The sequence below is a fragment of the Podarcis vaucheri genome (genome assembly GCF_965113315.1).
Source record: "Podarcis vaucheri genome assembly, chromosome: 3".
Classification (NCBI taxonomy): Eukaryota; Metazoa; Chordata; class Lepidosauria; order Squamata; family Lacertidae; genus Podarcis; species Podarcis vaucheri.
This window is the reverse complement of record NC_138761.1, coordinates 24,295,239-24,438,632: the sequence shown is the minus strand read 5'-3', so window position 1 is coordinate 24,438,632 and position 143,394 is coordinate 24,295,239. Positions and strand designations below refer to the sequence as shown.

The 143,394-nt window shown below is 44.9% G+C and overlaps 1 protein-coding gene and 7 long non-coding RNA genes across 14 annotated transcripts; 5 read left to right on the top strand and 3 right to left on the bottom strand.

The window, feature by feature from the left end:
• Positions 1-32,958: 32,958 nt before the first annotated feature.
• On the bottom strand, positions 32,959-35,415 carry LOC309530031. Its single transcript, XR_014218595.1, has 3 exons — positions 35,263-35,415; positions 34,163-34,273; positions 32,959-33,164 (listed from the first exon to the last, which is right to left on the bottom strand). It is a non-coding gene; the product is annotated as an uncharacterized lncRNA (long non-coding RNA).
• A 6,324-nt stretch (positions 35,416-41,739) lies between these two features.
• On the top strand, positions 41,740-75,237 carry LOC309529687. 2 transcript variants are annotated; one of them, XR_014218307.1, is made up of 4 exons: positions 41,740-41,928; positions 72,626-72,822; positions 73,974-74,084; positions 75,062-75,237. It is a non-coding gene; the product is annotated as an uncharacterized lncRNA (long non-coding RNA). The 2 variants fall into 2 exon arrangements; XR_014218308.1 differs by lacking the exons at positions 72,626-72,822; positions 73,974-74,084; positions 75,062-75,237 and adding exons at positions 42,897-43,007; positions 43,979-44,186.
• Positions 44,577-134,939, bottom strand: HAAO (3-hydroxyanthranilate 3,4-dioxygenase). 6 transcript variants are annotated; one of them, XM_082217921.1, is made up of 10 exons: positions 134,666-134,937; positions 132,293-132,371; positions 130,945-131,028; positions 130,347-130,453; positions 129,008-129,097; positions 128,540-128,583; positions 119,823-119,968; positions 118,242-118,310; positions 115,414-115,496; positions 79,774-79,908 (listed from the first exon to the last, which is right to left on the bottom strand). In XM_082217921.1, the coding sequence occupies exons 1-10, from the start codon at positions 134,746-134,748 to the stop codon at positions 79,830-79,832; spliced, it is 864 nt and encodes a 287-aa protein (XP_082074047.1). In that variant the 5' UTR covers positions 134,749-134,937; the 3' UTR covers positions 79,774-79,829. The 6 variants fall into 6 exon arrangements, with proteins under 6 accessions (XP_082074049.1, XP_082074047.1, XP_082074045.1 ...); XM_082217919.1 differs by having other exon boundaries at positions 79,838-79,957; positions 134,666-134,934; XM_082217920.1 differs by lacking the exon at positions 79,774-79,908 and adding an exon at positions 112,681-112,787 and having other exon boundaries at positions 134,666-134,938.
• Positions 75,794-78,233, top strand: LOC309529685. The gene is made up of 3 exons (XR_014218304.1): positions 75,794-76,377; positions 76,622-76,666; positions 77,836-78,233. It is a non-coding gene; the product is annotated as an uncharacterized lncRNA (long non-coding RNA).
• On the top strand, positions 84,728-86,903 carry LOC309529697. Its single transcript, XR_014218331.1, has 3 exons — positions 84,728-84,861; positions 85,117-85,227; positions 86,212-86,903. It is a non-coding gene; the product is annotated as an uncharacterized lncRNA (long non-coding RNA).
• LOC309529669 lies at positions 87,016-93,226 on the top strand. Its single transcript, XR_014218276.1, has 3 exons — positions 87,016-87,527; positions 87,772-87,816; positions 92,874-93,226. It is a non-coding gene; the product is annotated as an uncharacterized lncRNA (long non-coding RNA).
• Positions 94,800-96,509, top strand: LOC309529679. The gene is made up of 3 exons (XR_014218297.1): positions 94,800-94,951; positions 95,207-95,317; positions 96,301-96,509. It is a non-coding gene; the product is annotated as an uncharacterized lncRNA (long non-coding RNA).
• LOC309529725 lies at positions 96,586-112,043 on the bottom strand. The gene is made up of 3 exons (XR_014218380.1): positions 111,927-112,043; positions 98,482-99,327; positions 96,586-96,621 (listed from the first exon to the last, which is right to left on the bottom strand). It is a non-coding gene; the product is annotated as an uncharacterized lncRNA (long non-coding RNA).
• Positions 134,940-143,394: the final 8,455 nt, after the last annotated feature.

The window sequence follows — 143,394 nt, the reverse complement described above, 5'->3', positions numbered from 1 at the left end:
GTCTCTCACTTCGATGGGAATTTGCAACAGTACCCCAACTTTAGAGCAGATGTAATGTGTGCACTGCAACTGCTGAACAAAGACTTTAGAGATGAGCAAGAGAAGGTGGGATTCATCATGTCCCATTTGCATGGAGATGCTAAAGCATGGCTGCGCAATTTGTGGAGAGATAAGGATCCGGCGCTCCAAAATGCGGATGCCTTTATTAAAGCGATGGATGGGTGCTTTTTATCAAGCATAGACGTGGATCTTGCTCGGAAGCAGATACATGGACTGAAGCAAGGGAGGGCCAGCGTAAGGCAGTACCATGCCCGCTTTTTCGCTTTGGTCAGTGCCCTGGAATGGGACAGAGATTCAGCTCCAGTAAGAGACCTGTTTTGGGAGGGATTGCACAGCACGGTTAAAGATGAGATTGTGAGGGGGGAGAGACCCCGGACCACACAGGAGATCGTTCAGAGGGCGCTGGCGGTAGGGGTGCGGCTGGAAGAACGTCCGTGGAGCAGGGACGAAGGGCGTGGAGGGGGCGAACCAGCCAGGGGCTACTCCTTCCTTCCCAGAGAATCAGCGCGTGCGCAATCCACGCCTCCGCCAGCAGGAGGGGCAGAACCTATGGAGGTTGGAGGTGCAAGGGCTCAGTCAGCAGCCAGAGCCCTAGCACCGGCAGCGGTGAAAGCGAAGCCTCCTAGAGGGAACAGGAAGTGTTACATCTGCGATGATCCACAGCATATGGCGAAAGAGTGTCCCCAGAGGCTCCACAAGCACACTGCAGCCTCAGCAATGGTAACTGCAGCAACGCAGCAAGGAGAACCACAGCAGGGAAACGACGGAGTCTGGCTGGAGAAAGAGGCACTGGGGCCCAGCCAGACGTGTCAGTGAAGCAGTCCCCAGAGATTTTACAGCCCATGGACCCCCTCCCGCCCAAGCCAGTAGTGAGGCTCACCGCATCGCTCCAGCTGCCCAATGGAATCACCATGGACGTGCCAATCACCATTGACTCAGGAAGCAATGCGGACTTTATAGGGCAAGACTTTGTCGACCGGCACGCTATACAGTTGCTGCCTGCCACGCTGCCCCTGCAGGTTGTCACGGTGGATGGCAGGGAGCTGCTAGGGGGGCAAGTGGTGAAGCAGACGCCACCAATGGTGATGCGACTTGGGAATCACAGGGAAGTCATCAGCTTCAACGTCACTCAACTATCGGACACGCCCATTGTATTGGGTATGAGTTGGCTGGACAAGCACAGCCCGACGCTGGCTTGGTACCAGAGGCAGCTGACCTTCGGCTCTTCCTTTTGTGCTGAACACTGCATAGTGCCCCGGCAGGAAGGAGAGGAAGAGGAGTCACAGTTGCAGCTAGGCACGCTGCAAGCGGTTCCCCACAAGTACGCAGAATTTTTGGAGGTTTTCTGCGAGAAGGAGGCAGACAGGCTACCCCCCCACAGACCATATGACTGCAAGATTGACCTGCTGCCGGGGGCGGCGCTGCCCAAAGGGAAGCTGTATTCCATGTCTGAGGACGAACTGCAGGAACTCAAAGAGTTCATAGATCATAATTTGGAGCGCGGTTTCATACGAGAGTCCAAGGCAGCGGGGGGCAGTCCTGTATTCTTTGTTAAGAAGCGGGACACGCCCCAAAAAAGACTTGTAGTGGATTATCGCACCTTGAACAGTGTGACCAAGCCATCAGACTTCCCCATGCCCCGAATCGACGACCTCCTCGCAAAGGTACGGAAGGGCAGCGTGTTCACCAAGTTGGACCTGCGAGGGGCGTACAACCTCATTCGCATGCGGGAGGGAGATGAGTGGAAGACAGCCATGTTCACGCCACTGGGCACCTACGAATATAGAGTTATGCCTTTTGGATTGCAAAATGGCTCCTACGTTTTTCATGCTTTTATGCATCACGTGCTGGCGGGGCTCCTCTACAAGACGTGCGTCTGTTTCTTGGATGACATCCTGATCTTTTCGGAATCGCAGCAGGAGCATGACAGACACGTCAAGGAAGTGCTGAGCAGGCTACAGCAGCATAGGCTTTACGCCAAGCTGGAGAAGTGCCAATTCGACGTGACGGAGGTGGATTTCCTGGGCTACAAGTTGTCTGACAAGGGGCTCGCCATGGACAGCGCCAAGGTTCGAGCAGTGTTGGATTGGAAAAGCCCACGCAACCGGAAGGAGGTCCAACGGTTTGTCGGCTTCGCGAACTTCTATCGCAAGTTTATCAAAGGCTTTGCCATGCAGACAGCGGCCATCACGGACACGCTCAGCTCCAAGAAAAAGAAGTTCATCTGGACAGAGCAGGCGGAGCAGTCCTTTCAGGCACTCAAGCGTCTCTTCGCGTCAGAAGAGCAGCTGCTTCATGTCAACCCCAGCAGGCCGATGAGGGTGGAGACAGACGCTTCGGACAGAGGCGTGGGAGCAGTCCTGCTGCAGAAAGACCCGCAGGGGGTTTGGAGGCCGGGAGCGTTTTACTCCAGGAAGCTCAGCAAGTCCGAACAGGACTACACCATCTGGGACAGGGAGTTGCTGGCCATTCATGCAGCATTCAAAGCGTGGAGGCACTTCCTGATCGGCGCCAAGCACACGGTGCAGGTCTGCACGGACCACAAGAATCTGGAGCACTGGCGCACGGCACAGTTCCTGAACCAGAGGCAGATACATTGGGCTGAGTTCTTTGCGAACTTCGACTTCCGAATAGAGTATGTCCCGGGGGACACCAACATCATGGCGGATGCTCTCTCCCGTAAGCCACAGTATCTGGAGGAGGCAACGCCAGCGGCCGCCATGCACATCTTCGCACCGACAGTGTGGGCGTGCGCTGCGGCAACGGTTGACCTGGAGGCGGTGCGACGAGCGTTGCAGGATGACTCCTTCGCGCAAGCAAAGATGGCAGAGGTGCACAGGGGCACGGCAGCGACCGACGAGTTCCAGCTGCGAGATGGATTGCTCATCCGTAAAGGGGCCATCTACGTGCCGGGAGACGAACTTCGCGCCAAGGTACTGCAGCAGCTGCACGACGCGCCCACTGCCGGGCACTTTGGCAAGGAGAAGACGGTGGAATTAGTCGCCAGAGACTTCTGGTGGCCCGGAATGAGAGGGGAAGTAGCGGACTACGTGGCGAGGTGTGACACCTGCCAGAGGGCCAAACCAGTGCACAGACCGCCGGCCGGACTGTTGGAACCGCTGCAAACTCCGTTCGAACCATGGGAGAGAGTGGCCCTGGACTTTGTCACGGATCTGCCCAGCTCGAGGGGCAAGACGGCTGTGCTGGTGGTGGTGGACTTGTTCTCCAAGATGGCACATTTCATTCCGTGTGCGAAGGTGGCCACGGCGGAACAAACCGCCAAACTGTTCATAGATCACGTGTTCAGGGTTCACGGTCTGCCGCGGTCTATTCTGTCCGACCGAGGGCGACAGTTCATCTCGAACTTCTGGCAGAAGCTGATGGGCTTCCTGAACGTCAAGATCAACCTGGCGTCGGCTAGACACCCGCAGACCAACGGGCAAGCGGAGCGGGTCAATGCCATCATGCAGCAGTACCTGAGATGTTATGCGAATCAACAGCCTGCGACGTGGGTGGATTACCTGCCTCTCGCCGAGTTCGCCTACAACAACACGAAGCACGTGTCCACAGGTGTCACACCGTTCTTCGCCAACAACGGGAGGCACCCCAGAACCTTCCCGGGACTGGAAAGAATGGGGGAGGGGGAGCCGCAGACAGCAGATGCGTTCGCGTCGGAGTTGCAGGAGGTCCACGATCAGCTGCGGCGGCACCTGGAGCTGGCTAAACACGCATACAAGGTACAAGCGGACAAACACAGAAGGATTGGCGAAGAGATCCAGGTGGGAGACTGGGTCTGGTTAGCAGCCCACGCAGTGCCGGCCAGGTCGTTGGCGAAGAAGAAACTCGGGCATAAACAACTGGGGCCCTACCAAGTCGAAGAGCAGGTCAACCCGGTGGCTTTCAGGCTGGCGCTTCCGGAGGGTTCCAGGATGCATCCGGTGTTCCACAGATTGGTGCTCACTCCCTACAAGGCACCTCACAGGTTTCAGGAACCAGGAACGGCACCGAGTCCGCTCCGAGAGAGAACCGGGCAAGCGGGAGTAACACAGGAGGAGCGCATCAACGAAGTCACGGAGATTTTGGACTCCAGATGGGGGGAAGAGGGGGTAGAATACCTTCTCGCCAAGGAGGGCACCCCGGCCAATGCCAACAGCTGGGTGCCGGGCTACGCTTTAGACGAACCTCTGCTCAAAGAAGAGTTTCATGCCCTCTTCCCACATAGGCCAATGCCAGCAGACTTTTTCTTTTTATTATTATTATTTTTATTGAATTCCTTTTATGCACACAAAAAGAAAAAACAAAACATTCAACAAAAAATCACGACACTTAAGTACTAAAAAAGAAAAAAGAAAGAAAGAAAATCAGACAAGGGAAAAAAGAAGAGAAACAAAAGACTACAACATAAAACGTAAGACTATCGACTTCCTTCCCTACTGATTTCGGGTTTTTACTTTCAATAGTTATCTTTTTACCGCTGGTATTTGTTTATGATTTGCACATCGGAAGTTTTACAACAAACCTGCTGTATTTGGTAAGTTTTTAAAATTACCTTCAAAATAAACCATAAATTTGCTCCAGTCTTCTTTTAACTTTGTATTTTTGTGATTTCTAATTTTTTGTGTCAATCTTGCTAATTCAATAAAGTCATGTAGTTTTAATTGCCAGTCCCTCACCGTTGGAAGATTTGTGCTTTTCCAATTTTGAGCAATTAGCATTCTGGCCCCTGCTGTTGAATATTGAAATAAAATTTTATCTTTTTCTTGAATTTCTTTCCCGACCATCCCTAGTAGAAAGGCCTCTGGGTTTTTGGGAAATGTGTATCTAAATATCTTTTTTAACTCATTATATATCTGGTCCCAAAATTTTTTAATTTCCTCACATGTCCACCACATATGTATGAAATTGCCTTCTTTTGTCCTACATTTCCAGCAAGCCTTATCTGCGGTTTTGTACATTCTATTCAATTTTTCTGGTGTAAGGTACCATCTGTATATCATTTTTTCTAAGTTTTCCCTAATTGCAGCACTTGCCGTGAATTTTAATCCCTCACTCCACAATTTTGACCATTTTTCGTATTCTATATTATGTCCCAGATCTTTTGCCCATTTGACCATAACTTCTTTGATTTTATCATCTTTAGTTTCCCATTCCAGTAGTATATTGTACATCTTGGATAATATCTTCGATTTACTTTCGATTACTTCAATCTGAAATTTGGACTTCTTTTCATTCATTCCTGTTTTTTTATCTTCTGTCCATATTGCATTGATTTGATGATACTGTATCCAGCCCGTCAACTTCTCCTTTAGTTCTTCATATGGTCTTAGTTTCCAGCTGTCTTGGGATCTTACTAGTAGATCTTCATATGTCAATTTTTGTACTTCCATGTTTATTTTTTTGATTGATAACAAATCTGTTGGGGACAGCCACCAGGGTGTTCTCCATTCCAACAATTTCTTATTTTTTTCCCAGACTTCATACAAGGGGCCTCTTATAATATGGCTCGAAAACCTTTTGTGTACTTTTTCTTTATTTGACCAGAGGTAGGCATGCCAACTGAATCTATTATCGGCTCCTTCCAGATCTAATAAGTCCGTGTCCTCTAAAGTTATCCAATCTTTGACCCAGCAAAGACAAGCCGCTTCGTAATATAATTTTAAGTCAGGTACTGCCAGTCCTCCTCTCTCCTTACGATCTGTTAGTAATTTGAATCTGATCCTTGGCCTTCTTCCCTGCCATATGAATCTTGAAAGAGTCTTCTGCCAATCCTTAAATATTTTAGACCCTCTAATGACAGGTATATTTTGAAATAAGAACAGCATCCTAGGGAGTATGTTCATTTTTATTGCTTCCATCCTGCCCAGCCACGAAAGATTCACCCTGTTCCAAACATCCAAGTCCTTTTTCACTTTATTCCATGTTGGTGTATAATTATCTTCGATTAAATTTATGTTTTTGGGTGTAAGCCAAATTCCTAAATATTTTATTTTCTTAGCCACTTTGATTCCATATTGACTCTCTAATCTTTCCGTCGCATCGTTTCTCAGGTTCTTTGTTAACATTTTTGTTTTAGTTTTGTTCAACTTGAAGCCCGATAGTTTGCCGTACTCCTCCATAATCTCCAATACTTTGCCCATGCTTTCCTGTGGCTCTTCTAGGGATAACATCAGGTCGTCCGCGTAAGCTTTTAATTTATACTCTTTAAATCCTATTTTAATCCCTTTTATCTCTGTTTTGGACCTAATTTTGTTCGCCAGGACTTCCAAAGCCAAAATGAATAGGAGCGGGGAGAGGGGGCATCCCTGCCTTGTTCCTTTCTCTATTTTGAATTTATTCGTAAGGTTGTTGTTTATTATCAATTTAGCATGCTGGTTTGAATATATTGCCTGTATTCCTTTCAAGAATTCCCCTTCAATCCCTGCCTTTTCCATCGATTTTAGTAAAAACCACCAGGAGACGTTATCGAACGCTTTTTCTGCGTCTATAAAAATCAGGGACGCCGGAATATTATTGTTAATCTCCAAATATTCAATTAGATTAATGACGTGCCTCACATTATCTTTCAGGAATCTGTTTGGGAGGAAACCCGCTTGATCTTTGTGAATTATCCTTGTTAAACATTTCTTCAATCTGTTCGCCATGATGTCCGCATATATTTTGTAGTCGTTATTTAATAACGATATTGGCCTGTAATTTTTCATGTTCGATTTGTCCGTATCTGGTTTAGGGATTAGTGTTATAAAAGCTTCTCTCCACGTCTCAGGAATTTTCCCTCCTCTTAAAATGTTGTTCATGGTGTCACAGAGTGCTTGTGCTAGTTGACTTCCCAAAACTTTGTAATATTTGGCCGATAACCCGTCCAGGCCTGGTGCCTTCCCCAATTTCAATTTTTTTATCACATTTTCAATCTCCTCCATATTTATAGGCCTATTTAATTGGGTTCTTTCTTCTTCTGTGACAGTTTTTCCTATGCAATTCTCTAAATATTTTTCTATTTGGGCTGGGTCTTCTTCTCCTTTCATATATAACTCCTCATAAAATTTAAGGAAATTTTTTTGTATTTTTTTTGGGTCGACTATTAATTCTTCTTCTACCATTATTTTATTTATAACATTCTGCTTCTGTCTTTTTCTCAGTTGCCAGGCTAGGAATTTTCCTGTTTTGTTCGCTGATTCGAAGTATCTCTGCTTCATTAGCTTAATTTTCCATTCTACTTCTTGGTTCGTTAGTATTGAGTATTGTCTTTGTAGTATTTTTATTGATTGTAAACTTTGCTCGTCTTTCGGATGTTCTATTAATTTCTTTTCATACTCCCTCAGCTGTTTAAGTATTTCATCTGTTTTTTGCTGCTTTATTTTTTTCTTGTGGTTGTTTTGCTGGATAAAGAAACCTCTTAAGACCGCCTTGCTGGCGTCCCAGACTGTTTCTATGTTTGTTCCTGTGTTGAGATTCAAGTCCCAATACTCTTTTAATGTAGTTTTGGCTTTTTCGATCACCTCATCGTTGTCCAACAGAAAGTCATTCAATCTCCATCTAAAACCTCCGTTTGATTCTCCTTTTAATTCCAAAGTTATTGAGTTATGGTCGGAGAGGGTTTTCGGTTGAATTTCACATTTTATCGGTTGAATTCGGTTGAATTTTATCGGTTGAATTCGGTTGAATTTCACAGCTTATCAGAGTTTGCAGGGAAGCAGTTGAAGAAGGAGCAAAAAGGGTTTTCTTGTGTGTGTGTGTTTCTTGGTGGCTGATTAGCTGTTTTCCCTGTGTAAAGGTCAGAGGGGGCAGGGTTACTGTTGAGGCAGGGGATTAGCTGTGGGAGGAGCTTATCAGAGTTTGCAGGGAAGCAGTTGAAGAAGGAGCAAAAAGGGTTTTCTTGTGTGTGTGTGTTTCTTGGTGGCTGATTAGCTGTTTTCCCTGTGTAAAGGTCAGAGGGGGCAGGGTTTCTGTTGAGGCAGGGGATTAGCTGTGGGAGGAGCTTATCAGAGTTTGCAGGGAAGCAGTTGAAGAAGGAGCAAAAAGGGTTTTCTTGTGTGTGTGTGTTTCTTGGTGGCTGATTAGCTGTTTTCCCTGTGTAAAGGTCAGAGGGGGCAGGGTTTCTGTTGAGGCAGGGGATTAGCTGTGGGAGGAGCTTATCAGAGTTTGCAGGGAAGCAGTTGAAGAAGGAGCAAAAAGGGTTTTCTTGTTTGTGTGTGTTTCTTGGTGGCTGATTAGCTGTTTTCCCTGTGTAAAGGTCAGAGGGGGCAGGGTTTCTGTTGAGGCAGGGGATTAGCTGTGGGAGGAGCTTATCAGAGTTTGCAGGGAAGCAGTTGAAGAAGGAGCAAAAAGGGTTTTCTTGTGTGTGTGTGTTTCTTAGTGGCTGATTAGCTGTTTTCCCTGTATAAAGGTCAGAGGGGGCAGGGTTTCTGTTGAGGCAGGGGATTAGCTGTGGGAGGAGCTTATCAGAGTTTGCAGGGAAGCAGTTGAAGAAGGAGCAAAAAGGGTTTTCTTGTGTGTGTGTGTTTCTTGGTGGCTGATTAGCTATTTTCCCTGTGTAAAGGTCAGAGGGGGCAGGGTTTCTGTTGAGGCAGGGGATTAGCTGTGGGAGGAGCTTATCAGAGTTTGCAGGGAAGCAGTTGAAGAAGGAGCAAAAAGGGTTTTCTTGTGTGTGTGTGTTTCTTGGTGGCTGATTAGCTGTTTTCCCTGTGTAAAGGTCAGAGGGGGCAGGGTTACTGTTGAGGCAGGGGATTAGCTGTGGGAGGAGCTTATCAGAGTTTGCAGGGAAGCAGTTGAAGAAGGAGCAAAAAGGGTTTTCTTGTGTGTGTGTGTTTCTTGGTGGCTGATTAGCTGTTTTCCCTGTGTAAAGGTCAGAGGGGGCAGGGTTTCTGTTGAGGCAGGGGATTAGCTGTGGGAGGAGCTTATCAGAGTTTGCAGGGCAGCGGCGCGCGCCTAGTGGCGCGCGCAGTTAAATCCATCTTTTAGATTTAGGAGAGCTAGTCTCAAACGTTGTTAGGGGAGATCTAGGTGTTTTTTTTGTGTATTTGTCCTGTCTTCAAGCTTTTTATGATGGAGGACCTCTGTAGCCAACCCCAACGACACGATCTCAAGATGGAAGGGGAGGGAACAGCTGCAGTCGCCTGCGATTCCTGCGCAATGTTTGCCATCTTGCCAAAGGTTGCAGGCAGCTTTACCTGCAGCAATTGCATGTTGATTGCCCTCTTAAAAGACAAAGTCCAGCAACTGGAGGAACGTGTAGCTACGCTCCAAAGAATTAGAGAGCGGGAGCTCTTCTTGGAAGCAACAGAGCACACCGTCTCCACCAAGGAGGAGACAGGGGACTCCCCTGAGGAGTCTAGTTCACCAACACAGGAGCCAGATATATGGAGAAACGTGACTCAAAGAAGTAGGAGGCCCAGGGTTCACTCTGATTGCTTAGAAATACACAATCGCTTTGAGGTCCTCTCCCCTAGCATGGAAGACGAAGAGCAGACTCCATTTGAGGATCTCTCCCTCATTACAGTCGATCAGGTATATGAAGACGAGCAGCAAAGTCAGTCCTCAGGGAATGTGCAGGCGACCTTGGAACGGACAGCTCACGGAAGAATCCCGACCAAACCCAAGAGGAGGCGTGTAGTGGTGATAGGGGATTCCCTACTGAGGGGAACAGAAGCAGTGATCTGTGGGCCTGACAAGATGTCTCGGGAAGTGTGCTGTCTCCCCGGGGCTAAGATCCAAGATGTAACTGAACGACTGCAAGGAATCATAAAACCCAATGACAAATACCCCTTCCTCTTGGTTCATGTGGGAACCAATGACACTGCAAGCAATAGCCTCCAGAAGATCAAAAGAGACTACGAGGCTCTCGGCAGGAAATTGAAGCAACTAAATGCACAAATTGTCATCTCATCTGTCCTCCCAGTTGAACGACGTGGCCCAGGGAGAGAGGGGAAAATAGTGGAAGTGAACAGCTGGCTTCGCAAATGGTGTAAACAGGAACGGTTTGGATTCTTAGATCACGGACTGCAGTTTCTTGAAGATGGACTTCTGGCAAGTGATGGGCTGCACCTCACAACGGTTGGGAGAAATGTTTTTGCCAAAAATCTCAGAAACCTCATCAGGAGGGCTTTAAACTGACTAATGTGGGGGAGGGAGACAGTGCTCCTGAAGGTAGGAGTCTATCAATTAATGAAGATGATCATCCAAATGTCATAGACCAAATGGAGCAAACAGCACGCGGACCTAGTGGTGGGAGGAAAAGATCCTTGAATAAGAGACACGGGGGAATGATTAATGGACTTCAATGTCTGTACACTAATGCGCAAAGCATGGGAAATAAACAAGATGAGCTTGAGCTCTTGGTACAGCAAACTAAATATGACATAATAGGCATCACTGAAACCTGGTGGGATAAGTCCCACGATTGGAATGTAATAATGGGGGGATACAATCTATTTCAGAGAAACAGACCAGACAAGAAAGGAGGAGGAGTGGCGTTATATGTCAGGGATGTGTATACCTGTGAAGAGATCCAAGATTTAGATCCTCAAAGCCAAAGTGAGAGTATTTGGGTCAAAATTAAGGGAGAGAAGAATAACAGAGACCTCATTGTGGGAGTTTACTATAGATCCCCAAGCCAAACGGAGGACATAGATGATGCCTTCCTGGAACAGATGGCCAAGCATGCAAAAGGAAGGGAGATAGTAGTAATGGGGGACTTCAATTACCCGGATATTTGTTGGACGTCAAACTCAGCCAAGAGCATAAGGTCAAACAGATTCCTCACTGGCCTTGCAGACAACTTCATTGTCCAGAAAGTGGGAGAAGCAACAAGAGGAACAGCCATTTTAGATCTGGTCCTAACCAATGTTGATGACCTGGTTAGTGGGGTAGAAGTGGAAGGATCATTAGGCGCGAGTGATCATGCTCTTCTGAAGTTTACTATACAGCGGAAAGGAGCAGCCAAGCATACTAGGACTCAATTTCTTGACTTTAAGAAAGCCGACTTCATAAAACTTAGGGAAGTGCTGGGTGAGATCCCATGGACAACAATACTAAAAGGAAAGGGAGTTCATGATGGCTGGGAGTTTGTTAAGAGGGAGATACTAAAAGCACAACGTCAGGCAATACCAATGAGACGGAAACATGGAAGGTGCCTAAAGAAGCCAGGGTGGCTATCTAAAGAACTTTTAACTGAATTAAGATTAAAAAAGGATGTGTACAAAAAATGGAAAAGGGGGGAAACCACCAAAGAGGAATTCAAACAAATAGCCAGCACGTGTAGACACAAAGTCAGAAAAGCTAAAGCACAGAATGAACTCAGGCTTGCTAGAGAGGTTAAAAGCAACAAAAATGGCTTTTATGGGTATGTTCGTAGCAAAAGGAAGAACAAAGAAACAATGGGGTCACTCAGAGGAGAAGATGGTGAAATGCAAACAGGGGACACAGAAAGGGCTGAACTACTCAATGCCTTCTTTGCCTCAGTCTTCTCCGATAAAGAAAACAATGCCCGACCTGAAGAATTTGGAGCAAATGATTCAGCAAAGGAAACACAGCCCAGAATAACTAAGGAGATAGTACAAGAATATTTGGCTAGTTTAGATGTATTCAAGTCTCCAGGGCCAGATGAACTGCATCCAAGAGTATTAAAAGAACTGGCAGATGTGATCTCAGAACCACTGGCAGTCATCTTTGAGAATTCCTGGAGAACAGGCGAAGTCCCGGCAGACTGGAGGAGGGCAAATGTTGTCCCTATTTTCAAAAAGGGGAAAAGAGAGGACCCAAATAATTACCGCCCAGTCAGTCTGACATCAATAGCAGGGAAGATTCTGGAGCAGATCATTAAGCAAACAGTCTGTGAGCACCTACAAAGGAATGCTGTGATCACCAATAGTCAGCATGGATTTCTGAAAAATAAGTCATGTCAGACTAACCTGATCTCGTTTTTTGACAGAATTACAAGCCTGGTAGATGAAGGGAACGCAGTGGATGTAGCCTACCTTGATTTCAGCAAGGCATTTGACAAGGTGCCCCATGATATTCTTGTAAAGAAGCTGGTAAAATGCGGTCTTGACTATGCTACCACTCAGTGGATTTGTAACTGGCTGACTGACCGAACCCAAAGGGTGCTCATCAATGGTTCCTCTTCATCCTGGAGAAGAGTGACTAGTGGGGTGCCACAGGGTTCTGTCTTGGGCCCGGTCTTATTCAACATCTTTATCAACGACTTGGATGATGGACTCAAGGGCATCCTGATCAAATTTGCAGATGACACCAAACTGGGAGGGGTGGCTAACACCCCAGAGGACAGGATCACACTTCAAAATGACCTTGACAGATTAGAGAACTGGGCAAAAATAAACAAGATGAATTTTAACAGGGAGAAATGTAAAGTATTGCACTTGGGCAAAAAAAATGAGAGGCACAAATACAAGATGGGTGACACCTGGCTTGAGAGCAGTACAAGTGAAAAGGATCTAGGAGTCTTGGTTGACCACAAACTTGACATGAGCCAACAGTGTGACGCGGCAGCTAAAAAAGCCAATGCAATTCTGGGCTGCATCAATAGGAGTATAGCATCTAGATCAAGGGAAGTAATAGTGCCACTGTATTCTGCTCTGGTCAGACCACACCTGGAGTACTGTGTCCAGTTCTGGGCACCACAATTCAAGAAGGACACTGACAAACTGGAACGTGTCCAGAGGAGGGCAACCAAAATGGTCAAAGGCCTGGAAACGATGCCTTATGAGGAACGGCTAAGGGAGCTGGGCATGTTTAGCCTGGAGAAGAGGAGGTTAAGGGGTGATATGATAGCCATGTTCAAATATATAAAAGGATGTCACATAGAGGAGGGAGAAAGGTTGTTTTCTGCTGCTCCAGAGAAGCGGACACGGAGCAATGGAGCCAAACTACAAGAAAGAAGATTCCACCTAAACATTAGGAAGAACTTCCTGACAGTAAGAGCTGTTCGACGGTGGAATTTGCTGCCAAGGAGTGTGGTGGAGTCTCCTTCTTTGGAGGTCTTTAAGCAGAGGCTTGACAACCATATGTCAGGAGTGCTCTGATGGTGTTTCCTGCTTGGCAGGGGGTTGGACTCGATGGCCCTTGTGGTCTCTTCCAACTCTATGATTCTATGATTCTATGATTCTTTATCGCTCTTAGAGTAATTTCTCTTGAGGTCCAAATTTGGTCTATTCTTCCCTAGCTTTTATGTACTTCTGAGAAGAAGGTAAATTGTTTTTCTGTTGGGTACTTGTGTCTCCACACATCCGTTAGGTCCATGTTCTCCTTCAGATCTTGGAATGATTCCGGTAACTTTCCTTGTTTTCGTTTTCTCTTTTCTGTTTGCCTGTCCAATTCTAATGTCGGCACTGCATTAAAATCTCCCAATAATATCAACTTATTGTTTCCTAGTTCTAATAACACTTGTTCCAATTTTTTATAGAACTCAGACCTATTTGAATTTGGAGCGTAGATGTTTACCACATCAATCTTTTCTCCTTGAAAGCTTATTTGTACTCCCAATATTCTCCCTTCTTCATCCTTGTAGGACAGCAGACTTTTTCGACGACTGGCTTTTCACGCCCACGCTTTCAGCCAGCACGTTCCGGGGGTTCGACTCGGACGAGGAACCAACACGAGACGCCCGTTCCCCGGAGGGGTCACCCTCGGGATCTGCTTCAGAACCCTCGTATTGGTGGGATGATCGACCAGAGGAGCAGTTCCGCAGAAAGTGGCTGGAGGGTCCAGGACGAGCAACGTCTCCAGACGGAAGCAAGGGAGAGACGGACATGGACGTTTTCGGGGACGACCCGGGTTTCGAGCACGGCGGCACAGAGATGGAAGCGGAGGTGACCGTCGTCGACGAGAGCAGGGAGGAAGAACCGGAAGACTTCAGATGGAGGCCCGCCACGGGAAGCGAACTGTATCCGACATTCGTCCCCCTGACACGGCAGCACCCAGCTCCCGCACCGGAAGGAGGGGAGGGGGAAGGGGGGGCTTTGAGGGGGGGATGGATGTCAGGGGTTCAGGAGCAGAGGCAAGGGCAAGGGAGGAAACAGAGAGCGAGGGGGAGGAGGCAGAAGAAAAGATGAGTGATGACGACGACCCGAGATCTCCGAGTCTTTCCAGTGAATCAGAAGATTCACAGAAAGGAGAACCAGTGGCCAGGGCAAGGGGGGAGCCTAGGGGGACACCCCAGGAAGATAGAGCCAGAGGGGACTCAGAGGGGAGCAGTTGGAAATCGGGACCAGCATCACCGCCAGAGAGCAGGGAAGAGGAAGGGCGCCAGGGATCAAGCGCTGGCAGCTCACAACAGGGGGGAGGGCACGAGTCAGGAGTGGCCACACCTCCATCAGGGAGCGAAGAAACGGTCAGACGGAAAGTGGAAGGTTGGGCGCACGCGCCAAGTTCAAATGCACAGGAAAGTGACGCAGTAGGCAGCCCGGAAAGGGAGCCAGGTCCTAAAGCCCGGCGCAAGCAGACAGGAGGGTCCGGGGGGTCGGCATCAGAAGAATCCCGGAAGGAAGAGACCCCGGGGGGCAGGGGGACCCAGAGGAGAACAGTCAGGCGGAAAAGGTGGAGCAGGGCTAGGATATTAAGTTGGTGTACAAGGGGCGGAGACTCAGACGGAGCTTCGCCGATCTAACGTATAAGACGTAGAGTTGCACGCAGCAGCTTGAGAATGGAAACTGTAACTCAATAAAGACTTTTACTTAATGATCGCTGGCTAGCGTGATCCTCTGTGAGCTAGGATCGGGAAGCAGCTCTGACACCACCTATAAATCATCTTCATTAAATTTTCTTTTAGAGCCGTACATGCCGTGAATTTCATACTTTCATTCCATAACTTTAGCCATGCATCCAATTCAATATTATGCCCAAAATCTATAGCCCATTTTATCATTGCTTCTTTCACCTCTTCATCTTTTGTAAACCATTCTAATAACAAATCATACATCTTAGATCATATTTTACCTCTGCCTTCTATTAATTCTAATTGAAATCTTGATTCAGCTTGAACCCAGCTTTCCTTTTATCCTCACTCAGTATATCGTTCACCTGATGGTATTGCAGCCAACCTGTAAACATGCCTTCTATTTGATCATATGGTTTAAGCTTTAACCCTTGTTCCATTTTTCTAATGATTTCCTCATAGGTGGCTTGCCTTCCTTCCATATTCACTTTTTTTGACAGTCAATACCTCTATTGGCGATATCCACCATGGGATTTTCCTTTCCAATAAATTTAAATCGATCTTCTGATCACATGATTTAAAAAACCTTTATGAACTTTTACCTTATCATACCACAGGTACGAGTGCTACCCATACCTGTTGTCAGGACCTTCTAAATCCAAAAGGTCCGTATTTTCCAATGTTATCCATTCCTTTAACCATACGGGACAGGGTGCTTCATAATAGAGATTCATATCTGGTAAGGCAAACCCACCTCTTTCTTTTTTATCTATCAATATTTTCATTTTAATCGTCAGCTTTTTTTCCCTGCCAGACGAATCTCGACAATATTTTTTGCCATTCTCTACATTGTCCTGTCCCCTGAATCACTGGAATTGTTTGGAATAAGAATAACATTCTAGGCAAAACGTTCATCTTAATCACCGATAATTTCCGCCTGTTCCAAATTTCTAAATCCTTTTTAATCTCTCTCCATGTGATTTTGTACCGTATTTTTCGCTCCATAGGACGCACTTTTTCCCCTCCAAAAATGAAGGGAAAATGTGTGTGAGTCCTATGGAGCGAATGCAGGATCCTCGGCTTCGCCGTGAGGCGCCTGACCTGGAAGCCGGAGGAGGAACAGAAGGGACTCCTTCTGTTCCTTCTCCAGCTTCGCTGAAGGGCGCCACGCCTTCTCCCTCTCTGCGCAGCACCTTTCCTGTGAAGGAGGGGCGCTGCACAGAGAGAGAGAAGGTGCAGCGCCCCTTGAGCGGCGCGCCTGCCATGCGAAGCTGGAGGAGGAACAGAAGGGTCTCCTTCTATTCCTTCTCCAGCTTCGCAGAAGGGTGCTGTGCCTTCTCCCTCTCTGCGCAGCACCTTTCCTGTGAAGGAGGGGCGCTGCACAGAGAGAGAGAAGGTGCAGCGCCCCTTGAGCGGCACGCCTGCCATGTGAAGCCGGAGGAGGAACAGAAGGGTCTCCTTCTATTCCTTCTCCAGCTTCGCTGAAGGGTGCTGTGTCTTCTCCCTCTCTGCGCTGCACCTTTCCTGTGAAGGAGGGGCACTGCACAGAGAGAGAGAAGGTGCAGCGCCCCTTGAGCGGCGCGCCTGCCATGCGAAGCCGGAGGAGGAACAGAAGGGTCTCCTTCTATTCCTTCTCCAGCTTCGCTGATGGGCGCTGCGCCTTCTCCCTCTCTGCGCAGCGCTTCTCCTTCACAGGAGAGGCGCTGCGCAGAGAGAGAGAGAGAGAGAGAGAGAGAGAGAGAGAGAGAAGGCACAGCGCCCCTTCGGCGACGCGCCTGTCATGCGAAGCCGGAGGAGGAACAGAAGGGTCTCCTTCTATTCCTTCTCCAGCTTCGCTGATGGGCGCTGCGCCTTCTCCCTCTCTGCACAGCGCCTCTCCTGTGAAGGAGAGGCGCTGAGCAGAGAGAGAGAGAGAAGGTGCAGCGCCCTGGAGCAGCGCGCCTGTCATGCAAAGCCGGAGGAGGAACAGAAGGGTCTCCTGTTCCTTCTCCCTCTTCGCAGCGACGTGCCTTTCCAGCGAAGCCGGAGGAGGAACAGAAGGGTCTCCTTCTATTCCTTCTCCAGCTTCGCTGAAGGGTGCTACGCCTTCTCCCTCTCTGCGCAGCGCCTCTCCTGTGAAGGAGGGGCGCTGCACAGAGAGGGAGAAGGCGCAGCACCCCTTGAGCGGCGCGCCTGCCATGCGAAGCCGGAGGAGGAACAGAAGGGTCTCCTTCTGTTCCTTCTCCAGCTTCGCTGAAGGGCGCTGTGCCTTCTCCCTCTCTGCGCAGCGCCTCTCCTGTGAAGGAGAGGCGCTGAGCAGAGAGAGAGAGAGAGAGAGAGGGAGAGAGAGAAGGCACAGCGCCCCTTCAGCGATGCGCCTGTCATGCGAAGCCGGAGGAGGAACAGAAGGGTCTCCTTCTGTTCCTTCTCCAGCTTCGCTGATGGGCGCTGCGCCTTCTCCCTCTCTGCGCAGCGCCTCTCCTGTGAAGGAGAGGCGCTGAGCAGAGAGAGAGAGAGAGAAGGCGCAGCGCCCTTCAGCCGCGCGCCTGTCATGCGAAGCCGGAGGGGACACAGAAGGGTCTCCTGTTCCTTCTCCCGCTTCGCAGCGACACGCCTTTCCAGCGAAGCCGGAGGAGGAATAGAAGGGTCTCCTTCTGTTCCTTCTCCAGCTTCGCTGAAGGGCGCTGTGCCTTCTCCCTCTCTGCGCAGCGCCTCTCCTGTGAACGAGGGGCGCTGCACAGAGAGGGAGAAGGCGCAGCGCCCCTTGAGCGGCGCGCCTGTCCAGTGAAGCCCAAGGAGGAACAGAAGGGTCTCCTTCTGTTCCTTCTCCAGCTTAGCTGAAGGGCGCTGTGCCTTCTCCCTCTCTGCGCAGCGCTTCTCCTTCACAGGAGAGGCGCTGCGCACAGAGAGAGAGAGAGAGAGAGAGAGAGAGAAGGCACAGCGCCCCTTCGGCGACGCGCCTGTCATGCGAAGCCGGAGGAGGAACAGAAGGGTCTCCTTCTATTCCTTCTCCAGCTTCGCTGATGGGCGCTGCGCCTTCTCCCTCTCTGCACAGCGCCTCTCCTGCTAAGGAGAGGCACTGAGCAGAGAGAGAGAGAGAAGGTGCAGCGCCCTGGAGCAGCGCGCCTGTCATGCAAAGCCGGAGGAGGAACAGAAGGGTCTCCTGTTCCTTCTCCCTCTTCGCAGCGACGCGCCTTTCCAGCGAAGCCGGAGGAGGAACAGAAGGGTCTCCTTCTATTCCTTCTCCAGCTTCGCTGAAGGGTGCTACACCTTCTCCCTCTCTGCGCAGCGCCTCTTCTGTGAAGGAGGGGCGCTGCACAGAGAGGGAGAAGGCGCAGCACCCCTTGAGCGGCGCGCCTGCCATGCGAAGCCGGAGGAGGAACAGAAGGGTCTCCTTCTGTTCCTTCTCCAGCTTCGTTGAAGGGCGCTGTGCCTTCTCCCTCTCTGCGCAGCGCCTCTCCTGTGAAGGAGAGGCGCTGAGCAGAGAGAGAGAGAGAGAGAGAGAGAGAGAGAGGGAGGGAGAGAGAGAAGGCACAGCGCCCCTTCAGCGATGCGCCTGTCATGCGAAGCCGGAGGAGGAACAGAAGGGTCTCCTTCTGTTCCTTCTCCAGCTTCGCTGATGGGCGCTGCGCCTTCTCCCTCTCTGCGCAGCGCCTCTCCTGTGAAGGAGAGGCGCTGAGCAGAGAGAGAGAGAGAGAAGGCGCAGCGCCCTTCAGCCGCGCGCCTGTCATGCGAAGCCGGAGGGGACACAGAAGGGTCTCCTGTTCCTTCTCCCGCTTCGCAGCGACACGCCTTTCCAGCGAAGCCGGAGGAGGAATAGAAGGGTCTCCTTCTGTTCCTTCTCCAGCTTCGCTGAAGGGCGCTGTGCCTTCTCCCTCTCTGCGCAGCGCCTCTCCTGTGAACGAGGGGCGCTGCACAGAGAGGGAGAAGGCGCAGCGCCCCTTGAGCGGCGCGCCTGTCCAGCGAAGCCCGAGGAGGAACAGAAGGGTCTCCTTCTGTTCCTTCTCCAGCTTAGCTGAAGGGCGCTGTGCCTTCTCCCTCTCTGCGCAGCGCCTCTCCTTCACAGGAGAGGCGCTGCGGAGAGAGAGAGAGAGAGAGAGAGAGAGAGAGAGAGAGAGAGAGAGAGAAGGCACAGCGCCCTTGAGCAGCGCGCCTGTCATGCAAAGCCGGAGGAGGAACAGAAGGGTCTCCTGTTCCTTCTCCCTCTTCGCAGCGACGCGCCTTTCCAGCGAAGCCGGAGGAGGAACAGAAGGGTCTCCTTCTATTCCTTCTCCAGCTTCGCTGAAGGGTGCTACGCCTTCTCCCTCTCTGCGCAGCGCCTCTCCTGTGAAGGAGGGGCGCTGCACAGAGAGGGAGAAGGCGCAGCACCCCTTGAGCGGCGCGCCTGCCATGCGAAGCCGGAGGAGGAACAGAAGGGTCTCCTTCTGTTCCTTCTCCAGCTTCGCTGATGGGCGCTGCGCCTTCTCCCTCTCTGCGCAGCGCCTCTCCTGTGAAGGAGAGGCGCTGAGCAGAGAGAGAGAGAGAGAAGGCGCAGCGCCCTTCAGCCGCGCGCCTGTCATGCGAAGCCGGAGGGGACACAGAAGGGTCTCCTGTTCCTTCTCCCGCTTCGCAGCGACACGCCTTTCCAGCGAAGCCGGAGGAGGAATAGAAGGGTCTCCTTCTGTTCCTTCTCCAGCTTCGCTGAAGGGCGCTGTGCCTTCTCCCTCTCTGCGCAGCGCCTCTCCTGTGAACGAGGGGCGCTGCACAGAGAGGGAGAAGGCGCAGCGCCCCTTGAGCGGCGCGCCTGTCCAGTGAAGCCCAAGGAGGAACAGAAGGGTCTCCTTCTGTTCCTTCTCCAGCTTAGCTGAAGGGCGCTGTGCCTTCTCCCTCTCTGCGCAGCGCTTCTCCTTCACAGGAGAGGCGCTGCGCACAGAGAGAGAGAGAGAGAGAGAGAGAGAGAGAAGGCACAGCGCCCCTTCGGCGACGCGCCTGTCATGCGAAGCCGGAGGAGGAACAGAAGGGTCTCCTTCTATTCCTTCTCCAGCTTCGCTGATGGGCGCTGCGCCTTCTCCCTCTCTGCACAGCGCCTCTCCTGCTAAGGAGAGGCACTGAGCAGAGAGAGAGAGAGAAGGTGCAGCGCCCTGGAGCAGCGCGCCTGTCATGCAAAGCCGGAGGAGGAACAGAAGGGTCTCCTGTTCCTTCTCCCTCTTCGCAGCGACGCGCCTTTCCAGCGAAGCCGGAGGAGGAACAGAAGGGTCTCCTTCTATTCCTTCTCCAGCTTCGCTGAAGGGTGCTACACCTTCTCCCTCTCTGCGCAGCGCCTCTTCTGTGAAGGAGGGGCGCTGCACAGAGAGGGAGAAGGCGCAGCACCCCTTGAGCGGCGCGCCTGCCATGCGAAGCCGGAGGAGGAACAGAAGGGTCTCCTTCTGTTCCTTCTCCAGCTTCGTTGAAGGGCGCTGTGCCTTCTCCCTCTCTGCGCAGCGCCTCTCCTGTGAAGGAGAGGCGCTGAGCAGAGAGAGAAAGAGAGAGAGAGAGAGAGAGAGAGAGAGGGAGGGAGAGAGAGAAGGCACAGCGCCCCTTCAGCGATGCGCCTGTCATGCGAAGCCGGAGGAGGAACAGAAGGGTCTCCTTCTGTTCCTTCTCCAGCTTCGCTGATGGGCGCTGCGCCTTCTCCCTCTCTGCGCAGCGCCTCTCCTGTGAAGGAGAGGCGCTGAGCAGAGAGAGAGAGAGAGAAGGCGCAGCGCCCTTCAGCCGCGCGCCTGTCATGCGAAGCCGGAGGGGACACAGAAGGGTCTCCTGTTCCTTCTCCCGCTTCGCAGCGACACGCCTTTCCAGCGAAGCCGGAGGAGGAATAGAAGGGTCTCCTTCTGTTCCTTCTCCAGCTTCGCTGAAGGGCGCTGTGCCTTCTCCCTCTCTGCGCAGCGCCTCTCCTGTGAACGAGGGGCGCTGCACAGAGAGGGAGAAGGCGCAGCGCCCCTTGAGCGGCGCGCCTGTCCAGCGAAGCCCGAGGAGGAACAGAAGGGTCTCCTTCTGTTCCTTCTCCAGCTTAGCTGAAGGGCGCTGTGCCTTCTCCCTCTCTGCGCAGCGCCTCTCCTTCACAGGAGAGGCGCTGCGCAGAGAGAGAGAGAGAGAGAGAGAGAGAGAGAGAGAGAGAGAGAGAAGGCACAGCGCCCTTGAGCAGCGCGCCTGTCATGCAAAGCCGGAGGAGGAACAGAAGGGTCTCCTGTTCCTTCTCCCTCTTCGCAGCGACGCGCCTTTCCAGCGAAGCCGGAGGAGGAACAGAAGGGTCTCCTTCTATTCCTTCTCCAGCTTCGCTGAAGGGTGCTACGCCTTCTCCCTCTCTGCGCAGCGCCTCTCCTGTGAAGGAGGGGCGCTGCACAGAGAGGGAGAAGGCGCAGCACCCCTTGAGCGGCGCGCCTGCCATGCGAAGCCGGAGGAGGAACAGAAGGGTCTCCTTCTGTTCCTTCTCCAGCTTCGCTGATGGGCGCTGCGCCTTCTCCCTCTCTGCGCAGCGCCTCTCCTGTGAAGGAGAGGCGCTGAGCAGAGAGAGAGAGAGAGAAGGCGCAGCGCCCTTCAGCCGCGCGCCTGTCATGCGAAGCCGGAGGGGACACAGAAGGGTCTCCTGTTCCTTCTCCCGCTTCGCAGCGACACGCCTTTCCAGCGAAGCCGGAGGAGGAATAGAAGGGTCTCCTTCTGTTCCTTCTCCAGCTTCGCTGAAGGGCGCTGTGCCTGCTCCCTCTCTGCGCAGCGCCTCTCCTGTGAAGGAGAGGCGCTGCGCAGAGAGAGAGAGAAGGCGCAGCGCCCCTTGAGCAACGCGCCTATCAAGCGAAGCCGGAGGAGGAACAGAAGGATCTCCTTCTGTTCCTTCTCCAGCTTCGCTGAAGGGCGCTGCGCCTTCTCCCTCTCTGCGCAGAGAGAGAAGGCGCAGGGCCCCTTCAGCGACGCGCCTGTCCTGGCTTCTGCTTTAGCCCTGCGCAGCCTCTTCGGGCAGGGGGAACCTTCATCCCACTGCCCTGAAGAGGCTTGGCGCGGTTATCCCAGAAGCCAGAACAGCCACAAGGTATCCCAGAAGCCAGATCCCTCTTGCTGTTCTGGCTTCTGGGGTTCAGAATAAGTTTTTCTTGTTTTCCGCCTCCCAAAACTAGGTGCGCCCTATGGTCCGGTGCGCCCTATGGAGCGAAAAATACGGTAACTATCTTTATACAAATTTATATTTTTCATTGTCAGCCAAATTCCAAGGTATTTCACTTTATTAACCACCACAATTCCTGTCCTATGTTGCAATTCCTCTGTCTCTTCTTTATTCATATATATATATATATATATATATGCTTTCGTAGATTTTCACGGGTACAGGAATGCAGGTTTTGGTGTCTTCGGGTGTCTTCCCGTGTAAGAGTCGGGGTGTCTGTGCGACGTTTCGACGAGGTCTCACTCGTCATCTTCAGGCTGGTGCTTTCGGCTTCTTGTTACTGGAACAGAGCAGAATCTGGTGTTTGAGTTCCTATAAATACTGTTGAGGGGTGTGGTGTATAGCCTCCAACGTTCTGGGCAGAGAGGAAGTTCCTAGATTAGTGTGCCTCTTCTTCTTTTGTTCCTTAATTACTTGAGGGATATCTTGAGTGATTTCATGAGTGATATTCTGAATACCACTGGGTGGGTCATTAAGTGTAGATTAGTTGCTAAAGCTTTTGTGTCTTGACCTCTTGAGCTTGTGAAGAGTTTTTCTGAGAAGATGGCTGTGCTGCATTTAGTTGTGCTCTGGCTTGGCTTCGTGTATAGGGGCGAGCTGTGGTTTTGTGCCTTGTGCCAGCCAGATCTGTGTAGGGATGCTGCACCCCCCTGCAATCCCTACACAGATCTGGCTGGCACAAGGCACAAAACCACAGCTCGCCCCTATACACGAAGCCAAGCCAGAGCACAACTAAATGCAGCACAGCCATCTTCTCAGAAAAACTCTTCACAAGCTCAAGAGGTCAAGACACAAAAGCTTTAGCAACTAATCTACACTTAATGACCCACCCAGTGGTATTCAGAATATCACTCATGAAATCACTCAAGATATCCCTCAAGTAATTAAGGAACAAAAGAAGAAGAGGCACACTAATCTAGGAACTTCCTCTCTGCCCAGAACGTTGGAGGCTATACACCACACCCCTCAACAGTATTTATAGGAACTCAAACACCAGATTCTGCTCTGTTCCAGTAACAAGAAGCCGAAAGCACCAGCCTGAAGATGACGAGTGAGACCTCGTCGAAACGTCGCACAGACACCCCGACTCTTACACGGGAAGACACCCGAAGACACCAAAACCTGCATATATATATATATATATATATATATATATATATATATATATGAGAGAAAATAAGCACAGACACATCTTTCCTGGCTGCTGCATGGTTGAAGAGAGTGTGAGCATGCAAAGGAAGTGAAGGCTTCACTTCCTCCTGCACTGGAGAAGAGGGGGTGCATCTTAACTGAGTCTAGGGAAAATGGTTCTCTTGTCTTACTTTATACACCAATTAGCGCTCATGCACACTTATCCTTGACAGCAATTTCCCAGTTTGCATGTGGGTAGCTAGGTCTGCTCACATAACAATCTTCCCCCCACCTCTCCTATCCACAAGCATGCCTGAGGTTTTCCCCTACCCTCTAGAGCAGATTTAGGAGTGCACGAGGATGGGGACGGTGGAACATGTGCGCCTATACTGAGAATAGCATCAGCATTACCCGACTACAGGCAACTCCTCACTTGTGCAGGGATTCCATTCCCAGCTGCCACATGCACCAGCAAAACATATATAATTGTGTCCTTCCCTTCTCCACCCCTGCGCTGCCCTCACCTCACCCCCTTCTGGTGCCAAAAATGCCACATTGACAGCAGCCCCTCGTGGGCTGATTGTGCACAGGTAGGGCGGTGCCTGTTATTGTTTCTGTGCTCTGAAGTGGTTTAGTCATGCTGGTCACATGAGCCAGAAAGCTGTCTGTGGGCAAACGTTGGCTCCCACGGCCTGAAAGTGAAATGGGCGCCGGAACTCCATAGTCGCCTTTGACTGGACTTAACCGTCCAGGGGGCCTTTACCTTTTATTTTACTATATACAGTGGTACCTCGGGTTAAGAACTTAATTTGGTCTGGAGGTCCGTTCTTAACCTGAGGTACCACTTTAGCTAATGGGGCCTCCCTCTGCCACCGCGTTGCTGCTGTGCGATTTTTTGTTCTCATCCTGAAGCAAAGTTCTTAACCTGAGGTACTATTTCTGGGTTAGCAGAGTCTGTAACCTGAAGCGTCTGTAACCCGAGGTATCACTGTATACACCAAACTCCCAGTCAATAGGGAATACAGACACAACTCATTGGAGAGCACCTTGGATATTTTATGTGAAATCCAGTTACTCATTGTTGTGGTGGTGGTGATGACCCAAACATTCACTCTTTTTTCTCTTCCTCTTTCCTCCCTTCCACCCCTTGTCTCAGATGGGAAAGTTTCTGGGAAAGTTCTTGGTTGCAGGAAGCCTAATTCTCCGAAGTGTGGTTCTATAGCTTATAAGCCAGAGATCGTAACCCATTATGAACTCCACTGCTGCAGGGGTAAGGATTTATGCAATGGAAAATTGTAAGACAGGCTGAAAGCAACATCAAGATTCTACACTCCTGCAAACAATAAAAGTTTGTGCTGTTTCCCCTTGGCTTGTCAATTTTTTTATTGTTTTTGTTTTAATTGTTCTATGTGAATTGGTCTAGTGGTCTGGGTTAGCAGGCAGGGGCTGGGGGTTTAAAATGGAAAATATTCTACATCGCTAAGCATTTAGGAACACTGAAAACCCAAGGGGCTTTGGTTTCAAGAGAATGGTGGGTAAATTTATTACGGACAATGTGTTGATTATTTAGTTAATTGGAAAGAATTTACTGGATCCCTAAATTCAAACATGGAACTGAAGACTCTCTGGTAATAAAGAGCCGCCCCCCCCCCACAGTGTTTTAAAAATACAGCAGTAAAACATGGGAATATGGGCTGTTAGATCTTCTAGAGATCCCATTCTAAGTCAATTACAGTGTTTCCCCTTTCTACTTTCTGTAATATTTAATAAACCACACCGTTTAGTAAGTTAAAATGGTTTTACTTACAGTCTCCAAAGGTCAGATTCATGTGTTTTTGCATACAGCAGCAAGAAAAACTCAGGCTGAAACCTTGGGTTACAAAATATGGTAGAAAGTTTATAAACATAAGAAGAGTCTCCTGGATCAGGCCAATATTTTATCTAGTCCAGCATCCTGTTCTAATAGGGACCAACAAGATGCCTGCAGGTAAACGGCAAGGAGGACCCAAAACAAGAGCACTCTGCCCTCCTGCAGTTTCCAGCAACTGACCATGGAGGCAAAGCATATACCTCAATCATAGCTAATGGTCATTGTTGGCCTCCCACTCCATGAATTTGACCAGCTCTCTTTCAAAGGCACCTAAGCTGGTGGCCATAACTGCCTCCTGTAGGAGCCAATAGCTCTGTGGTCATATGTGAACGATTCCATTCACTCACAAAAAGGAAAGCTGGTGTTGAGGACAGCATCCTCACAGAGCATATGAAAAGTATTGCTAATTAGAAGGGTAAGTATATTATGTTTATGACACTATGGGCTCATCCCAAGATGTGCCTCCAGTGTGGCCCACCATCTGCTAGGGCTGATGGGAACAGAGAACAGCTAAGACAGGCACAACATATATTAAACAAGTGCCCAATGGGGTTGCTGCCATCACCATTGGCTATAGCACTGCGCCATCTCTAGTTTGTGTTTGCCAATAGATCACAACAAAAGAAAAGACAAGAGAAGAAATCCAATATATGAACACGGTGCCCCATATATACTAAGCCTGTACTTGGCTATGACTCTTCTCAGAACAGAGATGGAGACATAGCTGTCAACTTTTCCCTTTTCTTGAAAGGAATCCTATTTGGAATAAGGGAATTTCCCTTAAAAAAAAGGGAAACGTTGACATCTATGGATGGAGAATCTCTTCCAGATGTTGTTGGACTTCAGCTGCCAGCTGCCCTAGCCAGGATGGCCAAAGTATTTTAATTGTGTCAGTTTGACATGATTTCTCTACCACCTATTTGATAAAAAACCCTGTAGTTTTCATAAGGACATATAAAATATTCATTAAAAATACTGATAAGACATTAGATAGAGTTACAGAGAGGGTGTCTCTGAGAAATATTAATGGGTAGGCACTTCCAGGGAGTAGGGGCTATGCTAAAGGAACAGTTTATTGGGGCGGATGTGTTGAATAATACATATAATAATACATATTCTCTCTATATAGCAGACAGATGAGGAATCAGAAGTTCTTGGGAATCAGGTGGGGGATTCCCCCCGTTTCTTGGATTGAAGTCACAAGGGAACAAAGGGAACGTGAACAGAGGGCACCTTCTCATTTTGAAATAACATGGCATGGCTGATAAATTGCAAAGCAATTTAATATGTACTGTATTTTTCGCTCTATAAGATGCCCCAGACCATAAGACGCACCTAGTTTTTGGAGGAGGAAAACAAGAAAAAAAAATGTTCTGAATCCTAGAAGCCAGAACACCGAGAAGGATCGTTGTTCTGGCTTCTGGGATAGCTGCGCAGCCTCTTCAGGGCAGCGGGATGAAGGCTCCCCATGCCCTGAAGAGGCTTCGCGTGGCTAAGCCAGAAGCTAGAACAGTGAGAGGGAGCGCTCACAGCGATCCCTCTCGCTATTCTGGCTTCTGGGATAGCTGCGCAGCCTGCATTCACTCCATAACACAAACACACATTTCCCCTTACTTTTTAGGAGGGAAAAAGTGTGTCTTATAGAGTGAAAAATATGGTAACTGCTTCTTAATTAGTCACTCCGTCCAATTCAGTGTGGATATCCTCACTCACAATGTGAGGGCTAGGTAATCTCTCCAGACTCCAAGCGTCATATCTGTTGTTCCAACCACTTCCTCTTTATCCCTTTGAAAATGTGCCTGGAAAGTACACTACATCCCTGACTCCCCCAAGAGCTTTGAAGATCAATGACTCTAGTAGTGTTTAAGGGAGCTCCCTGTCCCAGATCCACTAGCAGTTTAAGAAGGTGAGCTTTATTTTTTTTAAAAAAAAATCCTCCCCCACATGTGTTGTGGCCAATGGCATGGCCAATCCAGTCCAGCATCCTGTTGTCTATTCAGAGTCCCTAAATGCTTAGCTTTGTAGAATAAGGTAAAGGGACCCCTGACCATTAGGTCCAGTCATGACCAACTCTGGGGTTGCTGCACTCATCTCGCTTTATTGGCCGAGGGATCCGGCGTACAGCTTCTGGGTCATGTGGCCATCATGACTAAGCCGCTTCTGGCGAGCCAGAGCAGCACATGGAAACACCGTTTATCTTCCTACCGGAGCGGTACCTATTTATCTACTTGCACTTTGACGTGCTTTCGAACTGCTAGGTTGGCAGTAGCTGGGACTGAGCAACGGGAGCTCACTCCGTTGTAGGGATTCAAACCACCAACCTTCTGATCAGCAAGTCTCTGTGTTTTAACCCACAGTGCCACCCATGTCCCAGCTTTGTACTCATGAGGGGGGGGGATAGTCCTTTCTCTTTCGAACCCCCAGCCCCTGCCTGCTTTCCCAGACCACTAGACCACTTCTCATAGCGCAATTAAAGGACGAAGTAAGACGCGCTTGCCGGAGCTCCTCTCCCTTTCCAAGTTCATGCTGTAAGTTACTCCACTCCTATTTTTCTCTGGAAGTTGGCATGATAATGTTTTGATGATAACGCCAGGAACTCACCCTGTGGAAGCTTGCAAAGCCAGCGCCATAAATCTCCTTAATGAGCTTCACTAACAACCTGATTAGCTGTAACTTGGGCAGCCACCGGCCGCACTTCCCTGGCCTTCCACCAGCTCTTGCTTAGCCTTTGAAGGACTCTTAGATAACCGAGCCGCTCAAGGGATTTAGCATGACGAATCTAAAATGTGGCCGTACCTCTTCTGTGGAAGACCGTTCCTTTAATGCCTCAGAACCTATGTCTAAGGTTTCGAAGCCTACTGGGCTGGATTCACCACCTAAGATCTTAGAGCCTTCTATCTCATCATTGGAGGAGTTTTTCTGCAATCTTGTGCCTCCTTCACCTGTTACTTCCAAGCAGTTAGATTGCCTACATGATCCTGCAATGACTCCAAACAACCTTTTAAACACCTCCAAGCAGGTAGACTGTCCATATGATCCCGCAACAACTTCAAATACTCCCTTGCCAGGAGACAAATCGCTGTTGGATATGACCTCCAGCCCAGATGGCCTCTCTCCCTACCCCGATCCTCATCGTAAATCTTTATGTGATATAGTACGATCAGTGGAGCTGAGGACTTTGCAGAAATATTGCCTGCACTATTTCACACAGCGTGCACCCCCATTTGGATTCTCCAGGATTAACCACGCAAGAGAAATCATGACTTGAGGGAAACACAAAGCGGCCTCTTACACTACTATCATGGAATGTGGCTGGTCTTAAATCTAAACTGACAGATCCATCATTTGTTGCTTATATAAATGGCAGCCACATCCTTCTATTCCAAGAGTCATGGGCCTGTGAGGACTTCTATCTAACAGGATACAAGGGCTTCTACCTGAATGCTACGCAGAACTCGTTATCACATGGTAGACCGCAAGGAGGCTTGGCTACTTTTGTTTCCTTAGCCATAAATCTTCAGGCGGAAAAAATCGACATCCAGTCGTCACTCATGCTGATTATAAAGTTGCAAACAGCAGAGGAAACGATAGTAGTGATCAATATCTACTTATGTCCAATTTATAAGAGAAATTTGGTTGATCTGAGATGGCAGGAAATCCAAGTGACATTGGAAACACTTTTTGATAAATACCCCGAAGCCACTTTTCTGTTGGCGGGAGATTTTAATGGATGCCTGTCACACACTGACCAAATTTTATTCTCTAAATTTAGCAAGTACCCTTCTTCACCTCTTATGACTACAGATCTTTTACCAAGGAAATTCAAAGATAACATAGCCACTTACACAGGTTTCAAAAGCAGGCAAACCTTGCTGGCCCTCAATTTCCTTCTGCTAAATGGGGCAGTCAGCTCGGACTACCCTGCCGAATTCACCTATTGGTCAGGTTCACATGCATCCACTATTGATTTTGTATTGATATCTCCTGACCTTACCCCCAAAATATCCAGCTTTAAGGTGGCTTCAAGATTGGAGAGTGATCACTTCCCTCTAGAAATTTCCTTGACTCTGGCTGACGAACTTGATAGGCACTCCTTTGTGCACCTATCAAATGATCATCTGGAGATAAGACCTACAGCCCTTAAATGGACCTCCAATTCGGCCCAGCAGTTGAACGAACTTCTCTGGTCTGATCAGCTCCAAATAAAAAGGGCTTCCCTTATGCAGGCGGATGAGCCTCTACCAATGTATGACGATTTAGTAGAACTTCTAAAACCAACACTAGCTCGGTCCCCCACCAAGCATGGTAAACAGTTTTTCCACAAAAAATGTTCGATGAGGAATGCAAAAACTTCAAGAATCATCTGTATAATGAATGGTTGGCATACAGAGCATCAAATGACCCCATGCCAAATAACCGTCTTATCACCCTCAGGAGAAGTTATAAAGCCCTACTAAAGGAAAAGAAGCTTGAGGCAGAAAGAAACAATTGGAACAACCTTTTGATAGCTGCAGAGAATAGAAATCCAGCCTCTTTTTGGCAGTTAATTTCCAGGTACCTGGGTAGGCCACTTGCAAGAATAGAACCCCACATCTCAGCGGACACTTGGGAAAGATACTTCGCCGATCTGTATGCAGCTCATGATGCCTGCAGAGATACGGTGGAGCCGGAAGCACTGTCCGATTGGGACCCAGTTACATGCCCTGAAGTTGAAACTCTCATAGATTGATTTAAAGCAGGGAAGGCCCCCGGTGATGACCTTATAGCCATTGATGCCATCAAAGCAAATAAAGATTGGTGGATCCCACTTTTAGCAGCACTTTACATGCATATAAACAAAACAGAAAATTTCCTTCAAGCTGGAGCTCTGTGTTGATTGTATTAATACATAAGAAAGGCCCACGTACAGAGCCGAGCAACTTTAGGCCAATCAGCTTGCTAAATGTCATTGGGAAGATTTACTCGGGGTACCTGCTAAACAAACTATCGAAATGGATGGAGGACGACCATATCATTGCCGTTGAACAGGCGGGTTTTCGCCCTGGAAGATCTACCACAGACCAAATATTAACCTTGAATCACCTGGCGGAAAAGTATGCCGGCAAAGCCCCAAAGGTTCTTCATGTGGCTTTCATTGACCTTAAGCAGGCATTTGATCGAATCTCTAGAAAGCAGCTATGGACAAAACTGGCTGCTACAAAGATTGGTCGTCGTCTCCTTCATCTGATTATCAGCCTCCATACAAACACCTTTCTGAGAATCAGGCTAGACAATAAAGGCCTAGTCTCCAATCCTGTTACCACCACTAGAGGGGTAAGACAGGGTTGTCTATTGGCCCCAGCATTGTTTAATTTTTACATTAACTCACTGGTGACCCACATGGCCAATGATGCTTTCCACCCCCCAAATTAGCAGGCCGATCTCTGAATGTTCTTCTGTATGCGGACGACGACGCACTTCTTGCCAGATCCCCTATTGGACTGAGGAGAATGTTGCAAGCTCTACATGAATACTGTGATCAGCATGAGCTCCAACCCAATTATGCTAAGACCAAGATCATGGTCTTCTCTGCCCGACCGAGACTCCATCGATGGTCGATGAACGGGATCCCCTTAGAGCAGGTTAACTGCTTTAAATATCTGGGACAAGTAATACGGTCAAATAGGTCTTTTCTGGCCCATAGAGACTATATAACAACTAACGCATCTAAAGCAGCCATCCAGATTAGATCCCTATATGCTAAGAATCAGGCTCAGTCAGTGAAGATAGCTTTGAGACTCTTTCAAATGAAAGTCCTCCCCCTTCTTTTGGTGGGCATCTCTTTAGGCTCCTGTAGGGATTTTTTGAAACTGGATTCTATCCAAATGCGATTCCTTAGAGCCATCCTTAGTATTCCCCCCTCGGTAGCGGGTGCGGTTATGAGATTAGAGGTCAGCTGGCAAGCTCAATGGTATGTGGCCTTGAAGATGAAGCTCTGGCTATGGCTCAAGCTTTGTTTTAAATCAGTGGGTATTGCCCCCTTGATATTGAGGGACGATTTCCAATCATTGTGGGAAAGGGAGGTCACTAACGAGGTCCAATCTTGCGGATTGTCTCACCTTTATTTTGAGTCTATGACATACAATCAAGCTAGAGCTGTGATCTCCCGGAGACTGAGTGACATTGCCAGACAAGAGGACATAGCCCAGGTAAAACCAGGGATGTTCCTAGGGGACCAGATTTATCGGACCAAACCAGCTCCCTACCTTGCAGAAATTCACTATGTGGAATACCGTAGACTTCTTACAGCGGCTAGATTAAATGTCCTTGACTCTGCAATATTGTGGGGGAAGGTACAGGGGAGTCCCATATGCCCGGAGAACCTGTCATTGTGCCATGGGTGTGGTTGAGTCCACCGAACACATTCTCTTGACTTGCCCTTCTTATGCAGAGCTTAGACAAAATTTTATAGACCCACTCCTATGTCAATCTAGCTTCCTACCCGGAGAAAAACAGGTTTTACACTTACTGAATAACGTCACTAGAGCTATACCTTCCTTGGTGGCCAAATTTCTTTTTTTTAGCTTTTAAGCGTCGCAAGACTAAAATTGACTGTATTGATATGGGGCTATCTGTTTAGCCCATTTTAGTGTTGGCTAAGTTCTAAAATCTTCCTGGAGTTTTTAACTGTGTATTGACAAATGTACTTTTTCCTGACTGACGGTCGAATAAAAGGTTGATGATGATGATAGCTCAATTAAAACAAAAACAAGAAAAATTGACAAGTCAGGGGGAAACAGCATAAATGTTTATTGTTTGCAGGAGTGTAGAATCTTGACGTTGCTTTCAGCCTGTCTTACAGTTTTGCATTGCAAAAACCCTTACCCCTGCAGCACTGGAGTTCATAATGGGTGATGAGCTCTGGCTTATAAGTTATAGAACCACACTTCAAAGACTTATCCGTCTTGCAACCAAGTATTTTGCCAGAAACCGAGACAAGGGGTGGAAAGGAGGAAAGAGGAAGAGAGAAAAGCGTGAATGTTTGGGTCATGACCACCACCACGACAATGATTAACTGGATTTCACATAAAATATCCAAGGTGCTCTCCAATGAGCTGTGTCTGTATTCCCTATTGACTGGGAGTTTGGTGTATATATTGCATCAGAGTACAGAAATAAATGCAGGCACCATCTTCTTGCGCACAATCAGCACACGTGGGGCTGCTGATATGAGCAGCATTTTTGGCACCAGAAGGGAGTGAGGTGAGGGCAGGGCAGGGTGGGGGCAGAAAAGGGAGGGACAGAATTACGTGTGTTTCGCTGATGCATGGGGCAGCTGGGAATGGAACCCCTGCACAAGTGGGGGTTCCATTCCCACAACACCAGAATTAATTTTAAAAGTTGGCAGGTGTCAGTATATAGGTAGAAAAATTCAATTTCAGAATTCATAGGGCTGAAAGGGATGGAGTGGGGTGAAGGGAAGGATCTGTAAAGTCTGAGCCAGAAGTTCATAGATCCCACTTGAAAAAGCCCAAAGGCGCTATGTAGTAAGAAGCTGAATTGATGGCTTGAAACATAAGTTGTGATAAAAAAATACAGAGTTGATGAAAGTTTTGAAAGTAGAGGAAATAAGAGTGAGTGATTATATATATATGTCAGTTAATTCTTTTTGATTAACCAAGAAATCAACACATTGTGCATAACACTTGCCCACCATTCTCTTGAAACACAAGCTCCTCATGTTTCATGTGTTCCTAAATGTTTAGCTTTGCAGAATACAGTGACCAAAAATCTCACCTTTCATGCTGTTTGGGCTGCTTTTTTCCTTTTTAAATCATTTTGCTTAAGTTTCACCTTTTAACAATCCAATCAAATTACATAGAATGTTCAAAATTAAACAAATACATATCAAATAGTCCAAATATTCAGCCTAAATTATAAATATTTTGTTGGGACTTCCCATGCTTCAAGTTTGGCGGGCTCTGATCTGTTTGGGGTTCTATCAGATACTGCAGCCAAAATAATACCCACCCCCCATCTTGGACATCAGTGCATATAGTATATTTGAAAGAAAGGAAAAAACAAGAAAGGTTGACAAGCTGAGGGGGAACAGAATAAACATTTATTCTTTGCAGGAAGGCAGAATCTTGAGGTGGCTCTCAGCCTGTTTTAAAAGCTTGCATTGCAGAAATCAGTATCGTCACAGCACCTGAGTTCCTGAAGCATGTTGCTTCGCTGTAAAGAATTTTCACACCGCACTTTATCCTTCTTTGCACAATCGAGTATTTTATCTATAAACTTCTCGTCTGAGACAAGGTGTGAAGAGGAAGAAAGAGGAAAAGAGAAAAGAGTGAAGATATGTATCATCCTCACTCTCAGTCCTCACAATGATTAACTGGAATTCACTTAAAATATCCAAGGTGCTCTCCATTAAAAAGCCTGGTAATACTGATGGCTGAAAAATTAAGAAACAAAAGGGCTGAATCAACACACACACACACACACACACACACACACACACATATTTAGGAAAATGTGTTGTAAACTTTATAATGGGAAATCACGTTGGAGAAAGATGGGACTCCACAGTGCCATCCAGTGTCACAGTGTTATAACGCATATAAAACGCTTTTTCTTTACTAATGCAGCTGAGTCCAAGGTGTATTACTCTGGGGAAACAAAGCTATTCTGAATACAGGTACACATGTCTCTCTCCACCTTCTTCTACAGCCCCTAAATCTGCTCTAGAATGTAGAGAGAAACCCACAAACAAGTTTAGGAGGCACATATGGGAAGGAGGGGGGGATGCTTATTTTGTGAGCTGACCTTGGTACCCACATGCATACAGTGGGATATTGCAGTGAAACATAAGTATGCATGGAGGGTTTGAGACCAGAGAGCTGTGTTTTATAGAATTAGGTTGCACACCCTCTTCTCTGGTGATGTAAGTATCTTATTTGTCCTTCTTTTCATTATTTCAATGTGCTGGGGGGGGGTGACAATAAATTTTCTGCACCGGGTACCACCTGATTTTGCTATGCCACTGGGTGATGGGGGAAATAAGACCTTCTCTTCCTTTCTACACTCACACTCTCTTCAACTATGCAACAATCAGGAAAGAAATGTCTCAGCTTGCTGCATACAAGCTCAGGCTGCATGCTTGAAGCTATGCTTCTGACAAAGGCATTTCCATGAATTATTCCACTTTGTTGTATCACTAAGCTGAAAGAAATTGAAAATAAGCAGAAGGGGAATGTGGACCATGGAGACCAAACAAGGCACAACCTTTGCAGCTGTTTCTTACTTTTATAGGTGATGATGCCAACACAGATTCCTTCATCATCAACTTCACATGTTTTGTGTTTGCATGGCACTCCTGGTATCATAACGATGCATTTTATACAGAGGCGAGCAACTGCTCCAAAAGAGAAAACAAAAATGTTGTGAATAATGAAGGGTTGCTTTGATTGATGGATTATATTTCTATGCCGCTTTTCATTCAAAGGAACCCCAAAGTGTCTTAGAAACAATGAATAACAATAGCATCATAGAGCATCAGAAATACAGCAGAAATCATATAGAATAATTAACAAGATTTTTAAAAAGTAATAGCCAAATGGCCACGGAATTTCCCTAAGCAGCTGTAAAATGTGAAATGGAGAAACAGAGAAAGAGGCAGCCCCCAGACCACTTCTGAAGGACTTTCTGCTTGTAAAAGTAAAGCTGGTTGGATTTTTCATGGCTTGTTCTTTAAAGAACTGACCCCAAATGGGATTAAAAGGAGTTGGCACAGGATGGGAAAACACTGAGCCATCCACCCCTAGACTTGAGATGAACCCATAGTTTGCCCTGATCTTTTTTTAAATAAATAGTTTTTATTAAAGATTTCTTGTGCTACAGAAGGCTTGCCCACATCTTGAGTTTTATTTTCTGTTTGCAAAGTATCTCTACCCGGTAAAGGAGTCAGTTTCCCTGCTTGAATATTAGGGAGAGTTGCTTAAATACATAAAATGTTGAACAGATTCTAACAGGCTGCAGTAAAGAAAGAGATGTGAAGCAGGGCCACTCCATCATTGATTGTAGGGGGTTGGAGTAGATGACCCTTGGGTCCCTTCCAACTCTAAGATTCTCTGATTCTCTGATCAACTTCACAGCAACAACAGCTGCCCTTGGCCCACCCTCTCCCTCAATTGCCACCTAGCAACAGTCTTTCCATTAAGGTGCAACAGAGGGAGAGAACAGAAGAAGGGCCATTTCATTGGCTAAGTTCAGATTCTGTGGACAGAGCATAAATTTGGTTTGGTTCATACTTCAGTATGAAACTACCTAAGTTGCATTTTCCTTTTCTTAACCTGCCTCCCTTGGCTGACAGTGCTTTTCCCAACTCTTGCAAAAAGAACATACCTCCAGGTGTGAGGAACAGGAAAACACAGATTGCAAGAAGTACTTGACTTGGGATGGACATCTTGGTATCAAAAGGACACTGTATGTTCTCCTGCAGAGCCCCAAATCACAGAGGAATAGATGTGGACCTTTACTGGATTCCTCCAGGTTGGAGAAGCTTCTTCCTTTGATCCTTTTAATGACACCTTAGAGATCATGATGTTCTTGGAAAGGAAGTATAAACATAAATGGGTGGGTTGTAACATCATGAACTGGCCACTCATCACAGAACAAAAATCCCAATTTAAGTGAGAATTTGAAGTGTGGGTGGAACAGATTCTTTGATGTCAGGCCTTCAGTGGCCTCTGCAAGTCTCCACTGGTACACTTATAGCAGATTTTGATAGCCAAGATGTGTAAATAAGAAGCAGAGTCTTGACGTTCCTGAAAGACTAAATGCATTCCCCCACACCCAAAGAACAAGAAAGTGTTATAGGACTTCCTTTCAACATCCTTTGTTTTATTTCGTACAGTCACACCTCATGTTGCGTCCGCTTCAGGTTACGTGTTTTCGTGTTGCGTCCCGCAGCAACACAGAAGTACCGGAAAGGGTTACTTCTGGATTTTGCGACTGGTGCATGCGCAGAAGTACTAAATCATGCAGTGCACATGCGCAGACGCAGCGCTTTGGCTTGCATCAATTCCATGTTATGGACGGGCCTCCGGAATGGATTCCATCCGTAAAATGATGTTCCAGTGTATTGAAGAGACTTTATCCACTCCGTCAGTAAACCTACACCCACTTACCAAGGAGTAAGCGCCATTTAACTAAGTAGATGTCACTTCTGAGTAGACCCATGCAGGATCACCTTTTTTCGGGTTTCATTCAATGAACATGAAATGTGACATGTAGTGTTAATGGCAATGTCCAGATTATCTAGTAATACTTTATTTAGAATTTCAGCATTTGGTTTTGAGTGCAAAATTAAGAAGATGAGAAGAGCCTGCTAGATCAGGCCAATGACCAGTTCAGTCCAGCATTCTGTTCTCATAAGAGTCAGCCAGATGCCTCTGGGAAACTGGCTTGAAGGACCCAAGCGCAAGCGTCTTCTCCCCTCCGGTTATTTTCAGCAACTGGTAATCGGAAGCAGCTCTCAAAGCGTGATTGCCAGAGAAAGTGTTCCTGACAAATTGGTACACAAAGCTCCTGCCCATTAGAAATCCATTCTTGACACACAAGAAACCCATAAAGAGAGAATGCAATTGCACATTGTACTTAAGGTACACAGTATAGTTCCATCTGGCTGAACTCAGATAGCAATGTCCCAACTCCTGCCTGCCTCCATATAATTTCAGTACACTGTAGGAAGTGTACCAGAGCAAATGCATCCGCTGGCCAAGAAAGCACATACATAAAAGGCAAATGATGAAATGAAAAACTCACAAGGTCATAGGCTGATGACTGTTTTATTTCTGTTTCTGGCCAAAAACCTCCCCTTTCATGCTATAAGGCATCCCTTCAGTGACTTCAAAGACAAGAATTAACGAGCACTTTCTATTTTATAGCCCTTTTTATTCAGTCATCTGGTTGCAAGCAAAAATCCATATCCCTCCACAAGGAGCGAAGTTAGCTACTATGAATCCTCCCCTTTCCATCTCCCACAACATCGCGGGCATCAACAAGAAGTTCCTCCTCTCTGCATTCTTTGTTCTCTAATACGGACAGACCTCCTAGTTTTGGGGGAGGGAGGGTCTCCCATACTCTCTAATGATGTCTCTGCTGGCTGTTCCTTCCCTTCTGTTTTTCCTTCCATTATCTCGTAGCTTGGCAACTCCTGTCTAAGAAGCTCTGTGTCTGTGTCTCTCCCTGCTTCTGAAACTGCTGGAGACAAGGGGCACGAATCTTCCCACTCCTCCAGCTCCTCTTCAAAGAGGATCTCATCTGCCTGAGAATGCATTCCCCAATCCTGTGATTCAGACCATTCCCTGACACATGCTGATTGGGCTGTTCTAGGATACTATGGGTGGCATTGTGGTCTAAACCACTGAGCCTTGGGTTTGCCAATCAAAAGGTCGGCGGTTTGAATCCCTGCAATTGGGTGAGCTCCCGTTGCTCTGTCCCAGCTCTTGCCAACCTAGTAGTTCAAAAACACGCCAAAAAGTGCAAGTAGATTAATAAGTACCGCTCTGGCAGGAAGGTAAACAACGTTCCCGTCTGCTGTTCTGGTGTCGGTGTTCATTTGTGCCAGAAGCGGCTTAGTGATGCTGGCCACATGACCTGGAAAAACTGTCTGCGGAGAGGACAAACACCGGCTCCCTCGGCCTGTAAAGCGAGATGAGCGCCACAACCCCAGAGTCGTTCGCAACTGGACTTAACTGTCAGGGGTCTCTTTACCTTTACTGTACCTTAGGATACTGCAGCTGAAATAGCACGGATTAATTTGAACCCACTCAACCCCCCCCCCCACTATCTTGGACTATTACACCACTGCATATATCATGCTTGAAAGAAAAGAAAAAACCAAGAAAGGATGACAAGCTAAAGAGAAACAGTATATAATTTTTATTCTTTGCAGGAGGGTGAAGGCTGATGACTGTGTCAATTCTGTTTCCAAGAATTGCCATGTCCAAGCTTGCCATGTCAACATTTAAAGGGGAAATATATTAGTGCAGAGATGGATCGTCTTTTTCAACTCCAGAGAAATTCTGAAAGTGCAAGGGGTTCATGCCAGTGGCCACACACATTGACTAAGAAGAGGCAGGCAGCTTATACACACATGCCATAGGAGAGAAGCACTATGACAACTGACACATTTGTTAATTTTGGATTCTGTCTCATTTCTTGATTCCTAAATTCAGTTTTCCAGAATTCCACAACAATTCATTCTTTTAATGATATTTGGAAGTAATTGTGCTGGGCCCGGGGGTAACACGAGAACCTTGGGTTCAGGTCCAGTCCAGAATCTAAAGGTTCTGCTAGGAGTCAGTCCGACAGGGTCAAGGCAGGACACGAGGCAGGAAACCAGGCAAGGACAGATACAGAATCTGGCATACAGCAATGTTGCTCCCGCAACCTGGGGCGGGGTCTGACAGCCTTTTATCTTTGTTGGGGTAATGGCCGGTCCTGATCCCCCAGCGACTCACCTCCCTGTTTCGCTCGAAGGTGAGCACTCCTCCTGCAAGTACTCAGGTCTCTCCTTCTCTCAGACCCTAGTCTCGGGAGCTCGGGAGACGTCGTTGTGTTACTAGACCCAGGGGCTGCCTCAGCCTCCCCTGACCAAACCGGTAGTGGAGCAGCTGTAAGTGATGGCCCAGCTGAAGGCAACAAGGTAATCCCCGCATCTGGAGCCAGGGCAGGCTCAGGCCCCTGACTCGGCCCAGTTGGTGTTTGTTGCAAGGGAACCTGTGCAGACTGGGACTTTTCAGGATCAGTCCGCAGACTTGTTTCAGATGATGCCTGAGGCAAAGGATCCAGTGCAGACTGAGACTCCTCTGGTTCCGAGTTTGAGCCTGAGTCCCAAGCCATCACAGTAATACTGTCTCCAACCCTCGGGGCAAAGCATAACTATCATGGCTACTAGGCACGGATAGCCTTAACTTCCATTAATATGTCCAAACGTCACTGAAAGCCATCCAAATTATTTGCCAGTTCCAACAAGCTCTTCTTACATTCTTAATTTTGCACTCAAAACCAAAATTTGAAATTCTAAATAAAGTATTACTAGATATTCTGGACATTACCATGAACATTATACGACTCATCTCTTGTTCCTTGAATGAAACCTGAAAAAGGTATCCTGTACGGGTCTACTCAGAAGTGAACTCTACTGAGTCCAGTGGAGCTTACTCCTTTGTAAGTGGGTGTAGGTTTACTGACTGAGTGGACGAAGTCTCTTCAATACAAAATAAAACAAAAGACGTTGAAAGGAAATCCTATAACACTTTCTTCTTCTTTGGGAGTGGGGAAATGCATTTAGTCTTTCAGGAACGTCAGGACTCTGCTGCTTATTTACACATCTTGGCTATCAAAATCTGCTGTAAGATTGTCACTCCCATCTTTTCTATATTAGTGAGGCTAAAGAAGTTATTTTTGAATGGGCATGCATAAGGTTGTGAGGTAAGTATGGCTTTGCGGTGTTTATATTGTCATTTCTACAGATTTATTATATCAAATTAGAAACATTAAAACCATTGTCCATTTATTGTTGGGCAAGCATTGATGACATTTCTGATTTTGCCCTGCATTTATTTGGTCCTAATGTTGGCTATTTGCAGACTAGTTGCGCTGCAGAGAGCATGCTGGGGAGACCACACATTACAAGGAACACAAAATAACTTTAGCTAGGTTTTAATAACAAAAACAAAAACTCCTTTTACACTTAATATATCAGTAAACATGACCCATCCACCAACCCAACCACCAGAGTACTGAGACTATATTATGAAGCCTCATGTCTTTGTTGGATCAAAGAGTGGATTGTTTTAAAGAACACAGATTTGCTGGGTTTAGAAGGCTTTAACATCAGATTTGGATGGCAAGCATATCTGTGGCACAACAAGGAAAAGGTGCATAAAGGATTCTCTAACCACATCATTAGAGGACCACTGCTCAAGGTATGGGAAAAAAATAAAAAATTGCTTGAAAGAAACACCCCCTGGTGGTTATCACTAATTGATATTTTAACAATTAAAAAAAAATAAATATAGAAGGTGAAAGATGGACCTATGAAGATCTTCTGAAAAAGGATGGAAAATTAGAACATATGAAGAGTTAAGAAATAAATTAACAGGCTGGCTGCAATTTCATCAAATTAATGCTCTGTGGATTGAAGATAAAAAGATAGGGATGAATGAAAAAAAATTCAGATATCAGGTAGAAATATTAGAAGGTAAATCCAAACTTTTATCCAAAATGTATATCCAGCTGCTAGAATGGGATACCAAAGATGAAGAGATAAAAGAAGTTATGGTAAAATGGGTGATAGACTTTGGATATAATTTAGAATATGACAGTTGGGCGCGGCTTTGGAATAAAGGAATGAAATTCACAGCTTGTGTTGCACTTAGAGAAAATATGGAAAAAATGATGTACCGATGGTACATCACACCTGTAAAATTGGAAAAAAATGTGTAAGACTGGAGATAAAGCATGTTGGAAATGCAAAACCAAGGAAGGCAATTTCTACCATATGTGGTGGACTTGTGAAGAAATCAAAAAGTTTTGGGGACTTATTTATAATGAATTAAAAAAAATATTTAAATACACCTTTGTCAAAAAACCCGAAGCCTTCCTTTTGGGGATAATTGGAGACGAAATTAAGAAAGAAGATCAGATATTATTTCAATATGCAACAGTAGCCACCAGAATATTGATAGCACAAAATTGGAAGACACCAAATATCCCAACTGTTAAAGATTGGCAAACTAAATTATTTGAATACGTAGAATTGGCAAAAATGACACAAAAAATCAGAAACCAAAAAGGTACAAAGTTTATTAATGATTGGAATAAATTTATAACATATATTGAAGCAGATGTAAGAAACTTAAAAATCACAGTAGGTTCAATATAAATCCTGCGACGTGCAGATGCTATAAAACGAAACTGCAGAAAGAAAACCTTATGTTACATAATCCAAAACCGAGTTGGAGGGAAGTCTATTATTCTTAGGTTGTTAATTATTGTTTGTCTTGTTTCTTGTCGTGTTTTTGTTTTGTCTTTGTTTTTGTTTGGTTAATAGAAACTAATAAAAAGAATTCAAAAAAAGAAAAGAAAAGACATACACATCTTGTGGAACAATAATGAACCTTCAAATTTAAAGAGACCATTCAACACCTAAAAGTTGAATTAAACATTAAAACCATTGTCCATTTATTGTTGGGCAAGCATTGTGTTGGGATATTTCCGTTCCACCTTAAAAGGGAGCAGGCTTTGTGAGTAACAGAGTCTGCACATGTCCTGTTCACAGGATGTTTATGTTCTGCTGTTTCCTTTCGATTTCAGTCGGTCAGAGACTCAGAACAGAACGGTCATGTTTTCCTTTGTTCTGTTCAACGCTAAATAAAGTCTGCAAATATGCTCTTCTGCGGTGCAAGCTTTCTGGCTGTGTTTACTGCTGATAAACAGTGTGCACAAGCCCCGGAATGCAGCCAATCCATTTCTGAGGCTTCGTGTCGCTAACTGCTGGATCTGCCTGTCTACGGGAGATCGATGGATGTCTGGCAGCCGGCTTGGGGCCATGATGGACAATATCTCCCTGGCAGTTTCCCAACACATTGATGATATTTTTGATTCTGCCCTGCATTTATTTGGTCCTAAAAGTGGCAGGTGTGCCAGTGGAGACTTGCAGAGGCCATTGAAGCCCTGACATCAAAGAATCTGTTCCACCCACACTTCAAGGTCTCACTTAAATTGGGATTTTTGTTCCATGATGAGTGGCCAGTTCATGATGTTATGGCCCACTCATTTATCTTTATAGTTCCTTTCCGAGGACACCATGATTTCTCGGCTGTTGTTAAAAGGATCAAAGGAAGAAGCTTCTCCACCCTGGTGGAATCTAGTGAAGGTCCACATCTATTCCTCTGTGATTTGGGGCTCTGCTGGAGAACACACCTTTTGATACCAAGATGTCCATCCCAAGTCAAGTACTTCTTGCAATCTGTGTTTTCCTGTTCCTCACACCTGGAGGTATGTTCTTTTTGAGAGCTGGGAAAAGCACTGTCAGCCAAGGGAGGCAGGTTAAATGCAGGTTGGCAGTCAGAAGTATGGACCAAACCAAATTTATGCTCTGTCCACAGAATCTGAACTCAGTCAGTTAAATGGCCTTTCTTCTGTTCTCTCCCTCTGTTGCACCTTAATGGAAAGACTGTTGCTAGGGGGCAATTGAGGGAGAGGGTGAGCCAAGGGCAGCTGTTGTTGCAGTGAAGCTGATCAGAGAATCAGAGAATCTTAGAGTTGGAAGGGACCCAAGGGTCATCTAGTCCAACCCCCTGCAATCAATGATGGAGTGGCCCTGCTTCACATCTCTTTCTTTACTGCAGCCTGTTCAACATTTTATGTATTTAAGCAACTCTCCCTAATATTCAAGCAGGGAAACTCACTCCTTTACCGGGTAGAGATACTTTGCAAACAGAAAATAAAACTCACGATATGGGCAAGCCTTCTGTAGCACAAGAAATCTTTAATAAAAACTATTCTTTAAAAAAAAAAACAAGATCAGGGCAAACTATAGGTTCATCTCAGAGCTAGGGGTGGATGGCTCAGTGTTTTCCCATCCTGTGCCAACTCCTTTTAATCCCATTTGGGGTCAATTCTTTAAAGAACAAGCCATGAAAAATCCACCCAGCTTTACAAGCATGCTCTCATATCGTAACACAGAAGTGGTCTGGGGGCTTTCTCTTTCTCCATGTCTCCATTTAATATTTTACAGCTGCTTAGGGAAATTACGTGGCCATTTGGCTATTAGTTTTTAAAAATCTTGTTAATTATTCTATATGATTTCTGCTGTATTTCTGATGCTCTATTACCCTAATGTCATTCATTGTTTCTAAGACACTTTGGGGTTCCTTTCAATGAAAAGCGGCATAGAAATATAATCCATCAATCAAAGCAACCCTCCATTATTCACAACATTTTGGTTTTGTCTTTTCAAGCAGATGCTCGCCTCTGTACAAAATGCCTAATTCTGATACCAGGAGTACCATGCAACCATGAAACATGTGAAGTTGATGATAGAGGAACCTGTGTTGGCATCACCACCCGCGAAGGTAAGAAACAGCTTCAAAGGTTGTGCCTTGTTTGGGCTCCATGGTCCACATTCCCCTTCTGCTTATTTTCCATTTCTTTCAGCTTAGTGATACAGCAATGGGGAATAATTCATGGAAATGCCTTTGTCAGAAGCATAGCTTCAAGCATGCAGTCTGAGCTTGTATGCAACAAGCTCAGACATTTCTTTCCTGACTGTTGCATAGTTGAAGAGAGTGTGAGTGTAGAAAGGAAGAGAAGGTCTTATTTCCCCCATCACCCAGTGGCGTATCAAGGTCAGGTGGTACCCCGTGCAGAAAATTTATTGTCACCCTCCCCAGCACATTGAAATAATGAAAAGAAGGACAAATAAGATACCTACATCACCAGAAAAGAGGGTGTATGACCCAATTCTATAAAACACAGCTCTCTGGTCTCAAACCCTCCATGCATACTTATGTCTCACTGCAATATCCCACAGTACGCATGTGGGTACCACACAATACTCCACTCCACCCCTTCCCATATATGCTTCCTAAACTTGTTTGTGTGTTTCTCTCTACATTCTAGAGCAGATTTAGGGGCCGTTGAAGAAGTTGGGGAGAGACATGTGTACCTGTATTCAGAATAGCTTTGTTTCCCCAGAGTAATAAACGTTGGACTCAGCTGCATTAGTAAAGAAAAAGCATTTTATATGCATTATAACACTGTGGCACTGGATGGCACTGTGGAGTCCCATCTTTCTCCAACGTGATTTCCCATTATAAAGTTTACAACACGTTTTCCTAAAATGTTTATATATATATATGTCTAGATTCAGCCCTTGTGTTTCTTTATTCTTTCAGCCATCAGTATTACCAGGTTTTTTAATGGAGAGCACTTTGGATATTTTATGTGAATTCCAGTTAATCACTGTGGTAACTGAGGATGAGAATGATACATATCTTCACTCTTTTCTCTTTTCCTCTTTCTTTCTCTTCACACGTTGTCTCAGATGGGGAGTTTAGAGATAAAATACTCGATTGTGCATTGAAGCATTTGGTGAACTGTGATATGCCTTCTCCTAATCAAGATGGTATCAGTCTGGAAGTCAAATGCTGCGATGATTCTGATTTCTGCAATGCAAACTTTTAAAACAGGCTGAGAGTCACCTCAAGATTCTGCCTTCCTAAAATAATAAACATTTATTCTGTTTCCCCTCAGCTTGTCAACCCTTCTTGTGTTTTCCTTTCTTTCAAATATGCTATATGCTGTGGTGTAATGGTCCAAGACAGAGGGGGGTAAGTGGGTTTTAAATGGCCAGGACTATTTTGGCTGCAATATACGATAGCAGCCGAATCAGCATGAAAGGGGAGATTTTTGCTCACTGTATTCTGCAAAGTCAATCATTTAGGAATGCTTGAAACATGAGGAGCTTGGGTTTCAGACCACTAAGTGTGCCTTGTGGTCTGGTGCATCTTATAGAGCAAAAAATATGGTATATGAATGTTCCATGAATAGAAAGCAGAAGGAGCAGCGATGCACCAATAATCTGAGTGAGAGGAGGTGGCCATTTGCAAAAGGTGGCCAACCTCACATACTGTTGTATACTTACGCAGTCTGTTCTGGGATGAGAAGGCTGTCTCCATTTGCTAGACACAGGGTATTACTGTCAGCAGTAACAACAGATGTTCCTTCTTGAAAAGGCAGGAACAAAAGACAGGCTTTTAATTCTTCCTGGACTGTCATTAGCAGCCACAAACTAGGAAGTATATCTTAATGAACTAATCAGTCAGTCTAACCAAATCATCAGTAATCTAGTGATCTGGGAAATAAACAAATCAATTAATTCTGTAATAGCAGGGCTTGTGACCCAAACTATATAGTCATTAACAACTATATGCCACAGGCTTGATATACATCCTTGGTTCTCCTCTTTCTGGGACATGAATAAACTGAATGGTCATTGGGACAAGAACCTAGATTTGGCTGCTGGTGGAAGATGTTTCATTTACAGTGTTTCTCAACTTTTTTTCAGTCCATGTCCCCTTTTAGCTAACATAAAAAAGATTCCACACCCCCTTCAATCCCAGCTCACGTAATAATTTAATTTGTATTTTTCACATGGATTAAAATTTCGTAACTTTAAATTTGTTTACTTATATTGTACATAATAAGTACATTATAAGTACATTGTACATTAGGGACGCAGGTGGTGGTGTGGGTTAAACCACAGAGTCTAGGACCTGCCGATCAGAAGGTCAATGGTTCGAATCCCCGTGACGGGGTGAGCTCCTGTTGCTCGGTCCCTGCTCCTGCCAACCTAGCAGTTCGAAAGCCCGTCAAAGTGCAAGTAGATAAATAGGTACTGCTCCGGCGGGAAGGTAAACAGTGTTTTCGTGTGCTGCTCTGGTTCGCCAGAAGTGGCTTAGTCATGCTGGCCACATGACCCAGAAGCTGTACGCTGGCTCCCTCAGCCAATAAAGCAAGATGAGCGCCGCAACCCCAGAGTCGGTCACGACTAGACCTAATTACCAAAAACAAGAACAAAAAAACCCCAACACACGCCACACCAAATTCTTTGTATGCCCCCGTTGGTTGTGAAGAACTGATTTAGTGCATCACAAGTTGTGCAAACCTAGTATGCAGTGAAAAGGTTATCCTTTGTTTTGATCAGTTTAGGGCTCATTACTTGCAGGAGGCGGGGGAATTGATACCAATAATGTGAGTCGATGTAGAACTTTGGGGGAAAGCTGTTCACCTCTCCCTGGAATTCTGTAGTGATAGCTGACCTTTTCATTTGTGAAACTATTTGATTTGAAATAAACAAACAAACAAACTGAGTGAGGCTTAACCTCCATAGTAAAGCCAACAGAAAAACTCCCCTGCTACCCAGTACAGATGCACTGTGAGGAGCAGCAATCAGACTGAGTTTTGCAGCCCACAGCTCCACATAATGAAGCTGTCTTGAGGCGACCCACTTCTGTGGTATTGTTAATCAACTAAGCTAGCAGTGTGCTGATAGATATGTCAGCCTGAAAATACGGCACTTGGTCGTTCGAAGTATTTTTCAGTCTTCTCATCAGATCCTTGAAATACTTTCCAGGACCTGAAATGTTGCTCACCAAGCCAACAGGGACTAGACTGACATTACTACAAGGAAAACCATGCAAAAGGGCTCATATCTGTCTTGTAAGAATGATGCTCTGTGATCTATGTCATTCCTGTGAGGACTAATGGAGGTCTTGCGTGAACAGAAGTATTTCAAATGGGCAAGTAGGGAGAATGCTTTTACACTCAGGCTGTGCTTGTGGGCTGCCAATGGGACAACTGGGCTATATGGACTTTTGACCAGATCCAGCAATAATCATCTTATATTCTTAAACTGAGGCATAGCCAGCATCAACAGTAGACTAGGTTCAGAGACTGCTGAGGAACCCAAGGGTGAACCCCACTGCCTCAGTCCAACTGCAGTGATGACGTGGGTGTCCCAGCGTCATCTGTAACCCCTGGAGTGAAAGACTTTTCTCCTGAACCAAACTCGAACCCACAGCTGAATCCTCTGCCCATGGAGGCTTCACCGAGTGGGGCAGAGCAGCTATGCTTGCTTTCTGACAAGTGTGTTGTTATTGCTTGCTAGGAGGAGAAGGGACAAGGCTGTGGGGTAGGGTTAGGGGAGACATGGCCAAACACTGGATTGGCTTTGCAGCATGCCAGCCTGTATGTCACCTTGCTGCTCTCCCTCCAGATAAGCAACTGGCTACGCCAGAAGCTACCACAGCAGCTCTATCCTACCTGTTGAGCCACTTATGCTCATTGCACACACCTCATTATTTCCATTGCTTGTTCGATGGAAGAATTACCGTATTTTTCGCTCTATAGGATGCACCCGACCATAAGATGCACCTAGTTTTAGAGGAGGAAAACAAGAAAAAAAAATCCCTCTCTGCGCAGCGCCCCTTCAGCGAAGTAGCAAGAGAAGCGGAGCCCCTTCCATTTCACCTCCTGCTGCGGCTATCCCTGAAGCCAGGAGAGTCTTGCTCTCCTGGCTTCAGCGAAAGCAACGCGAAACCTCCGGAGCACAGCGGGCAGCTGCTGTTGCTTTGCCGGTGAGTCTTGGGGAGGACTGCTCCCCCCTGAAGCCCATTTTCCACCTTGGGCCGGAGGGTGGGCCCCATACTCCACCACAGCATATAAGGCTCCAACGAGGCCTCGGGACATTGCTGCTGCCACTTCGCCGTGAGTTTGTGGGGAGGACCGCTCCCCCTGCAAGCCCATTCTCCACCTTGGGCCTGGGGGCGGGCCCCATACTCCACCACAGCATTTAAAGCTCCAAGGAGGCCTGGGACACTCTGGGTGGCTTCCAACAAATATAAAATCATAATAAAATATCAAACATTAAAAACTTCCCTAAACAGGGCTGCCTTCAGATGTCTTCTAAAAGTTGTATAGTTATTTATCTCCTTGACATCTGATGGAGGACATTCCACATGGAGAGAATCACCACTGAGAAGGCCCTCTGCCTAGTTCTTGCAGTGAGGGAATGACCAGAAGACCATCAGAGCTGAACCTCAATGTCTAGGCAGAACGATGGGGCTGAGATGCTCCTTCAGGAATACAGGGCCAAGGCTGTTTAGGGCTTTAAAGGTCAGCACCAACACTTTGAATACGTTATATAAATATCTATTTTTATTTATGTTTAATGTTAACTGAAAAGGCACATTTAACGTCACTTGTTTGGTCTCTTGATGACTAAATCAGTGTTCCTCAGAAGTACTGGTGTAAATCAGTTTGTGTATTAGCAGGAATCTGTATAGCTCTCTAGAACAGCTATTGGGCATACAACTACTATAGAGTTTCTCCTAGTTCAGGGTTTGGGAACCTGCATTCTTCCAGACATGGCTTGACTACAGCTGCCTTCATCTACTGGGAGCCCAACAGAGATTGGGCAGAGATTCCTTTGTTTTTTATAATAATCTTTATTAAATTTTCAAAAGGTTACAAATAACAGAATATAAAAGAAAAAGAAAAAAGAGAGAAGAAAAAAGTAAGAAAACCAAAAGAGAAAGCAAAAAAACCACAAAAAATCCCACCTTTTAACACTCATTTTCAGTAACTTCTTTTCAAGACTTCCCCACGTCCCCCCTCATTGTATTCCAACTCCAGTTGTTTATTCAAGCAAGTTTTCCCCTTAATGTCCTATACCATAGTTTATTAAAATCACTTAACCCTGATTTAATTAAAATAGTTTTTTTGTAATAGAATTGAACTTTAGTTCATTGTTATACCTTAGCAGTTTTTAAAGTATATACCTTGACCCTATATAAAGAAAGGAAACAGAGATGTAAAAATAAAGTTAAAAAAAGATACCTTTTCTAAGGTTGCCACTATTTCCCCTCCACGGATTCCCCATTCTTATAATGATAAAAACCTGTAGATTTTATACTACAAAAACAAAAAACAAACCCCCTTTGGACTTCTAGATCCCACCCTTCTTTCCCCGGTTTCAATCCCTAACCAAAATCCAATTAGTCCATCTTTTTAGCCTGGTGATCTTACGTCCGAGGCTCGCAAATCTCTCTCAGTCCCTTTCAGCCGGTTTCTTCGAAAATCTCTCATACTACACACCCAGGATCGAAGAAGTATTTTCCCAATGCTGACCATGGTTCTTCCAGCAAGGCCTGCTTGTTTAAAGGTGGTGCTCCAACTCTGTTTCTTAAGTCTATATGTCCCAAATAGTCCAACTTTCACCTTGGTCAATTTTAGGTTCTTCTTAGCAGGTCTCCAGCTCTCTTTTCTCTTCTGTGACATTTCAGGCATCCCTTCTTTCAGCTCCTCCTGTTTGGCAGGTGTCTTTTCCACCTCGATCTTTGGTTCTTTTTCTTGTCCAGCTGCCTGTGTTTTGAACATCGAGCACCTTATCTCTCTCGCCCTGACCTAGCCACTGTGATCCATGCGACGGTCACCTCCAGACTGGATTATTGTAACTCGCTCTACGTGGGGCTGCCCTTGAGACTGACCCAGAAACTCCAGCGGGTGCAGAATGCCGCAGCAAGACTCCTTACGGGGTCTTCGCTGTGGGATCACATTCATCCGGTGCTATACCAGCTGCACTGGCTCCCAGTGGAGTACAGGATCAGGTTTAAGGTGCTGGTTTTAACCTTTAAAGCCCTATACGGCCTAGGACCCTCGTACCTACGGGACCGCCTCTCCTGGTATGCCCCCCAGAGAAACCTACGGTCTACAAATAACAACACCCTCAAGGTCCCAGGCCTCAGAGAGGTTAGGCTGGCCTCAACTAGAGCCAGGGCCTTCTCGGCTGCAGCTCCAACCTGGTGGAATGCTCTGTCACAAGAGACTAGGGCCCTGCGGGACTTGACATCTTTCCGCAGGGCCTGCAAGACAGAGTTGTTCCGCCAGGCCTTTGGTCAGGGCGCAGCCTGACTCCCTCCTCTGGCAACCTGCACAGAATTTTGTTTAATCGGTTGCCATCAATTTGATTTTAACTAATTTTTATAATGAAATATTTTTAGAATGTGTTATTATTTGATTGTTTATTTGATTGTTGTTAGCCGCCCTGAGCCCGGCTCAGCTGGGGAGGGCGGGATATAAATAAAATTTATTATTATTATTATTTCCAATTCAATAGGTATATTTTCATTTAACTTCGAGTTTGAAGGGCTCGTAGACAAAACATGGCCTTTCTCATTCATCTCTCGCAACTTTCCCACGAGAAAAGTCAGCTTTTTCAAGCCAGCACGTATTTCCTGTATTCCCTGTTTTAGTTCCATTCTTGTAATGTCCAAGAATCCTCTCTAGAGGGATTCTGGTTACTTAGTGTTCTTTTCCCTTCCGATCCAAAAGTCAAATTTATTTGTATCAATCTTTCTTTACTTTCAATATTTTGTAGCAATATAACCAGTTAGAGTTTCAGCTTTCAGTTTTTCCAACTTTGAAAGCTAGTTTGACAGCTGTCAAAGGTTCCTGTAGATCCTCAGCAGGCTCTTTACACGGGTTACTCCCGGGCTTGAGAAAAATGGTACTTAATCCAAACAAAGTAAACTCTAGTCCTCCAGCACATTAACTTAGTCCTTTAAATCCGTGGAATTTATATCCTTATCCAATCCCGATAATTCTTCCCGCAACCTTAGTTGACAGGTCCTTGCTTTGAACTGTTTACAATAGGAGGGAGACGGACTTCCTTTTTTTTTCTTCACCTCCCCCACTCGTGCCAGATCCAAAATCAAAATATTTGTAATCCAATTTTCAAATTACTCACGGGTTGTTGTTCTTGCTTTTAAGTCCAAATTTAATAGGAAGAAGTCAGCGCTGTCCGACAAATGGCATGCGGCTTCGCTCGGCAGGGGAAGCGGAGGATTCACAGCACCACGCCACTCCCCGGCACCCGTCCCGTAGCCTTTAAAAAGGCTCCTTCACGAGTCGGGAGGGCGCTTACGGTGCCCGCCGAGTCACCATGTCCACGGGCTCCGTGCCCGTGGTTTTTAAGGGTCCCCGTGTCGCCGGCACGGCAAGACCCAGCCCCCTGCTAAGCCGATTCCCTCCGGAGCTCGGAGGGAATCCGCCATTAGCCGGTCGCGTCAACCCGGAAGTCCCTCTGGGCAGAGATTCCTCATCCTTGTCCAAGGACAAGAGAAGAGAGAGAGAATGGACATCTTCAGGCTAGATTATCCTTTTTATCATTTATTCTCTGCCCCTGAATAAGATACAAAAAGCACTTCTACACAGGAGGCTGCGTGTTCACTTGAAAAAATAATTCACCCAACTCCTCCTTTTCAAAGTACTCAAGTTTTTTCTACCTCAGTTTCAGAGCTGTCTCCAAAAAGTCTGAAGGATTTCTTCTGATCTATCTCTTCACGATGATCGTTCAGCCAGCCTTGAATGAAAAAAGGATCCATGACCTTGGCTTCGTTTAAGGGGAAAGGCATTTCTTTCAAAAGTTCATCTAAAAATAAAGAAAGAGGTAGAAAAGATATATATATATATATATATATATATATATATATATATATATATATGCTTTCGTAGATTTTCACGGGTACAGGAATGCAGGTTTTGGTATCTTCGGGTGTCTTCCCGTGTAAGAGTAGGGGTGTCTGGGCGACGTTTCGACGAGGTCTCACTCGTCATCTTCAGGCTGGTGCTTTCGGCTTCTTGTTACTGGAACAGAGCAGAATCTGGTGTTTGAGTTCCTATAAATACTGTTGAGGGGTGTGGTGTATAGCCTCCAACGTTCTGGGCAGAGAGGAAGTTCCTAGATTAGTGTGCCTTTTCTTCTTTTGTTCCTTAATTACTTGAGGGATATCTTGAGTGATTTCATGAGTGATATTCTGAATACCCCTGGGTGGGTCATTAAGTGTAGATTAGTTGCTAAAGCTTTCGTGTCTTGACCTCTTGAGCTTGTGAAGAGTTTTTCTGAGAAGATGGCTGTGCTGCATTTAGTTGTGCTCTGGCTTGGCTTCGTGTATAGGGGCGAGCTGTGATTTTGTGCCTTGTGCCCGCCAGATCTGTGTAGGGATTGCAGGGGGGTGCAGCATCCGGAGGTGCCACTATAGTTTGGCTACTGGATGGAGTCTGTAATATGTCTGTGGAGAGGGTCTGGGTTTGGGTCTGGTGTGGTTGATTGGTGACGGCGTTCTGTGTGCCTCTGGTTCTGGTGTCGGTTTTTGTGGGGAGGGCTAATTTCCAGATGTCTGGCAGGCGGGACGTGTCGTCACGCTTGTTCATGTTGTGAGGGTGTTTCTCTATCTCGATGGCTTCCATGATTATTCTCTTGTGGTGATGTTCCATGTTAAAGAGCAATTTGGAATCTGCAAAATTAATTTCGTGTCCTGTTTCTTTCATGTGTTGGAAAAGAGAGGAAGTTTTTTCTTCTTTTTTGACGGCATTCTTGTTCTGCGATACGTGCATTTATTCGTCTGTTTGTTTGTCCAATGTACGTGGCTGGGCAGACTTTGCAGGGTATTTCATAGACCCCTTGGTTTTCCAGCTGGATTTTGTCTTTTGGGTTTCTGAGGATATTGGCTATTTTTTGGTTGGTGCAGAAGGCTGTTTTGATATTGTGTTTATGGAGGATTTTGCTAATTTTGTCTGTAGTGCCCTTGATATAAGGAAGGAGGGCCATGCCATTGTTTTCTTCTGTGTCTTGGTTTTTGGGGGGTGTTTCTTTTTGGATTAGCTTCGTAACCTTGTTTTTCTGGTATCCATTGGCGATTAACACATTTGAGAGATTCTGTAACTCAGTTGTCAAGTGGTCTTTGTCAGCCAGGCGTTTGGTTCTGGAGATGAGAGTCTTGGCTACGGAGTTTATTTGTGCAGGGTGGTGGTGTGATTGTGCATGTAAGTAGCGGTTGGTGTGTGTTTTTTTCCGGTAGATAGTGTGTCCTAGGGAGCCATCAGGTTTTTTGCAGATTAGGACGTCAAGAAAGGGGAGTTGGTTGTTGTCTTCTATTTCCATAGTGAATTGTATTTTGGGGTGTAGGCTGTTGAGATGTGTGAGGAAGCTATCTAGTTTTTCTTTCCCGTGTGGCCAAATTACAAAGGTGTCGTCAACATATCTGAGCCAAAGTTTGGGTTTGTGTTCTGACTTGTCTAAAGCATTGGTTTCAAAGTGTTCCATGTACAAATTTGCGATGACCGGTGAGAGGGGTGATCCCATAGGTGCTCCTTCTATCTGTTTGTATCTTTGTCCATTGTGGATGAAGTACGTGTTGGTTAGGCAGTGGTTGGTCAGGTCCAGGATGTATTTGGGGGGATTGTATTTGTTTTGAATGGCTGTCAAGGCTTCATTAATGGGCACTTGAGTGAAGAGAGATACAACATCGAAGCTCACAAGTAGGTCATCGGGATGTAGGTATTGCTTCTTTATTGTTTCTATGAACTGGAAGGAGTTAGTAACGTGTGAAGCGATGGATTCTGCATAGGGCTGAAGTTGCTTAGCGAGAAATTTAGCGAGATTCTGCTCTGTTCCAGTAACAAGAAGCCGAAAGCACCAGCCTGAAGATGACGAGTGAGACCTCGTCGAAACGTCGCCCAGACACCCCTACTCTTACACGGGAAGACACCCGAAGATACCAAAACCTGCATATATATATATATATATATATATATATATATATATATATATTTCTGATTGCTTTAGAAGTGGCGACAGGTGTTAGCCCATCAGAAAGCTTATTGCAAGGACATGTGATATTGTTATATTAATACTTGGGTGTTTCAGAAAATTCAAACATACGGGTAGAAAAGGACAAGGGCCAAATTTCAAATTATCTAACAGTCCACGACTGCTTCTCCTGCCCTTCACCAGCTTCTTTAAACCTGCCACCCATTAGGTCTTTCAACTCCTGCTTTGTCATAAATACAGACAACATTAAGCAGACACGTTTACTGCCTCTACTCATTACCTCATTACCATTACTGTGCGTTCAAATGCCTTCTAGGGATTCTCTTGGCCAATATGACACAAAACTGATTACGCAGCACTTCACAATTTAATACCCTGCATTTCCTGATTGTTTTAAAACAGTCTGAAACACTCTCTGCCCTTTCAAATCCTGTTCTGAAGTTCACAGTTTTGCACCCTGTGAAATTAACTTCAGTCTCTTAACTAAATGCAAAGGTGAAATCTTCTCCCATACTCCCATTTTCTTCTCCGATAGGCACGGGATACTCTCAAAACATGTCCCTGGGGTGCTTTTTGGTAATTGTCCAAATAAGATGCAGAAAAATGCAACTGTGGTAGCCCAGGTAGTTATGAAGCACATTAGGTAAGCATTAGTAGTATAGTCAGCCAGGGGTCCTGGAATTGTGTTCATTTGGCCTACTTGAAAACCTTCCTGTATCCTGTATAATTGTTTTTGCAGATCAGGTTTAGATGTGTGTGAGGGGGGATGTACTGCGCTGGGAATAACAAAGACATGGCACCAAAATTTATAGTTAAAAAAAAAACCCAAACAGATAAGAAACTTGTTAAAACTCTGCAGATCTCTGGCAAGAAAATGCTATTCCTGGTAACTGGCCTCTAAGGTCTTTTAATTTTAAAAACCCTCAGGCCAACACTTCATGCACGGTGGAGCAGCACAAGCTGGGCAGCTTCTTCCCAACACCTGCCTTCCCAACGCCAAGAGTCACTGTTAGTTCTGAGGAAGGAAGAGGCTTAGCAGAGGTAGTCCAGTGCTCCTGCCACCATGTTTGCACCTCACTGGGAGCCAGAGTGGTGTAGTGGTTAAGAGCAGTAGACTCGTAATCTGGTGAACCGGGTTTGCGTTTCCGCTCCTCCACATGCAGCTGCTGGGTGACCTTGGGCTAGTCACACTTCTCTGACCAATTCAGTCCAGCATTCTGTTCTCATAAGAGTCAGCCAGATGCCTCTGGGAAACTGGCTTGAAGGACCCAAGCACAAGCGTCTTCTCCCCTCCGGTTATTTTCAGCAACTGGTAATCGGAAGCAGCTCTCAAAGCGTGATTGCCAGAGAAAGAAAGTGTTCCTGACTGAACAAGAAGGAGACAAATTGAAATTGCAGAGCTTTGAGAAATTAAAAGATAAAGTGCGAGACTGGCTACATTACTATCAGATAAGAGAAGTATATAATTTGGACAAAAAAAATGGCTTCCAGGTGCAAAAAATCAAAGTTGGAAACAGAACTGTTAGAACCCAAAACTAAGATTTTGTCAAAGATGTATAACTTGCTGTTGAAATGGAATACTCAGGATGAAACGGTTAAATCTGCAATGATCAAATGGGCACAGGATGTTGGTCATAACATTATGTTTGCTGACTGGGAACAGTTGTGGACCACAGGTATGAAATTTACGGCATGTAATGCCTTAAGAGAGAATATTATGAAAATGATTTACAGGTGGTACATGACACCAGTCAAGCTAGCAAAAATCTATCATTTGCCCGATAATAAATGTTGGAAATGTAAAGAAATCGAAGGTACATTCTTTCACCTTTGGTGGACGTGCCCAAAGATTAAGGCTTTCTGGGAAATGATATACAGTGGTACCTCGCAAGACGAATGCCTCGCAAGACAAAAAACTCGCTAGACGAAAGGTTTTTCCGTTTTCGATTTGCCTCGCAAGACAAATTCCCCTATGGGCTTGCTTCACAAGACGAAAACGTCTCACGACTTTGTTAAACCGTTAAAACCGTGCTTCGCAAGACGAAAAATTCGCTAGACGGCAAAACTTGCGGAACGAATTAATTTCGTCTTGCGAGGCACCACTGTATAATGAACTGAAAAAGGTATTTAAATATACCTTCTTGAAGAAACCAGAGGCCTTTCTCCTGGGCATGGTCGGCCAATTGGTGCCAAAGAAGGATAGAACTTTTTTTATGTATGCCACAACAGCAGCAAGAATATTCATCACAAAGTATTGGAAGACACAAGATCTACCCACCCTGGAAGAATGGCAGATGAAGGTGATAAAAGTACATGGAATTGGCAGAAATGACTGGCAGAATCCGAGACCAGGGAGAAGAGTCGGTGGAAGAAGATTGGAAAAAATTTAAAGACTACAGAAATACTGTAAAATTAATGAATGTTAAAGGGATGTTGGAGTGAAAACAAGCGGTGTTGGTAAAAAGATTAATAAGAATATGTAAATATGGATTGATAATGGTGGAAAATATATATTTACTATAGGTTAAGATGCTGAGTAAGGTTAAATGATAGAGGGTAAGGATTTGCTGAACTAAATATCTGAATTGGAATACAAAAAGGGAGGTGTGAGGAGGTCAAGAAACTAGTGAATGGAATATAAGATATGAAAATACTAATCTTTTCTGTTTTGCTTATTGGCGTTTTTTATTCTTTTTTCTTCTATTTTGTTACCTGTTCTTTATTGTGTATTTTTTATGTATTTTGTTTTGTATTTTTGTATTTTTGTAGTCTTTCTCGGCTTTTGTATTCTATGTTTAAATTTTGAAGCTTTTGGTTGTTTATGAAACTTCAATAAATATTACTTTAAAAAAAAGAAAGTGTTCCTGACAAATTGGCACACAAAGCTCCTGCCCATTAGAAATGCATTCAGGACACACAAGAAACCCATAAAGAGAGAATGCAATTGCACATTGTACTTAAGGTACACAGTATAGTTCCATCTGGCTGAACTCAGATAGCAATGTCCCAACTCCTGCCTGCCTCCATATAATTTCAGTACACTGTAGGAAGTATACCAGAGCAAATGCATCCACTGGCCAAGAAAGCACATACATAAAAGGCAAATGATGAAATGAAAAACTCACAAGGTCATAGGCTGATGACTGTTTTATTTCTGTTTCTGGCCAAAAACCTCCCCTTTCATGCTATAAGGCATGGAGAGTCCTCCCCTCCCTTCAGTGAGTTCAAAGACAAGAATTAATAAGCACTTTCTATTTTATAGTCCTTTTTATTCAGTCATCTGGTTGCAAGCAAACATCCACATATCCCTCCACAAGGAGCGAAGTTAGCTACTATGAATCCTCCCCTTTCCATCTCCCACAACATCGCGGGCGTCAAAAAGAAGTTCCTCCTCTCTGCATTCTTCGTTCTCTAATACGGACAGACCTCCTAGTTTTGGGGGAGGGAGGGTCTCCCATACTATCTAATGATGTCTCTGCTGGCTGTTCCTTCCCTTCTGTTTTTCTTTCCATTATCTCGTGGCTAGGCAACTCCTGTCTAAGATGCTCTGTTTCTGTGTCTCTCCCTGCTTCTGAAACTGCTGGAGACAAGGGGCGCGAATCTTCCCACTCCTCCAGCTCCTCTTCAAAGAAGATCTGATCTGCCTGAGAATGCATACCCCAGAGTCTGGGTGACTTTCGGGTTAGCGCCTCCGGCAATGGCAGATTTCCTCTGACCGGGAGGAATCCGCTTCGTGGAAATTAGGGTCTGGACCACCACGGCAAGGCAGAGACCCACTAAAAACCACAGGCGGGAGAAGCCTATGGACGTGGGATTCGGCTGGCACCTTTTGCGCCTCCCCTACTCGCGGGGAAACCGGGTTTTGGGGATCTGGAGTGACGTGGGGTGAGCGGCGCGGTGCTTCGAATCGACTGCTCTTTTCACGGAGTGAAGCCGCATTGCTGTTGCCGGAGAGTGCTGACTTTTTCCTGTGGACAATTGGACTTTAAACAACTACCCGTGAGTAGAACGGAAAATTGGACTATGAAACATCTTAATTTGGCACCGAAGCGGGAAGGTTCTAAACAGGAAGTCCGCCTTCCGCTTTTGTAAATAGATTGAAGCAAAGACATTGCAAGGTAAAGTCTGGAAAGTCATTTGTAAAGGACTAAATCTCCATCAGCTAAAACTACCAAACCCCCCTTGGAAGCAGGAGAAGAGGGGGGAAATCTTAGATTGTTTAAGCCTGCAGAAGAGAGAGTAAAGAAAGATAAATTTCCATTGTCTTGAACCTGGGAACGGGGTGTCAGAGACAGACGCTTTGGGGAAGTTCATTGACTGTGAATAAAACGTTTCTTGACAAATAGTTAAAAAACAGAAACATATTGAGTCCAATATTTCCTTTTGCATTTAAAAGGAACAAAATATTTGAAAAACGAAAGTAATTTTGTTGCTGGATCTGCTTTCAAAAAAACGGATACAAACAGAAATTGTTTCCTCTAGAGGGAGCTTGTGAAACTGTTGCTGGAGTCAATCTGGGGAATTCTACAGCTGTAGAGATTAAAGATCGTGAGAACCAGACATTTGACCTTGAATAAGAATGTGCCCAGAAGAAGCCTTGGTGCTTGCTTTTTGCAAGACAAGCGCTTTACTGGAACAGCTACATGAGAAGATGGATTTGATGACTGTTGCAGTTAGCAATTTTGGACAAACAAGGAATACCTATATAGAAACCACTCAGGAACCACCCCAGGAATCTGCTTTGACAGGGCAAGTTGTGCAGAAGACAAAGGAGGAGGTTGTTGCTGAACCTCAAGTAATAGAAATGGAGAGAGCCGCGGCCTTGCAGGAACATAAGCTGTTGTTTTTGACGACTGAACCTGGAGAAAGTCAAATTTGGAGAGATGGAGTACTGTTTGGTTTGGAGATGGGAAGTTGGATAGATTCCCCCTACGCAGGGATGTTTTGACTTCTGGGATCTCGTTTTGGGCCAGGGAGAGTTTGGAGTTGTGGGGGCCCTTAACTTTGGAGGGACTTTGAAACATGCCTTCAAATATTTTTTGGATTTCAGTGCTGACTATGGAGAATGGGCTGACCTGTCGAGAAGGGATAAAGATATTGTCAGGTTGGAGTCTCCCCGAGATCTACTCCTCAGTGAGAAAGGAAGGAAACTAAGAATAAGACCAGCAGAAGACAAAGTAAAGTGCAGGTATAAACATGAAGAAGACCTGCAGAAGGGACATGGAAAAGACTTAAGAGCCTCGGATAGAAGATCACCAGGTTGATGGACTAGATGGAATGGATAGTAAGGACCGACAAAACCCGAGACCAGGAAGAAGAGACGATGGATGAAGATTGGAAGAAAGTTTAAAAATTCATTTAGAGAACTATTGTAAAATTACTGAGTGTTAGAAAAAATGTTGGAATGAAACTATTTGGCTTTAGTAGAAATGCTATAAGGAATTATGTATAAATAAGTTTTAAGTTTTAAGCTTTAGGGCTTTTTATGGTAAGATAAGGTTAAAATAAATTAAGGCAATTTAATGACAGAATATAGTGAAAGATGGAAAGGTTTTGCTGAGATAAATAATAACTAGAATACAAAAAAGGAGGTGTGAGGAGGTCGATGAAAAGGTTAATGAAAGATAAAGATTTGGGAATATTGGACTTGTTTTTATATTTTTTGATTGCTTTTGTTTTTGGTTTTGATGTATTGTGTGTTTTGGTTTTTTTGGGTTTTTTTTGTTTTTATTGACTTGTATTGTTTAAGAGCTTGCAGGGCAGCAGTTGAAGAAGGAGCAAAAAAGGTTTTCTTGTGTGTGTGTGTGTGTTTCTTTGTGGCTGATTAGCTGTTCTCCCTGTGCAAAGGTCAGAGGGGGCAGGGTTTCTGTTGAGGCAGGGGATTAGCTGTGGGAGGAGCTTATCAGAGCTAGCAGGGCAGCAGTTGAAGAAGGAGCAAAAAAGGTTTTCTTGTGTGTGTGTGTGTGTGTGTGTGTGTGTGTGTGTGTGTTTCTTTGTGGCTGATTAGCTGTTCTCCCTGTGCAAAGGTCAGAGGGGGCAGGGTTTCTGTTGAGGCAGGGGATTAGCTGTGGGAGGAGCTTATCAGAGCTAGCAGGGCAGCAGTTGAAGAAGGAGCAAAAAATGTTTTCTTGTGTGTGTGTGTGTTTCTTTGTGGCTGATTAGCTGTTCTCCCTGTGAAAAGGTTTGATCCATCTTTTAGATTTAGGGGAGCTAGTCTCAAACGTTTGTTGGGGGAGACCTAGGTTTTTTTTCTTGCCGGGGGAGTTATTTGTCCTGTCTTCACACTTTTTATGATGGAGGACTGCTGTAGCCACCCCCAATGACACTTTCTCAAGATGGAGGGGGAGGGAACAGCTGCAGTCGCCTGTGGTTCCTGCGCAATGTTTGCCATCTTGCCAAAGGTTGCAGGCAGCTTTACCTGCAGCAATTGCATGTTGATTGCCCTCTTAAAAGACAAAGTCCAGCAACTGGAGGAACGTGTAGCTACGCTCCAAAGAATTAGAGAGCTGGAGCTCTTCTTGGAAGCAACAGAGCACACCGTCTCCACCAAGGAGGAGACAGGGGACTCCCCTGAGAAGGAGGCTAGTTCACCAACACAGGAGCCAAATATATGGAGAAACGTGACTCAAAGAAGTAGGAGGCCCAGGGTTTGCTCTGATTGTTTAGAAATACACAATCGTTTTGAGGTCCTCTCCCCTAGCATGGAAGACGAAGAGCAGACTCCATTTGAGGATCTCTCCCTCATTACAGTCGATCAAGTATATGAAGACGAGCAGCAAAGTCAGTCCTCAAGGAATGTGCAGGCGACCTTGGAACGGACAGCTCACGGAAGAACCCCAACCAAACCTAAGAGGAGGCGTGTAGTGGTGATAAACAAGATGAGCTTGAGCTCTTGGTACAGCAAACTAAATATGACATAATAGGCATCACTGAAACCTGGTGGGATAAGTCCCACGATTGGAATGTAATAATGGGGGGATACAATCTATTTCAGAGAAACAGACCAGACAAGAAGGGAGGAGGAGTGGCGTTATATGTCAGGGATGTGTATACCTGTGAAGAGATCCAAGAACCTCAAAGCCAAAGTGAGAGCATTTGGGTCAAAATTAAGGGAGAGAAGAATAACAGAGACCTCATTGTGGGAGTTTACTATAGATCCCCAAGCCAAACGGAGGACATAGATGATGCCTTCCTGGAACAGATGGCCAAGCATGCAAAAGGAAGGGAGATAGTAGTAATGGGGGACTTCAATTACCTGGATATTTGTTGGATGTCAAACTCAGCCAAGAGCATAAGGTCAAACAGATTCCTCACTGGCCTTGCAGACAACTTCATTGTCCAGAAAGTGGGAGAAGCAACAAGAGGAACAGCCATTTTAGATCTGGTCCTAACCAATGTTGATGACCTGGTTAGTGGGGTAGAAGTGGAAGGATCATTAGGCGCGAGTGATCATGCTCTTCTGAAGTTTACTATACAGCGGAAAGGAGCAGCCAAGCATACTAGGGCTCAATTTCTTGACTTTACGAAAGCCGACTTCATAAAACTTAGGGAAGTGCTGGGTGAGATCCCATGGACAGTAATACTAAAAGGAAAGGGAGTTCATGATGGCTGGGAGTTTGTTAAGAGGGAGATAGTAAAAGCACAACGTCAGGCAATACCAAAGAGACGGAAACATGGAAGGTGCCTAAAGAAGCCAGGGTGGCTATCTAAAGAACTTTTAACTGAGTTAAGATTAAAAAAGGATGTGTACAAAAAATGGAAAAGGGGGGAAACCACCAAAGAGGAATTCAAACAAATAGCCAGCACGTGTAGACACAAAGTCAGAAAAGCTAAAGCACAGAATGAACTCAGGCTTGCTAGAGAGGTTAAAAGCAACAAAAAAGGCTTTTATGGGTATGTCCGTAGCAAAAGGAAGAACAAAGAAACAGTGGGGTCACTCAGAGGAGAAGATGGTGAAATGCAAACAGGGGACACAGAAAGGGCTGAACTCCTCAATGCCTTCTTTGCCTCAGTCTTCTCCGATAAAGAAAACAATGCCCGACCTGAAGAATTTGGAGCAAATGATTCAGCAAAGGAAACACAGCCCAGAATAACTAAGGAGATAGTACAAGAATAGTTGGCTAGTTTAGATGTATTCAAGTCTCCAGGGCCAGATGAACTGCATCCAAGAGTATTAAAAGAACTGGCAGATGTGATCTCAGAACCACTGGCAGTCATCTTTGAGAATTCCTGGAGAACAGGCGAAGTCCCGGCAGACTGGAGGAGGGCAAATGTTGTCCCTATTTGCAAAAGGGGGGAAAGAGAGGACCCAAATAATTACCGCCCAGTCAGTCTGACATCAATAGCAGGGAAGATTCTGGAGCAGATCATTAAGCAAACAGTCTGTGAGCACCTAGAAAGGAATGCTGTGACCACCAATAGTCAGCATGGATTTCTGAAAAATAAGTCATGTCAGACTAACCTGATCTCGTTTTTTGACAGAATTACAAGCCTGGTAGATGAAGGGAATGCAGTGGATGTAGCCTACCTTGATTTCAGCAAGGCATTTGACAAGGTGCCCCATGATATTCTTGTAAAGAAGAGGGTAAAATGTGGTCTTGACTATGCTACCACTCAGTGGATTTATAACTGGCTGACTGACCGAACCCAAAGGGTGCTCATCAATGGTTCCTCTTCATCCTGGAGAAGAGTGACTAGTGGGGTGCCACAGGGTTCTGTCTTGGGCCCGGTCTTATTCAACATCTTTATCAACAACTTGGATGATGGACTCAAGGGCATCCTGATCAAATTTGCAGATGACACCAAACTGGGAGGGGTGGCTAACACCCCAGAGGACAGGATCACACTTCAAAACGAACTTGACAGATTAGAGAACTGGGCCAAAACAAACAAGATGAACTTTAACAGGGAGAAATGTAAAGTATTGCACTTGGGCAAAAAAAATGAGAGGCACAAATACAAGATGGGGGACACCTGGCTTGAGAGCAGTACATGTGAAAAGGATCTAGGAGTCTTGGTTGACCACAAACTTGACAGGAGCCAACAGTGTGACGCGGCAGCTAAAAAAGCCAATGCAATTCTGGGCTGCATCAATAGGAGTATAGCATCTAGATCAAGGGAAGTAATAGTGCCACTGTATTCTGCTCTGGTCAGACCTCACCTGGAGTACTGTACCCAGTTCTGGGCACCACAATTCAAGAAGGACACTGACAAACTGGAACGTGTCCAGAGGAGGGCAACCAAAATGGTCAAAGGCCTGGAAACGATGCCTTATGAGGAACGGCTAAGGGAGCTGGGCATGTTTAGCCTGGAGAAGAGGAGGTTAAGGGGTGCTATGATAGCCATGTTCAAATATATAAAAGGATGTCACATGGAGGAGGGAGAAAGGTTGTTTTCTGCTGCTCCAGAGAAGCGGACACGGAGCAATGGATCCAAACTACAAGAAAGAAGATTCCACCTAAACATTAGGAAGAACTTCCTGACAGTAAGAGCTGTTCGACAGTGGAATTTGTTGCCAAGGAGTGTGGTGGGGTCTCCTTCTTTGGAGGTCTTTAAGCAGAGGCTTGACAACCATATGTCAGGAGTGCTCTGATGGTGTTTCCTGCTTGGCAGGGGGTTGGACTCGATGGCCCTCGTGGTCTCTTCCAACTCTATGATTCTATGATTCTATGAATTCCTTTTTTTTTTTTGTCTCTCTTTTTTCCTTTTCCTTTTTTTCTCTGTAATTTTAAATTCTCAACAAATATCATAAAAAAGAGAGAATGCATACCCCAATCCTCTGATTCAGACCATTCCCTGACACATGCTGATTGGGCTGTTCTAGGATACTACGGGTGGCATTGTGGTCTAAACCACTGAGCCTTGGGTTTGCCAATCAAAAGGTTGGCAGTTTGAATCCCTGCAATGGGGTGAGCTCCCATTGCTCTGTCCCAGCTCTTGCCAACCTAGCAGTTCAAAAGCACGCCCAAAAGTGAAAGTAGATTAATAAGTACCGCTCTGGCAGGAAGGTAAACGACGTTTCCGTGTGCTGCTCTGCTGTCGGTGTTCGTTTGTGCCTGAAGCGGCTTAGTCATGCTGGCCACATGACCTGGAAAAACTGTCTGCGGAGAGGACAGACACCGGTTCCCTCGGCCTGTAAAGCGAGATGATCGCCGCAACCCCAGAGTCGTTCGCAACTGGACTTAACTGTCAGTTGGTCTCTTTACCTTTACTGTACCTTAGGATACTGCAGCTGCAATAGCACTGACTAATTTGAACCCACTCAACCCCCCCCCCCCACTATCTTGGTCTATTACACCACTGCATATATCATGCTTGAAAGAAAAGAAAAAACCAAGAAAGGATGACAAGCTAAAGAGAAACAGTATATAATTTTTATTCTTTGCAGGAGGGTGAAGGCTGATGACTGTGTCAATTCTGTTTCCAAGAATTGCCATGTCCAAGCTTCATGCCAGTGGCCACACACATTGACTAAGAAGAGGCAGGCAGCTTATACACACATGCCATGGGAGAGAAGCACTATGACAACTGACACATTTGTTAATTTGGGATTCTGTCTCATTTCTTGATTCCTAAATTCAGTTTTCCAGAATTCCACAACAATTCATTATTTTAATGATATTTGGAAGTAATTGTGTTGGGCCCGGGGGTAACACGAGAACCTTGGGTTCAGGTCCAGTCCAGAATCTAAAGGTTCTGCTAGGAGTCAGTCCGACAGGGTCAAGGCAGGACACGAGGCAGGAAACCAGGCAAGGACAGGTACAGGATCTGGCATACAGCAATGTTGTCCCGCAACCTGGGGCGGGGTCTGACAACCTTTTATCTTTGTCGGGGTAATGGCCAGTCCTGATCCCATGGAGACTCACCTCCCTGTTTCACCCCAAGGCAAGCACTCCTCCTCCGAGTACTCAGGTCTCTCCTTCTCTCAGACCTTAGTCTCTGGAGCTCGGGAGACGTCGTTGTGTTACTAGACCCAGGGGCTGCCACAGCCTCCCCTGACCAAACCGGTAGTGGAGCAACTGTAAGTGATGGCCCAGCTGAAGGCAACAAGGTAATCCCTGCATCTGGAGCTAGGGCAGGCTCAGGCCCCTGACTCGGCCCAGTTGGTGTTTGTTGCAAGGGAACCTGTGCAGACTGGGACTTTTCAGGATCACTCCGCAGACTTGTTTCAGATGATGCCTGAGGCAAAGGATCCAGTGCAGACTGAGACTCCTCTGGTTCCAAGTCTGAGCCTGAGTCCCAAGCCATCACAGTAATACTGTCTCCAACAAGTCTCTTCAATACAAAATAAAACAAAAGACGTTGAAAGGAAATCCTATAACACTTTCTTCTTCTTTGGGAGTGGGGAATTGTCAGGAAAAAGCAGCGATGCAAAAGCCAGCTGCAGGTGGCTGGAATGCAAAACAGGATGTTGATGTCTGGAACTGTACTGGTGGGGAAAAGGGGCAGTCTATTCTCTGTACTGAGCACCGGATGTTAGCTCAGAGTGTCATCTGACCTGTACTGGAAGTACAGGGGTGGAGTCGTGACTCTACTGCTGGAGTCTGGAGGGTGCAGTCACGTTTCTATGTACTGCTGAATGACAGGAATAAAGACATGTAAATAGACTCCTGTCTGTCTCTTTTCCCCTTCCTGGGGAATGCAGGGAGGGAGAAGGAGGAGGGTGTGTTCTTCTCACGTCTGAGGAGGATCGCCGATTTATGGCCTTGCCTGGATCCTGCCGTGAGACGCAGATCGGAAGGTCAACAAGTATCTCAGTCGGTTGCCTGGGGGGGGCAGTTACCTCTGACTGCGATCTGAGATACTGACATATGGTAGCAGAGGATGGTTGCGATTCATCGAACATCTGCATGAGAGGCTGGTGGATCGTCCTCCTCTGCTCCAAGGGAGGAGATAACGTCTGAGAGCAGCCAGAGGCTGAACAGACGGCTGGACACCGAGAGGAGGTGTTTTCCAAGCAACGGAAGCCCCAAGGTATGCTGAATTTCGGGCTAAAAGTGTGAATGCAGATTGATTTATTCTCTGGTTCACGGGAGCTGCGTTTGGGAAAAATACAGCTCTGATAGAAGAGGCCTGCAGCTTGGCAGCTCAGCCTGCATTCCAGGAATTCTTGTGGTTGATAAGCTTTCCTGTTCAAAGACTGGTATGCACAGTTGCTAAGCGACGCCCGTCAGAGACGTGGAAATTTACTGACTGTGCAGATGGCTCTGAGAGAGCCTGGGAAGAGAAAGTTTTGTTTTGGCTATCTCCGATGCTGTGCAAGGACTGAGAAACTGCTTGCAGTTTTGCCTGCCAGAGAAGGCAGAAAACAACCCAGCAAAGGCTATTGGTTTTTAGCAAGGCTGGAGAGTGAGAGCTGAAACTTGGCTTCAAAATGGATGCCAAGAAGGGGGGAGCCCTGCCTTACCCATCTCCCCTGGCTAATGACAATTATTCATCTTGGTCTGGAAAGGTGACTACCCCAGAAGGGGTGAGCCAAGATGATGCTGGACAGGTTCCTAAGAGCTCATCGAAAGCCGTGGAGAGCTTTGACCCCAGATGGGGGAGTGAAGGAACCGTGCAAGCTGCACTGGAAGTGAAGGCCGGGTGGAGGGAAGAACAGAGTTCAAATTTCCCCACTGCTGTTGCTACTGGAGAGCATGCTGTAATAATAATAATAATAATAATAATAATAATAATAATAATAATAATAATAATAATAATAATAATAATTTATTATTTATACCCCGCCCATCTGGCTGGGTTTCCCCAGCCACTCTGGGCGGCTTCCAAAAGAATATTAAAATACTATGATACATCAAACATTAAAAGCTTCCCTAAACAGGGCTGCCTTCAGATGTCTTCTAAAAGTCTGGTAGTTGTTGTTCTCTTTGACATCTGCTGGAAGGGCGTTCCACAGGGCGGGCGCCACTACCGAGAAGGCCCTCTGCCTGGTTCCCTGTAGCTTTGCTTCTCGCAATGAGGGAACCGCCAGAAGGCCCTTGGCGCTGGACCTCAGTGTCCGGGTATAACGATGGAGGTGGAGATGCTCCTTCAGGTATACTGGACCGAGGCCGTTTAGGGCTTTAAAGGTCAGCACCATCACTTTGAATTGTGCTCGGAAACGTACTGGGAGCCAATGTAGGTCTTTCAAGACCGGTGTTATATGGTCTCGGCGGCCGTTCCCAGCCACCAGTCTGGCTGCTGCATTCTGGATTAGTTGTAGTTTCCGGGTCACCTTCAAAGGTAGCCCCATGTAGAGCGCATTGCAGTAGTCCAAGCGGGAGATAACCAGAGCATGCACCACTCTGGCGAGGCAGTCCGCGGGCAGATAGGGTCTCAGCCTACGTACCAGATGGAGCTGGTACACAGCTGCCCTGGACACAGATTTAACCTGTGCCTCCATGGACAGCTGTGAGTCCAAAATGACTCCCAGGCTGCGCACCTGGTCCTTCAGGGGCACGGTTACCAGGGAATCCTGCCCGCCTCCTGTCCCCCAGAAACAGTACTTCTGTCTTGTCAGGATTCAATCTCAATCTGTTTGCCGCCATCCATCCTCCAACCGCCTCCAGACACTCACACAGGACTGTCACCGCCTTCACTGGTTCTGATTTGAAAGAAAGGTAGAGCTGGGTATCATCTGCATACTGATGAACACCCAGCCCAAACCCCCTGATGATCTCTCCCAGCGGCTGCATATAGATGTTGAAAAGCATGGGGGAGAGGACAGAACCCTGAGGCACCCCACAAGTGAGAGCCCAGGGGTCTGAACACTCATCCCCCACCACCACTTTCTGAACACGGCCCAGGAGGAAGGAGCGGAACCACTGTATAACAGTGCCCCCAGCTCCCAACCCCTCAAGACGGTCCAGAAGGATGTTATGGTCGATGGTATCAAACGCCGCTGAGAGATCCAGCAGAACTAGGAAACAGCTCTCACCTTTGTCCCTAGCCCACCGGAGATCATCAACCAGTGCGACCAAGGCAGTTTCAGTCCCGTGATGAGGCCTGAATCCCGATTGGAAGGGATCCAAATGGTCCGCTTCTTCCAGGCGTGCCTGGAGTTGTTCAGCAACCACTCGCTCAATCACCTTGCCCAAGAATGGAAGATTTGAGACTGGGCGGTAGTTGGCCACCGTGGCCGCATCTAAAGATGGTTTTTTAAGAAGTGGTTTAATAACCGCTTCTTTCAGCGGGTCTGGGAAGGCTCCCTCACAGAGGGAAGCATTCACCACCCCACGAAGCCCATCGCCCAGCCCTTCCCGGCTAGCTTTTATAAGCCAGGATGGGCAAGGATCAAGGAGACAGGTGGTTGGTTTCACTCGTCTAAGCAGCCTGTCCACATCCTCGGAGGTAACAGATTGGAATTGATCCCACGCAATTTGACTAGACAGGACTCTAGCACTCTCCCGCTCCGGCCCTGCTCCCACGGTGGCGTCTACCTCTTCCCGAATCTGAGCGACTTTATCTGCAAAAAACTTTGCAAAATCATTGCAGGAGATCATGTGGCCCGTACTGGGCCCCGATGTAGCAGGTGGTTCCGCTAAATTGCGGACCACCTGAAAAAGTCTCCTGCTGCTGTTTTCTGCAGATGCAATAGAGGCGGCGAAGGTCTTCTTCGCCGTCGCTACCGCCACTTGGTAGGCTCGACACTGAGCTCTAACCTGTGTCTGGTCAGCTTCAGAATGGGTCATCCGCCACCGGCGCTCTAGCCGTCTCAACGATTGTTTCATTGCCCTCAGATCCGTGGAAAACCACGGGGCTGTCCGGGCTCCATGCAATCGGAGAGGGCGCTTCGGAGCCAAACAGTCAATAGCCCTGGTTAACTCCACATTCCAGCGGGCCACCAGGGAATCAGCTGAAAGGCCATCAACATGGGATAAAGCATCCCCTACCGCTCTCTGGAAACCATTTGGATCCATTAAGTGGCGGGGGCGGACCATCCGAATTGGTCCCACCTCCCTGCAAAGGGGAAGGGTCGCGGAGAAGTCAAGTTGCACCAGGAAGTGGTCTGACCATGGCACTTCTTTTGTTTCGCTTTTACTTAGTGTCAGAACACCAACATCCATGGAGGTAAACACCAGGTCCAAGGCATGTCCGCGGCTATGGGTTGGGCCAAACTTATTCAGGGACAGCCCCATGGAGGCCATGCTTTCCACGAAGTCCTGAGCAGCCCCTTGTAAGGTCGTGTCGGCATGGATATTAAAATGCCCTAGGACAACCAAACTAGGTGTCTCCGGGAGAACATCCGCCACGACCTGAAGCAGCTCAGGCAGGGAATCCTTGGTGCAGCGGGGAGGTCGGTACACCAAAAGGAATCCTGTACTGCCCCTATTGCCCAACTTCCAGAACATGCACTCAGAGAACTGGGTCTTCCCAATAGGACGCCTGGTGCAAACTAATGACTTCCTAAAAATCACTGCAACCCCCCCTCCCCGCCCACAAGGCCTGGGTTGCTGTGCATAAGAGAAACCTGGTGGACAAGCAGCGGCAAGAACAGGCCCATCTGCTTCATCCAACCAAGTCTCTGTTACACAAGCCAGGTCAAATCCTCCATCCATGATCAAGTCATGGATGGCAGTGGTCTTATGAATCATTGACCTGGCATTGCACAGCAGCACCTTCAGGCTATGTGGGTATCCCTTGCTGATTCTAGTATCCGTCCGGACAGGACCAGACCCGGAGGCAGGGATAGTCCTCAGACAACGACTAAACCTGCCTCCTCTGTAGCATTAAGCACTGTCCGATGTTACAATTGTGGACAGGCTGGGCATCTACAGCGAAACTGTACGAAGCCACGCCAGCCAAAAGGAGCTAAGAGCAGCTCTGCGAAGCCTGAGGCATCAGGCAAAAGTCGTACCAAGTTTCAGGTGAAACTTGCAAAGGCTTTGATGTCGAAAGAAACCACGCCAGATGTTGGGAACGCGTTTATAATCGACACGGGTTGCACAGTTCATATGTGCCCACACAGAGAACTGTTTTCTACGTTTAAGAAGCAAAGCTTCGCTGTGAAACAGGCCAACGGTCAGGAGTTGGAAGCGACCGGGATTGGGACTGTGTATCTTGAGAGTCTGAACTTGACTATAAACAATGTGTACCTGGTTCCAGAATTGCAGTTCAATCTGCTGAGTGTGTCGCAGATTGCAAAGAAAGGACTGAAACTGTCCTATGATGATAAGAGCTGCAAGATCTTCAAAGATGGAGAACTGTATCTTACTGCCAGAGAGAAAGATGGACTGTATTTGTTGACTTTTGATCAAAGTGATTACATGAAATCTAACTCTTCTGATTCTAACGCAATCTCTCTTGCAGGTGTGACCAACACTGACGCCAGGAAGGTGACCAAGAGGGTCGACAGGGCATTTCAGCGGGTGTATGTTGATGTGATTGGTCCTCTAGAACCATCTAGAGGCAATGCAAGATTTTACCTTGTGTGTGTGGATTGTTTTACTAATTATGTTTGGATTTTTATGATGCAGAAACCACAGGAAACCTTAGAAAGGTTTCAGGAGTTTTGTGACAAGGTTAAAAATGTGCATGATGCTAACATTGACTGTCTCTTCACAGATGAGAAGCCAATTTTTCTGTTACAGAAGTTTCAAAAGTTCCTGGATGGAAAAGGGATAGACCACAAAGTTGCTGTTTCGGCAGAAGCGTGGAACAGGGGGGTCTGTGTGAGGGTGAACAAAGAATTGCAAAAAGGGATGAATGAGCAATTGCTGAGTTCACATTTGCCACATGAATATTGGGCGGAGTCGTTAATGTCCTATGTTCACACGTGGGTGAGAAAGGTCTCAAAAGAGTTGGGTAGTTCTCCTTTTGAGAAGCTGTTCAATAGAAAACCTTCTGTTGCCTATTTTAAGGTTTTCGGGTCTCATGTGAGAACAGAAGCTCCAGGTGGAGTGAAAAATGCCAGAGGCATTTTTGTGGGTTATGAAAAGGGTCTCTACAGAGTAATTTTGTCTGAATCTGGTCAGGTGATTCTCACAAAGTTTCTAGAGAGTGCTCCTGAACAGGAGCAGGTAATAGTACACACATTTCCCACAGAGGACAATTCAGATGATGATGATGATTTTTCTGATTACACAGATTACAGTGGTACTGATGATGACAGTGATAGCTCAAAGAGCTCAGTTGAAACAGTCATTGAGAGGAAATCTCACATAATGGCTAGACCTTCACAAGTGGAGGATGAACCACTGTTAGCCATTGGTACTGGTTCTCAACAAAGTCCAGAGGTTGAACCAGTGAGCAGAGAGGATCAGCACCTCATACGCAGGTCTGAGAGAGTAACAAAGGGTGTACCACCAAAAAGGTACTCAAAAGAGTTTGCTAACTTAGCTGTTGCATGTGTTGCTATTGTTAACAACTCAAAGCAGGTTGAAGCAGTGTCTAAGTCAGAGACAAAGACACGACAGAGAGTTGCTAGCCAAGGTAATGCAGAAGCACTCATTCCTTGGAAGCCAGACAACCAGAGAGGTACACTGGGGAAACCAGTGATGGGGAGCTCCAAGGGTGGAACTGAAACAACAGGGGACTGTTATATGTATAACAACTGTTTGTTTTCTTCTCTGGATTGTGTTTTGCACATTGATGCTTTTGGGGGAGGTTGTCAGGAAAAAGCAGCAATGCAAAAGCCAGCTGCAGGTGGCTGGAATGCAAAACAGGATGTTGATGTCTGGAACTGTACTGGTGGGAAAAAGGGGCAGTCTATTCTCTGTACTGAGCACCGGATGTTAGCTCAGAGTGTCATCTGACCTGTACTGGAAGTACAGGGGTGGAGTCGTGACTCTACTGCTGGAGTCTGGAGGGTGCAGTCACGTTTCTATGTACTGCTGAATGACAGGAATAAAGACATGTAAATAGACTCCTGTCTGTCTCTTTCCCCCTCCCTGGGGAATGCAGGGAGGGAGAAGGAGGAGGGTGTGTTCTTCTCACGTCTGAGGAGGATCGCGGATTTATGGCCTTGCCTGTATCCTGCCGTGAGACGCAGATCGGAAGGTCAACAAGTATCTCAGTCGGTTGCCCAGGGGGGCCAGTTACCTCTGACTGCGAGCTGAGATACTGACAGGAAATGCATTTAGTCTTTCAGGAATGTCAGGACTCCGCTGCTTATTTACACATCTTGGCTATCAAAATCTGCTATAAGATTGTCACTCTCATCTTTTCTATATTAGTGAGGCTAAAAGGTCTCCTTCTCTCAGACCTCAGTCTCTGCAGCCAGGGAGACGTCGTTGTGTTACTAGACCCAGGGGCTGCCTCAGCCTCCCCTGACCAAACCAGTAGTGGAGCAGCTGTAAGTGAGGGCCCAGCTGAAGGCAACAAGGTAATCCCCGCATCTGGAGCCAGGGCAGGCCTCAGGCACTTGACTCGGCCCAGTTGGTGTTTGTTGCAAGGGAACCTGTGCAGACTGGGGCTCTTCAGGATCAGGCCCCAGACTTGGTTCAGATGATAGGCAAAGGATCCAGTGCAGACTGAGACTCCTCTGGTTCCGAGTCTGAGCCTGAGTCCCAAGCCATCACATTAATACTGTCTCCAACAAGTCTCTTCAATACAAAATAAAACAAAAGACGTTGAAAGGAAATCCTATAACACTTTCTTCTTCTTTGGGAGTGGGGAAATGCATTTAGTCTTTCAGGAACGTCAGGACTCTGCTGCTTATTTACACATCTTGGCTATCAAAATCTGCTATAAGATTGTCACACACATCTTTTCTATATTAGTGAGGTTAAAAGGTCTCCTTGAAGTTATTTTTGAATGGGCATGCATAAGGTTGTGAGGTAAGTATGGCTTTGCGGTGTTTATAGTGTCATTTCTACAGATTTATTATATCAAATTAGAAACATTAAAACCATTGTCCATTTATTGTTGGGCAAGCATTGATGACATTTCTGATTTTGCCCTGCATTTATTTGGTCCTAATGTTGGCTATTTGCAGACTAGTTGCAGAGAGCTTGCTGGGGAGACCACACAACACAAAATAACTTTAGGTAGGTTTTAATAACAAAAAACAAAAACTCCTTTCACACTTAATATATCAGAAAACATGACCCATCCACCAACCCAACCACCAGTGTACTGAGAGAGCTAGGTGCTGCTCTTTATATACTATACCCAATTGCTGACACAGCTTAATTAACACAACTTAGCAGCACCTGCTATACTGTTTCACGGCTGTAAAACTAGGTCATGTTATTTGCTCTGGCCCTTAAAGACATACACATCTTGTGGAACAATAATGAACCTTCAAATTCAAAGAGACCATTCAACACCTAAAGGTTGAATTAAACATTAAAACCATTGTCCATTTATTGTTGGTCAAGCATTGATGATATTTTTGATTCTGCCCTGCATTTATTTGGTCCTAAAAGTGGCAGGTGTGCCAGTGGAGACTTGCAGAGGCCATTGAAGCCCTGACATCAAAGAATCTGTTCCACCCACACTTCAAGTCCTCACTTAAATTGGGATTTTTGTTCTGTGATGAGTTGCCAGTTCATGATGTTATGGCCCACCCATTTATCTTTATAGTCCCTTTCTGAGGACACCACGATCTCTAGGCTGTTGTTAAAAGGATCAAAGGAAGAAGCTTCTCCACCCTGGAGGAATCTAGTGAAGGTCCACATCTATTCCTCTGTGATTTGGGGCTCTTCTGGAGAACACACCTTTTGATACCAAGATGTCCATCCCAAGTCAAGTACTTCTTGCAATCTGTGTTTTCCTGTTCCTCACACCTGGAGGTATGTTCTTTTTGCAAGAGTTGGGAAAAGCACTGTCAGCCAAGGGAGGCAGGTTAAGAAAAGGAAAATGCAACTTAGGTAGTTTCATACTGAAGTATGAACAAAACCAAATTTATGCTCTGTCCATAGAATCTGAATTGAGGCAGTTAAATGGAAATTCTTCTGTTCTCTCCCTCTGTTGCACCTTAATGGAAAGACTGTTGCTAGGTGGCAATTGAGGGAGAGGGTGAGCCAAGGGCAGTTGTTGTTGCAGTGAAGCTGATCAGAGAATCAGAGAATCTTAGAGTTCGAAGGGACCCAAGGGTCATCTAGTCCAGCATTTCCCAACCTTGGGCCTCCAGCTGTTTTTGGACTACAACTCCCATAATCCTCAGCTACCAAGACCTGTGGTCAGGGATGATGGGAATTGTAGTTCGAAAACAGCTGGAGGCCCAAGGTTGGGAAACACTGATCTAGTCCAACCCCCTGCAATCTATGATGGAGTGGCCCTGCTTCACATCTCTTTCTTTACTGCAGCCTGTTAGAATCTGTTCAACATTTTATGTATTTAAGCAACTCTCCCTAATATTCAAGCAGGGAAACTGACTCCTTTACCGGGTAGAGATACTTTGCAAACAGAAAATAAAACTCAAGATGTGGGCAAGCCTTCTGTAGCACAAGAAATCTTTAATAAAGACTATTTATTTAAAAAAAGATCAGGGCAAACTATGGGTTCACCTCAAAGCTAGGGGTGGATGGCTCAGTGTTTTCCCATCCTGTGCCAACTCCTTTTAATCCCATTTGGGGTCAATTCTTTAAAGAACAAGCCATGAAAAATCCACCCAGCTTTATAAGCATAAAGTCCTTCAGAAGTGGTCTGGGTGCTGCCTTTTTCTCCTTTTCTCCTTTTAATATTTTACAGTGGCTTAGGGAAATTCCGTGGCCATTTGGCTATTGCTTTTTTAAAATCTTGTTAATTATTCTGTTTGATTTCTGCTGTATTCTGTCTTATGATTTCTGCTGTATTTCTGATGCTCTATTACCCTATTGTCATTCATTGTTTCTAAGACACTTTGGGGTTCCTTTGAATGAAAAGCGGCATAGAAATATAATCCTTCAATCAAAGCAACCCTCCATTATTCACAACATTTTGGTTTTGTCTTTTGGAGCAGATGCTCGCCTCTGTAAAAAATGCCTAATTATGATACCAGGAATACCATGCAACGACCAAACATGTGAAGTTGATGATGGAGGAACCTGTGTTGGCATCACCACCCGCGAAGGTAAGAAACAGCTTCAAAGGTTGTGCCTTGTTTGGGCTCCATGGTCCACATTCCCCTTCTGCTTATTTTCCATTTCTTTCAGCTTAGTGATACAGCAATGGGGAATAATTCATGGAAATGCCTTTGTCAGAAGCATAGCTTCAAGCATGCAGTCTGAGCTTGTATGCAACAAGCTCAGACATTTCTTTCCTGACTGTTGCATAGTTGAAGAGAGTGTGAGTGTAGAAAGGAAGAGAAGGTCTTATTTCCCCCATCACCCAGTGGCGTATCAAGGTCAGGTGGTACCCCGTGCAGAAAATTTATTGTCACCCTCCCCTGCACATTGAAATAATGAAAAGAAGGACAAATAAGATACCTACATCACCAGAAAAGAGGGTGTATGACCCAATTCTATAAAACACAGCTCTCTGGTCTCAAACCCTCCATGCATACTTATGTCTCACTGCAATATCCCACAGTACGCATGTGGGTACCACACAATACTCCACTCCACCCCTTCCCATATATGCTTCCTAAACTTGTTTGTGTGTTTCTCTCTACATTCTAGAGCAGATTTAGGGGCCGTTGAAGAAGTTGGGGAGAGACATGTGTACCTGTATTCAGAATAGCTTTGTTTCCCCAGAGTAATAAACGTTGGACTCAGCTGCATTAGTAAAGAAAAAGCATTTTATATGCATTATAACACTGTGGCACTGGATGGCACTGTGGAGTCCCATCTTTCTCCAACGTGATTTCCCATTATAAAGTTTACAACACGTTTTCCTAAAATGTTTATATATATATATATATATGTCTAGATTCAGCCCTTGTGTTTCTTTATTCTTTCAGCCATCAGTATTACCAGGTTTTTTAATGGAGAGCACTTTGGATATTTTATGTGAATTCCAGTTAATCATTGTGGTAACTGAGGATGAGAATGATACATATCTTCACTCTTTTCTCTTTTCCTCTTTCTTTCTCTTCACACGTTGTCTCAGATGGGGTGTTTAGGGATAAAATACTCGATTGTGCAAAGAAGGATATGGTGACGTGTAATGTGCCTTGTCCTAATCAAAATGGTATCCGTCGGGAAATCAAATGCTGCGATGATTCTGATTTCTGCAATGCAAATTTTTAAAACAGGCTGAGAGTCACCTCAAGATTCTGCCTTCCTGCAAATAATAAATATTTACTCTGTTCCCCCTAAGCTTGTCAACCTTTCTTGTGTTTTCCTTCTTTCAAATATGCTATATGCTGTGGTATAATGGTCCAAGACAGAGGGGGGTAAGTGGGTTCAAAATGGCCAGGACTATTTTGGCTGCAATATACGATAGTAGCCGAATCAGCATGAAAGGGGAGATTTTTGCTCACTGTATTCGGCAAAGTCAATCATTTAGGAAGACTTGAAACATGAGGAGTTTGGGTTTAAAGAGAACAGTGGGCAAGTGTTGTTGTGCACAATGTGTCAATTTCTTGGTTAATCAAAAAGAATTCACTGACTCTTTATATCACTTGCTCTCATTTCCTCTACTTTCAAAACTTTCATCAACTCCCTATTTTTTTTAATCAAAACTCATGTTTCAAGCCATCAATTCAGCTTCCAATTACACAGCTCTTTTTGGATTTTTCGAGTGGGATCTATGAACCACTGGCTCAGACTGTCCAGATCCTTCCCCTCACCCCACTCCACCCCTTTCAGCCCTAAGAATTCCGAAATGAATTTTTCTACCTATATACGACACCTGCCAACTTTTAAAATTAAATCTGGTGTTGTGGGTGATGCAAGTCTGTTCAAGAGTTCTGACACTGTGTTATATATAACAACTAGGCATTCATGTTGCAAGACCTCACTCCTAGTGGAACACTGAAATATGTTTTATTTTGTCTTAGCCACATTCACACCATGCATTTAAATTACTATGATGTCACTTTAAACAACCATGGCTTCCCCCACCCCTAAAATCTTGGAGTTGTTGTTTTTATTCCATTTTTTTTTAAAAAAAAACACCCATTGTTATCGCTTTCCAAAAATATAAACATTAACAGAACAACTGGTTTTCCCCATTCCCACCCCCTCTCCCTGGAATAGAAGACTAATGAGTTAGATTTTCCCATATGTCCATGTGAATATTTCATAAAGGGGTAACATATTTCAACAAAATTATCCAGATCAGATGCTTTGTTGAGACATGTACTCTCTTTCTTAGTTTCTCAGACAAAGCAATTGTCCATATTTTTTTCCATTATCTGATGTGTAGGTGATCAATTACTTTGCTATGAGTAATTGTGCAGCCACTAGAAGAAAATCAATACAGTGGTACCTTGGGTTTCATACACTTCAGGTTATATACGCTTCAGGTTACAGACTCTGCTAACCCAGAAATAGTGCTTCAGGTTAAGAACTTTGCTTCAGGATAAGAACAGAAATCATGCTCTGGTGGCACGGCAGCAGCGGGAGGCCCCATTAGCTAAAGTGCTGCTTCAGGTTAAGAACAGTTTCAAGTTAAGAACGGACCTCCGGAAAGAATTAAGTACTTAACCTGAGGTACCACTGTAAGTCCTGTGTATAACATATTAAGTTGAATATCTGTTAATAAGCCTAGGCTTCGGGGGGGGGGCACTAGGGGCGCATTGGAAGATGGCTGACAATACCATTTCTCCGACCTACATGGGGTAATTAAGAGGCTGTTATGGGAGTAGGCAGCCTCCCTTGTTGCCCCAAGGGAATGGGGAACACTGCCCTTGCCTGCTGTGCCCATAAATCACCCCCAAATTTGAAAGAAGGGGGTGAGGGCACTAGGCAGAATGCCCCCATGTGGACCTCAGCTCTCCTGGACGCTGTCTCTGATCGTGCACTAGCTGCAGCAATTTGGAATAATTAATTACAAAAGAAGCAAATGCACATATTTCAAGTGAAAAAGGGGAGTGTAGACTGCTAATTTAAGGGACCTCTGTGAAAGAAGACGATGGGTTGGAGCAACAGGAATATTTTACGATGAAGATACACCAAAGGCTGGGTATGTCGGCAACAGGACTGATGGGGGGGGGGTGAACCTTTTTTACTTTCCTTCTATGTGATTCACAAGAACCCCTCCTCATTAGAACCGTTGGTTTAACTGACCCAAGCAGGATGATTAAGGTCTGTGTGGAGATAAACCTTAACCAAAAGTATGCTTTATGGAGATCGAGAAGCAATAAGAGCTTTTGGAATGGCGCAGCAATTAATTCAGAGTCGCCATCTTGCCAAAGGATTTATAGCCGGGAGGAGGAACGGACTTGTTTTCAGACTGCATTCCTGGTGAATCTCCTCAGAGATTTGAGAAAGGAGGCAGATTGGTGAAGATTAATGACGCTAAGACTGTTTTGATGTATGGAAGTGATGTTATATGGAAAACATCTGGATATGGCTACTGGATAAAAAAAATAATAATATCCATGCAGGATTACAGACTGTTTTAACCAGCTTGTGGAGACTATCAGAGGTCACAAAGAGAAAGGAAAAATATATGAAAATAACAACAAGAGATGTGGAAAAACAATAAGAAAGGACTGGATAGCACTGTGAACATCATATGGTTAAATTTGTGGACATTAAAACAGCAGCAAGAAGCAAGAAGTTGATTGGATCCCCTTCGGAACTTGAAATAGGGGTACCCCCAACAAAAAATTAAAATTCGGCTGTGTAATTTGGAATTTATGTAATTTGGTTTGATTTGATGTGATTGGTCGGTTAATAAAAAATTATCCTTTTTTAAAAAAAAAATAAGCCTAGGCTTGGATTACATTATATGTCCTGATTTGTGATTTTGCTTATTTCTGTACATACTCTTTCCCAGAATGGTTGTAACAACTCACATGCCCACCACATATGAAAAGTCATAGCAGTTGCCATGTAGTTTATTAAGGGTGCTGAGAGTTGCTTGTAAACTCTCCTATTCCTTCCCAGAGCTACAATTCCAGAGTCACTTAACAATCAATCCCTCTTCCCAGGGAGCTGTGGCAACTTTAACAAACTACCATTCCTAGGATTATTTGGGGAAATATATGACTGTTTAAAGTGGTGTCATATAGTTTTAGATGTGTGGATTCAAGATTAATGGCTCCCTTCTTCTTCTTCTTCTTCTTCTTCTTCTTCTTCTTCTTCTTCTTCTTCTTCTTCTTCTTCTTCTTCTTCTTTAGATCTATCCAATTACCGCCCGGTTTCGAATCTTCCGTTCCTGGGTAAGGTGATTGAGAGAGCGGTTGCTGAACAGCTTGGTGGGTTTCTGGATGAAACATTGGCTCTGGATCCATTCCAGTCTGGCTTCCGCGCTGGTCATGGGACCGAGACGGCTCTGGTCGCCCTAACAGATGACCTTCGTAGACAGCTGGATCGAGGCGGGTCAGGGCTGCTGATTCTTCTAGATCTATCAGCAGCTTTCGACATGGTCGATCACGAACTTTTGGACCACCACCTTACCGACGTGGGGATCCAGGGCACAGTCCTTCAATGGCTGCGCTCGTTTCTCTCTGGTCGGGGACAGAGGGTGGCGCTTGGGGGGGAATTGTCATCGCGCCACTCCTTGGTGTGTGGAGTACCTCAGGGCGCGATACTCTCCCCGATGCTTTTCAACATCTTTATGCGCCCCCTCGCCCAGCTTGTTCGGAGTTTTGGGCTGGGTTGCCATCAGTATGCTGATGACACCCAACTCTATCTGTTGATGGATGGCCATCCTGACTCGGCCCCAGACACACTGACCAGATGTTTGGAAGCTGTGGCTGGATGGTTACGTGGGAGCCGGTTGAAGCTAAATCCTTCAAAGACAGAGGTCCTGTGGCTGGGACGGGGCGATATGGGATTGGGGGGGCAACTCCCATCTCTTGCGGGGGCGCAATTAGTGCCAGCACCGTCCGTTAAGAGTTTGGGTGTAATCTTCGACACCTCCCTTTCCATGGAGGCGCAGATTGCAGCTATAACAAAGGCGGCATTTTTCCATCTCCGCCAAGCTAAGCAGTTGGCTCCTTACCTCTCTCGCCCTGACCTAGCCACTGTGATCCACGCGACGGTCACCTCCAGACTGGATTATTGTAACTCGCTCTACGTGGGGCTGCCCTTGAGACTGACCCAGAAACTCCAGCGGGTGCAGAATGCTGCAGCGAGACTCCTTACGAGGTCTTCGCTGCGAGATCACATTCACCCGGTGCTATACCAGCTGCACTGGCTCCCGGTGGAGTACAGGATCAGGTTTAAGGTGCTGGTTTTAACCTTTAAAGCCCTATATGGCCTAGGACCCTCGTACCTACGGGACCGCCTCTCCTGGTATGCCCCACAGAGAAACCTACGGTCTTCAAATAAAAACATCTTGAAGGTCCCAGGCCACAGAGAAGTTAGGCTGGCCTCAACTAGAGCCAGGGCTTTTTCGGCTGTGGCTCCGATCTGGTGGAACACTCTGTCACAAGAGACCAGGGCCCTGCGGGACTTGACATCCTTCCGCAGGGCCTGCAAGACAGAGCTGTTCCACCAGGCCTTTGGCCAGGGCACAGCCTGACTCCCTCCCTCGGCAATCTTCGCAGAGCTCTGGCCCAATGGTTGCTAGTGGCTTGAATTAATTAATTTTTATAATGAATGATTTTAGAATGTTGTTTATGTTGTACCTTTGTACTGTTTTATTGTTGTTAGCCGCCCTGAGCCCGGCTTCGGCTGGGGAGGGCGGGATATAAATAAAATTTATTCTTCTTCTTCTTCTTCTTCTTCTTCTTCTTCTTCTTCTTCTTTGATTGCAGTGCTCACATAAAACATTTTATCAGTCTTTTATTAATCAGTCTTGCCAGCAACTCAGGTATAGGGTCTTTTCCATGCAGGATCCTGAATAACGGAAAGAGCAATGGATCCTTCAGCTCTCTTCCACTGAAACCTTCAAAACAAAACAGAGAATGGGACTGAATGGCAGACACGCAACCCTCCACTGATCCGGCTGTTTTTTAAACCATATCAGTTAATCTTTTCAGATTGACTCTAAGCGTTCATTGCCCGATAACAATAAACTCTCCGTTTAGGTTATTCATTGCTTGTTGACAATCTAGAAGAATTTCTGAGGATGCGGAACACTTTTTACCAAATACCAAATCCCTTCCACCTCTCACATCACCTCCTGCTCCTGAATTTAATTACCGGTAACTAGCAGAATGGAAAGAAGAAAAATGGTAGTTTAGGGAAAATGTCATTGCTTAATTGAGCAGTCAGCTATTCAGAGTGTTGCCAAAATAAGTGGAAGCATTAGATTGTTGTAATGAGACTGGACTGCCATGACTGAGAATGAACATCTCACCAGGGATTTAGGTAGATTAAACATATGGGGGGATTCAATGCAGTTCAAAGCAATGAGACCCTAGGTGTCAATTCCCCATCATAGAGCCGGGCTCTGCCAACTGTAAAACGTATGGAGCACATTAATTCTAAATAGGAAAGCAATCTATGGAGTGTGGGTCACAAATTATTAGGGCATAGGACAGGAACCTGAAAGCCGGTGGTCTTCCTGAATATGGGGCAGAGGTAAGCCTCCTTGCCTTTCCGGTGCTGTATCACTGCCACTGAAATATACTCTGAGAGTGGATTTCATGCTCTTTATTCAGCTTATAGTGGTGAGGAGGAATGGAAGTTCCCCCAGAATGTTTGCTTTATATACATTATTTACATAATGGGCCCCAAGTGATTGGCTAATTTCGGGATTCACCTGAAGGCCAATCAGGTTGCGGATTCACTTCCACCTGGAGCTGGATTGGGTGGCTCCTGTGGACCAATCAGAGCATTCCAAGAAAACAGGAGTGGAATGGCAACGTGGGAATGCTTAGTTTGAGACAAACCTATACCACTCAGAAGAAATCCCCACTGATATCAGTGAGGTTTACTCTGATGTAAATGTGTATTGCAGCCAAAATCTCATGCTTTGTATTTGACTTGTGGAACAAAGTTTGAAAAAGCAAAACAAAAACCCTCACAAAACATTTGGCTATCATGACTCCACTGGGGCAAGCGAAGCAGCCAATCTGACGCTCCAACAACAAACTCAATGAGAGGAACCTGGTGAGGAAAAGCAAGGTAGGGCTCCAAGTGGAGGCTGTTTAAATGGCCTGGGAACAGACCTGAGGGAAGCCTTCTTGCTCTGTCAGCTCCGCACACATCCCAGGCCAGCCCATTGTCCAAGCCTGTACCCCTTTCATATAATTTCAGTACAGCAGTGTACCAGAGCAATTGCATCCGCTGGCCAAGAAAGCACATACACAAAAGGCAAATGATTAAATGAAAAACTCACAAGGTCATAGGATGATGACTGTTTCATTTCAGTTTCTGGCCCAAAACCTCCCCTTTCATGCTATAAGGCATGGAGAGTCCTCCCCTCCCTTCAGTGACTTCAAAGACAAGAATTAACGAGCACTTTCTATTTTATAGTCCTTTTTATTCAGTCATCCGGTTGCAAGCAAAAATCCATATCCCTCCACAAGGAGCGAAGTTAGCTACTATGAACCCTCCCCCTTCCATCTCCCACAACATCCCGGGCGCCAACGAGAAGTTCCTCCTTTCTGCATTTTTTGTTCTCTAATATGGACAGACCTCCTAGTTTTGGGGGAGGGAGGGTCTCCCATACTCTCTAATGATGTCTCTGCTTGATGTTCCTTCCCTTCTGTTTTTCTTTCCATTATCTCGTAGCTAGGCAACTCCTGTCTACGATGCTCTGTGTCTGTGTCTCTCCCTGCTTCTGAAACTGCTGGAGACAAGGGGCACGAATCTACCCACTCCTCCAGCTCCTCTTCAGAGAAGATCTGATCTGCCTGAGAATGCATACCCCAGAGTCCGGGTGACTTCCGGGTTAGCACCTCCGGCAATGTTTTATCCTGACAACCTCACTGGGCCCTGTAATTGTCATCACAGACTCTTCTTTGTATACCTCATCCACAGGTGGTTTGGAAAGTGGCAACATGAGAATGGGACTTTTCAGTGATGACTCCCGGTTTCAAATGTTCTCCCCAGGGAGGTTTGCCTGGAGCCATCATTATCTATTTTTAGGAGCCAAGCAACATGATGCAAAATGAAGATCTGATCTGCCTGAGAATGCATTCCCCAATCCTCTGATTCAGACCATTCCCTGACACATGCTGATTGGGCTGTTCTAGGATACTATGGGTGGCATTGTGGTCTAAACCACTTGGGTTTGCCAATCAAAAGGTTGGCGGTTTGAATCCCCGCAACGGGGTGAGCTCCCATTGCTCTGTCCCAGCTCTTGCCAACCTAGCAGTTCAAAAGCACGCCCAAAAGTGAAAGTAGATTAATAAGTACCGCTCTGGCAGGAAGGTAAACGACGTTTCCGTGTGCTGCTCTGCTGTCGGTGTTCGTTTGTGCCTGAAGCGGCTTAGTCATGCTGGCCACATGACCTGGAAAAACTGTCTGCGGAGAGGACAGACACCGGTTCCCTCGGCCTGTAAAGCGAGATGATCGCCGCAACCCCAGAGTCGTTCGCAACTGGACTTAACTGTCAGTTGGTCTCTTTACCTTTACTGTACCTTAGGATACTGCAGCTGAAATAGCACTGACTAATTTGAACCCACTCAACCCCCCCCCCCCCCCCACTATCTTGGTCTATTACACCACTGCATATATCATGCTTGAAAGAAAAGAAAAAACCAAGAAAGGATGACAAGCTAAAGAGAAACAGTATATAATTTTTATTCTTTGCAGGAGGGTGAAGGCTGATGACTGTGTCAATTCTGTTTCCAAGAATTGCCATGTCCAAGCTTCATGCCAGTGGCCACACACATTGACTAAGAAGAGGCAGGCAGCTTATACACACATGCCATGGGAGAGAAGCACTATGACAACTGACACATTTGTTAATTTTGGATTCTGTCTCATTTCTTGATTCCTAAATTCAGTTTTCCAGAATTCCACAACAATTCATTATTTTAATGATATTTGGAAGTAATTGTGCTGGGCCCGGGGGTAACACGAGAATCTTGGTCCAGGTCCAGTCCAGAATCTAAAGGTTCTGCTAGGAGTCAGTCCGACAGGGTCAAGGCAGGACACGAGGCAGGAAACCAGGCAAGGACAGGTACAGGATCTGGCATACAGCAATGTTGCTCCCGCAACCTGGGGCGGGGTCTGACAGCCTTTTATCTTTGTTGGGGTAACGGCCGGTCTTGATCCCCCAGTGACTCACCTCCCTGTTTCGCTCGAAGGTGAGCACTCCTCCTGCAAGTACTCAGGTCTCTCCTTCTCTCAGACCTCAGTCTCTGCAGCCAGGGAGACGTCGTTGTGTTACTAGACCCAGGGGCTGCCTCAGCCTCCCCTGACCAAACCAGTAGTGGAGCAGCTGTAAGTGAGGGCCCAGCTGAAGGCAACAAGGTAATCCCCGCATCTGGAGCCAGGGCAGGCCTCAGGCACTTGACTCGGCCCAGTTGGTGTTTGTTGCAAGGGAACCTGTGCAGACTGGGGCTCTTCAGGATCAGGCCCCAGACTTGGTTCAGATGATAGGCAAAGGATCCAGTGCAGACTGAGACTCCTCTGGTTCCGAGTCTGAGCCTGAGTCCCAAGCCATCACAGTAATACTGTCTCCAACAAGTCTCTTCAATACAAAATAAAACAAAAGACGTTGAAAGGAAATCCTATAACACTTTCTTCTTCTTTGGGAGTGGGGAAATGCATTTAGTCTTTCAGGAACGTCAGGACTCTGCTGCTTATTTACACATCTTGGCTATCAAAATCTGCTATAAGATTGTCACACCCATCTTTTCTATATTAGTGAGGTTAAAAGGTCTCCTTGAAGTTATTTTTGAATGGGCATGCATAAGGTTGTGAGGTAAGTATGGCTTTGCGGTGTTTATAGTGTCATTTCTACAGATTTATTATATTAAATTAGAAACATTAAAACCATTGTCCATTTATTGATGGGCAAGCATTGATGACATTTCTGATTTTGCCCTGCATTTATTTGGTCCTAATGTTGGCTATTTGCAGACTAGTTACAGAGACCTTGCTGGGGAGACCACACAACACAAAATAACTTTAGCTAGGTTTTAATAACAATAACAAAAACAAAAACTCATTTCACACTTAATATATCAGTAAACATGACCCATCCACCAACCCAACCACCAGTGTACTGAGAGAGCTAGGTGCTGCTCTTTATATACTATACCCAATTGCTGACACAGCTTAATTAACACAACTTAGCAGCACCTGCTATACTGTTTCACGGCTGTAAAACTAGGTCACGTTATTTGCTCTGGCCCTTAAAGACATACACATCTTGTGGAACAATAATGAACCTTCAAATTCAAAGAGACCATTCAACACCTAAAGGTTGAATTAAACATTAAAACCATTGCCCATTTATTGTTGGGCAAGCATTGATGATATTTATGAATTTGCCCTGCATTTATTTGGTCCTAAAAGTGGCAGGTGTGCCAGTGGAGACTTGCAGAGGCCATTGAAGCCCTGACATCAAAGAATCTGTTCCACCCACACTTCATGTTCTCACTTAAATTGGGATTTTTGTTCTGTGATGAGTGGCCAGTTCATGATGTTACGACCCACCCATTTATCTTTATACTTCCTTTCCAAGAACATCATGATCTCTAGGCTGTTGTTAAAAGGATCAAAGGAAGAAGCTTCTCCAACCTGGAGGAATCCAGTAAAGGTCCACATCTATTCCTCTGTGATTTGGGGCTCTGCTGGAGAACATACAGTGTCCTTTTGATACCAAGATGTCCATCCCAAGTGAAGTACTTCTTGCAATCTGTGTTTTCCTGTTCCTCACACCTGGAGGTATGTTCTTTTTGCAAGAGCTGGGAAAAGCACTGTCAGCCAAGGGAGGCAGCTTAAGTGCAGGTTGGCAGTCAGAAGTATGTATTCTGTCTTATGATTTCTGCTGTATTTCTGATGCTCTATTACCCTATTGTCTTTCATTGTTTCTAAGACACTTTGAGGTTCCTTTGAATGAAAAGTGGCCTAGAAATATAATCCATCAATCAAAGCAACCCTCCATTATTCACAACATTTTGGTTTTGTCTCTGGAAACAGATGCTCTCCTCTGTACAAAATGCCTAATTATGGTAGCAGGAATGCCATGCAACCACCAAACATGTGAAGTTGATGATGGAGGAACCTGTGTTGGCATCACCATCCTCGAAAGTAAGAAACAGCTTCAAAGGTTGTGCCTTGTTTGGGCTCCATGGTCCACATTCCCCTTCTGCTTATTTTCCATTTCTTTCAGCTTAGTGATACAGCACTGGGGAATAATTCATGGAAATGCCTTTGTCAGAAGCATAGCTTCAAGCATGCAGTCTGAGCTTGTATGCAACAAGCTCAGACATTTCTTTCCTGACTGTTGCATAGTTGAAGAGAGTGTGAGTGTAGAAAGGAAGAGAAGGTCTTATTTCCCCCATCACCCAGTGGTGTATCAAGGTCAGGTGGTACCCCGTTCAGAAAATTTATTGTCACCCTCCCCAGCACATTGAAATAATGAAAAGAAGGACAAATAAGATACCTACATCACCAGAAAAGAGGGTGTGTGACCCAATTCTATAAAACACAGCTCTCTGGTCTCAAACCCTCCATGCATACTTATGTCTCACTGCAATATCCCACAGTACGCATGTGGGTACCACACAATACTCCACTCCACTCCTTCCCATATATGCTTCCTAAACTTGTTTGTGTGTTTCTCTCTACATTCTTGAGCAGATTTAGGGGCCGTTGAAGAAGTTGGGGAGAGACATGTGTACCTGTATTCAGAATAGCTTTGTTTCCCCAGAGTAATGAACCTTGGACTCAGCTGCATTAGTAAAGAAAAAGCATTTTATATGCATTATAACACTGTGGCACTGGATGGCACTGTGGAGTCCCATCTTTCTCCAACGTGATTTCCCATTATAAAGTTTACAACACGTTTTCCTAAAATGTGTGTGTGTGTATATATATATATATATGTCTAGATTCAGCCCTTGTGTTTCTTTATTCTTTCAGCCATCAGTATTACCAGGTTATTTTAATGGAGAGCACCTTGGATATTTTATGTGAAGTCCAGTTAATCATTGTGGTGACTGAGGGTGAGAATGATACATATCTTCACTCTTTTCTCTTTTCCTCTTTCTTTCTCTTCACACGTTGTCTCAGATGGGGTGTTTAGAGATAAAATACTCGATTGTGCATCGAAGGATATGGTGAAGTGTGATATGCCTTCTCCTAATCAAAATGGTATCCGTCTGGAAGTCAACTGCTGTGATGATTCTGATTTCTGCAATGCAAACTTTTAAAACAGTCAGAGAGTCATCTCAAGATGCTGCCTTCCTGCAAATAATAAATATTTACTCTGTTCCCCCTCAGCTTGTCAAGCTTTCTTGTGTTTTCCTTTCTTTCAAATATGCTATATTCTGTGGTGTATTGGTCCAAGATAGAGGCGGGTAAGTGGGTTCAAAATGGCCAGGACTATTTTGGCTGCAATATACGATAGCAGCCGAATCAGCATGAAAGGGGAGATTTTTGCTCACTGTATTCTGCAAAGTCAATCATTTAGGAAGACTTGAAACATGAGGAGCTTGGGTTTAAAGAGAACAGTGGGCAAGTGTTGTTATGCACAATGTGTCAATTTCTTGGTTAATCAAAAAGAATTCACTGACTCTATATATCACTTGCTCTCATTTCCTCTACTTTCAAAACTTTCATCAACTCCCTATTTTTTTAATCAAAACTCATGTTTCAAGCCATCAATTCAGCTTCCTATCACACAGCTCCTTTTGGCTTTTTTGAGTGGGATCTATGAACCACTGGCTCAGACTGTCCAGATCCTTCCTCTCACCCCACTCCACCCCTTTCGGCCCTAAGAATTCCGAAATGAATTTTCTACCTATATACTGACACCTGCCAACTTTTAAAATTAAATCTGGTGCTGTGGGTGATGCAAGTCTGTTCAAGAGTTCTGACACTATGTTATATATAACAACTAGGCATTCATGTTGCAAGACCTCACTCCTAGTGGAACACTGAAATATGTTTTATTTTGTCTTAGGCCACATTCGCACCATGCATTTAAATTACTATAATGCCACTTTAAACAGCCATGGCTTCCCCCACCCCTAAAATCTTGGAGTTGTTGTTTATTTTTATTCCTTTTTTTAAAAAAAACCCCATTGTTATCGCTTTCCAAAAATATAAACATTAACAGAACAATTGGTTTTCCCCATTCCCACCCCCTCTCCCTGGAATAGAAGACTAATGAGTTAGATTTTCCCATATGTCCATGTGAATATTTCATAAAGGGGTAACATATTTCAACAAAATTATCCAGATCAGATGCCTTGTTGAGACATGTACTCTCTTTCTTAGTTTCTCAGACAAAGCAATTGTCCATATTTTTTTCCATTATCTGATGTGTAGGTGATCAGTTACTTTGCTATGAGTAATTGTGCAGCCACCAGAAGAAAATCTATATAGTGGTACCTCGGGTTTCATACAATTCAGGTTACATACGCGTCAGGTTACAGACTCCGCTAACCCAGAAATAGTGCTTCAGGTTAAGAACTTTGCTTCAGGATAAGAACAGAAATCGTGCTCTGGTGGCACGGCAGCAGCGGGAGGCCCCATTAGCTAAAGTGCTGCTTCAGGTTAAGAACAGTTTCAAGTTAAGAACGGACCTCCGGAACGAATTAAGTACTTAACCTGAGGTACCACTGTAAGTTCTGTGTATAACATATTAAGTTGAATATCTGTTAATAAGCCTAGGCTTGGGGGGGGGCCACTAGGGGCGCATTGGAAGATGGCCGACAATACCATCTCTCCAACCCACACGGGGTAGTTAAGAGGCTGTTATGGGAGTAGGCAGCCTCCCTTGTTGCCCCAAGGGAATGGGGAACACTGCCCTTGCCTGCTGTGCCCATAAATCACCCCCAAATTCGAAAGAAGGGGGTGAGGGTGTTGGCTTTTTGCAGTATAGTAACGCTGCAGAGAGCTTGCTGGGGAGATCATGCATTAAAAAGAAAGGACTCAAAAATAACTTAAAGAAGGTTTTAATAAGAAAAACAAAAACTCCATTAACACTAAATATATTAACAAACAAACATGACCCAACCACCAACCCATCCCCCAGGGTAATGGGAGAGCTAGGTGCTGCTCCTTATATACTCTACCCAAATGCTGACACGCCTTAATCAAATACAACTCAGCAGCACCTGCTATGTTTCACAGCTGTAAAGCTGGGTCTCGTTATCTTGCTCTGGCCCTTGCTCTGGCCCCTTAAAGGCATACACATGGAGTGGAACAATGATGAACCTTTACATTTAAAGAAACCATTCAACATTTCCCCTGCGGTTCATCATTGTGGAACAAAAACATAAAGCATACTTTGTACATGTTTTTCCTGTGTAACCTTTGTCAATACTTGATGTAAACTGCAACCTATAATGTTTGGTATGTTTAAGGTACATCACCACTCTCTTAAGAGCAGAGAAACATTGCATAATGGGCTTTTCCACATTGTGATGCATCTTTTAACAAAAGCTTAACTGTTTCATATTTTACACTTAGTGAATAACACAAAACATAATCTTCACCTGGAATTTGTTGAAAACCTCTAGCAACTAGTCTTGCCTTGTACCTTACAACTTCATTTTTGTCATTCATTTTAACTCTATAAACCCATTTTGAATCAATAAGTCTCATATCTGGGGTTTGTGGTACAAGAGACCAAGTGTTATGCTCTTTTAAAGAAGCTATCTCAGAGTTCATAGCTTTATACCATTTTACAGCTTGGTGCTTAGGTAAATTCTGAACATCATTGTAGCTTTTTGGCTCAAAAACCGCCTTATTGGCATACACAGTATTAAAATGTTCATCTGCAAAACGCTGTGGCTTCTGTCTCTTTCTATCTGAACGTCTCAGTCCGGAAGGAGAGTCAGACTCCTCAGACTTAATGGGACTCAGTGAACTACTAGTTTCAGGTTGTAAATCATCATTATCAGACTGAAGAGGTGCCTGTAGGCTAAGCTCACGGTCAGAAAACTCAAGAGAATCTAACCTCCCCTCGGGTGCCTGTGACTTTAAATCATCAAACAAATTATCAGATTCAACAGGCTTTTTGTCTTTCCCCATTAATTCAGAAGCACCATTTCCTCCTGCTGCTGCTCCTGCTTCCTCTTCTACCTCAGTATCATTTGTACCATCAGTATCTTGGAAAACAGCAACCCCATTCCAATTTACAGTTTGTATCATGCTTCTGGTAATATGAAATTTGCCAGTTGCTGGTATGTAAATTCTGTACGCCCCCTGCTGGTAGCCCATTAATTTTCCCTGAACACTACGCTCACCCAATTTCTGCTTAGCAGGATAATGCATAATTACATCTGAACCCCAAATACGTAGGTATTTCAGATTAGGGCGTTTTTTAAACAGCTTCTCATAGGGGGTGACATCTAAACCAGAATGATAGCTGCGATTTCTAACATAACAAAAGGCATTGAGTGCTTCAGCCCAAAACGCTTTGGGCAGATTAGCATCGTGCAGATAAGTTTTAACCCCTGCCTGCAAGTCACGCTGCACAACTTCAACAAGCCCATTTTGCCAGGGACTTCGGGGGCAAGATAACTCATGAGTAGTCCCCTGCGCTTCCAGGGATTTCTCAAAATCCTCAGAAACAAATTCCCCACCCCGGTCAGAAAACAGGTTCTTAATAGGTTTGTTAAAGTGCGTTTTTACCCAGTTGCAAAAAACCTTGTACTTCTCAAATGCTTGGGACTTCTCAGTTATTGCATAAGTCCAACAATATCTACTATACTGGTCTATCAGGGTAAGCCAGTACTTTGAACCTCCTAATGATGGTGGGAGTGGCCCAACCAAATCACAATGTACACACTCAAATGGCTCAGTTACTTTCCTATCTGAGCACCTACCCTTGCGTGCAACCTTAATCTTATTCTTGCAACAGGATAGACACTGCATAAAGAATTTGCATGGTTTTAAGTTGAGGCCATTGACAATACTCTTTGTCTTAATTACATCAGCAAAATTCAGGTGTCCCAGAATTCTGTGCACCTCGTGGACACACCCAGAATGTGGCCTTACATTCCTCAACCCCTGGCTTGACTGTGCTGCTCTGCAATTTATAGGCGATTGTGAGTAGGTGCGAAAATACAGTCTATATAAACCATCAGATTCCCGGGCATACAATAGACGTTTGTTCCCATCGAAAAACTCACACATAGACTTTAAGAAACGCACAGTTATGCCTTGATGAGCAAAGCACCTTACTGATAATAAATTGTCCACTGACGGGCAGTAAATGCAGTTTGCTATTGTAATGTTTAAAGAGTCAAGTTTAACAGTACCCCTGCCAAGCGACTGCAAGACTTGTGAATTGGCTAAATGTACATTACCAATTTCCTCTTCGAAAGAAATAAACAAGCTTCGATTGTTGCAGACGTGCTGAGATGCTCCTGAGTCGATAACAAAAGACTTCCACTTGGCACCTTTAACTCTTTTACGATCTGTAGTCCGAGCGTGAAAAGCTCGCGGCTCGTTTCTGTCCCTACTATACGATGTCGGCTGCTGGGCTGAAGACCGTGACTGACGAACAGAAACAGGCTTGGGAGTACTTTGCTTTCTTTTGGATCTGCAGTCCTTTGCAAAATGTCCTTGCTTATTGCAGAACCAACAACGCTTTGCAGCTTTAAATGCAGTTGTATCACCACAGGTTTGCATATGGTGTTCCTCATTCTTTCTGGAAACAGGAGTGCTTATGGCACAAGCCTCCCTTCTATCCAACTCGCCCATTAATCTTGCCGTTACCCCTTCCACAGTTAATTGTGCTGGTGGAACAGCAGATATCTGGCTAGCTATACCATCAAAGTCCTCATTAAGGGAACAAAGGATGATAAAAACATACTGAATATCAGGTACCTCCATGTCCCTTCGAATTAATTCGCCGCGTATTGCCTCCAGACGTCTCAAGTGTGCTGCCAAATCACCACCAGGCTGCAACTTTGTCTGGTACAACTGCTTGAAAAACGTCAATGCAGACGCTGACTCTTTTCTAACATGCACTGCTGCAAGACTGTCCCACATTTCTTTGGCAGTTTTCTTATTTCTTATATAGACTACTTGCTGGTCGCTGACTGCCAAATTAATTATTGCCCTGGCTTTTGCATCTCCTTTTGACCAAGCATTAGTCACAGGGTCAGGAGGGTCATCAGTTACATAGGTCCATACTTCTCTAGAGGTCAAAAGCGCCTCCACCCGAAAATACCATAAACTATAGTTCTCATCTGTCAGCTGTGGGAAGACCAGAGCCTTCTCAGCTTCAGGAACCCGGTCAACCATTCTGGAACTCTTCCAGACCCACAAAAACTACGCTAACAGGAGAAGGAGTTTTCAAACCTTTCTCAGAGTCCAAAAATATGCAGTCATCCACTCAGCAGCTGGGCCCATAACCAAAGATGTTGGCTTTTTGCAGTATAGTAACGCTGCAGAGAGCTTGCTGGGGAGATCATGCATTAAAAAGAAAGGACTCAAAAATAACTTAAAGAAGGTTTTAATAAGAAAAACAAAAACTCCATTAACACTAAATATATTAACAAACAAACATGACCCAACCACCAACCCATCCCCCAGGGTAATGGGAGAGCTAGGTGCTGCTCCTTATATTCTCTACCCAAATGCTGACACGCCTTAATCAAATACAACTCAGCAGCACCTGCTATGTTTCACAGCTGTAAAGCTGGGTCTCATTATCTTGCTCTGGCCCTTGCTCTGGCCCCTTAAAGACATACACATGGAGTGGAACAACGATGAACCTTTACATTTAAAGAAACCATTCAACACTAGGCAGAATGCCCCCATGTGGACCTCGGCTCTCCTGGACGCTGTCTCTGATTGCACACTAGCTGCAGCAATTTGGAATTATTAATTACAAATGAAGCAAATGCACATATTTCAAGTGAAAAAGGGGGGTGAAGACTACTAATTTAAGGGACCTCTGCGAAAGAAGACGACGGGTTGGAGCAACAGGAATATTTTATGATGAAGATACACCAAAGGTTGGGTATGTCGGCAGCAGGACTGATGGGGGGGGGAACCTTTTTTACTTTCCTTCTATGTGATTCACAAGAACCCCTCCTCATTAGAACTGTCGGTTTAACTGACCCAAGCAGGATGATTAAGGTCTGTGTGGAGATAAACTTAAACCAAAAGTATGCTTTATGGAGATCGAGAAGCAATAAGAGCTTTTGGAATGGCGCAGCAATTAATTCAGAGTCGCCATCTTGCCAAAGGATTTATAGCCGGGAGGAGGAGCGGACTTGTTTTCAGACTGCATTCCTGGTGAATCTCCTCAGAGATTTGAGAAAGGAGGCAGATTGGTGAAGATTAATGACGCTAAGACTGTTTTGATGTATGGAAGTGATGTTATATGGAAAACATCTGGATACGGCTATTTGATTAAAAAAATAATAATATCCATGCAGGATTACAGACTGTTTTAACCAGCTTGTGGAGACTATCAGAGGTCACAAAGAGAAAGGAAAAATATATGAAAATAACAAGAGATGTGGAAAAACAATAAGAAAGGACTGGATAGTACTGTGAACATAATATGGTTAGATTTGTGGACATTAAAACAGCAGCAAGAAGCAAGAAGTTGATTGGATCCCCTTCGGAACTTGAAATAGGGGTACCCCCAACAAAAAATTAAAATTCGGCTGTGCAATTTGGAATTTATGTAATTTGGTTTGATTTGATGTGATTGGTCGGTTAATAAAAAAATATCCTTTTTTAAAAAAAAAAAAGCCTAGGCTTGGATTACATTATATGTCCTGATTCGTGATTTTGCTTATTTCTGTACATACTCTTTCCCAGAATGGTTGTAACAACTCACATGCCCACCACATATGAAAAGTCATATCAGTTGCCATGTAGTTTATTAAGGGTGCTGAGAGTTGCTTGTAAACTCTCCTATTCCGTCCCAGAGCTACAATTCCAGAGTCATTTAACAATCAATCCCTCTTCCCAGGGAGCTGTGGCAACTTTAACAAACTACCATTCCTAGGATTATTTGGGGAAATATATGACTGTTTAAAGTGGTGTCATATAGTTTTAGATGTGTGGATACAATATTAATGGCTCCATTCTTCTTCTTCTTCTTCTTCTTCTTTGGGATGGGAATGGGACTGAATGGCAGACACGCAACCCTCCACTGATCCTGCTGTTTTTTTTCACGGCTGTAAAATTGGGTCACGTTATTTGCTCTGGCCCTTAAAGACATACACATCTTGTGGAACAGTAATGAACCTTCAAATTTAAAGGGACCATTCAACACCTAAAAGTTGAATTAAACATTAAAACCATTGTCCATTTATTGTTCGGCAAGCATTGATGATATTTATGAATGGTAAAATGCGGTCTTGACTATGCTACCACTCAGTGGATTTGTAACTGGCTGACTGACCGAACCCAAAGGGTGCTCATCAATGGTTCCTCTTCATCCTGGAGAAGAGTGACTAGTGGGGTGCCACAGGGTTCTGTCTTGGGCCCGGTCTTATTCAACATCTTTATCAATGACTTGGATGATGGACTCAAGGGCATCCTGATCAAATTTGCAGATGACACCAAACTGGGAGGGGTGGCTAACACCCCAGAGGACAGGATCACACTTCAAAACGACCTTGACAGATTAGAGAACTGGGCCAAAACAAACAAGATGAACTTTAACAGGGAGAAATGTAAAGTATTGCACTTGGGCAAAAAAAATGAGAGGCACAAATACAAGATGGGTGACACCTGGCTTGAGAGCAGTACATGTGAAAAGGATCTAGGAGTCTTGGTTGACCACAAACTTGACATGAGCCAACAGTGTGACGCGGCAGCTAAAAAAGCCAATTTAATTCTGGGCTACATCAATAGGAGTATAGCATCTAGATCAAGGGAAGTAATAGTGCCACTGTATTCTGCTCTGGTCAGACCTCACCTGGAGTACTGTGTCCAGTTCTGGGCACCACAATTCAAGAAGGACACTGACAAACTGGAACGTGTCCAGAGGAGGGCAACCAAAATGGTCAAAGGCCTGGAAACGATGCCTTATGAGGAACGGCTAAGGGAGCTGGGCATGTTTAGCCTGGAGAAGAGGAGGTTAAGGGGTGATATAATAGCCATGTTCAAATATATAAAAGGATGTCATATAGAGGAGGGAGAAAGGTTGTTTTCTGCTGCTCCAGAGAAGTGGACACGGAGCAATGGATCCAAACTACAAGAAAGAAGATTCCACCTAAACATTAGGAAGAACTTCCTGACAGTAAGAGCTGTTTGACAGTGGAATTTGCTGCCAAGGAGTGTGGTGGAGTCTCCTTCTTTGGAGGTCTTTAAGCAGAGGCTTGACAACCATATGTCAGGAGTGCTCTGATGGTGTTTCCTGCTTGGCAGGGGGTTGGACTCGATGGCCCTCGTGGTCTCTTCCAACTCTATGATTCTATGAATTTGCCATACATTTATTTGGTCCTAAAAGTGGCAGGTGTGCCAGTGGAGACTTGCAGAGGCCATTGAAGCCCTGACATCAAAGAATCTGTTCCACCCACACTTCATGTTCTCACTTAAATTGGGATTTTTGTTCTGTGATGAGCGGCCAGTTCATGATGTTACGACCCACCCATTTATCTTTATACTTCCTTTCCAAGAACATCATGATCTCTAAGGTGTCATTAAAAGGATTTAAGGAAGAAGCTTCTCCAACCTGGAGGAATCCAGTAAAGGTCCACATCTATTCCTCTGTGATTTGGGGCTCTGCTGGAGAACATACAGTGTCCTTTTGATACGAAGATGTCCATCCCAAGTCAAGTACTTCTTGCAATCTGTGTTTTCCTGTTCCTCACGCCTGGAGGTATGTTCTTTTTGCAAGAGCTGGGAAAAGCACTGTCAGCCAAGGGAGGCAGCTTAAGTACAGGTTGGCAGGCAGAAGTATGTATTCTGTCTTATGATTTGTGATGTATTTCTGATGCTCTTTTACCCTATTGTCTTTCATTGTTTCTAAGACACTTTGAGGTTCCTTTGAATGAAAAGTGGCCTAGAAATATAATCCATCAATCAAAGCAACCCTCCATTATTCACAACATTTTGGTTTTGTCTCTGGAAACAGATGCTCTCCTCTGTACAAAATGCATAATTATGGTAGCAGGAATGCCATGCAACCACCAAACATGTGAAGTTGATGATGGAGGAACCTGCGTTGGCATCACCATCCTCGAAAGTAAGAAACAGCTTCAAAGGTTGTGCCTTGTTTGGGCTCCATGGTCCACATTCCCTTTCTGCTTATTTTCCATTTCTTTCAGATTAGTGATACAGCAATGGGGAATAATTCATGGAAATGCCTTTTTCAGAAGCATAGCTTCAAGCATGCAGTCTGAGCTTGTATGCAACAAGCTCAGACATTTCCTTCCTGACTGTTGCATAGTTGAAGAGAGTGTTAGTGTAGAAAGGAAGAGAAGGTCTTATTTCGTCCATCACTCAGTGGCGTAGCAAGGTCAGGTGGTACCCCATGCAGAAAAATTCTTGTCCCCCCCCCAGCACACTGAAATAATTAAAAGAAGGACAAATAAAATACTTACATCACCAGAAAAGAGGGTGTATGACCCAATTCTATAAAACACAGCTCTCTGGTCTCAAACCCTCCATGCATACTTATGTCTCACTGCAATATCCCACAGTACGCATGTGGGTACCACACAATACTCCACTCCACCCCTTCCCATATATGCTTCCTAAACTTGTTTGTGTGTTTCTCTCTACATTCTAGAGCAGATTTAGGGGCCGTTGAAGAAGTTGGGGAGAGACATGTGTACCTGTATTCAGAGTAGCTTTGTTTCCCCAGAGTAATGAACCTTGGACTCAGCTGCATTAGTAAAGAAAAAGCATTTTATATGCATTATAACACTGTGGCACTGGATGGCACTGTGGAGTCCCATCTTTCTCCAACGTGATTTCCCATTATAAAGTTTACAACACGTTTTCCTAAAATGTGTGTGTGTGTATATATATATATATACGTCTAGATTCAGCCCTTGTGTTTCTTTATTCTTTCAGCCATCAGTATTACCAGGTTATTTTAATGGAGAGCACCTTGGATATTTTATGTGAAGTCCAGTTAATCATTGTGGTGACTGAGGGTGAGAATGATACATATCTTCACTCTTTTCTCTTTTCCTCTTTCTTTCTCTTCACACGTTGTCTCAGATGGGGTGTTTAGAGATAAAATACTCGATTGTGCATCGAAGGATATGGTGAAGTGTGATATGCCTTCTCCTAATCAAAATGGTATCCGTCTGGAAGTCAACTGCTGTGATGATTCTGATTTCTGCAATGCAAACTTTTAAAACAGTCCGAGAGTCATCTCAAGATTCTGCCTTCCTGCAAATAATAAATATTTACTCTGTTCCCCCTCAGCTTGTCAAGCTTTCTTGTGTTTTCCTTTCTTTCAAATATGCTATATTCTGTGGTGTATTGGTCCAAGATAGAGGCGGGTAAGTGGGTTCAAAATGGCCAGGACTATTTTGGCTGCAATATACAGTGGCGTAGCGTGGGTTCTCAGCACCCGGGGCAAGGCAAGTAATTTGCGCCCCCTAACCCGTGGATTTTAGCACTCGAGTCTCTTCCGCCCCCCCAGATGTTGCGCCAGGCCCCCCTGCACCCCCCACGCTACGCCACTGCTCCCACCACAAGTCTTCAGGACAGCCATCCGAAGGCTGGCACGGGGAGAAGGTCTCTCCGCCCCACCGCCAGGCTTCGGAGCAGCCTTCCGAAGGCTGCCAGTGGGGCGGAGAGAAGCCTGGCGGCGGGAGGAGGTCTCTCTGCCCCACCGCCAGCCTTCGGAGCAGCCTTATGAAGGCTGGCGGCGGGAGGAGGTCTCTCCACCCCACCGCCAGGCTTCGGAGGAGCCTTCTGAAGGCTGGCGGTGGGGCGGAGAGACCTCCTCCCGCCGCCAGGCTTTGGAGCAGCCTTTCGCTTACCGTATTTTTCGCTCTATAACACGCACCTGACCATAACACACACGTAGTTTTTAGAGGAGGAAAACAAGAAAAAAATATTCTAAACGAAACAGTGGATGTATGATTTTTGTGGTTCATGCTGTGGCCACAGACGTGATCTGACGGTGAGTTTGGGGTAGCCCAATGCAAAAATCTTGAGGATCCATGTGGATCCATGCTTTGTAACCATGTTTTTGCGCCATTGCAGCCCCATGAAACAGTGGGTGCGTGTGTGTGTTTTGGTACAGGCTGTAGCCATGCATATGCTATATGATCTGATGGTGAACCTGGGGTGACCCAGTGCAAAAATCCTGAGGATCCATGTGGATCCGTGCTTTGTAACCACATTTTAAGTAGGGAGGGAAGGAAAAGTATTAAAGGGAGAAGGAACACGTGTGGGGTGGGTGGAGAAGGATGTGGCTAATACTGCAGGAGAGGGGTCTAAGGGGAAAAGGAGCTCGCGTGGGGTGGGTGGAAAAGGAGCTTTTCGGAGAGCTGAGCGGGGAGGGGGGAGGGAAAGAGCACTGTTGCTTTAAAGGAGCCAACCGGACAGCAGCCACTTACAGCAGTGTAAGCAGCTCCTTTCCTCTCCCGCTTTGCTCCTTCTCTCCCTCTTTGCTGCTTTACACAGCTAATGGTGAATCCCCTGCAACCCAAGTCCTGCTCAGTGGATCAGCTGAGACGCTGGGAGAATTGTAATTTCCCCCTCTCCCTCATCCCGTGCCCTCCTGTCCCCAGCAGCCTTTTAAAAAACTTTTTTACTGGTTTTCACTGCGCTCGTGGCTCAGAGCCCTCCTGTGCCTGCCGTCCCTCTGCAGCCTCATTGCTCCGTTTAGAGCGCACGGACCTTTGCTAGCTGAGGCTGCAGCAGCTGTTGCTGGCTACGCGGCGCTTTTTCCGGCTCGCTATGGCTCCCGTCTGTCCCTCCTCGCGTGTAAGCGGCTGCTGCCCGCTTTGCTGGCATGGCTCTCCTTCCCTCCCTCCTCCTCAGCTCCACCCCCTCCTCCTGGCTGTAAAGCAAGCAAAGTTAGAGCCGTGCAAAGCCCTGCAAGCAGAACCCGCTTTGCTTGACTGACGGCAGCCATGGATCCAGTGAGTGCATTCGCTCTGTAACACGCACAGGCTTTTCCCCTTACTTTCTAGGAGCAAAAAAGTGTGTGTTTTGGAGCGAAAATTACGGTAATTCCCAGCAAGCAATTAGCAGGCTCGCTCCACCTCCTCCTCCTCCTCCCGGCTTTGCTGCTGCTGCTGCGCGGCTCTTTTCCTCCACCGGCGGCGCGCTGCGCCTTGGAGAGGTTCCCGCTTCCTCGAGGGGGGCCGGCCAAACGCGCCCCCCCAAATGTTGCGCCCGGTGCGGCCGGCACCCCTGGCACCCCCCACGCTACGCCACTGGCAATATACGATAGCAGCCGAATCAGCATGAAAGGGGAGATTTTTGCTCACTGTATTCTGCAAAGTCAATCATTTAGGAAGACTTGAAACATGAGGAGCTTGGGTTTAAAGAGAACAGTGGGCAAGTGTTGTTATGCACAATGTGTCGATTTCTTGGTTAATCAAAAAGAATTCACTGACTCTATATATCACTTGCCCTCATTTCCTCTACTTTCAAAACTTTCATCAACTCCCTATTTTTTTTAATCAAAACTCATGTTTCAAGCCATCAATTCAGCTTCCTATCACACAGCTCCTTTTGGCTTTTTTGAGTGGGATCTATGAACCACTGGCTCAGACTGTCCAGATCCTTCCCCTCACCCCACTCCACCCCTTTCGGCCCTAAGAATTCCGAAATGAATTTTTCTACCTATATACTGACACTTGCCAACTTTTAAAATTAAATCTGGTGCTGTGGGTGATGCAAGTCTGTTCAAGAGTTCTGACACTATGTTATATATAACAACTAGGCATTCATGTTGCAAGACCTCACTCCTAGTGGAACACTGAAATATGTTTTATTTTGTCTTAGGCCACATTCGCACCATGCATTTAAATTACTATGATGTCACTTTAAACAGCCATGGCTTCCCCCACCCCTAAAATCTTGGAGTTGTTGTTTATTTTTATTCCATTTTTTAAAAAACAACAACAACACCATTGTTATTGCTTTCCAAAAATATAAACATTAACAGAACAATTGGTTTTCCCATTCCCACCCCCTCTCCCTGGAATAGAAGACTAATGAGTTAGATTTTCCCATATGTCCATGTGAATATTTCATAAAGGGGTAAGGTCCCATTACCTCCTGGCAAACAGAAGGAGAAGAAATGGAGGCAGTGAGAGATTTTATTTTCTTGGGCTCCACGATCACTGCAGATGGTGACAGCAGCCACAAAATTAAGAGACGCCTGCTTCTTGGGAGAAAAGCAATGAGCAACCTAGACAGCATCTTAAAAAGTAGAGACATCACCTTGCCAACAAAGGTCCGTATAGTAAAAGCTATGGTTTTCCCAGTAGTGATGTATGGAAGTGTGAGCTGGACCATAAAGAAGGCTGATCGCCGAAGAATTGATGCTTTTGAGTTATAGTGCTGGAGGAGACTCTTGAGAGTCCCATTGACTGCAAGAAGATCAAACCTATCTGTAGTGGTTGCGAGTTACTCGTGCGTAATCCTGCTCCGTTTGAGCATTAGATTGCCTGGTTAAACCCTCCGGACTGCACAGCCCATCTCAGCGTGGCTGCCCTTAGTCACTCGTAGAATCTGTCTGAGGGCGTCTCCCCCTAGCGCTGGGACCTTCTCCTGCAGAATCAGAGACCCTCTCCTTCTCCCGTGCCTCTGATGTCAGTTCCCTGACATCCACCTCCCTCCCAGGGCCCCCTTCACTCCCCCTCTGACCGGTGGGCTCTATTGTGGCCTCTTCTCTGGTCGGTGAGCCAAGGAAACCCCGGAATGAGCTGTCCTCCTCATCTGTGGGTACGAAAACCTCTTCCCACCTGCTAAGGTTCCCACCCCAGGAATGACCCTCCCAATCCGATTCTTCCTCGGATTCTGAAAACCCTTCGAAACTCTCTTCCTCCTCTGTGGTACCGAATTGTTCCTCCCAGAATCGCTCTAAGGGCTTGGGTTTATCTGGGAACCGTCGGTGGAACACTTCCACCATATTCTCGTCGCCAACTGCCTCTGCGGGGACCCATGTGTTTTCTGACCAGGGCTCTCCTTCCCACGCCACCAAGTACTCCACTTGCCGACCTCGCCACCTTGAATCAACTATCTCTGCGGCCGAACTTTGGTGTTCCCTTTCTTCTACCTGTGGTGGTGGCGTGACTTCTACCTCCCGCCCCTCGAATTCCCGTCACTCTCTGTGTGGTGAGAGTAAGGACCTGTGGAACACGGGATGTATTTTCATGTTGTCTGGCAACCTGAGCTTGAACGCCACGGGGTTTATCTGTTGTATAACTTCAAATGGCCCCAGTCGTCTGGGCTGCAACTTCTTGCACCCTCCCTTAAAGGGTAACCCTTGAGTGCACACCCACACGCGATCCCCCACCCTTATGGTTTCCCCTTCCCTTCGGTGTTTATCTGCTTGCTTCTTGTAATTGGCTTTGGCCCTTTCTAGGTTCATCTTGAGCTGTTGAGGTAATGCTTCCATTTCTTCCACAAACTGTTCAGCTGCAGGCACACTCCAGCTCTGTTCCTCATTACCCGGGAATGCCCTGGGATGACACCCATAATTGGCCAAAAATGGACTCATTCCTGTGGATACATGTTCAGCGTTATTGTACGCAAATTCTGCTAACGCTAGTCTCTCTACCCAATCATTCTGCCTCTCGCTTACGTAGCAGCGTAAGTATTGCTGGAGTACGCTGTTTGCCCTTTCCGCTTGCCCATTGGTTTCTGGGTGTCTCGCTGTCGAGAAGCTGACCTCGACTTGCAGTAGGCTTATGAGCTTCCTCCAGAACCGGGAAGTAAATTGTTTTCCGCGGTCTGAGAGAACCCTCAAGGGGGCGCCATGCAGCCTGAAAATGTGTTCTACAAACAACCGTGCCGTTTCTTCCGCCGTCACCGCATGTGAGCAGGCGATGAAATGGCACATTTTGGTTAGCAAGTCGACTACTACCATCACTGCTGTTTTCCCCCTCGATTTGGGCAAATCCGTCATGAAATCAATTGACACCACCTCCCAGGGTTTGTTGGGTGTGGGTAAGGGTTCCAGCAAACCCGCTGGTACCGTGCGTTCCCCTTTGGCCCTCTGGCAGCGGTCACACCCTCTTACATATTCGCGTACATCTTCCCTCACCCGTGGCCGCCAAAATTGTCGAGTCACCAGCATCATGGTTTTGTGTTGCCCAAAGTGCCCCACTGTGGGGGTGTCATGTAGTTGCTTGAGTACCCTTCTTCTTAGAGCCTCCCCCGGTACGTACATCGCCCCCCTGTAGTACAACACCCCTTCCTTCTCTTCGAACCCCTCTGGTGCTCCCCTCCCCTCTTGGAGTTCCCTGATTTTTGTTCGTGCGAATTCATCGTCCCTAGTGAGTCCTGCCAGTTCTCTCGTGCCCACTAGAGTACCCCCACACACCCATCGGTCCTCAGGTACGACGTGTCGGGTCTCCGGCGGCCCCTCTCCTTCAAAGTACTCTGGTTTCCGCGAGAGAGTGTCTGCTCTCACGTTTTGCTCGCCTGGCACATACTGGATTTCGAAGGAAAACTTGGAAAACTCCTGCGCCCAGCGAATCTGTCTCTGGTTGAGCACCCGTGCTGTCCGCCAATATTCCAAGTTCTTGTGATCTGTGCAGACCTGGATCTTGTGCTGCGCCCCTATCAGCAAATGGCGCCACCGACAAAAGGCAGCGTAAATCGCTAGCAGTTCTTGGTCGTACACGGTGTAGTTTTGTTCCGACTTGCTCAGCTTCCTCGAAAAAAAGGCACACGGTTTCCATTCTTGCTTGTTCAGTCCTGGCTGCAACAGAACCACCCCGATGGCTCTGTCTGACGCGTCCGTCTCCAACCTCAGTGGTTTCTCCAAGTCCACATGTAGTAATTGTTCTTCCGACACGAACGCCTTCTTCAATCTTTCAAAGGATTGCTGGGCTTTCAAAGGATTGCAGACGGACTTCCGGTTCCGGTCGCAACCAGCGAAGAAGCGCGGAAAACTCGCTCTTGGTTTTCCGGGCTCTGCGGAGGCTTGGGGGAGACGCTAGGGCGCAGCGCACCCCAAAAGCCCCAAGGGGGGCACCCTTGGGGGATAGGCACCCAGCAGCGTGGCAGCGGTCGTACCGTTCTCCTGAGCTGGTACGAGGAGAAAACGAAGGACCGCGAGCGCGAACTGGGAAGGCACCGACTCTGCAGGGCGACGCCTCGAGCTTCAGCTGGGATAGGCGACGGGCTTCCTTAAGAAAAGAATGGTACCCTCAGTGTTTTTAATATGTTTTTCTTATTAATGAGTAAGGCGTAAAGCCAGTAGTGGAGCTGGGCGGCTCCTGGAGAATTCTGGATTGTGTTTGGGAGTTCGCTTGGTGGAGGATATAAGATGGCGCAGGCGGAAAGTCGACGATATAAGGAAGCTTTGGAGAGTCTGTTTGAGTGAGAACAATCTGCTGCGAGGATTTAAGAACTGTTAGAACTGGATATTAAGGACTAACCGGACCCTGGTGAGTGTTACAGTTCGTCTTTTGGGGTTGTTTTTACGTTGTAACACAGGGACAAGCGGTTCCTGGCGTTTATAGTTTATAATATCACAATTAAGACCTGGAGTGCCTATGCTACCCTCGGAATGAGTTTAAGGACAATACTAAGGGAGACAGCAGGCATAAGGTGAGAGGACTTCAAAGTTTCCGTGTTTGCTGCCACACCCCGCTTTCTTTGTTTGTTCTTTTTTTTCTCCTTGCGCCTGCTCCCCCCTCTCCGTTCTGGGAAGACATTCCCTGGTGGTTGGAGCTGAACAGGAGGACTCAATACAGAAGAGGTAGCGTGACGTTTTAATTAGTTTCACGCGGCTTAGAGACATTGGTGCATTATAATTGACTTGGATACCGACTGTGGCTTCTGGAATTTGGACTCTGACTATAATTTGGACTTTGACTATAACCTGGGCTCAGATTATACTCTGGACTCTGACCATATGGGATAAATGTGGACTAATCCGGACCAGATATTTCTAAGACCTGACTGTGGATTATTAACCCTCCGCCTACGTGTGGGTTAAGTGGATTGGTGAGGGGTAAAGAACGAGAACGCCAGGAGTCTGGGGGGTGTTACTCCACACTCCTCCCCAACCTTTCTCACTGGACTGATCATAGGACTTCTGCTCAGAGCCGTCTGAAATTTCTATTTGGACATTGCTAAATCTCCGAGGGGACTGCTTAACTCAGCCTGGAAACTGGTCTTTTTCTGGCTTACTATTGTGGGTTACTACTGACAATTTCTACTTACAATTGTGGTTAACAGGGGGGTTGAAAAGGGAAGGAAGTAAAGTCAGGGAGGAAGCGAACCTGCAGGAGATTGAGATTTGGAAATGATGGGAAAGGATGGAAGAGAGTGGAAGAAGGGGGGAGGGACCCCGGGAGAAAGAAAGCTGTCGCAGCAGGAGGAAATTAAAGACCTAGATAATCTGTGGGCAAAAATAAAGGAGGAATTTAAGCAAAATGTATTATATATGGAAAATAAATTAGGAGAGGTTCAGGAGATGATCGATAAAAAGATAGAAGGAGCAGTGGGTGAACTTTCAACAAAAATCCAAGATCTCACAGCTAAGTCCAAAATGATTGAGGAATCTAACAAAAAGCTGCAGAAAGAGATGAGGGAACAAAAAAAGGAGACAATGAAAGTAAAAGAAGAGCTGGGAGAGCTAAGCATCTCTCAAGACAGGATTTGGGATAATCTAGCCATGGCTGATATGCGGTTAAAACAGCTCCATCTTAAATTCAGGGGAGTAGCAGAGGAAAGAAATGAAGATATTAGAGGGAAAATGATTAAAGAACTCTCTAACTGGCTAGGTCTAAGGGAGGAAGAGATGGCAGCTACCGTAGACAATGTATATAGAATGACTAGGCCCAAACATTTGAAAGCGAGTAAATTCTTGGGAGATTGCCTGGTGATCTTCAACTCTCTGGAAATGAAAAACTTAATTTTGAGAAAGAGCTATAATAATAGATTAAGAATTGATGGAAGGCCTATTATTATTTACAAAGAAATACCGGTTAGGCTACTTCGCAAAAAAGAGGGATACAAACAAGTGGTAGCAGCTTTGAAGAGAAACGGGATACCATTTCGTTGGGAATTCCCGGAGGGGATTGGTTTTTTCTATAAAGAGAAAAAATTTAGATTGTTGGACACACAGGAGGCGGATAAGTTTTTGAGAAGATATGAAAAAGATTTGGGAAAGACAGAGAATAGATCAAGGAGTAGGGAGAAAGAAGAGGAAGGAGAGATAAGGAATAGATATGATGAAGAGAGGGGAGCAGGAGAGGGGGTAGTGGATTCGGATGAAGATGATGAGGAGGCCGTAGTGGGAGTCGAGACGGCAGAAGAGGGGGAGCTCTCAGGACATAAAGGAGAGAGATCATAGTTTGCGAATACGGTTAAAGGTATAGAAGCAGACAAAAGGTAAACAATAACACACACGCTAAAATTTTTATACTGGAATGTAAATGGGTTGAACGAGAAAGTTAAAAGGAATAAAATTGAGAAAGCTTTGAAAAATAAGAAGTACGATATAATTTGCTTTCAGGAAACTCATATTGCTAAAAAACACAAACATATCCTGGTGAATAAAAAATTAGGAGTAGACTTCATTAATTCTGATGTTAAAAAAAAAAAGAGTAGTAGTAATATATGTTAAGGAAAAGTGGGACCCAACTCTGATTTGTAAAGATGAGGAAGGAAGAATCCTAGGGATCCAACTAAATTTCCGGGGGGGGGGGAATTAATGTTGTGACAGTATACGCTCCGAATACAAACAGAGCAGAGTTTTTTGAGAAACTTGAAAGTATGCTATTAGAATTGGAAACCCATAAACTAATTTTGCTTGGGGATATGAATGGTGTTCCAGCGCCGGATTTGGATAGGAGTGTAAAGAAAGGGAAACTGAACAGGGGAAAATTGCCGAAATCATTTAGTGACATGGAGGGAAACTTAGACCTAATTGACATTTGGAGGCACAAAAACCCTACCTCCAAACAGTTCACTCATTATTCCGAACCCCATCAGAGCTGGGGTAGAATCGACCAGATCTGGATGACAAGAATACTCTCGCTCAGAGTTAAGAAATGTGAAATTCATCCCAGGACACTATCAGATCATTGCGCCTTAGATATGGAAATAAAAAATGAAGCGAAGGGACAATATAGGTGGAGGATGTGTGAGAACCTATTCGATAGTGAAGAGGTGAGGGGAAGAATTAAAGGCACCCTAAAAGAATATCTAGATTTAAATTTGAACAAAGAAACCCCCATAGAGGTGGTTTGGGACGCCAGCAAGGCGGTTCTAAGGGGCCTTCTAATACAACAAAACAATTATAGGAGAAAGGTAAGGGAACATAAGAAAGAGGAGATCCTCTCCCAGCTGAGAAAATACGAGAGAAAATTGACTATAAACCCAACAGATGACGATGCCATTCGAGCCTCTAAGGTGCTTCAATCTCAATACTCAGCAATATTAAATCAGGAGATAGAATGGAAAATTAAATTTACAAAGCAGAGGTATTTCGAGTCAGCAAATAAAATGGGGAAATTACTCGCTTGGCAGTTAAGAAAAAGAAAGAAACAAAATGTGATAAATAAAATAATATCGGAGGATAATATTATAGAAGACCCAGAGGAAATAGAAAATAGGTTTACTCAATTCTTCGAAAAGCTATATGAAAGAGGAAGAGAAAACAGTGCAGAAATTAAGAATTATCTGGACCAAAATGAAGGGAAATATATACTAGAGGAGGATAGAATTCAATTGAATAAGGAGATCACAGTAAACGAGATTAAGGAGGCCATCAGCAGGATGAAGATCGGGAAAGCCCCTGGGCCGGACAGCTTGTCCGCAAAATATTACAAAACATTAGAGGAATATCTAGCCCCGGTCCTAAAAGACGTGATTAATAACATTCTCCAGGGTGGGAAGATCCCGGCCTCGTGGAAAGAGGCTTATATAACCTTGATCCCAAAAACAGAGAAAGAAAAAACAGATATAAAAAATTACAGACCAATCTCTCTGCTTAACAACGATTATAAGATCTTTGCTGATATTATGGCCGGCAGACTTAAGAAGCTTTTAATGAAATACATACATAAAGACCAAGTGGGCTTCCTCCCCAATAGACATCAGAAAGAAAATGTTCGTCACATATTAAACATCATTGAATACCTAGATATGAGAATAGATGTCCCTGCAGCTTTAATCTTCATAGATGCCGAAAAGGCCTTTGATAATGTTTCATGGGAATTTTTATTACAATGTTTGCAAAAGGCTGGCATTGAAGGACCTTATATGAAAGGTATCAAGGCAATATACACAGAACAACAGGCCAGGCTGATTATAAATGACAATCTGACGAAACCGTTTAAGATCGAGAAAGGCACAAGGCAGGGCTGCCCATTGTCCCCCCTGTTATTTATAATGGTCTTAGAAGTAGCTGCAAATAGAATAAGGGAGGCAGCAAATGTGAGGGGGATAAGAATTGGGAAGAAAGAATTTAAGCTTAAGGCCTACGCTGATGACCTGGTTCTGTCCGTGGAGAATCCAGCGGATAGTGCAAGTAGGGTGGTAGAACTTCTGGAGGATTTTGGCAGACTGTCCGGCTTTAGATTAAACAGGAAGAAAACAAAAATTCTAACAAAGAATATGACTGAACAGGAGAAAATTCAATTGGAAGAAAAGATTGGTATCAAAATTGTGAACAAAGTAAAATATTTGGGAATCTGGCTCTCACCTAAAAATATAAATCTGGTTGAAGACAATTATAATAAGGTATGGCAGGACATTAAAAAGGATTTAGACACCTGGCATAGATTGAAACTCTCATGGACAGGGAGAATGTCTGCAATTAAGATGTGCATCCTTCCGAGATTACTATTTTTGTTTCAAAATATTCCGATAATTAAAGGTACCTCCCTCTTTAGGAACTGGCAGAAAACCCTGACCAAGTTCATTTGGCAGGGGAAGAGAGCCAGAATAAAGCTTAAATACCTAACAGATTCAAGAGAAAGGTGCGGATTTGCAGTCCCGAATATCAGGTTATACTATGAAGCAGCCTGTATTTGCTGGCTAAAGGAGTGGGCCACCCTTAGAAATACAGATCTCTTAGATTTGGAGGGTTTTAATATTAGATTTGGGTGGCACGCCTACCTTTGGCAAGAGAAAGGGGAGGTCCATAGAGGTTTTTCTAATCATATAAGCAGAGGCCCACTATTAGAAGTGTGGAAGAGGTACAAAAAATTGATTGAGAAAGGCATCCCCTGGTGGCTCTCTCCAATTGACATCATTAAAATAAAAAAAATAAACATGACGGAGGAAAGATGTACGTATGAGGACCTTCTAGTAAAGACAGAAGTAGGATGGAGGGTAAAGCCTTATGAGGAGTTGAAAGACAAAATAAAAGAATGGTTTCATTTCCACCAAATTAATGCTTTATGGGGCGAGCATAAGAGATTGGGGATGAATGAAAAAAAATCGAGGTTTCAGGTCGAAATCTTGGAAAGTAATGATAAACTCCTCTCCAAAATGTATAAACAGTTACTGGAATGGGACACTAAAGAAGATCTGGTGAAGGGAGTGATGGTAAAATGGGAGAAAGACCTCGGTCATAATATAGACTATAACAAATGGCAGATACTTTGGACGAAAGGTGTAAAATTTACAGCTTGTGTAGCCCTGCGTGAAAATTTAGAGAAAATGACTTACCGTTGGTACCTGACCCCAGCAAAGTTAGGAAAGATGTATAAAACTGTTGATAATACCTGCTGGAGATGTAGAGACAAGGTTGGGACCTTCTTCCACATCTGGTGGACCTGTGATGTAGTAAAAGAATTTTGGAAGCAAATCTATGACGAACTGAAAAAAAATTTGAAGTATAATTTCCCCAAAACCCCTGAGCTGTTTCTCTTAGGTATGATTGGTAAGGAAATAAAGAAAATAGACCAAACATTTATTCAATATGCCATGGCCGCGGCGAGGATCCAAATTGCACAAAAATGGAAAACCCCTGATTTACCTACGGTTGGAGAGTGGCAACTGAAGTTATATCAATATATTGAACTAGCGAGATTAACACAAAAAATAAGACAAAACAACGCAGGTAACTATAAAGACGAATGGAACAAATTTTTAATTTATTTTGAAACCATCCAGGGAATAAATAATTTATCAGTAGACGATAGTTAAAATCATCGATGTATAAGGTTTTACCAATACTGCAGAAGTAATATAAGAATAGGTAACTCCAAGACCAAGTTGGACGGAAGTTCTGTTATTTGTAACTGTATATGTTGTATCTGTTTTTTTTTTTGTTGCTGTTTTTTTTCTCTTTTTTGCCTTTGTTCTTTTTCTTTTCTATTTTTTTTTCTTTTTCTTGATGAAGCCTTTTTTGAATGTATATATTTGCAAGATAATGTAAATTGTGTATTTTTCTAAAATAAACTTTAATAAAAATAAATAATAAAAAAAACAAAAACAAAGGATTGCTGGGCTTCCTCCGTCCACACAAACTTCTTTTTACTACTGAGACAGTCCGTGATTGGGGCTGTCAAGTGTGCAAAGTTCTTGATGAACTTCCTGTAGAAATTGCCAAAACCTAGGAACCTCTGCACATCCTTTCGTGTCTTTGGGGTTTTCCACTCCAATACTGCTTGCACCTTGCTTGGGTCCATTGCTAAGCCTTTGTCAGATAACTTGTACCCCAGGAACTCCACCTCTCGGGCATGAAACTGACATTTCTCTAGCTTGACCCACAACTGATGTTTCTGCAAGCGTTGTAGCACTTCCCTGACATCTCTCACATGTTGCTCCTCATTTTCTGAATATATCAAGACGTCGTCCAGGAATGCTACACAGTTCTTGTAAAGCAGAGACCCCAACACGTGGTGCATGAACGCTTGAAAACAGCCTGACTGTAATCCGAAAGGCATAACAAGATATTCAAAGGCCCCCAGGGGTGTGAACATGGTGGTCTTCCATTCATCTCCCTCTCTCATTCAGATTAAGTTGTAGGCCCCTCTAAGGTCTAGCTTGGTGAAAATCTTTCCCTTCCTCACTCTCGTCAGAATGTCGTCAATTCTGGGCATAGGGAAAGTCACAGGTTCTGACACCAAATTTACCGCCCTGAAGTCCACGACCAGCCTCAGTTTATCAGTGTCCTTTTTGTCCACAAAAAATACTGGGCTGCCCCCCCACTGCCTTTGACTCTCTTATAAACCCTCTCTTTAGGTTCTTGTTGATAAAGTCCTGTAACTCCTTCATCTCCCTGTCTGACATGGCATACAGCTTACCCACAGGCAGCTGCGCCCCAGGGAGCAAATTGATCTGGCAATCGAACGGCCTGTGGGGTGGCAGTCTATCTGCCTTCTTTTCACTAAAAACCTCCTTCAGATCAGCATATTGTGGTGGCACCTTCCCTTTACCCTCCACTGCAGTGCTTGCCACTCTGGCTACACTCATCCTTGGCATTTCCCCGCCTAGGCAGTGCTGCAGGCAGTAGTCAGACCCAAAGCTGACGGTCCTCTGATGCCATGCCACCACCGGATCATGTTGCGCTAGCCAGCTCATCCCTAATAGTATTGGGGGACCCGCTAATGAGGCAACGTGGAAGGCGATTGTCTCTGAGTGCCTAGACACTCTCATTCTCATCGGTGGGGTTTGGTGGGTAACTTCCCCCCCAATCAGTTCCCTCCCATCAATGGTGGTGACTTGCAGAGGTGCATCTAAAGGTAGCAGGTGAAGCTGATGCTCTAAGGCAAAGTCCCTGCTAAAAAAGTTGCATGAGCTTCCTGAGTCCAGCATACCCTGAACCTTCACTGGGTGCCCATTTGGGAGTTCAAGCACCACCTCAATGGCAATTGCTGATCTTGGAGAATCTGGTTTGGGCACATTCATTGGTTGTTGGCTCGGCTGCTGTGCCCGCTGATTGGCAGCCAAGCGTTTCCGTTTCCCTGCTCCGGAGTCTGGGGTTCCTCCTCCTCGCCCCCCACGGCCCCCACCATTCCTTGCCAGGCCTTTCTTTGTGGGTAGACTCTGGCAAAATGTCCTGGCCGTTGGCAAAGGAAACATTTCTTGGTCGTTTTTACATTCTTTCCCTCCCTTTTGCGACCCTCGCTGGAGTTTGAAACTTCCTGGGCGCGCGCACCGCCTATTTCCATTGGCTGCGCTGGCGGGGAAGGCTGCCTAGGTATTCTAGGAATGCGGTAGTCATGACAACGCTGCTCTCTCCCTTCCCGCCTCTCTTGAGCCCGCGCTTCCTGTCTTACGCCAATTGCAAGGACTGCCTTGGTCAGCTGATCCATAGACTGTGCACGAAAGCTCATCTTTGACCGTTGGTGACAACCCCTCCTCAAATAGCATTTGTACGGGTTCCGAGTCCAGCTGCCACCCCAGGCGATGAACGATCATGGCAAAACGTGACCAATAGTCTCTAACTGACCCTTCTCCCTGCTTACAGCTCAGCAGTTCCCGTTTGGTCAAACTCTGTTGCACATCGCTACTAAACATTGCGTCCATCGCCTGAAGAAATTTCGTTAGATCCTCCATGGCGTTATTCTGCATTGCCATAAGCGGTCGAATCCACTCTCTCGCCCCGTCCTGCAAGTGCCCCACAATATAAGCAACTTTGGCTGCGTCATTTTCAAAATCGTTTTGCTGCAGCTTCAAGGCATATTCTATTTCTGTTCTAAACGCCCCATACTCTTGAGGCTTTCCCCCAAACTTATGCACCAGTCCTGGTACCTTCCTCGCTATGGGGGTGGGTTTCCCCTGAGCATCCAGAGACCGTCGTTCGTCCAGCCTCGCCGTCAGGATGGCTATGTGCTCTTCCAAGTCGCAGTTTCTCTCCTCCAGCGATTGGCCTCCAGCCGCCCCTCCCGTTGCTCCAACTTCTCCGGTCTTACTCATGATGCCCCCTTCTGCTTGTTGCGCACGAACAACTTTCAGTGACAGACAAATTGCTGTAGTGGTTGGGAGTTACTCGTGCGTAATCCTGCTCCGTTTGAGCATTAGATTGCCTGGTTAAACCCTCCGGACTGCACAGCCCATCTCAGCGTGGCTGCCCTTAGTCACTCGTAGAATCTGTCTGTGGGCGTTTCTTAAAGCGCTGCCAACATAAGAGCTGTTTGACACCCAATCGTCTCTGCCTCTCACTGCGTGGGAGTCTCCTGCGCAGCGTGGGCGTGGGCAGCGGGGTGCTTGGGCTCTCCTCACTAACTTCCAACGAAGAGTCCTGGAGCCCCTGCACCTCCCTGTCCCATTGCTCTCCTGGATCCCTGGTGTTACACTCATTCTCTTCCCCTTCTTCCCAGCTGAGTCTCCCCCTAGTGCTGGGACCTTCTCCTGCAGAATCAGAGACCCTCTCCTTCTCCCATGCCTCTGATGTCAGTTGCCTGACACTATCCATTCTTAAGGAAATCAGCCTTGAGTGCTCACCGGAAGGACAGATCGTCAAGCTGAGACTCCAATATTTTGACCACCTCATGAGAAGAGAAGACTCCCTGGAAAAGACCCTGATGTTGGGAAAGATGGAGGGCAGAAGGAGAAGGGGACGACAGAGGACGAGATGGTTGGACAGTGTTCTCGAAGCTACCAGCATGAGTTTGACTAAACTGCGGGAGGCAGTGGAAGACAGAAGTGCCTGGCGTGCTCTGGTCCATGGGGTCACGAAGAGTCGGACACGACTAAACGACTAAACAATAACAACAACATATTTCAACAAAATTATCCAGATCAGATGCCTTGTTGAGACATGTACTCTCTTTGTTAGTTTCTCAGACAAAGCAATTGTCCATATTTTTTCCCATTATCTGATGTGTAGGTGATCAATTACTTTGCTATGAGTAATTGTGCAGCCACCATAAGAAAATCAATACAGTGGTGCCTCAGGTTACATACGCTTCAGGTTACAGACTCCGCTAACCCAGAAATAGAGCTTCAGCTTAAGAACTTTGCTTCAGGATAAGAACAGAAATCATGCTCTGGTGGTGCGGCAGCAGCGGGAGGCCCCATTAGCTAAAGTGCTGCTTCAGGTTAAGAACAGTTTCAAGTTAAGAACGGACCTCCAGAAGGAATTAAGTACTTAACCTGAGGTACCACTGTAAGTTCTGTGTAAAACAAATTACGTTGAATATCTATTAATAAGCCTAGGCTTGGATTACATTATATGTCCTGATGATTTTGCTTATTTCTGTACATACGCTTTCCCGGAATGGTTGTAACAGCTCATATGCCCACCACATATGAAAAGTCATATCAGTTGCCCTGTAGTTTATTAAGGGTGCTGAGAGTTGCTTGTAAACTCTCCTATTCCTTCGCAGAGCTACAATTCCAGAGTTGTTTAACAATCAATCCCTCTTCCCAGGGAGCTGTGGCAACTTTAACAAACTACCATTCCTAGGATTATTTGGGGAAATCTATGACTGTTTAAATGGTTTCATATTGTTTTAGATGTGTGGATTCAAGATTAATGACTCTTCTTCTTCTTCTGAGATTGCAGTGCTCACATAAAACATTTTATCAGTCTTTTATTAATCAATCTTGCCTGCAACTCAGGTATAGGGTCTTTTCCGTGCAGGATCCTGAATAACGGAAAGAGCAACGGATCCTTCAGCTCTCTTCCACTGGAACCTTCAAAACAAAACAGAGAATGGGACTGAATGGCAGACACGCAACCCTCCACTGATCCGGCTGTTTTTTAAACCACATCAGTTAATCTTTTCAGATTGACTCTAAGCGTTCATTGCCCGATAACAATAAACTCTCCGTTTAGGTTATTCATTGCTTGTTGACAATGCTAGAAGAATTTCTGAGGATGCGGAACACTTTTTACCAAATACCAAATCCCTCACTTCACCTCCTGCTCCTGAATTTAATTACTGGTCACTAGCAGAATGGAAAGAAGTAAAATGGTAGTTTAGGAAAAATGTCATTGCTTAATTGAGCAGTCAGCTATTCAGAGTGTTGCCAAAATAAGTGGAAGCATTAGATTGTTGTAATGAGACTGGACTGCCATGACTGAGAATGAACATCTCACCAGGGATTTAGGTAGATTAAACATATGGGGGAATTCAATGCAGTTCAAAGCAATGAGACCCTAGGTGTCAATTCCGCATCATAGAGCCGGGCTCTGCCAACTGTAAAACATACGGAGCATATTAATTCTAAATAGGAAAGCAATCTATGGAGTGTGGGTCACAAATTATTAGGGCATGGGACAGGAACCTGAAAGCCGGTGGTCTTCCTGAATATGGGACAGAGGTAAGCCTCCTTGCCTTTCCGGTGCTGTATCACTGCCACTGAAATATACTCTGAGAGTGGATTTCATGCTCTTCATTCAGCTCATAGTGGTGAGGAGGAATGGAAGTTCCCCCACAATGTCTGCTTTATATACATTATTTACATAATGGGCCCCACGTGATTGGCTAATTCCGGGATTCACCTGAAGGCCAATCAGGTTGCGGATTCACTTCCACCTGGAGCTGGATTGGGTGGCTCCTGTGGACCAATCAGACTGCTGCATTCTGGACCCTATTGTTCTAGGACCAACCAGACCGCTGCATTCTGAATCCTATTGTTCTAGGACCAATCAGACTGCTGCCTTTTGGATCCTATTCAACTCAGTACATAACAGCCACCTTTCTAGTTCAGTAGATTAAAGGTAAAAAGCATTCCAAGAAAACAGGAGTGGAATGGCAGCGCAGGAATGCTTAGTTTGAGACAGACAACACAAACCTATATCACTCAGAAGAAATCCCCACTGATATCAGTGAGGTTTACTCTGATGTAAATGTGTATTGCAGACAAAATCTCAAGCTTTGTATTTGATTTGTGAAACAAAGTTACAAAAAGCAAAACAAAAACCCTCACAAAATATTTGGCTATCATGATTCCACTGGGGCAGGCGAGGCAGCCAATCTGATGCTCCAACAATGGACTCGATGAGAGGAACCCGACGAGGAAAAGCAAGGTAGGGCTCCAAGCTGAGGCTGTTCAAATTGCCTGGACACAGACCTGAGGGAAGCCTTCTTGCTCTGTCAGCTCCACCCCCACCCCTGGCCCAGCCCATTGTCCAAGCCTGAACCCTCATTCGTATAGCTGTCAACTTTTCCCATTTCTTGCGAGGAATCCTATTCAGAATGAGGGAATTTCCCTTTAAAAAAGGGAAACGTTGACAACTATGACCATTCGCCAATTCCTGGTGCAGGCTAGGATCTGGCTTGTGATATGCCCAGGCCACCTATCAGGGTAGGACACCATCCTCAAATCCCTCATCAAAGGTCTTAGAATAGCCTCTGCCATCCCGCAACACTGCCGCATCGAGAGGGTAAGCGGACTTGGCTATCGTCACTCTGAAGAATGTCCCTTTAAGCAATCATTTTAATAAATAAATAAATAAATGTTTTTATTTTATTTATTTATTTATTAAATTTGCATACCACCCTATACCCATAGATCATAGGACCACCAATTCAATAATAATAATAATAATAATAATAATAATAATAATAATAATAATAATAAACATGGTGTATAATTAAAACTTTAAAATACAGTCGTACCTCAGAAGTTGAATGAATGCCTTGCAACTCGAACATTTTGGCTCCCGAACGCTACAAACCCAGAAGTGAGTGTTCCAGTTTGAAAATGTTTTTTGGAACCCAAACATCCAGCATGGGTTCTGCGGCTTCTGATTGGCTGCAGAAACTTCCTGGAGCCAATCGGAAGCAGCACCTTGGTTTCTGAACGTTTTGGAAGTCAAATGGACTTCCGGAACGGATTCCGTTCAACTTCCAAGGTACGACTGTATAGGGGAAATAGCCACCAGTGAAACAAATAAATTATCTGAGAAGGCCTGGTGAAACAAAATATCTTTTGGTATCAAAAATATCAAAATGGCAGCACCTGTCTGATTTCAGTAGGAACGGTGTTACAAAATACTGGTGCCACTACACACAAACAGGGGTAGCCAATATGGTGTCCTTCAGATGTTGTTGAACATTGTCCACCAGCCTCAGTCATCATGGTTAGGAATGATGGGAGCTGTAGTTCAGCAACATAAATAAATAATTGCTACCCCTGGTGTAGAAACTAAATGAATGTTCCATGAATAGAAAGCAGAAGGAGCAGCGATGCACCAATAATCTGAGTGAGAGGAGGTGGCCATTTGCAAAAGGTGGCCAACCTCACATACTGTTGTATACTTACGCAGTCTGCTCTGGAATGAGAAGGCTGTCTCCATTTGCTAGACACAGGGTATTACTGTCAGCAGTAACAACAGATGTTCCTTCCTGAAAAGGCAGGAACAAAAGACAGGCTTTTAATTCTTCCTGGACTGTCATTAGCAGCCACAAACTAGGAAGTATATCTTTATGAACTAATCAGTCAGTCTAACCAAATCATCAGTAATCTAGTGATCTGGGAAATAAACAAATCAATTAATTCTGTAATAGCAGGGCTTGTGACCCAAACTAGTCATTAACAACTATATGCCACAGGCTTGATAGACATCCTTGGTTCTCCTCTTTCTGGGACCTGAATAAACTGAATGGTCATTGGGACAAGAACCTAGATTTGGCTGGTGGTGGGAGATGTTTCATTTACTACAGTGTTTCTCAACTTTTTTTCAGTCCATGTCCCCTTTTAGCTAACATAAAAAAGATGCCACACACCCTTCAATCCCAGTTTGCGTATTTATTTAATTTGAATTTTTCACATGGATTAAAATTTTGTAACTTTAAATTTGTTTACTTATATTGTACATTACAATATTGTACATTACACACGCTCCACACCAAGTTCTTCATATGCCCCCATTGGCTGAGAAAAAACGATTTAGTGCATCACAAGTTGTGCAAACCTAGTATGCAGTGAAAAGGTTCTCCTTTGTTTTGATCAGTTTAGGGCTCATTACTTGCAGGGCGGGGGGAGAATTGAAACCAATAATGTGAGTCGATGTAGAACTTTGGGGGAAAGCTGTTCACCTCTCCCTGGAATTCTGTAGTGATAGCTGACCTTTTCATTTGTGGAACTATTTGAATTGAAATAAGGGGGGGGGACTGAGTGAGGCTTAACTTCCATAGTAAAGCCAACAGAAAAACTCCCCTGCTACCCAGTATAGATGCACTGTGAGGAGTAGCAATCAGACTGAGTTTTGCAGCCCACAGCTCCACATAATGAAGCTGTCTTGAGGCGACCCACTTCTGTGGCATTGTTAATCAACTAAGCTAGCAGTGTGCTGACAGATATGTCAGCCTGAAAATACAGCACTTGGTTGTTCAAAGTATTTTTCAGTCTTCTCATCAGATCCTTAAAATACTTTCCAGGACCTGAAAAGTTGCTCACCAAGCCAACAGGGACTAGACTGACATTGTGTTGTTGTTTAGTCATTTAGTCGTGTCCGACTCTTCATGACCCCATGGACCAGAGCACGCCAGGCACTCCTGTCTTCCACTGCCTCCCGCAGTTTGGTCAAAAACATGCTGGTAGCTTCGAGAACACTGTCCAACCATCTCGTCCTCTGTCATCCCCTTTTCCTTGTGCCCTCAAACTTTCCCAACATCAGGGTTTTTTCCAGGGAGTCTTCTCTTCTCATGAGGTGGCCAAAGTATTGGAGCCTCAGCTTCAGGATCTGTCCTTCCAGTGAGCACTCAGGGCCAATTTCCTTCAGAATGGATAGGTTTGATCTTCTTGCAGTCCATGGGACTCTCAAGAGTATCCTCCAGACTGACATTACTACAAGGAAAACCATGAATACACTACTAAAAAGGGTTCATATCATTCTTGTAAGAATGATGCTCTGTGAGCCATTTCATTCCTGTGAGAACTAATGGAGGTCTTGCATGAGCAGAATTATTTCAAATGGGCAGGTAGGGAGAATGCTTTTACACTCAGGTTGTGCTTGTGGGCTGCCAATGGGACAACTGGGCTATAAGGACTTTTGACCAGATCCAGCAATAATCATCATATATTCTTAAACTGAGGCATAGCCAGCATCAACAGTAGACTAGGTTCAGAAACTGCTGAGGAATCCATGGGTGAACCCCACTGCCTCAGTCCAACTGCAGCGTTGATGAGGGTGTCCCAACATCGTCTGTAACCCCTGGAGTGAAAGACTTTTCTCCTGAGCCAAACTCGAACCCACAGTTGGATCCTCTGCTCATGGAGGCTTCACCGAGTGGGGCAGAGCAGCTATGCTTGCTTTCTGACAAGTGTGTTGTTATTGCTTGCTAGGAGGAAAAGGGACAAGGCTGTGGGGTAGGGTTGGGGGAGACATGGCCAAACACTGGATTGGCTTTGCAGCATGCCAGCCTGTATGTCACCTTGCTGCTCTCCCTCCAGCTAAGCAACTGGCTGCCCCAGAAGCTACCATAGCAGTTCTATCCTACCTGTTGAGCCACTTATGATCAGTGCACACACCTCATTTATTTCCATTGCTTGTTCGATGGAAGAATTACCGTATTTTTCACTCTATAGGATGCACCCGACCATAAGATGCACCTAGTTTTAGAGGGGGAGAACAAGAAAAAAAAATTCTCTCCCTCTCTGCACAGCGCCCCTTCAGCGAAGTGGAAGGAGAAGCGGAGCCCCTTCCATTTCTCCTCCTGCTGCGGCTATCCCTGAAGCCAGGAGAGTCTTGCTCTCCTGGCTTCAGCGAAAGCAACACGAAGCCTCCAGAGTGCAGCGGGAGCTCCTGCTGCACTCCAGAGGCTTCGGGCAGCTATCCCTGAAGCCTGGAGGGCGAGAGGGGCAGGTGTGCACCGACCCCTCTCACTCTCCAGGCTTCAGCAAAAGCAACGCGAAGCCACTCGCTCCATAAGACGCACACACATTTCCCCTTAATTTTTGGAGGGGGAAAAGTGCGTCTTACAGAGCGAAAAATACAGTATTGCCAGTGCGGAAACACCGGCTCCCTGGGCCTGAAGTGAGATCAGCACTGCCCATAGTCGCCTTTGACTGGACTTAACCTTCCAGGGGTCATTTACCTTTTTACCCTACCTACATAGTTAGTGCGAAATGGAACTAGCATCACATACCAGCTGCCATAGCCATACATCTGCATTCTTTCCTCCCTCTTTGGTTATTCCTGGTCCAAAAATTATAACCTGGGCAACAAACCAAGAAAATGCAATGTGTTACTATGAGAAACATTTGTGTCAATGTAAAATTATTTAATGGAAATTGTGAGAAGATGCATTAACTTTGCCAAAGGCTTTGTATACCAGAATGTAAAAGCAAAATGTAACAGATCACATCTACACATTTCTCTCTCTCTTCACCTCTATGGTCTTTGCTCCTGTACTCTTCTGATCCTCCCACTAATAGCTTTGTGCTTTCATCCATAGCGCACACCACTCTTGGGACAGACAGTGAGTTTTCCTTTCGCCAGAGGCTTGCACTTGAACTTAATGGGAATCTTTTTCTGGACTTCAAACAGCTGTGGTTCCTCATTTATTTTTCTCTTCTCATTCCTCTTAATCCCTGTTTAGAAGTTAGGGGCAGATCCCAATGGTTAACCTTGACGGCACTGGTCTTTGCAGCAATGCTCTGCACATCTTGTCCCAGGTCCTGGAGAATATGAGCACTTGGTTTTAATGATTTATTGTTTTTGTAAGTTGATTTTGGTCACTTTTGTGAGGAAAGCAACATCATCAATAGAAGATGCATCCATGTGGGGGATTTTTCCAACATTGTAAACCACCTCAAATCAGACTTGATTATTAGAGGTATATAGTAATAATAATAATAATTTTATTATTTGTTTCCCACCCATCTGGCTGGGTTTCCCCAGCCACTCTGGGTGGCTTCCAACAAATATAAAATCATAATAAAACATCAAACATTAAAAACTTCCCTGAACAGGGCTGCCTTCAGATGTCTTCTAAAAGTTGTATAGTTATTTATCTCCTTGACATCTGATTGGAGGATGTTCCACATGGAGAGATCCACTACTGAGAAGGCCCTCTGCCTGCTTCCCTGTAACCTCATTTCTTGCAGTGAGGGAACCACTAGAAGGCCCTCAGAGCTGAACCTCAATATCTGGGAAGAACGATGGGGCTGAGATGCTCCTTCAGGAATACAGGGCCAAGGATGTTTAGGGCTTTAAAGGTCAGCACCAACACTTTGAATAAGTTATATAAATATCTATTTTTATTTATGTTTAATGTTAACTGAAAAGGCACATTTAACGTCACTTGTTTGGTCTCTTGATGACTAAATCAGTGTCCTCAGAAGTACTGGTGTAAATCAGTTTGTGTATTAGCAGGAATCTGTATAGCTCCCTAGAACGGCTGTTGGGCATACAACTGCTATAGAGTTTCTCCTAGTGCAGGGTTTGGGAACCTGCAGTCTTCCAGACATGGCTTGACTACAGCTGCCTTCATCTACTGGGAGTCCAACAGAGATTGGGCAGAGATTCCTCATCCTTGTCCAAGGACAAGAGAAGAGAGAGAGAATGGACATCTTCAGGCTAGATTATCCTTGAGGAACATTGCATATCATTTATTCCCTGCCCCTGAATAAGATATAAAAAACACTTCTACACAGGAGGCTGCGTGTTCACTTGAAAAAATAATTCACTCAACTCCTCCTTTTCAAAGTACTCAAGTTTTTTCTACCTCAGTTTCAGAGCTGTCTCCAAAAAGTTTGAAGGATTTCTTCTGATCTATCTCTTCACGATGATCGTTCAGCCAGCCTTGAAAGGAAAAAGGATCCATGACCTTGGCTTCGTTTAAGGGGAAAGGCATTTCTTTCAAAAGTTCATCTAAAAATAAAGAAAATCTAGAGGTAGAAAAGATATATATATATTTCTGATTGCTTTAGAAGTGGCGACAGGTGTTAGCCCATCCGAAAGCTTATTGCAAGAACATGTGATATTGTCATATTAATGCTTGGTGTTTCAGAAGATTCAAACATACAGGTAGAAAAGGACAAGGGCCAAATTTCAAATTATCTAACAGTCCACAGCAGCTTCTCCTGCCCTTCACCAGCTTCTTTAAACCTGCCACCCATTAGGTCTTTCAACTCCTGCTTTGTCATAAATACAGACAACATTAAGCAGACACATTTACTGCCACTACTCATTACCTCCCTACTGGGCATTCAAATGCCTTCTAGGGATTCTCTTGGCCAATATGGAGCAAAACTGATTACGCAGCACTTCAAAATTTAATACCCTGCATTTCCTGATTGTTTTGAAACAGTCTGAAACACTCTCTGCCCTTTCAAATCCTGTTCTGAGGTTCACAGTTCTGCACCCTGTGAAATTAACTTCAGTCTCTTAACTCAATGCAAAGGTGAAATCTTCTCCCACACTCCCATTTTCTTCTCCGAAACATGTCTCTGGGGTGCTTTTCAGGTAATGGTCCAAATAAGATGCAGAAAAATGCAACGTCTCTGGTAGCCCAAGTAGTTATGAAGCACATTAGGTAAGCATCAGTAGTATAGTCAGCCAGGGGTCCTGGGATTGCGTTCATTTGGCCTACTTGAAAACCTTCCTGTATCCTGTATAATTGTTTTTGCAGATCAGGTTTAGATGTGGAAAAAATGTACTGCACTGGGAATAACAAAGACATGGCACCAAAATTTATAGTTAAAAAAAAAACCCAAACAGATAAGAAACTTGTTAAAACTCTGCAGATCTCTGGCAAGAAAATGCTATTCCTGGTAACTGGCCTCTAAGGTCTTTTAATTTTAAAAACCCTCAGGCCAACACTTCATGCACGGTGGAGCAGCACAAGCTGGGCAGCTTCTTCCCAACACCTGCCTTCCCAACGCCAAGAGTCACTGTTAGTTCTGAGGAAGGAAGAGGCTTAGCAGAGGTAGTCCAGTGCTCCTGCCACCATGTCTGCACCTCACTGGGAGCCAGAGTGGTGTAGTGGTTAAGAGCAGTAGACTCGTAATCTGGTGAACCGGGTTTGCGTCTCCGCTCCTCCACATGCAGCTGCTGGGTGACCTTGGGCTAGTCACACTTCTTTTTTTATAATAATTTTTTTATTGCGTTTTTTCCAATTACAAATGAAACAGAAAAAAGAAGAAACATAGAAAATAGAAAAGAAGAAAAGACAGAAAATCCAAACCATTTCAACAACTTATTTCAGATTTCTATCGAACTTCCCCACATCTCCCGCCAAGTGCATTCTTAACAATAAAATTATCAGCAAGTTATACCCTTGTTTCATGTGTTTCTTTGTACTTTCAATTGCAATTTAAGTTTAAATCCCTTATTTTCCATTTATTCTAAAAATATAGCATATTATCATTTTTACCCATTTAAACTTTGATTCTTTCATGAATGATATCCAATTTCTTATATAATCCACTCTCGTTGCTGGGGCTAACCTTCCAAGTCATACGGCATCTCAAAGTTCATATAGCTTATAAAACTTTTGCAGATAGTCCTTAAATTTTTTCCAGTCCTCTTCCATTGCTTCTTCTCCCAGATCTCGGATCCTGGCAGTCATCTCAGCTAGTTCCATGTAGCTCATCAATTGCGCCTGCCAGTCCTCCAGTGTGGGCAAATCTTGAGTCTTCCAATGCTTAGCGATAAGTATCCTTGCTGCAGTGGTGGCATACATGAAAAAAGTTCTATCCTTCTTTAGCACCTTCTGGCCGACAATGCCCAGGAGGAATGCCTCCGGTTTCTTAGGGAAGGTGTATTTAAACACCTTTTTTAACTCGTTATAAATCATTTCCCAGAAGGCCTTCACTCTTGGGCAGGTCCACCAAAGATGAAAGAATGTCCCTTCAGCCTCCTTACATTTCCAACATTTATTATCGGACAAATGGTAAATCTTAGCAAGCTTGACTGGGGTCATGTACCACCTGTATACCATTTTCATAATGTTTTCTTTCAAGGCATTACATGCCGTAAACTTCATACCGGTGGTCCATAACCTTTCCCAGTCCTCAGACATAATGTTATAACCAATGTCCTGAGCCCATTTTATCATGGCTGATTTAACTGTCTCATCCTGAGTGTTCCATTTAAGCAGCAAGTTATACATTCTCGATAATAGCTTGGTCTTTGGTTCTAACAATTCTGTCTCAAGTTTCGATTTTTCCACCTGGAATCCTGTTTTTTTATCTAGCTTGAAAACCTCATTAATTTGGGCATAATGAAGCCAATCTTGCACCTTACCCTTTAATTTTTCAAAGCTCTGCAACCTCCAGTTGTCTCCAATGTTTTCTATTATTTCCCAATATTTCGGCCAACCGGCCTCCATATTAGGTTTTTTCCGAGCCTTGGCCTCTATTGGTGATACCCACCTCGGAGTTTTGCTTTCTAATAAGTCTTTGTATTTTTTCCAGACCATAAATATTGCTTTTCTGACAATATGGTTTTTAAACATTCCATATGTTTTTGCCTTGTCATACCACAAATACGCATGCCAACCTAGCGAATTATTGAAGCCTTCCAGATCCAGGACATCAGTGTTTTCTAACAGAATCCAATCTTTCATCCAGCAGAAGGCCGCAGCTTCATAATATAACCTTAAGTCTGGCAGGGCAAACCCCCCTCTCTCCTTTGCATCTGTTAATATTTTAAACTTTATTCGGGGCTTTTTGCCCTGCCAGACAAATTTAGAAATATCCTTCTGCCACTTTCCAAAACATTCCACTCTGTCCACAACCTGCAAGGCTTGAAACAAAAACAGCATTTTTGGCAAAACGTTCATTTTTATAGCTGCAATTCGACCCAACAAGGACAATTTCAGTCTTGACCAAATTTCTAGATCTTTTTTAACTTCTGACCAACATTTCTCATAATTATCTTTAAATAAATTCAAGTTCTTGGAAGAGAGATTGACCCCCAGGTATTTCACTTTTTAAACAATATTTAGTTCTGTTTCCTTCTGAAACCCCTCTGTTTCAGTGGCTGTCAAATTTTTCCCTAACACCTTAGTTTTTTGTTTGTTCAACTTAAAACCCGCCACCCGACCAAATTTCTGAATCAATTCCAAAACTCTTTTTGTACTAGATTCTGGCTCCTGTAATGTTAAAACCAAGTCATCTGCAAATGCTTTCAGTTTATATTGTTTCGCTCCGACCCGTATTCCTTGTACCTGCCGATCCTTCCTTATCATGTTCAGCAAAACCTCCAGGACTGAAATAAACAATAAAGGAGAAAGGGGGCACCCCTGACGTGTTCCTTTTTCTATCTGAAGTTCTTCTGTCACCACGTTGTTCACTATCAACTTAGCTTTTTGTTCTGAATAGATTGCTTCTATTCCGTTCTCAAACCCCCTTCCCACTCCCATCCCTTCCAAGTTTTTCTTCATAAATTTCCAAGAAATGTTGTCAAAGGCCTTCTCCGCATCAATAAAAATTAGCACTGCTTTAGTGTTAATATTTGTTTGTAAAAGTTCCAGAATATCAATAATATTCCTAGTGTTATCAAACAAATGTCTACCTGGGAGAAAACCTGCTTGGTCCTTATGAATTACTTCATTTAATACTTTTTTAAGTCTGTTTGCCAAAATATCTGCAAATATTTTGTAATCCACGTTTAGGAGTGAGATGGGACGGTAGTTCTTAAGTTGAGTCTTTTCAGTTTCCACTTTAGGTATCAGTGTGATGAATGCTTCTTTCCACGTTTCTGGTGCCCTCCCTCCCCCCATAATCTGGTTGCAAACCTCCATTAATGGTTGTATCAAGTAGTCCTTTAACATCCTGTAGTACTTGTAGTACTGATTGTTGTTAGCCGCCCTGAGCCCGGCTTTGGCTGGGGAGGGCGGGATATAAATAAAATTTATTATTATTATTATTATTGGAGGTAAGTCCATCAGGGCCTGGAGATTTGCCTAGCTGCATGTTCTGAATGGCAACCTCTATTTCCTGTTGCGTTATTTTACAATTCAAGATTGATCTCTTCTCTTGAGATAGTTCTGGTAGGCCATTGTCTTTCAAGAATTGTTCTATCTCAGTCACTTCCTCAGGCCCTTGGGTATACAATTTTTTAAAGTATTTCTGGAAGCACTTTCTAATTTCTCCCGGTTTCTGAATATTTTTTCCTTCAACTTCTAAGTTGGTAACATAATTTAGTTTTTGTCTCTTTTTCAGCTGCCAAGCTAGCAGTTTCCCGCATTTATTCGCAGATTCAAAAGATCTTTGTTTCATTTGTTTGATTTTCCATTCCACTTCTTGGTTAATCAATTTCATATATTGTGACTGGTGGAATTTAATTTCTCTTAAAGTCTCTTTTGATTTTGGATTCAATCTTAGTTTTTTCTCTCCATCTCTTATCTTCTCTAATATCTTATCCTTTTTCCCATTCCAAAATTTTTTCTTGATCGTGTTTTGTTGTATCAGAAACCCTCTCATAACAGCTTTACTTGCGTTCCAGATTATTCTTTTTTCCACCGAGGTGTTGAGGTTGATTTCAAAGTAGTCCTTTAAAGCTTTTTGGGCCTTCTTTACAATCTCTTGATCTCTCAGCAGGTTGTCATTCATTTTCCATCTGAAGGAGTCGGCTGTGGTAAATCTCATTTCCATTTTCAGAGCGTTGTGGTCGGAGCAGGTCTTTGGGCAGATTTCTACTCTTGTGGTCTTAGGTGCCAGCCCTCTAGTTGTCCAAATTTGATCGATTCTTGTCCATGACAGGTGGGCCTCAGAGAAGAAAGTTCCTTCTTTACCTAAGGGGTTTCTCGTCCTCCATAGATCAATCAAATCCATATTGTCAGTTAGTTCGAAAAAAGTTTTTGGTAGTCTTCCATCCTTGGTCAGGTTCTGGTTCTGTGACTTATCCATATAGGTAGAGACCACCCCATTCATGTCTCCCATCATAATGATGTTAGAATAGTCCAGATAGTCCAGTAATGTCTCATGAAGCTTCTTGTAGAATTCTGATTTCCCCTCATTTGGTGCGTAAATTCCTAGTATCAAAACTTTTTCTCCTTGGATTTGTATTTCAATTGCCAGGATTCTTCCTTGTTCATCTTTAAACAAAAATTTTGGTGATAGATTCTCTTTTACGTAGATCACCACTCCTCTCTTTTTAACTCTATCTGATGAAATAAATTCTTGGCCTAGTCTTTTGTTTATTAATACTTTCCTATGAAGCCTAGTCACGTGAGTTTCTTGCAGACAAATTATATCCAAGTGTTCCTTCTTCAAAATATGAAAAATCCTTTTGCGTTTTTCCGGGGAATTTGCGCCATTAATATTCCAACTATACAGCTGTAGAGACATCCTGTATCAATCTGTTGTTGCTCTTTATGGGGCGTCTTCTTTCTTGTCCAAATCCGAGGGTGCTGGCTCTTTTCCAGACTCAGGTGGAGGCCAAGGAACTGCTACTCCCTTCTGCAGGTCTTCTCCGTGGTCGTGTAGAAACTTCTGGCTATCCTCTGTCGTTTTGATTTTAATCTTCTTTCCTGTGTAGTTGAATGATAAACCTTGTGGAAACTCCCACCTGTAAGGTATTCCGTTGCTTCTCAGGAGTCCAGCTAGATAAGTATAGTTAGATCTGAGATCCAGTAGTTGTTTAGGGATATCCTTGTAGATTTGTGCTCTTCTGTCCTGGATCTCAAGTGCTTTATTGAAATGTAGGTCAAGTAGTTTGTCTCTCTCCTGCTTGGTCCTTAAGATGATCAAGCAATCTCTAGGCCTGTCTTTCCTGGCGACTCTTCCCAGTCTGAATGCAGTTGTTATTTTAAAATCTGTATCTTCCTTTATACCCCAGAATTTAGAGAATTCTGCTGTCAGAAAGCCGGTCAAGTCCTCTTTCTCAATCTCTGGGATAGAGCGTAATCTTAAATTATTTTCCCTGTTTCTCAATTCCACCATAGACAGGTAGGCCTGCTGGTCGCTGATATGTTTGTGTAGCGGCTAGTCACACTTCTTTGATGTCTCTCAGCCCCACTCACCTCAGAGAGTGTTTGTTGTGGGGGAGGAAGGGAAAGGAGAATGTTAGCCGCTTTGAGACTCCGTCGGGTAGTGATAAAGCGGGATATCAAATCCAAACTTCTCCTCCTCCTCCTCTTCTTCTTCTTCTTCTTCTTCTTCTTCTTCTTCTTCTTCTTCACTGAACTCCCTACCCTGCCTACCCCCCCCCGATGGCTGCTGCATCTAGTTGTGTCTTAGAGGTAGAGATGGAGATGAAATTCAGTTTAGTGAGGACTTGCAATGCAAACCTACCCAATTGGAAGTTCCTGAAACAACATGCAAATCTTCAAGATCGGCACTTGTCTACTTTTTACGATGCAGTTCTCAACCAAATGATGCATACAAAAATGTGTATATTAAAGTGTGCATCAAAAAGCATATGCTCCTGAAAACAACATATAAAATGCAAAATTGCTTTGCAAAAAAAAAAAAAAAAGTGTATGCCAGGCAAAATTGCAGATAAAAGGAGGAAATTTCATTAAAATGTTGATGAATTTTCATGGGCATGTTTTTTTAAAAAGAAATCACAGACTGATACAGACATGTGAAATGACTTGAAAAATGAGAAACTGAAACCAAAATGGGCAGATTCTCCCACCCTTATTTCAGGAACTTGTCATGTACATTAACATCCTTGAACAGCAACGATGACTGCACTTAACTAAATGAACAACTGATGCAGAAAACAGGTCACAAAGATTATGGTTTTCTTCTTGCAACAACCAGCTATTTTTCTTGCATTTCCCTCCTACCTTTCATTCAAGGCTGCCCAGAGCAGCTTAAACCTTTCTCCTCCTCTCCTCCATCATTTTAACTCCATAGCAACCCTGCTTGGGTTGAGAGATAGTGAACTCACATGATCACATCCCAGGGTATAATATGAATGGATGGCATGCATGACACGAGGTCACTTCTACTAGATCTTTAAAGAAGGGGAAGGAATCTGTGTGTCACTCCCATTTTGGTGGCAGCCAAAAGATTACCACTAGTTCTAGTGTAGCACCCAGTTAGGGGTGAACTAGGAATGGGGATCCCATGGCTTTCCAGATGTTTTGCTGAACTACAGCTCACATCATCCCTGACCTTGCTGGTTGGGGGCTGATGGGAACCAGAGGACAACAACATATGGGAGGCTTACAGCTTCTCCATCCCTGGGATAATAAGGTAAAGGGACCCCTGACCATTAGGTCCAGTCGTGACTGACTCTGGGGTTTGGCGCTCATCTCACTTTATTGGCCAAGGGAGCCGGCGTACAGCTTCCGGGTCATGTGGCCAGCATGACTAAATTGCTTCTGGCGAACCAAAGCAGTGCACGGAAATGCCGTTTACCTTCCTGCTGGAGTGGTACCTATTTATCTACTTGCACTTTGACGTGCATTCAAACTGCTAGGTTGGCAGGAGCAGGGACCAAGCAACTGAGCTCACCCCGTCATGGGGATTCAAACCGCCAACCTTCTGATCGGCAAGTGCTAGGCTCTGTGGTTTAACCCACAGCGCCACCCGCGTCGCCCTGGGATAAACCACTGTAAAACCCAATGGCTGTTGCTAAAATGCAATTATAGCATTTGCCGTTTTTTAATCTACTCTGTCTGTTGTGTCAAGCTTAAGAGACAAACCGGCTTCAAGTAGTCTAGCTTCTTTGTATCTAGAAATAAACACAAGTGGTTTTGTTATTGTTAATATAATAAAGAAGGAGAGAGAAATACTCTCATAAGAGTTTTTAAGGGGGGGCGGGAATAAACACCTTAGACAAAGCACAATAGCTCCTCTTTTGCTTTGTAATACTCTTAACCATGGAAGCCACCCCATGCGGCCGTGTGCAAACAATCATCCCTAAGAGCTCTTCTAATATTTCATCATGGGAATTGAACTGAACCACCGAGAACCTTTTGCACAAGTTTATTGAAGCTGTCAGAGGAAGCACAAACACTCCAGAGCAAAGTTTTCCACTTTCTTATGAAAAGCTTTGTTAGAAAGCTATGTATTTTAATTTTTGAGATTCTGAAAAGTCCAGAGAAAGCTAGGCAATAAATCTATCTCTCTGTTGTCTCTACCCTTTAATTCTGGCAGAGTGTCAGTTAAGAGAAAAAGAGAGAAGAAAGTTAGCATTTCTCCTGAAGAAGTTATTTCATTTGGAGCAGTGTTTAAAGAGAGACAGTGGTTCTGTACATACCATACATTTAAATCACATCCACCGCCATCCCCAAATCCTGAAAACTGTTAAGGGTGCTGAGATTGGGAATAGTAGCTCTGTGAGTGGTAAACTAAAGTTCCCAGGATCCCCAAGGTCTGTGAGCTTTGAATGTGTCATGTGTGCACAGCCAGTACAGCCAGTAATAATAGTGTTGTTGTTGTTGTTGTTGTTAATTAAGCTTTCCTTAAGGGAAACACCCCCCCCCCATATTATTGCTTGTTGAATAATTGCTTTGGTTCTGAAATCAGTTTATATTACCTGGATTGGGTTTTCCAGTCTGATACTGCCTTGAGCTGAAAAACCTGGAATGACAAATGTTAAAGGAGTAAAACTTTTCAGACTAATATAGGTAACCAAATTGTATGTCTGGGCGACATTACAAATGCATGCTTGCTTTCCCACTCCCTCTGTGAGAAGTGAAGCAACAGGGAACTAGGCAGAGGGCCTTCTCGGTAGTGGCACCTGCCCTGTGGAAAGCCCTCCCAACAGACGTCAAACAGATAAACAACTATTTGACTTTCTTAAGGGAAGTTTCTAATGGCTGACATTTTACTGTGTTTTTAATATTTTGTTGGGGGCTGTCCAGAGTGGCTGGGGCAAATAATAATAATAATAATAATAATAATAATAATAATAATACAACTTGGGCCCATTAATTTCAGTGGGTCAGCTCTGAATAAAAGTTATTTGGATACAACCCAATGCAATAAAATGGAGAAGACTTACTCTTGGATTATTGGGATAAGTTGTGTGCCAAGGTCCTCACAGTAAAACCATCTCTCAAAAAGGACATTGGTTGATTCTCCAACGTAGTATCTGACAAAAGGGTGGGGGAGGAATTGCATTAAGTGATTGTATCATATAAAATGGAAGGCTGTGTTATTTTACTCTCTAAATGTGTTTCAAAATATTATGCACTGGTAAAAACAAATAAACCTATGATGCTTTGATTTGAACTTATCTGCACTGGGTAGGATAATAAAATTCGGCACCACTGAGAATCTTGAAATCTGATTTCAGCTTAGATTGGAGTTAATTCAAATACATGGCAGCACATCCTTGTCATTAAGCACAGTATTGTGTGCACTGATGGGCAGAAGATCTCCAGGGTTTGAAACTGAGGACATTTCCAGCCCAACCTAGAGATAGCAGACCCTCTGTGCGCAAATATGTCCTGTCCCACTGATCTATGACTCTTTCCTCAATATGTTATTTACTACACATTGCATACTTGTTGGCATCCATCTGTCTAGAGAGACAATGCAGTGTGCCTCCAGGGGTGAAGTCAAATCGCTGCTTTATCAGCACTGAAGTGAGCTCCACGGGATGTGTAGGATGTTACAGGAGGGGTAGTACCTATGGGGGACACACACACGCATTGTGCTCCTTATGGGCTAGTTTGTCCCACTTTGGTCTCCATCCTACACTCAGATCTCACCTGTGACTCCTAGAAGCTGCCTGCATGCGACAGCGGCCACACCAGCTAAACCAGGTAAGGGTAGCTGATGGGTCTCAAACCCTCAGTGAGTTAGGGACTTCCCCCTGAATGTGAAGACAGGCTCTGTTGGATTGTGTGGCCAATGGAGGGTTCAGTGGTCAAGAAGGTGGGTTCTGCATGTGCTGTAGAAGGAAGTGAGGAGCAGATGGGGCTCATCAACCTGGAAAGGTGGCCCATCAAGGAGAAGGAATACTCTGATCCTAAACATTCACTGCCTTGTGGGATATGTTTGGGAAATGTTTGGGGAAATGCTAAGCAGTAAACCCTACACAAACCCAGAGTGGAGGCCCTAAGACAGTTGGATGGCGCCTTGTACGCCTCCTTCTGGTAACTCCAGCAGCCAAGCATATTGCTCTACTTTCCTTTGGACCACATCAGCGAGGCTTATCATCTTGGCAGCCCAGGACCTCCATACACACTGCCCAGGTTTGTGCCCCGGGGAGGTTACATATTGCATAAGTACTATATTTATACTACAGTATTTGTATGCCACTTTTTTTGAACCAAAATTGTTCTCAAAGTTGCTCAAGGTAATAGAGTCAGAGTTTTAAGAAGATTATATTTCACCTGAGTCCATCGGTTTCAGTCTTTAATCTTTTTCTCTCAATAACCAATCCCACAGTGTTTGCAAATCTCTGAGGAGAATGTGGTATCCTGGCTGGTAATAGGAACATCTGCCCAGAAAAAGAAAAGAAAGGAAGTGGAAACAGTTGCCATACTTCATGGCGGGAGTGGGGAACCTTAGGCTTGGGGGCCAAATCCTGCTCTATCTGGCCCTCAGAATTCTCCTCAGGCCATACACTGGCCTTGTTTCGCCCCCTGAATGTTTTCTGGCTGGAATGTGTCCTTGAACTCTGATAATACCTCTTGCTTGTCTGGATGGAAGATACAGAGGTTGTATCGGAGAAATGTTGGAGGGTATGCTATATGCATGATAAAGGGAGGACTCCAGGCGCACCCGGAGCTCATTCTGTTTGCTTACTTTTCTTTTCATGCAAACGTTCCTATAGCTAACCCTAACCCTATAACTGAAGAAGTAAGCCTCAAGTCAATGGAAAATGTGGCTTGTTTCTTCAGCAGAGAGAACTATGACAAATGTACCCTTGCTTTATGCACATATTTCCCCCACCCATTTTCCATTAACCATTTACAAGCCTATGTTTACCTCTCCTTCTTTAATGTAGATATCCTTGTGTTTTCCATTCTCTATTATCTTCAGGCACATATCTCCTTCCAGCTGGTAGAACAACTACAGTGTAGGAGAGGGAAAAACTTAATTTAAAGCATGCATATCACAATGCCATATGTACAGTCTGCAAGGGATTCATGTATATTGCAGGGCCCACACAATCAGTTTTGGGAACCTGTTTACGGTATTGAACTGTGGTTTTAAAATGAATGTTAGAATGATGTTGGATAGAAATTAAGTTGTTTTTAGCTGTAATATTATAAGGGAATATGAAAAATGGATTATTAACAGGTAAAAATTTAATGTCACAATATTTTAAGATTAAAGACTAGGATAAACAAAGAGGTGAAGGATTTGCTGAACTAACAAACTGAATTGGAATACAAAAAAGGGAGGCGCGAGGAGGTCCGGGAAACAAGCAAATGAAAGATAAGTAACGGAAAGATTGAGTTGTTTTTAACTACTTTTATTTTGTATTTTCCTTTTTTCTTTTTTCATTTTGTAATATTTTGAAAATCTTAATAAATATATTTTTTTAAAAAAATGAACTGTGGTTTTAAAAATTCAATATGATGGAAAATGCTGACATCTATTGGATACATGGGAAACTGCGAGCTATGAATGCTAAGACCAGGCAGAGGCAAACTCAGCCCTCCAGATGTTTTGGAACTATGATTCCCATCATCCCTGACCACTGGTCCTATTTGCTAGGAATGATGGGAGTTGTAGTCCCAAAACATCTAGAGGGCCAAGTTTGCCTATGCCTAGGCTAAGATGCTCGCTTTTAAAAAAATAGCTTAATGATAGTAGTACCCTACTCCTCTATCAGGACGCAGGTGGCGCTGTGGGTTAAACCACAGAGCCTGGGACTTGCCGATCAGAAGGTCGGCGGTTTGAATCCCCTAGATGGGGTGAGCTCCCGTTCCTCGGTCCCTGCTCCTGCTAACCTAACAGTTCAAAAGAACGTCAAAGTGCAAGTAGATAAATAGGTACCACTCCGGCGGGGAGGTAAACGGTGTTTCCGTGTGTGGCTCTGGTTCGCCAGAAGTGGCTTAGTCATGCTGGCCACAAGACCTGGAAGCTATACGCTGGCTCCCTCAGCCAATAAAGCGAGATGAGCACTGCAACCCCAGAGTCGGTCACAACTGGACCTTTACCTTTACCTTTTTACTCCTCTATCAGTCCCAGCCAGAGTAGCCAATGATCAAGCATGATGGAAGTAGTAGTCCAACAACATCTAGAGGGCATTGTGTCATAGATAGTGCAAGCCTACGTGAGGACATTGTACCCAAATCACTAAATGAAAGACTTCCCAATGTGTTACCTCTTCTCCTTCTTCAATATGATAATCCTTCCTTTGGTTTGGCCCACCAACAAACATTACATTGAGCTGATAGTGGTGCCTGCAGGGTAATAAAAAAACCAATTCTTAACATAAACCTATGATAAGTTAAGGCATAAAAGTATAAAAGAGTAAAGACTCTTCGAACCAGCATTTTTGTATGCAACCTTGCCTATTTGCACAATTTTGCATGGCTGGCTTCCCTGATATAAAGCATATCCGCATGCTATTTTCATTGACAGGTGCACTTTTATACAATTTACTTGGTCAACAAACAACACTGCAAAATTTGGAGAAGTTCAAATTTCAAAGGATGCTCGTGTATTGTTTCAAATAGTGTAAATTAGTGAGTTTCACTTCTACATGAGAAATGAATCAAATTTCTCCCACATTCCTGCTTTCTAACATTCAGAGAGGGAGCTTGCAAAAGAATGAAGCCAGTGGGAGCTGAGTTGTACTTTGAAGTTTTCACTATCCCTCTCCCCAAGCACTGTGATTGGATAGTGTTCAATGAGACTTTAGCTCTGGGTTGGGAGCTAGAGCTCTCAGTGAGCAAAGTACAAATTCCCAAACTGGCATCCACCTAATATGGTGTTTTGCAACACTGGGGGGGGGGGTAGGGATGGGGTGGGGCAGGCAGCCAAGCTTAGACAGAGTTCCAAGCTCCAAATGGGCTCAAATCACCCCCAATTTACTCAGAGCAAGTTGGAGTGGCCTCAATTCAATTCAGATTCAAGCTGAGTCTTCCTGAGTCTGTGGGATTCAGCTAAAGAAGAAGATGAAGAAGAAGAAGAAGAAGAAGAAGAAGAAGAAGAAGAAGAAGGAGGAGGAGGAGGAGGAGGAGGAGGAGGAGGAGGAGGAGGAGAAGGAGAAGAAGAGGAGGAGGAGGAGGAGGAGGAGTTTGGATTTGATATCCCGCTTTATCACTACCCGAGGGAGTCTCAAAGCGGCTAACATTCTCCTTTCCCTTCTCCCCCTCAACAAACAGTGGTTGCACAGCCCACCTCTGAGCTATCCTAAAATTGTTGTTGCACTTTGATTATTATATGTTATTCCCACCCTCTTGGTGCCTGGAAAACTCAAACATGTTTCCCAGTTATATGGCTTGCTTCTTCAAAACCTGGAGTTCTTCTCAAAACAGCCTTGGTCCAGTATATCTGAAGGAGCGTCTCCACCCCCATCGTTCTGCCCGGACACTGAGGTCCAGTGCTGAGGGCCTTCTGGTGGTTCCCTCACTGTGAGAGTGAAGCTACAGGGAACCAGGCAGAGGGCCTTCTCGGTAGTGGCACCCACCCTGTGGAATGCCCTCCCACAAGATGTCAAAGAGAAGAACACCTACCAGACTTTTAGAAGACATCTGAAGGCAGCCCTGTTTAGGGAAACTTTTAATGTTTGATGCATTACTGTATTTTAATATTTTGTTGGAAGCCACCCAGAGTGGCTGGGGAAGCCCAGCCAGATGGGCGGGGTATAAATAATAATAATAAATAATAATAATTATTATTATTCTGAACCTGTGTTTTATTTTAAGGTGTGAAAAATATTATTTGTGGAGTGTTGTACACTCTTACAACCTGCTGTCCACAGGCATACAACAAGTTTATTATCAGTGCATCTGTGATGCCACAAAGACTACAAAACATGTTTAGAATCAAGAATTATTGTGTACTTAATGTTGACAGCTATGGCTTTCAATCTGCAAAACAGCCTTTAGGTTTGATTGCTTCTGTTTCGGCCAGACACTGAAGACATTTGACAGACATATACAGTATTTCACTCAAGGACCATAGGGAGCTGCCTTGTACTGAATCAGACCACTCAGTACTGTCTACATTGACTGGAAATGGTCCTCCAGGGTTTCAGACAGAGGAATCTCCCAGTTTTACCTGAAGATGCCAGGGGCTGCACCTGGAACTCTTGGTATGCAAAGCATTGCTGCTCTACTGAGCCGTGACTCTCTTCTCCTCTTTAATTTGCATAAGAATTGAAAAATAACATTTTTGTTTTCAAAGAAACATAGAACAGCGAATTATAGAATCCTAGAATCTTCGAGTTGGAAGGGACCCCACAGGTCATCTAGTCCAACCCCCTGCAATACAGGAATCTCAGCTACAGCATCCATGACAGATGGCCATCCAACCTCTGATTAAAAACCTCCAAGAAAGGAGAATTCACCACTTCTCGTGGGAGTCTGTTCCACTGCCGAACAGCTCTTACTGTCAGAAGTTTTTCATCATGTTTAGTCAGAATCTCCTTTCTTGTAAGCCATTGCATTGAGTCCGACCCTCAAGAGAAGGAGAAAATTCTGCACATGTTCCATTAATAAAAAACCCACACACAAACCCATTAACTTACATGAGCTTATTGCATACTGGAGGCAAGAAGGCAGCTCTGTTTTCTTCTACCCATTTCTTTACGTTCACAAGCATCTTCTCCATGACTCTTGATAGCAAAGTGCGCCGGAGGAAGGAAATGGGTTTGCATAGCTCAATACATCATGCCAACTAAGTTTTGCACAACCCTCGTGAGCTGCTATACGTGGTTCTAAGCTACTTCGGAGCGGCAGTGTCTGCTCTGACTGTACCCCCCCCTTCTCAATAGAATGCCAAATCTCTCTGCGTTCAATCTTCCAAAGGTCTCTTTGTTGAAGAAAGGGTATCTCAGTAGCTTAGCCAATGATCAACTTGTGGAGGGATAAAGTACACAGCAAGCTGCTTCCTTTTCAAAAGCTTGCACAGTCATGGTAAAAGTGATGTGCCAGGTGTGTGTGTGTGTGTGTGTGTGTGTGTGTGTGTGTGTGTTTTCTGAAGGCTGCTCTGCAAACCGGTCCTGTTGAATCAGCCTGATAGTCCATTTGGCCCAACATTCTTTTCTCACAGTGGCCAACCTGATGCCTATGGAAGGCTCAACAGCAGAAGCCAAACTCAACAGCAGTTTCCCCACTTGTGATCCCCAGCAATTGGAATTCAGAGGCACACTGTCTCTGCCACTGGATGAAGAACATATGCATGTTGTATTGTATTTTTACAAATTTTTGTTGGGTGCCACCCAGTGGCTGGGGCAACCCAGTCATATTGGAGGGGGCATATTATTATTATTATTATTATTATTATTATTATTATTATTATTCACTGATAGCTTTTTATCACCCTCTTTGTCCTCTATAAAAAAATTCCTTCCAGTAGCACCTTAAAGACCAACTAAGTTAGTTCTTGGTATGAGCTTTCGTGTGCATGCACACTTCTTCAGATACACAGATACACAGATGCACACTTCTTCAGATACACTTTTTATTTTGACTATGGCAGACCAACACGGCTACCTATCTGTAACTTTGTCCTCTATGCGTGATATGTGAGATTGAGCATCTATCCTATGTGTAACATACAAATGCGACAACACAGATGACAATTTTCAAAGTGCCACAGCACTCCTGTTATTTTCCTCTCCCCCCCCCTTTTTTTCTTGATTCTCTGGAACTTTTACATTGTCAAGGGAGATTGAATGCATGCAAGTTGCAACGTTTCATCAGGCCTAATAAAGGTATGACCCGATTGTGGACTTTCGATTTATTATTTTTCTCAATACTCTCCTTTTCGGTATGTGTGAGGGAGCAGAATTAAAAACACAAAACATACAACCAATCCCCCTTAATATATAAGGGATGTGGGGAGAACACGGGTGAGAAAGAAACTCAAGGATCCAGCACCTTCTGGGTCCTTCATAACCTGATCAATTTCCATCCCACCTGGTTGCTGGAATAGCTCAGTCGGCAGAGCATGAGACTCTTAATCTGGGGGGGGGGGTTTGAGCCCCACGTTGGGCAAAAGATTTCTGCATTGCAGAGGGTTGGGCCAGTGTGGTGTACTGGTTAAGAGCGGCAGACTCGTAATCTGGTGAACCGGGTTCGCGTCTCCGCTCCTCCACATGCAGCTGCTGGGTGACCTTGGGCTTCTTTGAAGTCTCTCAGCCCCACTCACCTCACAGAGTGTTTGTTGTGGGGGAGGAAGGGAAAGGAGAATGCTAGCCGCTTTGAGACTCCTTCGGGTAGTGATAAAGCAGGATATCAAATCCAAACTCTTCTTCTTCCTCCTCTAGATGACCCTTGAGGTCCCTTCCAACTCTATGAATCATGATACGAACTATGGTAACTCTGTAGCTACTATATTTGTTTGCTTCCTGCCTATTGCATTTTCCTTTTGTGCCAGGGTCTTTCAGTTCTATAAGAATGAGAGTAGCAACTGTTTGGGTGGGCTTTTTTATTATTGATCTGAAAGCCACTCTTGACTTATTTTTATTGATCAGCAAGCCACTCTGTAAGCCTAAAGAGGAGCACAAAATGCTTTAAGTAAATAAAGAATTGATTCTGGTGACTCTGCTGATGCCACAGTCCAAGGCCTTGCCCTCATTTGCCTGCACTGATGGGATAATGAATGAATGACTGGACTGCCAGGCAAGCAGACTCAAATCAGTTCTAAAAGATACTATTAATTATGATCAATCAGGCTTTCTACCAAACAGACATATGACAACAAACACTAGAGTGGCTATTGGTTTAATTGAATATTTGGAATTAAGACCTAGCAAAAATAGCATTTATGCTAATATACGCCGAAAAGGCCTTTGATAGCCTATCTTGGTCCTTTCTGCAAAAAACTATGGAACTATCAGCTCATGGAGAAAAATTCTGTAGCGGTGTCAAAGCAATATATAATGCACAACAAGCCAGTTTAATAGTAAACACCACCAAGACCGATATAAAAATTGAGAAGGGCACCAGGCAGGGTTATCTGCTTTCACCCTTATTATTCATTTTAACTCTCGAAATTTTAAATTCAGAATTAAGAAATGAAGATGAAATAAAAGGGATTACACTAGGGGAAAATATATTTAAAATCAAGGTGTTTGAGGATGACATCATTTTAACGACTGAAGAACCAGAAACAAGTGTCCCTAAAGAAAATTCTAGAATTCACTGTGTTTCAGGATTTAAGATGAATATGACAAAGACAAAGTTAATGGTGAAAAACATGCAAGAGCAGGATCAAAAAGATCTACAGGAAAAGACAAAATTGCAAATTGTGAAAAAGGCAAAATATTTAGGTATAGAATTAACCATGAGAAATATCAATTTATTTGAAAATAATAAGGTTTGGAAAGAAACAAAAAAGGATTTTGAAACTTGGAGCAGATCAAAAGTACCAATAGGAGGAAGAGTTTCCATAATTAAAATGAATGTCTTCCCCAAAATGCTCCATCTCTTTCAAACAATTCCCATAATATCTAGAGAAACATGTTTTGAGGAGTGGAGGAAAGATGACAGCTAGCAGGGACTCAGCTATGCAGCTGCAAATGAAATGTTTTAAATATGTTGTATCGTGCAATAAATATACAAATTTAACACTAGATGGCGAGAGTGAGCTATGCCAAATTTGATGTATTTTCCAAAACTTATTTTTTAAAAGCATTTTCACAATGTTTTTAAAATGTGTGTAGATTCCACCCAGGGCTGGGAGCGCTATCCAGGTTTCTGCATTGCAGGGGGTTGGACTAGATGACTCTTGGGGTGCCTTCCAACTCTACAAACTCTGATCCTACTCCTAAAGTGTAAGCTCCCCCACCGGCAGGGAAAATTAGGGTTTCAGGGAAGGAGGTGCTGCTCTGAGGGGAAAGATCTGAGAAGGAAAAGACCTATTTCTTAGGAAAATAGGTATCCTCTCATGTCAGGGGGCCCTAGAATTGGGTGATTTGATCATTGGGGATAGAGATGACTGAGTATGAAAGCACCTTGTGAATTTATTCATCCATCTTTGAGATGAGAAGCAAAACTGGCATAGTGGATAACTTGCCATGTTTACTTTTGTCAAGCACTGCAAGGAAGGGAAATGAAATTATTTCGTCCTCTCTGTTTCAGCACTGGAATGCACATCTTGAAAGAGGAGCACACACACACACACACACACACACACAGAGAGAGAGAGAGAGAGAGAGAGAAAGAGAGAGAGAGAGAGACCCATCCTCAGGCTTTTTCTTTTCTTTTCTTTTCTTTTCTTTTCTTTTCTTTTCTTTGCTTTTCTTTGCTTTGCTTTGCATTGCATTGCTTTGCTTTGTTTTGCTTTGCTTTACATTGCTTTGAGTATATTTTTAATATTGAAATTGTACTAAATAGGACTAATTTAGCTAACTAGCCCTGGTGACCATCTAATGTTTATTGGATGGATTTCCCCCCTAAATTGATTTTGAATTTTGAATTTATTGTTATTCATGTTTTGTACTGTATTTTAGGCTGTTTTTGTTGCATCAATTGAGTGTTTTAGATTTGTTGTTAGCTGCCCTGAGCCTGGTTTTCTGAACTGGGAAGGGCAGGGTATAAATAAAAAAATTATTATTATTATTATTAAATGGAGTGAACATGCAGAATATTGCCCGCCCAAACTTAGAGTTTCTCCTCAAGATTGTTTCATAAAATGTATACACTGCCTGATTGCTAAAATACCTCAGAGCAGTTTGCAAAAGACAAAACAGTAAACTCAAGAAAAATTCACAACCTTGCTTTAAAACATACGTAAGTTAAAATACCAAAACAGTAAAATTATATCAACTTTCTAAGCATCTAAACAGGAATGAGAGGACTCCCTGGAAAAGACCCTGATGTTGGGAAAGATGGAGGGCACAAGGAGAAGGGGACGACAGAGAATGAGATGGTTGGATGGTGTTCTTGAAGCCACTAGCATGAGTTTGACCAAACTGCGGGAGGCAGTGGAGGACAGAAGTGCCTGGCGTGCTCTGGTCCATGGGGTCACGAAGAGTCGGACACGACTAAACGACTAAACAACAACAACAAACAGGAATATTTTTAAGCAGACTCCAGAAATGAGTGCAGCAAATAATAATACTGGAGGGATGGGGAACCTGTAGCCCTCCAGATGTGTTATACTCCTCCCATCATCCCTGAGCATTGCCTATGCTGGCTGGGACTAATGGGAGATGGAGACCAACTAAATCTCGAAAGTTACAGGTTTCCCATCTCTGCCTTTGGAAGCGCTTGTTCCTATGACTTGCCCGCTTTCTGCAGTTCAGGCAACAGGTGGCGCTGTGACCACGTGCCTGGGTGGGGAAACTCCCCAGGCAAAACACAGGGAGAAAGAAAGCAGTTTCTAAAAATAATAAGAGGCCTCTTGCCAAGCACTCACAATGTTTGTTCCTCAGAGTGAGAAACAATAGGCCTGCATTCCAGTGGTCAGGGGGAAACCAGAGCAATAAATGGAGGGATAGGATGGGTTTTGTGTGTGAGTGAGACCGATATCTTCCAAAGCCAAGTTTTTGGAAGCAAACTGATTGCTAGGGGTGCCATGTAAGATGACAAGAGACAGATGGAAAGTGTGTGATTGTGAATGGCATTTTTATTTTGCTTCTCTGTGAGCTGAGCATTCTTCAGCAGGCCTGTTAGAATTGGCCCTGGAAATGGAATCTCCACCTCTAGGGAACAGTGGGTCAGCCCTCAAACTTCCCCGCAATTTCATAATGTAAAGGATTTGATGGCTGTGTTCTGTGGCTATAACCCTTCCCGTGTGCTGGGAAAGTGTTTTAGGAGAATGTATTTTCCTGATAGCGATCAAGGAAGAAAATAATATGTGGCGCTTACTTTTTAAAAGTTTATAAATTGGCTTTTCACTTAAATCCAGCATGGATTCTTATTCTTCAATTGTGTTGCGCTGGAAAGAGTGAAGGCAGGGCTGTCTTAAGCATATGTGGCACCGGGTGCAAAGATCCGCCCAGTGCTCCCTCCCCTAGGTTACGCAGTCCCCGGTGCGCAGGAGGGCGGAACCAGGTGGCTGCCTCAGCGTCTTGCTGGCTCGGTCCCCCCCAAACCTGTGGCGTAGAGCCGCCCACAGCAGAAGAGCCTGTTCTTCCTCGGACTCAACTCTTGGGCCCCCGACTCAGCCTGACACCCCTGAGAGTCTGGCGCCCGGGTGTCCTGCACCCCTAGCGCCTATGGGTAAGATGGCCCTGAGTGAAGGCCTGACAGACTGGATGCTATCCACATAGTGTTCATAAAGAGATTTGAGATCGGCTTGGAATAAGTGCAAACTAAGCCTGCCTTGCAGTATCCACAGAGTCACTGGAATAAATTCTTTATTTACTTAAAGCAATTTACACTACTCTTTAGGCTTGCAGATGGGCTTACAGATCAATAATAAAATAAACCACCCATCCACATAGCATTGCACACCGATGGCATGTAGTGGATTCACACAAGGGGGGGGAGAGGTAGAGAGTAGACCCCATCCAACAATGTGCTGGGCACATGTGTAACTGCACACCAGTTACACATTCTGCCACTACTGCATGCACATCCTATTGTTCTCTGCAGACGAGTGTGAACTGCAATCCATATGTCAGTCATCTTCATTGCAGACGAGGTGTGGTGGGCGTCCTCCTGGGCATACAATGTTATCCTTGTTTCTTGAAAAATCTGTAATGCTGAGTTCATAGGGATTTTTGCTTCCAAGGCAGGGAATGCAGGGTTGCAGCCTTTAAAATGTCCATTTTGCAGATTAAGGAACTGAGGCTTTAATCTTTCAACAACGTTAAAAGTGATTCTTACTCCAGTCAGATTAGTCACTGCACCAGAGAAAATGACGATTGCAACTCAAAAGTCTCTAATCTGTCCTTGGTGTGAATAGTAGCTACAGAATATCACAATGGGAGAGAAGAGGCTCAAAAAGTAATATAAGTTTTGTGTGTGAAAGAGAGCGCATCATTTTTCTAAATTCACCAGCTAGTGAAATACAAAAATCAAGTTTTGCACCAGTTGCTGATGCCCTCGGGAGATAAAGGCAGGTGGGCATCGGGAAGGTAAACAAGAGAAGAAAATCAAGCTCTTGTGTGAAGTCTTTTGGATTCATCGAACCCTTTGAAGAGAGGTGAAGGGAATCCATATAAACACAACATCGATTCCAATCAGCTACAGAGCAGCATAAGAATTTCCACGCAAAAGGTTTGTTAAAAAATGAAGGTTTTAAAAGGTGCTGAAAAGACAACAGTGGCAACGCCTGTCTGATATATGCAAAAGGAGGGACTTTCAGTGGGTAGATCCCTCCACACTAAAAGCCTGATTCCTATATCATATGGAATAAACCTCCAGATGAGATTGTATCTGATGAGATTTTTCATCCTGTGAACTGCCCTGAGACCTACGGGTATAGGGTGGTATACAAATTTACTTAACAATAATAATAATAACACTTGCAAGATGCCTTCTCATAAGAGCACAGTGACTGGTTGGGTATAGAAGAGGTGCTATGATGTTTCAGGTATCCTGGTCCCAAACTATTTAGGGCTTTGTTCACAGTTATCAGCACTTTGAACTTAGCCTATTAGGTAGTTGGCAGCCAGTGCACCTGAGGCAGAAAATTCCACAAGCATTTCTCCCTGGAAGTAAAGATACAGTAACAATAAATTAAATATTTGCAGCATTTCAGTCAGGCAGAATCCGCTGACTGATTTTTTTCTCCAGGGAGAAATCCCAGCACACTTAAAACTCAAAAATGGAATGTGTACTATGAGTACTTTAGAAGAATAGGGAATAATAATAATAATAATAATAATAATAATAATAATAATAATATCTTTTATTATTTATACCCCAGCCACTCTGGGTGGCTTCTAGCATAGTAAAAGCACAGCACAGCAAAACGTCAAACATTAAAAACTTTCTGATACTGGACTGCCTTCAAGTGTCTTCTAAAGGTTTGAATTGTGCTCAGAAATGTACTGGGAGTAAAGGTAGACCTTTTAGAAATGGTGACAAATGTGATTGATTGATTGATTGGTTGATTGATTGATTGATTGGTTGGTTGATGAAGGCAAAGGGGTGGAGAAACTCCGCCCTCTGGGCCCTGTTTGCGCCATGAGGCCATTTTTGCTAAGCTGTGCGCCATGAGGCCATTTTTGCTAAGCTGTGCCCCTACCTGGCATAATAAGTTGTCAGGTGCAGGGCAGGTAAGGATGTGGCAAAGCAGAGATTGCAGTTGAGGGCCTAGAAATAGTATTGCAAAGGCTTTCCCTCAAAACAGCTCTACCTAAGAACGTCCAAACATTGGAAGCTAGAAATCTTCCACAGTGTTTTCTTCTATGCTCTTGGCAACTGCGCCCTCTGCAAGAGGCCCAGTTCGTTTGCCAGCGCTGGGCTGGAATATGCACACACAGACCATCCTTGAAAGCTAATTTTGCATAGATGATCTAACTGTGTTCCATCTCCAGCGTTTATGATTTCCTAAAATTGCAGCTGCCAGAAAGAGAAACTGGCTGCAACCTTTCAGGAATAATCGTCACATGTGAAAAGAGTTCTGTGTTGCCGATGCCTAAATGGTAGGTTGGGGCTGTGGGTTTTATTATAATGCCATGCCTCTTCCCTTTCCCTCCCATAGTCACGAAAGTTTGCATAGCCAAAGGGGAGCCCAGCATGATGCTTGAGAACCAGCGGCGGAGAGGGAAACTGTCGGAATGTTTTTATTCCTTTGGTCAGAGATCAGTTCACAGTTTCCTCCCCAGTTTTTATTTATTCAGAAATATAAGTGGTACACGATGGGTTGCCGTGTGTGTGTGTGTGTGTGCCTTCTGTCAATTCACAAGTATCAATTCTGCGGCGTGTCTCAGACATTGAAATTTCTATCAGTATGGAAATACCAGGAAGGTCAACAAATCGCACCCTGACCCTTCTCTGGGCAAACTGAAAGCAAATGAAGCAAGGACTCCATTATGCAACAGCTCAGAGTTTCTCCAGGGCAGATTCCTTGCTGAACTTACAAGAAGGAAGGTTGACTCCAAAGTCGTCATAGGTCAGGAATGAGCACATGGCTTGATAATATGGACATATTAGCTACATACGAACGAATTGCATGTCGACGCAAAATAAGAATGGATAAATATGAAGAAATCTGGAACGAATACTTAAGCGATAAGGCGGATAGTGGTGGGAAGTAGGGGGAGGAGAGAGAGGTGGGAAAATATTGTTTAAAAAGGTGTAGTCATAGGTATATTCAAATCTGAACTGTCAAATTGTGTTATTATTGTTATTA

Excerpts from the sequence above, each read along its gene's own strand:
- HAAO (XM_082217920.1), bottom strand. The coding sequence starts at position 134,748 with ATGGAGAAGATGCTTGTGAACGTAAAGAAATGGGTAGAAGAAAACAGA. Across the intron at positions 130,454-130,944 it reads TCTACATTAAAGAAGGAGAG|ATGTTCCTATTACCAGCCAG; the intron begins GTAAACATAGGC and ends TTTTCTGGGCAG. Across the intron at positions 118,311-119,822 it reads GAGACAGCTCTGAAACTGAG|GTTATAATTTTTGGACCAGG; the intron begins GTAGAAAAAACT and ends TTTGTTGCCCAG.